The sequence below is a fragment of the Astyanax mexicanus genome, chromosome 18, assembly GCF_023375975.1.
Source record: "Astyanax mexicanus isolate ESR-SI-001 chromosome 18, AstMex3_surface, whole genome shotgun sequence".
Lineage (NCBI taxonomy): Eukaryota > Metazoa > Chordata > Actinopteri > Characiformes > Acestrorhamphidae > Astyanax > Astyanax mexicanus.
In genome coordinates this window covers 45996569-46140747 of record NC_064425.1, presented here as the reverse complement: position 1 = coordinate 46140747, position 144179 = coordinate 45996569, and the positions used below count along the sequence as shown (strand labels likewise).

At 40.7% G+C, this 144179-nt stretch overlaps 5 protein-coding genes across 8 annotated transcripts in view; all 5 read left to right on the top strand.

Moving 5' to 3' along the window:
* The first annotated feature begins 48731 nt into the window (after nucleotides 1–48731).
* mmp13b (matrix metallopeptidase 13b) lies at nucleotides 48732–55628 on the top strand. The gene is made up of 10 exons (XM_007258521.4): nucleotides 48732–48872; nucleotides 49717–49955; nucleotides 50279–50427; nucleotides 50600–50725; nucleotides 50834–50989; nucleotides 51247–51367; nucleotides 51554–51687; nucleotides 53735–53894; nucleotides 54033–54136; nucleotides 54975–55628. Exons 1-10 carry the CDS (start codon nucleotides 48774–48776, stop codon nucleotides 55073–55075), a joined length of 1389 nt encoding a protein of 462 aa, XP_007258583.3. The 5' UTR covers nucleotides 48732–48773; the 3' UTR covers nucleotides 55076–55628.
* Nucleotides 55629–60272: 4644 nt separating this feature from the next.
* n4bp2l2 (NEDD4 binding protein 2-like 2) lies at nucleotides 60273–65814 on the top strand. The gene is made up of 7 exons (XM_007258523.4): nucleotides 60273–60396; nucleotides 61630–61746; nucleotides 62173–63287; nucleotides 63665–63789; nucleotides 64360–64448; nucleotides 64622–64698; nucleotides 65355–65814. The coding sequence occupies exons 3-7, from the start codon at nucleotides 62173–62175 to the stop codon at nucleotides 65515–65517; spliced, it is 1569 nt and encodes a 522-aa protein (XP_007258585.3). The 5' UTR covers nucleotides 60273–60396; nucleotides 61630–61746; the 3' UTR covers nucleotides 65518–65814.
* Nucleotides 65815–66968: 1154 nt separating this feature from the next.
* Nucleotides 66969–98933, top strand: pds5b (PDS5 cohesin associated factor B). 3 transcript variants are annotated; one of them, XM_022668799.2, is made up of 34 exons: nucleotides 66969–67110; nucleotides 72136–72262; nucleotides 73714–73917; nucleotides 74254–74340; nucleotides 74452–74549; nucleotides 76041–76167; nucleotides 76268–76348; nucleotides 77700–77840; nucleotides 79090–79205; nucleotides 79309–79403; nucleotides 79713–79858; nucleotides 81035–81186; nucleotides 83102–83215; nucleotides 83561–83642; nucleotides 83752–83800; nucleotides 83891–84030; nucleotides 84310–84425; nucleotides 84532–84637; nucleotides 85039–85199; nucleotides 85410–85533; nucleotides 86089–86247; nucleotides 86760–86828; nucleotides 87754–87890; nucleotides 88208–88331; nucleotides 89993–90197; nucleotides 92178–92292; nucleotides 92459–92591; nucleotides 93318–93437; nucleotides 93532–93594; nucleotides 93713–93855; nucleotides 96203–96667; nucleotides 97019–97108; nucleotides 97254–97368; nucleotides 98074–98933. In XM_022668799.2, exons 2-34 carry the CDS (start codon nucleotides 72155–72157, stop codon nucleotides 98107–98109), a joined length of 4221 nt encoding a protein of 1406 aa, XP_022524520.2. In that variant the 5' UTR covers nucleotides 66969–67110; nucleotides 72136–72154; the 3' UTR covers nucleotides 98110–98933. The 3 variants fall into 3 exon arrangements, with proteins under 3 accessions (XP_022524520.2, XP_049322928.1, XP_049322929.1); XM_049466971.1 differs by having other exon boundaries at nucleotides 89993–90203; XM_049466972.1 differs by lacking the exon at nucleotides 66969–67110 and adding an exon at nucleotides 67458–67616 and having other exon boundaries at nucleotides 89993–90203.
* Nucleotides 98934–100613: 1680 nt separating this feature from the next.
* On the top strand, nucleotides 100614–113645 carry trmt9b (tRNA methyltransferase 9B). The gene is made up of 5 exons (XM_007258524.4): nucleotides 100614–100722; nucleotides 106580–106770; nucleotides 108368–108541; nucleotides 111236–111676; nucleotides 111854–113645. Exons 2-5 carry the CDS (start codon nucleotides 106617–106619, stop codon nucleotides 112360–112362), a joined length of 1278 nt encoding a protein of 425 aa, XP_007258586.3. The 5' UTR covers nucleotides 100614–100722; nucleotides 106580–106616; the 3' UTR covers nucleotides 112363–113645.
* A 14405-nt stretch (nucleotides 113646–128050) lies between these two features.
* The window catches only part of stard13b (StAR-related lipid transfer (START) domain containing 13b), an 80083-nt gene continuing 63954 nt past the window's right edge, over nucleotides 128051–144179 (top strand). Inside the window, exons 1-4 of one of the 2 annotated variants that reach the window (XM_049466936.1) lie at nucleotides 128051–128184; nucleotides 133241–134326; nucleotides 139957–140127; nucleotides 141920–142042. In XM_049466936.1, coding sequence (XP_049322893.1) covers nucleotides 133373–134326; nucleotides 139957–140127; nucleotides 141920–142042 — 1248 coding nt within the window. In that variant the 5' untranslated portion in view covers nucleotides 128051–128184; nucleotides 133241–133372. The remainder of the gene's footprint in view (nucleotides 128185–133240; nucleotides 134327–139956; nucleotides 140128–141919; nucleotides 142043–144179) is intronic. The other variant, XM_049466937.1, reaches the window with a different exon arrangement.

Genomic DNA, 144179 nt, shown 5'->3' with positions numbered 1-144179 from the left:
AGAAGTCTGAAATTGAAATATGTTGTCCGGATAGCACATTTGAGGTTGCCTGTAAAGTTTCGTACCACAGAAGTCAACGTAGGCCAAACTCCTTCCCCCGACAACCTAGAGGTCTGAAATTGAAATATGTTGTCCGTATAGCACAATTGAGGTTGCTTGTAAAGTTTCGTACCACAGAAGTCAACGTAGGCCAAACTCCTTCCCCAGACAACCCAGATGTCTGAAATTGAAATATGTTGTCCAAATGCCACTTCTGGTGTTGTGGGCAAAGTTTCGTGTTACTGAAGTCAACGTAGGCCAAACTCCTTCCCCCGACAAGCCAGAAGTCTGAAATTGAAATATGTTGTCCGGATAGCACATTTGAGGTTGCGTGTAAAGTTTCGTACCACAGAAGTCAACGTAGGCCAAACTCCTTCCCCCAACATCCCAGAGGTCTGAAATTGAAATATGTTGTCCAAATGCCACTTCTGGTGTTGTGTGTAAAGTTTCGTGTTACTGAAGTCAACGTAGGCCAAACTCCTTCCCCAGACAACACAGATGTCTGAAATTGAAATATGTTGTCCGGATAGCACATTTGAGGTTGCGTGTAAAGTTTCGTACCACAGAAGTCAACGTAGGCCAAACTCCTTCCCCCAACATCCCAGAGGTCTGAAATTGAAATATGTTGTCCAAATGCCACTTCTGGTGTTGTGTGTAAAGTTTCGTGTTACTGAAGTCAACGTAGGCCAAACTCCTTCCCCAGACAACACAGATGTCTGAAATTGAAATATGTTGTCCGGATAGCACATTTGAGGTTGCGTGTAAAGTTTCGTACCACAGAAGTCAACGTAGGCCAAACTCCTTCCTCCGACAACCCAGAGGTCTGAAATCGAAATATGTTGTCCGGATAGCACATTTGAGGTTGCGTGTAAAGTTTCGTACCACAGAAGTCAACGTAGGCCAAACTCCTTTCTCCGAAAATCCAGAGGTCTGAAATCGAAATATGTGTTCCGAATAGCACATTTGAGGTTGCGTGTAAAGTTTCGTACCACAGAAGTCAACGTAGGCCAAACTCCTTCCTCCGACAACCCAGAGGTCTGAAATCGAAATATGTTGTCCGGATAGCACATTTGAGGTTGCCTGTAAAGTTTCGTACCACAGAAGTCAACGTAGGCCAAACTCCTTCCTCGACAACCTAGAGGTCTGAAATTGAAATATGTTGTCCGGATAGCAAATTTGAGGTTGCATGTAAAGTTTCGTACCACAGAAGTCAACGTAGGCCAAACTCCTTCCCCCGACAACCCAGAAGTCTGAAATTGAAATATGTTGTCCGGATAGCACATTTGAGGTTGCCTGTAAAGTTTCGTACCACAGAAGTCAACGTAGGCCAAACTCCTTCCCCCGACAACCTAGAGGTCTGAAATTGAAATATGTTGTCCGTATAGCACAATTGAGGTTGCATGTAAAGTTTCGTACCACAGAAGTCAACGTAGGCCAAACTCCTTCCCAAGACAACCCAGATGTCTGAAATTGAAATATGTTGTCCAAATGCCACTTCTGGTGTTGTGGGCAAAGTTTCGTGTTACTGAAGTCAACGTAGGCCAAACTCCTTCCCCCGACAACCCAGAAGTCTGAAATTGAAATATGTTGTCCGGATAGCACATTTGAGGTTGCGTGTAAAGTTTCGTACCACAGAAGTCAACGTAGGCCAAACTCCTTCCTCCGACAACCCAGAGGTCTGAAATCGAAATATGTTGTCCGGATAGCACATTTGAAGTTGCGTGTAAAGTTTCGTACCACAGAAGTCAACGTAGGCCAAACTCCTTCCCCCAACATCCCAGAGGTCTGAAATTGAAATATGTTGTCCAAATGCCACTTCTGGTGTTGTGTGTAAAGTTTCGTGTTACTGAAGTCAACGTAGGCCAAACTCCTTCCCCAGACAACACAGATGTCTGAAATTGAAATATGTTGTCCGGATAGCAAATTTGAGGTTGCATGTAAAGTTTCGTACCACAGAAGTCAACGTAGGCCAAACTCCTTCCCCCGACAACCCAGAAGTCTGAAATTGAAATATGTTGTCCGGATAGCACATTTGAGGTTGCCTGTAAAGTTTCGTACCACAGAAGTCAACGTAGGCCAAACTCCTTCCCCCGACAACCTAGAGGTCTGAAATTGAAATATGTTGTCCGTATAGCACAATTGAGGTTGGATGTAAAGTTTCGTACCACAGAAGTCAACGTAGGCCAAACTCCTTCCCCAGACAACCCAGATGTCTGAAATTGAAATATGTTGTCCAAATGCCACTTCTGGTGTTGTGGTCAAAGTTTCGTGTTACTGAAGTCAACGTAGGCCAAACTCCTTCCCCCGACAACCCAGAAGTCTGAAATTGAAATATGTTGTCCGGATAGCACATTTGAGGTTGCGTGTAAAGTTTCGTACCACAGAAGTCAACGTAGGCCAAACTCCTTCCTCCGACAACCCAGAGGTCTGAAATCGAAATATGTTGTCCGGATAGCACATTTGAGGTTGCCTGTAAAGTTTCATACCACAGAAGTCAACGTAGGCCAAACTCCTTCCCCAGACAACCCAGATGTCTGAAATTGAAATATGTTGTCCAAATGGCACTTCTGGTGTTGTGTGTAAAGTTTCGTGTTACTGAAGTCAACGTAGGCCAAACTCCTTCCCCCGACAACCCAGAAGTCTGAAATTGAAATATGTTGTCCGGATAGCACATTTGAGGTTGCGTGTAAAGTTTCGTACCACAGAAGTCAACGTAGGCCAAACTCCTTCCTCCAACAACCCAGAGGTCTGAAATCGAAATATGTTGTCCGGATAGCACATTTGAGGTTGCCTGTAAAGTTTCGTACCACAGAAGTCAACGTAGGCCAAACTCCTTTCTCCGACAACCCAGAGGTCTGAAATCGAAATATGTTGTCCGGATAGCACATTTGAGGTTGCCTGTAAAGTTTCGTACCACAGAAGTCAACGTAGGCCAAACTCCTTCCTCCGACAACCCAGAGGTCTGAAATCGAAATATGTTGTCCGGATAGAACATTTGAGGTTGCGTGTAAAGTTTCGTACCACAGAAGTCAACGTAGGCCAAACTCCTTCCTCCGACAACCCAGAGGTCTGAAATCGAAATATGTTGTCCGGATAGCACATTTGAGGTTGCCTGTAAAGTTTCATACCACAGAAGTCAACGTAGGCCAAACTCCTTCCCCAGACAACCCAGATGTCTGAAATTGAAATATGTTGTCCAAATGGCACTTCTGTTGTTGTGTGTAAAGTTTCGTGTTACTGAAGTCAACGTAGGCCAAACTCCTTCCCCCGACAACCCAGAAGTCTGAAATTGAAATATGTTGTCCAAATGGCACTTCTGGTGTTGTGTGTAAAGTTTCGTGTTACTGAAGTCAACGTAGGCCAAACTCCTTCCTCCGACAACCCAGAGGTCTGAAATCGAAATATGTTGTCCGGATAGCACATTTGAGGTTGCTTGTAAAGTTTCATACCACAGAAGTCAACGTAGGCCAAACTCCTTCCCCCGACAACCCAGAAGTCTGAAATTGAAATATGTTGTCCAAATGCCACTTCTGGTGTTGTGTGCAAAGTTTCGTGTTACTGAAGTCAACGTAGGCCAAACTCCTTCCTCCGACAACCCAGAGGTCTGAAATCGAAATATGTTGTCCGGATAGCACATTTGAGGTTGCCTGTAAAGTTTCATACCACAGAAGTCAACGTAGGCCAAACTCCTTCCCCCGACAACCTAGAGGTCTGAAATTGAAATATGTTGTCCGGATAGCACATGTGAGGTTGCCTGTAAAGTTTCGTACCACAGAAGTCAACGTAGGCCAAACTCTTTCCCCCGACAACCTAAAGGTCTGAAATTGAAATATGTTGTCCACATGGCACTTCTGGTGTTGTGTGTAAAATTTCGTACCATAGAAGTCAACGTAGGCCAAACTCCTTCCTCCGACAACCCAGAGGTCTGAAATCGAAATATGTTGTCCGGATAGCACATTTGAGGTTGCCTGTAAAGTTTCATACCACAGAAGTCAACGTAGGCCAAACTCCTTCCCCAGACAACCCAGATGTCTGAAATTGAAATATGTTGTCCAAATGGCACTTCTGGTGTTGTGTGTAAACTTTCGTGTTACTGAAGTCAACGTAGGCCAAACTCCTTCCCCCGACAACCCAGAAGTCTGAAATTGAAATATGTTGTCCAAATGGCACTTCTGGTGTTGTGTGTAAAGTTTCGTGTTACTGAAGTCAACGTAGGCCAAACTCCTTCCTCCGACAACCCAGAGGTCTGAAATTGAAATATGTTGTCCGGATAGCACATTTGAGGTTGCATGTAAAGTTTCGTACCACAGAAGTCAACGTAGGCCAAACTCCTTCCCCCGACAACCCAGAAGTCTGAAATTGAAATATGTTGTCCGGATAGCACATTTGAGGTTGCCTGTAAAGTTTCGTACCACAGAAGTCAACGTAGGCCAAACTCCTTCCCCCGACAACCTAGAGGTCTGAAATTGAAATATGTTGTCCGTATAGCACAATTGAGGTTGCATGTAAAGTTTCGTACCACAGAAGTCAACGTAGGCCAAACTCCTTCCCCAGACAACCCAGATGTCTGAAATTGAAATATGTTGTCCAAATGCCACTTCTGGTGTTGTGGGCAAAGTTTCGTGTTACTGAAGTCAACGTAGGCCAAACTCCTTCCCCCGACAACCCAGAAGTCTGAAATTGAAATATGTTGTCCGGATAGCACATTTGAGGTTGCGTGTAAAGTTTCGTACCACAGAAGTCAACGTAGGCCAAACTCCTTCCCCCAACATCCCAGACGTCTGAAATTGAAATATGTTGTCCAAATGCCACTTCTGGTGTTGTGTGTAAAGTTTCGTGTTACTGAAGTCAACGTAGGCCAAACTCCTTCCCCAGACAACACAGATGTCTGAAATTGAAATATGTTGTCCGGATAGCACATTTGAGGTTCCCTGTAAAGTTTCGTACCACAGAAGTCAACGTAGGCCAAACTCCTTCCTCCGACAACCCAGAGGTCTGAAATCGAAATATGTTGTCCGGATAGCACATTTGAGGTTGCGTGTAAAGTTTCGTACCACAGAAGTCAACGTAGGCCAAACTCCTTTCTCCGACAACCCAGAGGTCTGAAATCGAAATATGTTGTCCGGATAGCACATTTGAGGTTGCCTGTAAAGTTTCGTACCACAGAAGTCAACGTAGGCCAAACTCCTTCCTCCGACAACCCAGAGGTCTGAAATCGAAATATGTTGTCCGGATAGAACATTTGAGGTTGCGTGTAAAGTTTCGTACCACAGAAGTCAACGTAGGCCAAACTCCTTCCTCCGACAACCCAGAGGTCTGAAATCGAAATATGTTGTCCGGATAGCACATTTGAGGTTGCCTGTAAAGTTTCATACCACAGAAGTCAACGTAGGCCAAACTCCTTCCCCAGACAACCCAGATGTCTGAAATTGAAATATGTTGTCCAAATGGCACTTCTGGTGTTGTGTGTAAAGTTTCGTGTTACTGAAGTCAACGTAGGCCAAACTCCTTCCCCCGACAACCCAGAAGTCTGAAATTGAAATATGTTGTCCGGATAGCACATTTGAGGTTGCGTGTAAAGTTTCGTACCACAGAAGTCAACGTAGGCCAAACTCCTTCCTCCAACAACCCAGAGGTCTGAAATCGAAATATGTTGTCCGGATAGCACATTTGAGGTTGCCTGTAAAGTTTCATACCACAGAAGTCAACGTAGGCCAAACTCCTTTCTCCGACAACCCAGAGGTCTGAAATCGAAATATGTTGTCCGGATAGCACATTTGAGGTTGCCTGTAAAGTTTCGTACCACAGAAGTCAACGTAGGCCAAACTCCTTCCTCCGACAACCCAGAGGTCTGAAATCGAAATATGTTGTCCGGATAGAACATTTGAGGTTGCGTGTAAAGTTTCGTACCACAGAAGTCAACGTAGGCCAAACTCCTTCCTCCGACAACCCAGAGGTCTGAAATCGAAATATGTTGTCCGGATAGCACATTTGAGGTTGCCTGTAAAGTTTCATACCACAGAAGTCAACGTAGGCCAAACTCCTTCCCCAGACAACCCAGATGTCTGAAATTGAAATATGTTGTCCAAATGGCACTTCTGTTGTTGTGTGTAAAGTTTCGTGTTACTGAAGTCAACGTAGGCCAAACTCCTTCCCCCGACAACCCAGAAGTCTGAAATTGAAATATGTTGTCCAAATGGCACTTCTGGTGTTGTGTGTAAAGTTTCGTGTTACTGAAGTCAACGTAGGCCAAACTCCTTCCTCCGACAACCCAGAGGTCTGAAATCGAAATATGTTGTCCGGATAGCACATTTGAGGTTGCTTGTAAAGTTTCATACCACAGAAGTCAACGTAGGCCAAACTCCTTCCCCCGACAACCCAGAAGTCTGAAATTGAAATATGTTGTCCAAATGCCACTTCTGGTGTTGTGTGCAAAGTTTCGTGTTACTGAAGTCAACGTAGGCCAAACTCCTTCCTCCGACAACCCAGAGGTCTGAAATCGAAATATGTTGTCCGGATAGCACATTTGAGGTTGCCTGTAAAGTTTCATACCACAGAAGTCAACGTAGGCCAAACTCCTTCCCCCGACAACCTAGAGGTCTGAAATTGAAATATGTTGTCCGGATAGCACATGTGAGGTTGCCTGTAAAGTTTCGTACCACAGAAGTCAACGTAGGCCAAACTCTTTCCCCCGACAACCTAAAGGTCTGAAATTGAAATATGTTGTCCACATGGCACTTCTGGTGTTGTGTGTAAAATTTCGTACCATAGAAGTCAACGTAGGCCAAACTCCTTCCTCCGACAACCCAGAGGTCTGAAATCGAAATATGTTGTCCGGATAGCACATTTGAGGTTGCCTGTAAAGTTTCATACCACAGAAGTCAACGTAGGCCAAACTCCTTCCCCAGACAACCCAGATGTCTGAAATTGAAATATGTTGTCCAAATGGCACTTCTGGTGTTGTGTGTAAACTTTCGTGTTACTGAAGTCAACGTAGGCCAAACTCCTTCCCCCGACAACCCAGAAGTCTGAAATTGAAATATGTTGTCCAAATGGCACTTCTGGTGTTGTGTGTAAAGTTTCGTGTTACTGAAGTCAACGTAGGCCAAACTCCTTCCTCCGACAACCCAGAGGTCTGAAATTGAAATATGTTGTCCGGATAGCACATTTGAGGTTGCATGTAAAGTTTCGTACCACAGAAGTCAACGTAGGCCAAACTCCTTCCTCCGACAACCCAGAGGTCTGAAATTCAAATATGTTGTCCGGATAGCACATTTGAGGTTGCCTGTAAAGTTTCGTACCACAGAAGTCAACGTGGGCCAAACTCCTTCCCCCGACAACCTAGAGGTCTGAAATTGAAATATGTTGTCCGGATAGCACATTTGAGGTTGCCTGTAAAGTTTCATACCACAGAAGTCAACGTAGGCCAAACTCCTTCCCCAGACAACACAGATGTCTGAAATTGAAATATGTTGTCCAAATGGCACTTCTGGTGTTGTGTGTAAAGTTTCGTACCACAGAAGTCAACGTAGGCCAAACTCCTTCCTCCGACAACCCAGTGGTCTGAAATCGAAATATGTTGTCCGGATAGCACATTTGAGGTTGCCTGTAAAGTTTCGTACCACAGAAGTCAACGTAGGCCAAACTCCTTCCCCCGACAACCTAGAGGTCTGAAATTGAAATATGTTGTCCGGATAGCACATTTGAGGTTGCATGTAAAGTTTCGTACCACAGAAGTCAACGTAGGCCAAACTCCTTCCTCCGACAACCTAGAGGTCTGAAATTGAAATATGTTGTCCGGATAGCACAATTGAGGTTGCATGTAAAGTTTCGTACCACAGAAGTCAACGTAGGCCAAACTCCTTCCCCAGACAACCCTGATGTCTGAAATTGAAATATGTTGTCCAAATGCCACTTCTGGTGTTGTGGGCAAAGTTTCGTGTTACTGAAGTCAACGTAGGCCAAACTCCTTCCCCAGACAACCCAGAAGTCTGAAATTGAAATATGTTGTCCGGATAGCACATTTGAGGTTGCATGTAAAGTTTCGTACCACAGAAGTCAACGTAGGCCAAACTCCTTCCTCCGACAACCCAGAGGTCTGAAATTGAAATATGTTGTCCGGATAGCACATTTGAGGTTGCCTGTAAAGTTTCGTACCACAGAAGTCAACGTGGGCCAAACTCCTTCCCCCGACAACCTAGAGGTCTGAAATTGAAATATGTTGTCCGTATAGCACAATTGAGGTTGCATGTAAAGTTTCGTACCACAGAAGTCAACGTAGGCCAAACTCCTTCCCCAGACAACCCTGATGTCTGAAATTGAAATATGTTGTCCAAATGCCACTTCTGGTGTTGTGGGCAAAGTTTCGTGTTACTGAAGTCAACGTAGGCCAAACTCCTTCCCCCGACAACCCAGAAGTCTGAAATTGAAATATGTTGTCCGGATAGCACATTTGAGGTTGCGTGTAACGTTTCGTACCACAGAAGTCAACGTAGGCCAAACTCCTTCCCCCAACATCCCAGAGGTCTGAAATTGAAATATGTTGTCCAAATGCCACTTCTGGTGTTGTGTGTAAAGTTTCGTGTTACTGAAGTCAACGTAGGCCAAACTCCTTCCCCAGACAACCCAGAGGTCTGAAATCGAAATATGTTGTCCGGATAGCACATTTGAGGTTGCGTGTAAAGTTTCGTACCACAGAAGTCAACGTAGGCCAAACTCCTTTCTCCGACAATCCAGAGGTCTGAAATCGAAATATGTTGTCCGGATAGCACATTTGAGGTTGCGTGTAAAGTTTCGTACCAAAGAAGTCAACGTAGGCCAAACTCCTTCCTCCGACAACCCAGAGGTCTGAAATCGAAATATGTTGTCCAGATAGCACATTTGAGGTTGCCTGTAAAGTTTCATACCACAGAAGTCAACGTAGGCCAAACTCCTTCCCCAAACAACCCAGATGTCTGAAATTGAAATATGTTGTCCAAATGGCACTTCTGGTGTTGTGTGTAAAGTTTCGTGTTACTGAAGTCAACGTAGGCCAAACTCCTTCCCCCGACAACCCAGAAGTCTGAAATTGAAATATGTTGTCCAAATGGCACTTCTGGTGTTGTGTGTAAAGTTTCGTACCACAGAAGTCAACGTAGGCCAAACTCCTTCCTCCGACAACCCAGAGGTCTGAAATCGAAATATGTTGTCCGGATAGCACATTTGAGGTTGCCTGTAAAGTTTCGTACCACAGAAGTCAACGTAGGCCAAACTCCTTCCTCGACAACCTAGAGGTCTGAAATTGAAATATGTTGTCCGGATAGCAAATTTGAGGTTGCATGTAAAGTTTCGTACCACAGAAGTCAACGTAGGCCAAACTCCTTCCCCCGACAACCCAGAAGTCTGAAATTGAAATATGTTGTCCGGATAGCACATTTGAGGTTGCCTGTAAAGTTTCGTACCACAGAAGTCAACGTAGGCCAAACTCCTTCCCCCGACAACCTAGAGGTCTGAAATTGAAATATGTTGTCCGTATAGCACAATTGAGGTTGGATGTAAAGTTTCGTACCACAGAAGTCAACGTAGGCCAAACTCCTTCCCCAGACAACCCAGATGTCTGAAATTGAAATATGTTGTCCAAATGCCACTTCTGGTGTTGTGGTCAAAGTTTCGTGTTACTGAAGTCAACGTAGGCCAAACTCCTTCCCCCGACAACCCAGAAGTCTGAAATTGAAATATGTTGTCCGGATAGCACATTTGAGGTTGCGTGTAAAGTTTCGTACCACAGAAGTCAACGTAGGCCAAACTCCTTCCCCCAACATCCCAGAGGTCTGAAATTGAAATATGTTGTCCAAATGCCACTTCTGGTGTTGTTTGTAAAGTTTCGTGTTACTGAAGTCAACGTAGGCCAAACTCCTTCCCCAGACAACACAGATGTCTGAAATCGAAATATGTTGTCCGGATAGCACATTTGAGGTTGCATGTAAAGTTTCGTACCACAGAAGTCAACGTAGGCCAAACTCCTTCCCCCGACAACCCAGAAGTCTGAAATTGAAATATGTTGTCCGGATAGCACATTTGAGGTTGCCTGTAAAGTTTCGTACCACAGAAGTCAACGTAGGCCAAACTCCTTCCCCCGACAACCTAGAGGTCTGAAATTGAAATATGTTGTCCGTATAGCACAATTGAGGTTGGATGTAAAGTTTCGTACCACAGAAGTCAACGTAGGCCAAACTCCTTCCCCAGACAACCCAGATGTCTGAAATTGAAATATGTTGTCCAAATGCCACTTCTGGTGTTGTGGGCAAAGTTTCGTGTTACTGAAGTCAACGTAGGCCAAACTCCTTCCCCCGACAACCCAGAAGTCTGAAATTGAAATATGTTGTCCGGATAGCACATTTGAGGTTGCGTGTAAAGTTTCGTACCACAGAAGTCAACGTAGGCCAAACTCCTTCCCCCAACATCCCAGAGGTCTGAAATTGAAATATGTTGTCCAAATGCCACTTCTGGTGTTGTGTGTAAAGTTTCGTGTTACTGAAGTCAACGTAGGCCAAACTCCTTCCCCAGACAACACAGATGTCTGAAATTGAAATATGTTGTCCGGATAGCACATTTGAGGTTCCCTGTAAAGTTTCGTACCACAGAAGTCAACGTAGGCCAAACTCCTTCCTCCGACAACCCAGAGGTCTGAAATCGAAATATGTTGTCCGGATAGCACATTTGAGGTTGCGTGTAAAGTTTCGTACCACAGAAGTCAACGTAGGCCAAACTCCTTTCTCCGACAACCCAGAGGTCTGAAATCGAAATATGTTGTCCGGATAGCACATTTGAGGTTGCCTGTAAAGTTTCGTACCACAGAAGTCAACGTAGGCCAAACTCCTTCCTCCGACAACCCAGAGGTCTGAAATCGAAATATGTTGTCCGGATAGAACATTTGAGGTTGCGTGTAAAGTTTCGTACCACAGAAGTCAACGTAGGCCAAACTCCTTCCTCCGACAACCCAGAGGTCTGAAATCGAAATATGTTGTCCGGATAGCACATTTGAGGTTGCCTGTAAAGTTTCATACCACAGAAGTCAACGTAGGCCAAACTCCTTCCCCAGACAACCCAGATGTCTGAAATTGAAATATGTTGTCCAAATGGCACTTCTGGTGTTGTGTGTAAAGTTTCGTGTTACTGAAGTCAACGTAGGCCAAACTCCTTCCCCCGACAACCCAGAAGTCTGAAATTGAAATATGTTGTCCGGATAGCACATTTGAGGTTGCGTGTAAAGTTTCGTACCACAGAAGTCAACGTAGGCCAAACTCCTTCCTCCAACAACCCAGAGGTCTGAAATCGAAATATGTTGTCCGGATAGCACATTTGAGGTTGCCTGTAAAGTTTTATACCACAGAAGTCAACGTAGGCCAAACTCCTTCCCCCAACATCCGAGAGGTCTGAAATTGAAATATGTTGTCCAAATGCCACTTCTGGTGTTGTGTGTAAAGTTTCGTGTTACTGAAGTCAACGTAGGCCAAACTCCTTCCCCAGACAACACAGATGTCTGAAATTGAAATATGTTGTCCGGATAGCACATTTGAGGTTCCCTGTAAAGTTTCATACCACAGAAGTCAACATAGGCCAAACTCCTTCCTCCGACAACCCAGAGGTCTGAAATCGAAATATGTTGTCCGGATAGCACATTTGAGGTTGCGTGTAAAGTTTCGTACCACAGAAGTCAACGTAGGCCAAACTCCTTTCTCCGACAACCCAGAGGTCTGAAATCGAAATATGTTGTCCGGATAGCACATTTGAGGTTGCCTGTAAAGTTTCATACCACAGAAGTTAACGTAGGCCAAACTCCGTCCCCAGACAACCCAGAAGTCTGAAATTGTAATATGTTGTCAAAATAGCACATTTGAGGTTGCGTGTAAAGTTTCGTACCACAGAAGTCAACGTAGGCCAAACTCCTTCCTCCGACAACCCAGAGGTCTGAAATCGAAATATGTTGTCCGGATAGCACATTTGAGGTTGCGTGTAAAGTTTCGTACCACAGAAGTCAACGTAGGCCAAACTCCTTCCTCCGACAACCCAGAAGTCTGAAATCGAAATATGTTGTCCGGATAGCACATTTGAGGTTGCGTGTAAAGTTTCGTACCACAGAAGTCAACGTAGGCCAAACTCCTTCCTCCAACAACCCAGAGGTCTGAAATCGAAATATGTTGTCCGGATAGCACATTTGAGGTTGCCTGTAAAGTTTCATACCACAGAAGTCAACGTAGGCCAAACTCCTTCCCCAAACAACCCAGATGTCTGAAATTGAAATATGTTGTCCAAATGGCACTTCTGGTGTTGTGTGTAAAGTTTCGTGTTACTGAAGTCAACGTAGGCCAAACTCCTTCCCCCGACAACCCAGAAGTCTGAAATTGAAATATGTTGTCCAAATGGCACTTCTGGTGTTGTGTGTAAAGTTTCGTACCACAGAAGTCAACGTAGGCCAAACTCCTTCCTCCGACAACCCAGAGGTCTGAAATCGAAATATGTTGTCCGGATAGCACATTTGAGGTTGCCTGTAAAGTTTCGTACCACAGAAGTCAACGTAGGCCAAACTCCTTCCTCGACAACCTAGAGGTCTGAAATTGAAATATGTTGTCCGGATAGCAAATTTGAGGTTGCATGTAAAGTTTCGTACCACAGAAGTCAACGTAGGCCAAACTCCTTCCTCCAACAACCCAGAGGTCTGAAATCGAAATATGTTGTCCGGATAGCACATTTGAGGTTGCCTGTAAAGTTTCATAACACAGAAGTCAACGTAGGCCAAACTCCTTCCCCCAACATCCCAGAGGTCTGAAATTGAAATATGTTGTCCAAATGCCACTTCTGGTGTTGTGTGGAAAGTTTCGTGTTACTGAAGTCAACGTAGGCCAAACTCCTTCCCCCGACAACCTAGAGGTCTGAAATTGAAATATGTTGTCCGGATAGCACATTTGAGGTTGCGTGTAAAGTTTCGTACCACAGAAGTCAACGTAGGCCAAACTCCTTCCTCCGACAACCCAGAGGTCTGAAATCGAAATATGTTGTCCGGATAGCACATTTGAGGTTGCGTGTAAAGTTTCGTACCACAGAAGTCAACGTAGGCCAAACTCCTTCCTCCGACAACCCAGAAGTCTGAAATTGAAATATGTTGTCCGGATAGCACATTTGAGGTTGCGTGTAAAGTTTCGTACCACAGAAGTCAACGTAGGCCAAACTCCTTCCTCCGACAACCCAGAGGTCTGAAATCGAAATATGTTGTCCGGATAGCACATTTGAGGTTGCCTGTAAAGTTTCATACCACAGAAGTCAACGTAGGCCAAACTCCTTCCCCAGACAACCCAGATGTCTGAAATTGAAATATGTTGTCCAAATGGCACTTCTGTTGTTGTGTGTAAAGTTTCGTGTTACTGAAGTCAACGTAGGCCAAACTCCTTCCCCCGACAACCCAGAAGTCTGAAATTGAAATATGTTGTCCAAATGGCACTTCTGGTGTTGTGTGTAAAGTTTCGTGTTACTGAAGTCAACGTAGGCCAAACTCCTTCCTCCGACAACCCAGAGGTCTGAAATCGAAATATGTTGTCCGGATAGCACATTTGAGGTTGCTTGTAAAGTTTCATACCACAGAAGTCAACGTAGGCCAAACTCCTTCCCCCGACAACCCAGAAGTCTGAAATTGAAATATGTTGTCCAAATGCCACTTCTGGTGTTGTGTGCAAAGTTTCGTGTTACTGAAGTCAACGTAGGCCAAACTCCTTCCTCCGACAACCCAGAGGTCTGAAATCGAAATATGTTGTCCGGATAGCACATTTGAGGTTGCCTGTAAAGTTTCATACCACAGAAGTCAACGTAGGCCAAACTCCTTCCCCCGACAACCTAGAGGTCTGAAATTGAAATATGTTGTCCGGATAGCACATGTGAGGTTGCCTGTAAAGTTTCGTACCACAGAAGTCAACGTAGGCCAAACTCTTTCCCCCGACAACCTAAAGGTCTGAAATTGAAATATGTTGTCCAAATGCCACTTCTGGTGTTGTGTGCAAAGTTTCGTGTTACTGAAGTCAACGTAGGCCAAACTCCTTCCCCCGACAACCCAGAAGTCTGAAATTGAAATATGTTGTCCAAATGCCACTTCTGGTGTTGTGTGCAAAGTTTCGTGTTACTGAAGTCAACGTAGGCCAAACTCCTTCCCCCGACAACCCAGAAGTCTGAAATTGAAATATGTTGTCCAAATGGCACTTCTGGTGTTGTGTGTAAAGTTTCGTACCACAGAAGTCAACGTAGGCCAAACTCCTTCCTCCGACAACCCAGAGGTCTGAAATCGAAATATGTTGTCCGGATAGCACATTTGAGGTTGCCTGTAAAGTTTCGTACCACAGAAGTCAACGTAGGCCAAACTCCTTCCTCGACAACCTAGAGGTCTGAAATCGAAATATGTTGTCCGGATAGCACATTTGAGGTTGCCTGTAAAGTTTCATAACACAGAAGTCAACGTAGGCCAAACTCCTTCCCCCAACATCCCAGAGGTCTGAAATTGAAATATGTTGTCCAAATGCCACTTCTGGTGTTGTGTGGAAAGTTTCGTGTTACTGAAGTCAACGTAGGCCAAACTCCTTCCCCCGACAACCTAGAGGTCTGAAATTGAAATATGTTGTCCGGATAGCACATTTGAGGTTGCGTGTAAAGTTTCGTACCACAGAAGTCAACGTAGGCCAAACTCCTTCCTCCGACAACCCAGAGGTCTGAAATCGAAATATGTTGTCCGGATAGCACATTTGAGGTTGCGTGTAAAGTTTCGTACCACAGAAGTCAACGTAGGCCAAACTCCTTCCTCCGACAACCCAGAAGTCTGAAATTGAAATATGTTGTCCGGATAGCACATTTGAGGTTGCGTGTAAAGTTTCGTACCACAGAAGTCAACGTAGGCCAAACTCCTTCCTCCGACAACCCAGAGGTCTGAAATCGAAATATGTTGTCCGGATAGCACATTTGAGGTTGCCTGTAAAGTTTCATACCACAGAAGTCAACGTAGGCCAAACTCCTTCCCCAGACAACCCAGATGTCTGAAATTGAAATATGTTGTCCAAATGGCACTTCTGTTGTTGTGTGTAAAGTTTCGTGTTACTGAAGTCAACGTAGGCCAAACTCCTTCCCCAGACAACCCAGAAGTCTGAAATTGAAATATGTTGTCCAAATGGCACTTCTGGTGTTGTGTGTAAAGTTTCGTGTTACTGAAGTCAACGTAGGCCAAACTCCTTCCTCCGACAACCCAGAGGTCTGAAATCGAAATATGTTGTCCGGATAGCACATTTGAGGTTGCTTGTAAAGTTTCATACCACAGAAGTCAACGTAGGCCAAACTCCTTCCCCCGACAACCCAGAAGTCTGAAATTGAAATATGTTGTCCAAATGCCACTTCTGGTGTTGTGTGCAAAGTTTCGTGTTACTGAAGTCAACGTAGGCCAAACTCCTTCCTCCGACAACCCAGAGGTCTGAAATCGAAATATGTTGTCCGGATAGCACATTTGAGGTTGCCTGTAAAGTTTCATACCACAGAAGTCAACGTAGGCCAAACTCCTTCCCCCGACAACCTAGAGGTCTGAAATTGAAATATGTTGTCCGGATAGCACATGTGAGGTTGCCTGTAAAGTTTCGTACCACAGAAGTCAACGTAGGCCAAACTCTTTCCCCCGACAACCTAAAGGTCTGAAATTGAAATATGTTGTCCACATGGCACTTCTGGTGTTGTGTGTAAAATTTCGTACCATAGAAGTCAACGTAGGCCAAACTCCTTCCTCCGACAACCCAGAGGTCTGAAATCGAAATATGTTGTCCGGATAGCACATTTGAGGTTGCCTGTAAAGTTTCATACCACAGAAGTCAACGTAGGCCAAACTCCTTCCCCAGACAACCCAGATGTCTGAAATTGAAATATGTTGTCCAAATGGCACTTCTGGTGTTGTGTGTAAACTTTCGTGTTACTGAAGTCAACGTAGGCCAAACTCCTTCCCCCGACAACCCAGAAGTCTGAAATTGAAATATGTTGTCCAAATGGCACTTCTGGTGTTGTGTGTAAAGTTTCGTGTTACTGAAGTCAACGTAGGCCAAACTCCTTCCTCCGACAACCCAGAGGTCTGAAATTGAAATATGTTGTCCGGATAGCACATTTGAGGTTGCATGTAAAGTTTCGTACCACAGAAGTCAACGTAGGCCAAACTCCTTCCTCCGACAACCCAGAGGTCTGAAATTCAAATATGTTGTCCGGATAGCACATTTGAGGTTGCCTGTAAAGTTTCGTACCACAGAAGTCAACGTGGGCCAAACTCCTTCCCCCGACAACCTAGAGGTCTGAAATTGAAATATGTTGTCCGGATAGCACATTTGAGGTTGCCTGTAAAGTTTCATACCACAGAAGTCAACGTAGGCCAAACTCCTTCCCCAGACAACACAGATGTCTGAAATTGAAATATGTTGTCCAAATGGCACTTCTGGTGTTGTGTGTAAAGTTTCGTACCACAGAAGTCAACGTAGGCCAAACTCCTTCCTCCGACAACCCAGTGGTCTGAAATCGAAATATGTTGTCCGGATAGCACATTTGAGGTTGCCTGTAAAGTTTCGTACCACAGAAGTCAACGTAGGCCAAACTCCTTCCCCCGACAACCTAGAGGTCTGAAATTGAAATATGTTGTCCGGATAGCACATTTGAGGTTGCATGTAAAGTTTCGTACCACAGAAGTCAACGTAGGCCAAACTCCTTCCTCCGACAACCCAGAGGTCTGAAATTGAAATATGTTGTCCGGATAGCACATTTGAGGTTGCCTGTAAAGTTTCGTACCACAGAAGTCAACGTGGGCCAAACTCCTTCCCCCGACAACCTAGAGGTCTGAAATTGAAATATGTTGTCCGTATAGCACAATTGAGGTTGCATGTAAAGTTTCGTACCACAGAAGTCAACGTAGGCCAAACTCCTTCCCCAGACAACCCTGATGTCTGAAATTGAAATATGTTGTCCAAATGCCACTTCTGGTGTTGTGGGCAAAGTTTCGTGTTACTGAAGTCAACGTAGGCCAAACTCCTTCCCCCGACAACCCAGAAGTCTGAAATTGAAATATGTTGTCCGGATAGCACATTTGAGGTTGCATGTAAAGTTTCGTACCACAGAAGTCAACGTAGGCCAAACTCCTTCCTCCGACAACCCAGAGGTCTGAAATTGAAATATGTTGTCCGGATAGCACATTTGAGGTTGCCTGTAAAGTTTCGTACCACAGAAGTCAACGTGGGCCAAACTCCTTCCCCCGACAACCTAGAGGTCTGAAATTGAAATATGTTGTCCGTATAGCACAATTGAGGTTGCATGTAAAGTTTCGTACCACAGAAGTCAACGTAGGCCAAACTCCTTCCCCAGACAACCCTGATGTCTGAAATTGAAATATGTTGTCCAAATGCCACTTCTGGTGTTGTGGGCAAAGTTTCGTGTTACTGAAGTCAACGTAGGCCAAACTCCTTCCCCCGACAACCCAGAAGTCTGAAATTGAAATATGTTGTCCGGATAGCACATTTGAGGTTGCGTGTAACGTTTCGTACCACAGAAGTCAACGTAGGCCAAACTCCTTCCCCCAACATCCCAGAGGTCTGAAATTGAAATATGTTGTCCAAATGCCACTTCTGGTGTTGTGTGTAAAGTTTCGTGTTACTGAAGTCAACGTAGGCCAAACTCCTTCCCCAGACAACCCAGAGGTCTGAAATCGAAATATGTTGTCCGGATAGCACATTTGAGGTTGCGTGTAAAGTTTCGTACCACAGAAGTCAACGTAGGCCAAACTCCTTTCTCCGACAATCCAGAGGTCTGAAATCGAAATATGTTGTCCGGATAGCACATTTGAGGTTGCGTGTAAAGTTTCGTACCAAAGAAGTCAACGTAGGCCAAACTCCTTCCTCCGACAACCCAGAGGTCTGAAATCGAAATATGTTGTCCAGATAGCACATTTGAGGTTGCCTGTAAAGTTTCATACCACAGAAGTCAACGTAGGCCAAACTCCTTCCCCAAACAACCCAGATGTCTGAAATTGAAATATGTTGTCCAAATGGCACTTCTGGTGTTGTGTGTAAAGTTTCGTGTTACTGAAGTCAACGTAGGCCAAACTCCTTCCCCCGACAACCCAGAAGTCTGAAATTGAAATATGTTGTCCAAATGGCACTTCTGGTGTTGTGTGTAAAGTTTCGTACCACAGAAGTCAACGTAGGCCAAACTCCTTCCTCCGACAACCCAGAGGTCTGAAATCGAAATATGTTGTCCGGATAGCACATTTGAGGTTGCCTGTAAAGTTTCGTACCACAGAAGTCAACGTAGGCCAAACTCCTTCCTCGACAACCTAGAGGTCTGAAATTGAAATATGTTGTCCGGATAGCAAATTTGAGGTTGCATGTAAAGTTTCGTACCACAGAAGTCAACGTAGGCCAAACTCCTTCCCCCGACAACCCAGAAGTCTGAAATTGAAATATGTTGTCCGGATAGCACATTTGAGGTTGCCTGTAAAGTTTCGTACCACAGAAGTCAACGTAGGCCAAACTCCTTCCCCCGACAACCTAGAGGTCTGAAATTGAAATATGTTGTCCGTATAGCACAATTGAGGTTGGATGTAAAGTTTCGTACCACAGAAGTCAACGTAGGCCAAACTCCTTCCCCAGACAACCCAGATGTCTGAAATTGAAATATGTTGTCCAAATGCCACTTCTGGTGTTGTGGTCAAAGTTTCGTGTTACTGAAGTCAACGTAGGCCAAACTCCTTCCCCCGACAACCCAGAAGTCTGAAATTGAAATATGTTGTCCGGATAGCACATTTGAGGTTGCGTGTAAAGTTTCGTACCACAGAAGTCAACGTAGGCCAAACTCCTTCCCCCAACATCCCAGAGGTCTGAAATTGAAATATGTTGTCCAAATGCCACTTCTGGTGTTGTTTGTAAAGTTTCGTGTTACTGAAGTCAACGTAGGCCAAACTCCTTCCCCAGACAACACAGATGTCTGAAATCGAAATATGTTGTCCGGATAGCACATTTGAGGTTGCATGTAAAGTTTCGTACCACAGAAGTCAACGTAGGCCAAACTCCTTCCCCCGACAACCCAGAAGTCTGAAATTGAAATATGTTGTCCGGATAGCACATTTGAGGTTGCCTGTAAAGTTTCGTACCACAGAAGTCAACGTAGGCCAAACTCCTTCCCCCGACAACCTAGAGGTCTGAAATTGAAATATGTTGTCCGTATAGCACAATTGAGGTTGGATGTAAAGTTTCGTACCACAGAAGTCAACGTAGGCCAAACTCCTTCCCCAGACAACCCAGATGTCTGAAATTGAAATATGTTGTCCAAATGCCACTTCTGGTGTTGTGGGCAAAGTTTCGTGTTACTGAAGTCAACGTAGGCCAAACTCCTTCCCCCGACAACCCAGAAGTCTGAAATTGAAATATGTTGTCCGGATAGCACATTTGAGGTTGCGTGTAAAGTTTCGTACCACAGAAGTCAACGTAGGCCAAACTCCTTCCCCCAACATCCCAGAGGTCTGAAATTGAAATATGTTGTCCAAATGCCACTTCTGGTGTTGTGTGTAAAGTTTCGTGTTACTGAAGTCAACGTAGGCCAAACTCCTTCCCCAGACAACACAGATGTCTGAAATTGAAATATGTTGTCCGGATAGCACATTTGAGGTTCCCTGTAAAGTTTCGTACCACAGAAGTCAACGTAGGCCAAACTCCTTCCTCCGACAACCCAGAGGTCTGAAATCGAAATATGTTGTCCGGATAGCACATTTGAGGTTGCGTGTAAAGTTTCGTACCACAGAAGTCAACGTAGGCCAAACTCCTTTCTCCGACAACCCAGAGGTCTGAAATCGAAATATGTTGTCCGGATAGCACATTTGAGGTTGCCTGTAAAGTTTCGTACCACAGAAGTCAACGTAGGCCAAACTCCTTCCTCCGACAACCCAGAGGTCTGAAATCGAAATATGTTGTCCGGATAGAACATTTGAGGTTGCGTGTAAAGTTTCGTACCACAGAAGTCAACGTAGGCCAAACTCCTTCCTCCGACAACCCAGAGGTCTGAAATCGAAATATGTTGTCCGGATAGCACATTTGAGGTTGCCTGTAAAGTTTCATACCACAGAAGTCAACGTAGGCCAAACTCCTTCCCCAGACAACCCAGATGTCTGAAATTGAAATATGTTGTCCAAATGGCACTTCTGGTGTTGTGTGTAAAGTTTCGTGTTACTGAAGTCAACGTAGGCCAAACTCCTTCCCCCGACAACCCAGAAGTCTGAAATTGAAATATGTTGTCCGGATAGCACATTTGAGGTTGCGTGTAAAGTTTCGTACCACAGAAGTCAACGTAGGCCAAACTCCTTCCTCCAACAACCCAGAGGTCTGAAATCGAAATATGTTGTCCGGATAGCACATTTGAGGTTGCCTGTAAAGTTTTATACCACAGAAGTCAACGTAGGCCAAACTCCTTCCCCCAACATCCGAGAGGTCTGAAATTGAAATATGTTGTCCAAATGCCACTTCTGGTGTTGTGTGTAAAGTTTCGTGTTACTGAAGTCAACGTAGGCCAAACTCCTTCCCCAGACAACACAGATGTCTGAAATTGAAATATGTTGTCCGGATAGCACATTTGAGGTTCCCTGTAAAGTTTCATACCACAGAAGTCAACATAGGCCAAACTCCTTCCTCCGACAACCCAGAGGTCTGAAATCGAAATATGTTGTCCGGATAGCACATTTGAGGTTGCGTGTAAAGTTTCGTACCACAGAAGTCAACGTAGGCCAAACTCCTTTCTCCGACAACCCAGAGGTCTGAAATCGAAATATGTTGTCCGGATAGCACATTTGAGGTTGCCTGTAAAGTTTCATACCACAGAAGTTAACGTAGGCCAAACTCCGTCCCCAGACAACCCAGAAGTCTGAAATTGTAATATGTTGTCAAAATAGCACATTTGAGGTTGCGTGTAAAGTTTCGTACCACAGAAGTCAACGTAGGCCAAACTCCTTCCTCCGACAACCCAGAGGTCTGAAATCGAAATATGTTGTCCGGATAGCACATTTGAGGTTGCGTGTAAAGTTTCGTACCACAGAAGTCAACGTAGGCCAAACTCCTTCCTCCGACAACCCAGAAGTCTGAAATCGAAATATGTTGTCCGGATAGCACATTTGAGGTTGCGTGTAAAGTTTCGTACCACAGAAGTCAACGTAGGCCAAACTCCTTCCTCCAACAACCCAGAGGTCTGAAATCGAAATATGTTGTCCGGATAGCACATTTGAGGTTGCCTGTAAAGTTTCATACCACAGAAGTCAACGTAGGCCAAACTCCTTCCCCAAACAACCCAGATGTCTGAAATTGAAATATGTTGTCCAAATGGCACTTCTGGTGTTGTGTGTAAAGTTTCGTGTTACTGAAGTCAACGTAGGCCAAACTCCTTCCCCCGACAACCCAGAAGTCTGAAATTGAAATATGTTGTCCAAATGGCACTTCTGGTGTTGTGTGTAAAGTTTCGTACCACAGAAGTCAACGTAGGCCAAACTCCTTCCTCCGACAACCCAGAGGTCTGAAATCGAAATATGTTGTCCGGATAGCACATTTGAGGTTGCCTGTAAAGTTTCGTACCACAGAAGTCAACGTAGGCCAAACTCCTTCCTCGACAACCTAGAGGTCTGAAATTGAAATATGTTGTCCGGATAGCAAATTTGAGGTTGCATGTAAAGTTTCGTACCACAGAAGTCAACGTAGGCCAAACTCCTTCCTCCAACAACCCAGAGGTCTGAAATCGAAATATGTTGTCCGGATAGCACATTTGAGGTTGCCTGTAAAGTTTCATAACACAGAAGTCAACGTAGGCCAAACTCCTTCCCCCAACATCCCAGAGGTCTGAAATTGAAATATGTTGTCCAAATGCCACTTCTGGTGTTGTGTGGAAAGTTTCGTGTTACTGAAGTCAACGTAGGCCAAACTCCTTCCCCCGACAACCTAGAGGTCTGAAATTGAAATATGTTGTCCGGATAGCACATTTGAGCTTGCGTGTAAAGTTTCGTACCACAGAAGTCAACGTAGGCCAAACTCCTTCCTCCGACAACCCAGAGGTCTGAAATCGAAATATGTTGTCCGGATAGCACATTTGAGGTTGCGTGTAAAGTTTCGTACCACAGAAGTCAACGTAGGCCAAACTCCTTCCTCCGACAACCCAGAAGTCTGAAATTGAAATATGTTGTCCGGATAGCACATTTGAGGTTGCGTGTAAAGTTTCGTACCACAGAAGTCAACGTAGGCCAAACTCCTTCCTCCGACAACCCAGAGGTCTGAAATCGAAATATGTTGTCCGGATAGCACATTTGAGGTTGCCTGTAAAGTTTCATACCACAGAAGTCAACGTAGGCCAAACTCCTTCCCCAGACAACCCAGATGTCTGAAATTGAAATATGTTGTCCAAATGGCACTTCTGTTGTTGTGTGTAAAGTTTCGTGTTACTGAAGTCAACGTAGGCCAAACTCCTTCCCCCGACAACCCAGAAGTCTGAAATTGAAATATGTTGTCCAAATGGCACTTCTGGTGTTGTGTGTAAAGTTTCGTGTTACTGAAGTCAACGTAGGCCAAACTCCTTCCTCCGACAACCCAGAGGTCTGAAATCGAAATATGTTGTCCGGATAGCACATTTGAGGTTGCTTGTAAAGTTTCATACCACAGAAGTCAACGTAGGCCAAACTCCTTCCCCCGACAACCCAGAAGTCTGAAATTGAAATATGTTGTCCAAATGCCACTTCTGGTGTTGTGTGCAAAGTTTCGTGTTACTGAAGTCAACGTAGGCCAAACTCCTTCCTCCGACAACCCAGAGGTCTGAAATCGAAATATGTTGTCCGGATAGCACATTTGAGGTTGCCTGTAAAGTTTCATACCACAGAAGTTAACGTAGGCCAAACTCCTTCCCCCGACAACCTAGAGGTCTGAAATTGAAATATGTTGTCCGGATAGCACATGTGAGGTTGCCTGTAAAGTTTCGTACCACAGAAGTCAACGTAGGCCAAACTCTTTCCCCCGACAACCTAAAGGTCTGAAATTGAAATATGTTGTCCAAATGCCACTTCTGGTGTTGTGTGCAAAGTTTCGTGTTACTGAAGTCAACGTAGGCCAAACTCCTTCCCCCGACAACCCAGAAGTCTGAAATTGAAATATGTTGTCCAAATGCCACTTCTGGTGTTGTGTGCAAAGTTTCGTGTTACTGAAGTCAACGTAGGCCAAACTCCTTCCCCCGACAACCCAGAAGTCTGAAATTGAAATATGTTGTCCAAATGGCACTTCTGGTGTTGTGTGTAAAGTTTCGTACCACAGAAGTCAACGTAGGCCAAACTCCTTCCTCCGACAACCCAGAGGTCTGAAATCGAAATATGTTGTCCGGATAGCACATTTGAGGTTGCCTGTAAAGTTTCGTACCACAGAAGTCAACGTAGGCCAAACTCCTTCCTCGACAACCTAGAGGTCTGAAATCGAAATATGTTGTCCGGATAGCACATTTGAGGTTGCCTGTAAAGTTTCATAACACAGAAGTCAACGTAGGCCAAACTCCTTCCCCCAACATCCCAGAGGTCTGAAATTGAAATATGTTGTCCAAATGCCACTTCTGGTGTTGTGTGGAAAGTTTCGTGTTACTGAAGTCAACGTAGGCCAAACTCCTTCCCCCGACAACCTAGAGGTCTGAAATTGAAATATGTTGTCCGGATAGCACATTTGAGGTTGCGTGTAAAGTTTCGTACCACAGAAGTCAACGTAGGCCAAACTCCTTCCTCCGACAACCCAGAGGTCTGAAATCGAAATATGTTGTCCGGATAGCACATTTGAGGTTGCGTGTAAAGTTTCGTACCACAGAAGTCAACGTAGGCCAAACTCCTTCCTCCGACAACCCAGAAGTCTGAAATTGAAATATGTTGTCCGGATAGCACATTTGAGGTTGCGTGTAAAGTTTCGTACCACAGAAGTCAACGTAGGCCAAACTCCTTCCTCCGACAACCCAGAGGTCTGAAATCGAAATATGTTGTCCGGATAGCACATTTGAGGTTGCCTGTAAAGTTTCATACCACAGAAGTCAACGTAGGCCAAACTCCTTCCCCAGACAACCCAGATGTCTGAAATTGAAATATGTTGTCCAAATGGCACTTCTGTTGTTGTGTGTAAAGTTTCGTGTTACTGAAGTCAACGTAGGCCAAACTCCTTCCCCCGACAACCCAGAAGTCTGAAATTGAAATATGTTGTCCAAATGGCACTTCTGGTGTTGTGTGTAAAGTTTCGTGTTACTGAAGTCAACGTAGGCCAAACTCCTTCCTCCGACAACCCAGAGGTCTGAAATCGAAATATGTTGTCCGGATAGCACATTTGAGGTTGCTTGTAAAGTTTCATACCACAGAAGTCAACGTAGGCCAAACTCCTTCCCCCGACAACCCAGAAGTCTGAAATTGAAATATGTTGTCCAAATGCCACTTCTGGTGTTGTGTGCAAAGTTTCGTGTTACTGAAGTCAACGTAGGCCAAACTCCTTCCTCCGACAACCCAGAGGTCTGAAATCGAAATATGTTGTCCGGATAGCACATTTGAGGTTGCCTGTAAAGTTTCATACCACAGAAGTCAACGTAGGCCAAACTCCTTCCCCCGACAACCTAGAGGTCTGAAATTGAAATATGTTGTCCGGATAGCACATGTGAGGTTGCCTGTAAAGTTTCGTACCACAGAAGTCAACGTAGGCCAAACTCTTTCCCCCGACAACCTAAAGGTCTGAAATTGAAATATGTTGTCCACATGGCACTTCTGGTGTTGTGTGTAAAATTTCGTACCATAGAAGTCAACGTAGGCCAAACTCCTTCCTCCGACAACCCAGAGGTCTGAAATCGAAATATGTTGTCCGGATAGCACATTTGAGGTTGCCTGTAAAGTTTCATACCACAGAAGTCAACGTAGGCCAAACTCCTTCCCCAGACAACCCAGATGTCTGAAATTGAAATATGTTGTCCAAATGGCACTTCTGGTGTTGTGTGTAAACTTTCGTGTTACTGAAGTCAACGTAGGCCAAACTCCTTCCCCCGACAACCCAGAAGTCTGAAATTGAAATATGTTGTCCAAATGGCACTTCTGGTGTTGTGTGTAAAGTTTCGTGTTACTGAAGTCAACGTAGGCCAAACTCCTTCCTCCGACAACCCAGAGGTCTGAAATTGAAATATGTTGTCCGGATAGCACATTTGAGGTTGCATGTAAAGTTTCGTACCACAGAAGTCAACGTAGGCCAAACTCCTTCCTCCGACAACCCAGAGGTCTGAAATTCAAATATGTTGTCCGGATAGCACATTTGAGGTTGCCTGTAAAGTTTCGTACCACAGAAGTCAACGTGGGCCAAACTCCTTCCCCCGACAACCTAGAGGTCTGAAATTGAAATATGTTGTCCGGATAGCACATTTGAGGTTGCCTGTAAAGTTTCATACCACAGAAGTCAACGTAGGCCAAACTCCTTCCCCAGACAACACAGATGTCTGAAATTGAAATATGTTGTCCAAATGGCACTTCTGGTGTTGTGTGTAAAGTTTCGTACCACAGAAGTCAACGTAGGCCAAACTCCTTCCTCCGACAACCCAGTGGTCTGAAATCGAAATATGTTGTCCGGATAGCACATTTGAGGTTGCCTGTAAAGTTTCGTACCACAGAAGTCAACGTAGGCCAAACTCCTTCCCCCGACAACCTAGAGGTCTGAAATTGAAATATGTTGTCCGGATAGCACATTTGAGGTTGCATGTAAAGTTTCGTACCACAGAAGTCAACGTAGGCCAAACTCCTTCCTCCGACAACCCAGAGGTCTGAAATTGAAATATGTTGTCCGGATAGCACATTTGAGGTTGCCTGTAAAGTTTCGTACCACAGAAGTCAACGTGGGCCAAACTCCTTCCCCCGACAACCTAGAGGTCTGAAATTGAAATATGTTGTCCGTATAGCACAATTGAGGTTGCATGTAAAGTTTCGTACCACAGAAGTCAACGTAGGCCAAACTCCTTCCCCAGACAACCCTGATGTCTGAAATTGAAATATGTTGTCCAAATGCCACTTCTGGTGTTGTGGGCAAAGTTTCGTGTTACTGAAGTCAACGTAGGCCAAACTCCTTCCCCCGACAACCCAGAAGTCTGAAATTGAAATATGTTGTCCGGATAGCACATTTGAGGTTGCATGTAAAGTTTCGTACCACAGAAGTCAACGTAGGCCAAACTCCTTCCTCCGACAACCCAGAGGTCTGAAATTGAAATATGTTGTCCGGATAGCACATTTGAGGTTGCCTGTAAAGTTTCGTACCACAGAAGTCAACGTGGGCCAAACTCCTTCCCCCGACAACCTAGAGGTCTGAAATTGAAATATGTTGTCCGTATAGCACAATTGAGGTTGCATGTAAAGTTTCGTACCACAGAAGTCAACGTAGGCCAAACTCCTTCCCCAGACAACCCTGATGTCTGAAATTGAAATATGTTGTCCAAATGCCACTTCTGGTGTTGTGGGCAAAGTTTCGTGTTACTGAAGTCAACGTAGGCCAAACTCCTTCCCCCGACAACCCAGAAGTCTGAAATTGAAATATGTTGTCCGGATAGCACATTTGAGGTTGCGTGTAACGTTTCGTACCACAGAAGTCAACGTAGGCCAAACTCCTTCCCCCAACATCCCAGAGGTCTGAAATTGAAATATGTTGTCCAAATGCCACTTCTGGTGTTGTGTGTAAAGTTTCGTGTTACTGAAGTCAACGTAGGCCAAACTCCTTCCCCAGACAACCCAGAGGTCTGAAATCGAAATATGTTGTCCGGATAGCACATTTGAGGTTGCGTGTAAAGTTTCGTACCACAGAAGTCAACGTAGGCCAAACTCCTTTCTCCGACAATCCAGAGGTCTGAAATCGAAATATGTTGTCCGGATAGCACATTTGAGGTTGCGTGTAAAGTTTCGTACCAAAGAAGTCAACGTAGGCCAAACTCCTTCCTCCGACAACCCAGAGGTCTGAAATCGAAATATGTTGTCCAGATAGCACATTTGAGGTTGCCTGTAAAGTTTCATACCACAGAAGTCAACGTAGGCCAAACTCCTTCCCCAAACAACCCAGATGTCTGAAATTGAAATATGTTGTCCAAATGGCACTTCTGGTGTTGTGTGTAAAGTTTCGTGTTACTGAAGTCAACGTAGGCCAAACTCCTTCCCCCGACAACCCAGAAGTCTGAAATTGAAATATGTTGTCCAAATGGCACTTCTGGTGTTGTGTGTAAAGTTTCGTACCACAGAAGTCAACGTAGGCCAAACTCCTTCCTCCGACAACCCAGAGGTCTGAAATCGAAATATGTTGTCCGGATAGCACATTTGAGGTTGCCTGTAAAGTTTCGTACCACAGAAGTCAACGTAGGCCAAACTCCTTCCTCGACAACCTAGAGGTCTGAAATTGAAATATGTTGTCCGGATAGCAAATTTGAGGTTGCATGTAAAGTTTCGTACCACAGAAGTCAACGTAGGCCAAACTCCTTCCCCCGACAACCCAGAAGTCTGAAATTGAAATATGTTGTCCGGATAGCACATTTGAGGTTGCCTGTAAAGTTTCGTACCACAGAAGTCAACGTAGGCCAAACTCCTTCCCCCGACAACCTAGAGGTCTGAAATTGAAATATGTTGTCCGTATAGCACAATTGAGGTTGGATGTAAAGTTTCGTACCACAGAAGTCAACGTAGGCCAAACTCCTTCCCCAGACAACCCAGATGTCTGAAATTGAAATATGTTGTCCAAATGCCACTTCTGGTGTTGTGGTCAAAGTTTCGTGTTACTGAAGTCAACGTAGGCCAAACTCCTTCCCCCGACAACCCAGAAGTCTGAAATTGAAATATGTTGTCCGGATAGCACATTTGAGGTTGCGTGTAAAGTTTCGTACCACAGAAGTCAACGTAGGCCAAACTCCTTCCCCCAACATCCCAGAGGTCTGAAATTGAAATATGTTGTCCAAATGCCACTTCTGGTGTTGTTTGTAAAGTTTCGTGTTACTGAAGTCAACGTAGGCCAAACTCCTTCCCCAGACAACACAGATGTCTGAAATCGAAATATGTTGTCCGGATAGCACATTTGAGGTTGCATGTAAAGTTTCGTACCACAGAAGTCAACGTAGGCCAAACTCCTTCCCCCGACAACCCAGAAGTCTGAAATTGAAATATGTTGTCCGGATAGCACATTTGAGGTTGCCTGTAAAGTTTCGTACCACAGAAGTCAACGTAGGCCAAACTCCTTCCCCCGACAACCTAGAGGTCTGAAATTGAAATATGTTGTCCGTATAGCACAATTGAGGTTGCATGTAAAGTTTCGTACCACAGAAGTCAACGTAGGCCAAACTCCTTCCCCAGACAACCCAGATGTCTGAAATTGAAATATGTTGTCCAAATGCCACTTCTGGTGTTGTGGGCAAAGTTTCGTGTTACTGAAGTCAACGTAGGCCAAACTCCTTCCCCAGACAACACAGATGTCTGAAATCGAAATATGTTGTCCGGATAGCACATTTGAGGTTGCATGTAAAGTTTCGTACCACAGAAGTCAACGTAGGCCAAACTCCTTCCCCCGACAACCCAGAAGTCTGAAATTGAAATATGTTGTCCGGATAGCACATTTGAGGTTGCCTGTAAAGTTTCGTACCACAGAAGTCAACGTAGGCCAAACTCCTTCCCCCGACAACCTAGAGGTCTGAAATTGAAATATGTTGTCCGTATAGCACAATTGAGGTTGGATGTAAAGTTTCATACCACAGAAGTCAACGTAGGCCAAACTCCTTCCCCAAACAACCCAGATGTCTGAAATTGAAATATGTTGTCCAAATGGCACTTCTGGTGTTGTGTGTAAAGTTTCGTGTTACTGAAGTCAACGTAGGCCAAACTCCTTCCCCCGACAACCCAGAAGTCTGAAATTGAAATATGTTGTCCAAATGGCACTTCTGGTGTTGTGTGTAAAGTTTCGTACCACAGAAGTCAACGTAGGCCAAACTCCTTCCTCCGACAACCCAGAGGTCTGAAATCGAAATATGTTGTCCGGATAGCACATTTGAGGTTGCCTGTAAAGTTTCGTACCACAGAAGTCAACGTAGGCCAAACTCCTTCCTCGACAACCTAGAGGTCTGAAATTGAAATATGTTGTCCGGATAGCAAATTTGAGGTTGCATGTAAAGTTTCGTACCACAGAAGTCAACGTAGGCCAAACTCCTTCCCCCGACAACCCAGAAGTCTGAAATTGAAATATGTTGTCCGGATAGCACATTTGAGGTTGCCTGTAAAGTTTCGTACCACAGAAGTCAACGTAGGCCAAACTCCTTCCCCCGACAACCTAGAGGTCTGAAATTGAAATATGTTGTCCGTATAGCACAATTGAGGTTGGATGTAAAGTTTCGTACCACAGAAGTCAACGTAGGCCAAACTCCTTCCCCAGACAACCCAGATGTCTGAAATTGAAATATGTTGTCCAAATGCCACTTCTGGTGTTGTGGTCAAAGTTTCGTGTTACTGAAGTCAACGTAGGCCAAACTCCTTCCCCCGACAACCCAGAAGTCTGAAATTGAAATATGTTGTCCGGATAGCACATTTGAGGTTGCGTGTAAAGTTTCGTACCACAGAAGTCAACGTAGGCCAAACTCCTTCCCCCAACATCCCAGAGGTCTGAAATTGAAATATGTTGTCCAAATGCCACTTCTGGTGTTGTTTGTAAAGTTTCGTGTTACTGAAGTCAACGTAGGCCAAACTCCTTCCCCAGACAACACAGATGTCTGAAATCGAAATATGTTGTCCGGATAGCACATTTGAGGTTGCATGTAAAGTTTCGTACCACAGAAGTCAACGTAGGCCAAACTCCTTCCCCCGACAACCCAGAAGTCTGAAATTGAAATATGTTGTCCGGATAGCACATTTGAGGTTGCCTGTAAAGTTTCGTACCACAGAAGTCAACGTAGGCCAAACTCCTTCCCCCGACAACCTAGAGGTCTGAAATTGAAATATGTTGTCCGTATAGCACAATTGAGGTTGCATGTAAAGTTTCGTACCACAGAAGTCAACGTAGGCCAAACTCCTTCCCCAGACAACCCAGATGTCTGAAATTGAAATATGTTGTCCAAATGCCACTTCTGGTGTTGTGGGCAAAGTTTCGTGTTACTGAAGTCAACGTAGGCCAAACTCCTTCCCCAGACAACACAGATGTCTGAAATCGAAATATGTTGTCCGGATAGCACATTTGAGGTTGCATGTAAAGTTTCGTACCACAGAAGTCAACGTAGGCCAAACTCCTTCCCCCGACAACCCAGAAGTCTGAAATTGAAATATGTTGTCCGGATAGCACATTTGAGGTTGCCTGTAAAGTTTCGTACCACAGAAGTCAACGTAGGCCAAACTCCTTCCCCCGACAACCTAGAGGTCTGAAATTGAAATATGTTGTCCGTATAGCACAATTGAGGTTGCATGTAAAGTTTCGTACCACAGAAGTCAACGTAGGCCAAACTCCTTCCCCAGACAACCCAGATGTCTGAAATTGAAATATGTTGTCCAAATGCCACTTCTGGTGTTGTGGGCAAAGTTTCGTGTTACTGAAGTCAACGTAGGCCAAACTCCTTCCCCCGACAACCCAGAAGTCTGAAATTGAAATATGTTGTCCGGATAGCACATTTGAGGTTGCGTGTAAAGTTTCGTACCACAGAAGTCAACGTAGGCCAAACTCCTTCCCCCAACATCCCAGAGGTCTGAAATTGAAATATGTTGTCCAAATGCCACTTCTGGTGTTGTGTGTAAAGTTTCGTGTTACTGAAGTCAACGTAGGCCAAACTCCTTCCCCAGACAACACAGATGTCTGAAATTGAAATATGTTGTCCGGATAGCACATTTGAGGTTCCCTGTAAAGTTTCGTACCACAGAAGTCAACGTAGGCCAAACTCCTTCCTCCGACAACCCAGAGGTCTGAAATCGAAATATGTTGTCCGGATAGCACATTTGAGGTTGCGTGTAAAGTTTCGTACCACAGAAGTCAACGTAGGCCAAACTCCTTTCTCCGACAACCCAGAGGTCTGAAATCGAAATATGTTGTCCGGATAGCACATTTGAGGTTGCCTGTAAAGTTTCGTACCACAGAAGTCAACGTAGGCCAAACTCCTTCCTCCGACAACCCAGAGGTCTGAAATCGAAATATGTTGTCCGGATAGAACATTTGAGGTTGCGTGTAAAGTTTCGTACCACAGAAGTCAACGTAGGCCAAACTCCTTCCTCCGACAACCCAGAGGTCTGAAATCGAAATATGTTGTCCGGATAGCACATTTGAGGTTGCCTGTAAAGTTTCATACCACAGAAGTCAACGTAGGCCAAACTCCTTCCCCAGACAACCCAGATGTCTGAAATTGAAATATGTTGTCCAAATGGCACTTCTGGTGTTGTGTGTAAAGTTTCGTGTTACTGAAGTCAACGTAGGCCAAACTCCTTCCCCCGACAACCCAGAAGTCTGAAATTGAAATATGTTGTCCGGATAGCACATTTGAGGTTGCGTGTAACGTTTCGTACCACAGAAGTCAACGTAGGCCAAACTCCTTCCCCCAACATCCCAGAGGTCTGAAATTGAAATATGTTGTCCAAATGCCACTTCTGGTGTTGTGTGTAAAGTTTCGTGTTACTGAAGTCAACGTAGGCCAAACTCCTTCCCCAGACAACCCAGAGGTCTGAAATCGAAATATGTTGTCCGGATAGCACATTTGAGGTTGCGTGTAAAGTTTCGTACCACAGAAGTCAACGTAGGCCAAACTCCTTTCTCCGACAATCCAGAGGTCTGAAATCGAAATATGTTGTCCGGATAGCACATTTGAGGTTGCGTGTAAAGTTTCGTACCAAAGAAGTCAACGTAGGCCAAACTCCTTCCTCCGACAACCCAGAGGTCTGAAATCGAAATATGTTGTCCAGATAGCACATTTGAGGTTGCCTGTAAAGTTTCATACCACAGAAGTCAACGTAGGCCAAACTCCTTCCCCAAACAACCCAGATGTCTGAAATTGAAATATGTTGTCCAAATGGCACTTCTGGTGTTGTGTGTAAAGTTTCGTGTTACTGAAGTCAACGTAGGCCAAACTCCTTCCCCCGACAACCCAGAAGTCTGAAATTGAAATATGTTGTCCAAATGGCACTTCTGGTGTTGTGTGTAAAGTTTCGTACCACAGAAGTCAACGTAGGCCAAACTCCTTCCTCCGACAACCCAGAGGTCTGAAATCGAAATATGTTGTCCGGATAGCACATTTGAGGTTGCCTGTAAAGTTTCGTACCACAGAAGTCAACGTAGGCCAAACTCCTTCCTCGACAACCTAGAGGTCTGAAATTGAAATATGTTGTCCGGATAGCAAATTTGAGGTTGCATGTAAAGTTTCGTACCACAGAAGTCAACGTAGGCCAAACTCCTTCCCCCGACAACCCAGAAGTCTGAAATTGAAATATGTTGTCCGGATAGCACATTTGAGGTTGCCTGTAAAGTTTCGTACCACAGAAGTCAACGTAGGCCAAACTCCTTCCCCCGACAACCTAGAGGTCTGAAATTGAAATATGTTGTCCGTATAGCACAATTGAGGTTGGATGTAAAGTTTCGTACCACAGAAGTCAACGTAGGCCAAACTCCTTCCCCAGACAACCCAGATGTCTGAAATTGAAATATGTTGTCCAAATGCCACTTCTGGTGTTGTGGTCAAAGTTTCGTGTTACTGAAGTCAACGTAGGCCAAACTCCTTCCCCCGACAACCCAGAAGTCTGAAATTGAAATATGTTGTCCGGATAGCACATTTGAGGTTGCGTGTAAAGTTTCGTACCACAGAAGTCAACGTAGGCCAAACTCCTTCCCCCAACATCCCAGAGGTCTGAAATTGAAATATGTTGTCCAAATGCCACTTCTGGTGTTGTTTGTAAAGTTTCGTGTTACTGAAGTCAACGTAGGCCAAACTCCTTCCCCAGACAACACAGATGTCTGAAATCGAAATATGTTGTCCGGATAGCACATTTGAGGTTGCATGTAAAGTTTCGTACCACAGAAGTCAACGTAGGCCAAACTCCTTCCCCCGACAACCCAGAAGTCTGAAATTGAAATATGTTGTCCGGATAGCACATTTGAGGTTGCCTGTAAAGTTTCGTACCACAGAAGTCAACGTAGGCCAAACTCCTTCCCCCGACAACCTAGAGGTCTGAAATTGAAATATGTTGTCCGTATAGCACAATTGAGGTTGCATGTAAAGTTTCGTACCACAGAAGTCAACGTAGGCCAAACTCCTTCCCCAGACAACCCAGATGTCTGAAATTGAAATATGTTGTCCAAATGCCACTTCTGGTGTTGTGGGCAAAGTTTCGTGTTACTGAAGTCAACGTAGGCCAAACTCCTTCCCCAGACAACACAGATGTCTGAAATCGAAATATGTTGTCCGGATAGCACATTTGAGGTTGCATGTAAAGTTTCGTACCACAGAAGTCAACGTAGGCCAAACTCCTTCCCCCGACAACCCAGAAGTCTGAAATTGAAATATGTTGTCCGGATAGCACATTTGAGGTTGCCTGTAAAGTTTCGTACCACAGAAGTCAACGTAGGCCAAACTCCTTCCCCCGACAACCTAGAGGTCTGAAATTGAAATATGTTGTCCGTATAGCACAATTGAGGTTGCATGTAAAGTTTCGTACCACAGAAGTCAACGTAGGCCAAACTCCTTCCCCAGACAACCCAGATGTCTGAAATTGAAATATGTTGTCCAAATGCCACTTCTGGTGTTGTGGGCAAAGTTTCGTGTTACTGAAGTCAACGTAGGCCAAACTCCTTCCCCCGACAACCCAGAAGTCTGAAATTGAAATATGTTGTCCGGATAGCACATTTGAGGTTGCGTGTAAAGTTTCGTACCACAGAAGTCAACGTAGGCCAAACTCCTTCCCCCAACATCCCAGAGGTCTGAAATTGAAATATGTTGTCCAAATGCCACTTCTGGTGTTGTGTGTAAAGTTTCGTGTTACTGAAGTCAACGTAGGCCAAACTCCTTCCCCAGACAACACAGATGTCTGAAATTGAAATATGTTGTCCGGATAGCACATTTGAGGTTCCCTGTAAAGTTTCGTACCACAGAAGTCAACGTAGGCCAAACTCCTTCCTCCGACAACCCAGAGGTCTGAAATCGAAATATGTTGTCCGGATAGCACATTTGAGGTTGCGTGTAAAGTTTCGTACCACAGAAGTCAACGTAGGCCAAACTCCTTTCTCCGACAACCCAGAGGTCTGAAATCGAAATATGTTGTCCGGATAGCACATTTGAGGTTGCCTGTAAAGTTTCGTACCACAGAAGTCAACGTAGGCCAAACTCCTTCCTCCGACAACCCAGAGGTCTGAAATCGAAATATGTTGTCCGGATAGAACATTTGAGGTTGCGTGTAAAGTTTCGTACCACAGAAGTCAACGTAGGCCAAACTCCTTCCTCCGACAACCCAGAGGTCTGAAATCGAAATATGTTGTCCGGATAGCACATTTGAGGTTGCCTGTAAAGTTTCATACCACAGAAGTCAACGTAGGCCAAACTCCTTCCCCAGACAACCCAGATGTCTGAAATTGAAATATGTTGTCCAAATGGCACTTCTGGTGTTGTGTGTAAAGTTTCGTGTTACTGAAGTCAACGTAGGCCAAACTCCTTCCCCCGACAACCCAGAAGTCTGAAATTGAAATATGTTGTCCGGATAGCACATTTGAGGTTGCGTGTAAAGTTTCGTACCACAGAAGTCAACGTAGGCCAAACTCCTTCCTCCAACAACCCAGAGGTCTGAAATCGAAATATGTTGTCCGGATAGCACATTTGAGGTTGCCTGTAAAGTTTCATACCACAGAAGTCAACGTAGGCCAAACTCCTTCCCCCAACATCCGAGAGGTCTGAAATTGAAATATGTTGTCCAAATGCCACTTCTGGTGTTGTGTGTAAAGTTTCGTGTTACTGAAGTCAACGTAGGCCAAACTCCTTCCCCAGACAACACAGATGTCTGAAATTGAAATATGTTGTCCGGATAGCACATTTGAGGTTCCCTGTAAAGTTTCATACCACAGAAGTCAACATAGGCCAAACTCCTTCCTACGACAACCCAGAGGTCTGAAATCGAAATATGTTGTCCGGATAGCACATTTGAGGTTGCGTGTAAAGTTTCGTACCACAGAAGTCAACGTAGGCCAAACTCCTTTCTCCGACAACCCAGAGGTCTGAAATCGAAATATGTTGTCCGGATAGCACATTTGAGGTTGCCTGTAAAGTTTCATACCACAGAAGTTAACGTAGGCCAAACTCCGTCCCCAGACAACCCAGAAGTCTGAAATTGTAATATGTTGTCAAAATAGCACATTTGAGGTTGCCTGTAAAGTTTCGTACCACAGAAGTCAACGTAGGCCAAACTCCTTCCCCCGACAACCTAGAGGTCTGAAATTGAAATATGTTGTCCGTATAGCACAATTGAGGTTGGATGTAAAGTTTCGTACCACAGAAGTCAACGTAGGCCAAACTCCTTCCCCAGACAACCCAGATGTCTGAAATTGAAATATGTTGTCCAAATGCCACTTCTGGTGTTGTGGTCAAAGTTTCGTGTTACTGAAGTCAACGTAGGCCAAACTCCTTCCCCCGACAACCCAGAAGTCTGAAATTGAAATATGTTGTCCGGATAGCACATTTGAGGTTGCGTGTAAAGTTTCGTACCACAGAAGTCAACGTAGGCCAAACTCCTTCCCCCAACATCCCAGAGGTCTGAAATTGAAATATGTTGTCCAAATGCCACTTCTGGTGTTGTTTGTAAAGTTTCGTGTTACTGAAGTCAACGTAGGCCAAACTCCTTCCCCAGACAACACAGATGTCTGAAATCGAAATATGTTGTCCGGATAGCACATTTGAGGTTGCATGTAAAGTTTCGTACCACAGAAGTCAACGTAGGCCAAACTCCTTCCCCCGACAACCCAGAAGTCTGAAATTGAAATATGTTGTCCGGATAGCACATTTGAGGTTGCCTGTAAAGTTTCGTACCACAGAAGTCAACGTAGGCCAAACTCCTTCCCCCGACAACCTAGAGGTCTGAAATTGAAATATGTTGTCCGTATAGCACAATTGAGGTTGCATGTAAAGTTTCGTACCACAGAAGTCAACGTAGGCCAAACTCCTTCCCCAGACAACCCAGATGTCTGAAATTGAAATATGTTGTCCAAATGCCACTTCTGGTGTTGTGGGCAAAGTTTCGTGTTACTGAAGTCAACGTAGGCCAAACTCCTTCCCCCGACAACCCAGAAGTCTGAAATTGAAATATGTTGTCCGGATAGCACATTTGAGGTTGCGTGTAAAGTTTCGTACCACAGAAGTCAACGTAGGCCAAACTCCTTCCCCCAACATCCCAGAGGTCTGAAATTGAAATATGTTGTCCAAATGCCACTTCTGGTGTTGTGTGTAAAGTTTCGTGTTACTGAAGTCAACGTAGGCCAAACTCCTTCCCCAGACAACACAGATGTCTGAAATTGAAATATGTTGTCCGGATAGCACATTTGAGGTTCCCTGTAAAGTTTCGTACCACAGAAGTCAACGTAGGCCAAACTCCTTCCTCCGACAACCCAGAGGTCTGAAATCGAAATATGTTGTCCGGATAGCACATTTGAGGTTGCGTGTAAAGTTTCGTACCACAGAAGTCAACGTAGGCCAAACTCCTTTCTCCGACAACCCAGAGGTCTGAAATCGAAATATGTTGTCCGGATAGCACATTTGAGGTTGCCTGTAAAGTTTCGTACCACAGAAGTCAACGTAGGCCAAACTCCTTCCTCCGACAACCCAGAGGTCTGAAATCGAAATATGTTGTCCGGATAGAACATTTGAGGTTGCGTGTAAAGTTTCGTACCACAGAAGTCAACGTAGGCCAAACTCCTTCCTCCGACAACCCAGAGGTCTGAAATCGAAATATGTTGTCCGGATAGCACATTTGAGGTTGCCTGTAAAGTTTCATACCACAGAAGTCAACGTAGGCCAAACTCCTTCCCCAGACAACCCAGATGTCTGAAATTGAAATATGTTGTCCAAATGGCACTTCTGGTGTTGTGTGTAAAGTTTCGTGTTACTGAAGTCAACGTAGGCCAAACTCCTTCCCCCGACAACCCAGAAGTCTGAAATTGAAATATGTTGTCCGGATAGCACATTTGAGGTTGCGTGTAAAGTTTCGTACCACAGAAGTCAACGTAGGCCAAACTCCTTCCTCCAACAACCCAGAGGTCTGAAATCGAAATATGTTGTCCGGATAGCACATTTGAGGTTGCCTGTAAAGTTTCATACCACAGAAGTCAACGTAGGCCAAACTCCTTCCCCCAACATCCGAGAGGTCTGAAATTGAAATATGTTGTCCAAATGCCACTTCTGGTGTTGTGTGTAAAGTTTCGTGTTACTGAAGTCAACGTAGGCCAAACTCCTTCCCCAGACAACACAGATGTCTGAAATTGAAATATGTTGTCCGGATAGCACATTTGAGGTTCCCTGTAAAGTTTCATACCACAGAAGTCAACATAGGCCAAACTCCTTCCTCCGACAACCCAGAGGTCTGAAATCGAAATATGTTGTCCGGATAGCACATTTGAGGTTGCGTGTAAAGTTTCGTACCACAGAAGTCAACGTAGGCCAAACTCCTTTCTCCGACAACCCAGAGGTCTGAAATCGAAATATGTTGTCCGGATAGCACATTTGAGGTTGCCTGTAAAGTTTCATACCACAGAAGTTAACGTAGGCCAAACTCCGTCCCCAGACAACCCAGAAGTCTGAAATTGTAATATGTTGTCAAAATAGCACATTTGAGGTTGCGTGTAAAGTTTCGTACCACAGAAGTCAACGTAGGCCAAACTCCTTCCTCCGACAACCCAGAGGTCTGAAATCGAAATATGTTGTCCGGATAGCACATTTGAGGTTGCGTGTAAAGTTTCGTACCACAGAAGTCAACGTAGGCCAAACTCCTTCCTCCGACAACCCAGAAGTCTGAAATCGAAATATGTTGTCCGGATAGCACATTTGAGGTTGCGTGTAAAGTTTCGTACCACAGAAGTCAACGTAGGCCAAACTCCTTCCTCCAACAACCCAGAGGTCTGAAATCGAAATATGTTGTCCGGATAGCACATTTGAGGTTGCCTGTAAAGTTTCATACCACAGAAGTCAACGTAGGCCAAACTCCTTCCCCAAACAACCCAGATGTCTGAAATTGAAATATGTTGTCCAAATGGCACTTCTGGTGTTGTGTGTAAAGTTTCGTGTTACTGAAGTCAACGTAGGCCAAACTCCTTCCCCCGACAACCCAGAAGTCTGAAATTGAAATATGTTGTCCAAATGGCACTTCTGGTGTTGTGTGTAAAGTTTCGTACCACAGAAGTCAACGTAGGCCAAACTCCTTCCTCCGACAACCCAGAGGTCTGAAATCGAAATATGTTGTCCGGATAGCACATTTGAGGTTGCCTGTAAAGTTTCGTACCACAGAAGTCAACGTAGGCCAAACTCCTTCCTCGACAACCTAGAGGTCTGAAATTGAAATATGTTGTCCGGATAGCAAATTTGAGGTTGCATGTAAAGTTTCGTACCACAGAAGTCAACGTAGGCCAAACTCCTTCCTCCAACAACCCAGAGGTCTGAAATCGAAATATGTTGTCCGGATAGCACATTTGAGGTTGCCTGTAAAGTTTCATAACACAGAAGTCAACGTAGGCCAAACTCCTTCCCCCAACATCCCAGAGGTCTGAAATTGAAATATGTTGTCCAAATGCCACTTCTGGTGTTGTGTGGAAAGTTTCGTGTTACTGAAGTCAACGTAGGCCAAACTCCTTCCCCCGACAACCTAGAGGTCTGAAATTGAAATATGTTGTCCGGATAGCACATTTGAGGTTGCGTGTAAAGTTTCGTACCACAGAAGTCAACGTAGGCCAAACTCCTTCCTCCGACAACCCAGAGGTCTGAAATCGAAATATGTTGTCCGGATAGCACATTTGAGGTTGCGTGTAAAGTTTCGTACCACAGAAGTCAACGTAGGCCAAACTCCTTCCTCCGACAACCCAGAAGTCTGAAATTGAAATATGTTGTCCGGATAGCACATTTGAGGTTGCGTGTAAAGTTTCGTACCACAGAAGTCAACGTAGGCCAAACTCCTTCCTCCGACAACCCAGAAGTCTGAAATTGAAATATGTTGTCCGGATAGCACATTTGAGGTTGCGTGTAAAGTTTCGTACCACAGAAGTCAACGTAGGCCAAACTCCTTCCTCCAACAACCCAGAGGTCTGAAATCGAAATATGTTGTCCGGATAGCACATTTGAGGTTGCCTGTAAAGTTTCATACCACAGAAGTCAACGTAGGCCAAACTCCTTCCCCCAACATCCCAGAGGTCTGAAATTGAAATATGTTGTCCAAATGCCACTTCTGGTGTTGTTTGGAAAGTTTCGTGTTACTGAAGTCAACGTAGGCCAAACTCCTTCCCCCGACAACCTAGAGGTCTGAAATTGAAATATGTTGTCCGGATAGCACATTTGAGGTTGCGTGTAAAGTTTCGTACCACAGAAGTCAACGTAGGCCAAACTCCTTTCTCCGACAACCCAGAGGTCTGAAATCGAAATATGTTGTCCGGATAGCACAGTTGAGGTTGCGTGTAAAGTTTCGTACCACAGAAGTCAACGTAGGCCAAACTCCTTCCTCCGACAACCCAGAGGTCTGAAATCGAAATATGTTGTCCGGATAGCACATTTGAGGTTGCGTGTAAAGTTTCGTACCACAGAAGTCAACGTAGGCCAAACTCCTTCCTCCGACAACCCAGAAGTCTGAAATTGAAATATGTTGTCCGGATAGCACATTTGAGGTTGCGTGTAAAGTTTCGTACCACAGAAGTCAACGTAGGCCAAACTCCTTCCTCCAACAACCCAGAGGTCTGAAATCGAAATATGTTGTCCGGATAGCACATTTGAGGTTGCCTGTAAAGTTTCATAACACAGAAGTCAACGTAGGCCAAACTCCTTCCCCCAACATCCCAGAGGTCTGAAATTGAAATATGTTGTCCAAATGCCACTTCTGGTGTTGTGTGGAAAGTTTCGTGTTACTGAAGTCAACGTAGGCCAAACTCCTTCCCCCGACAACCTAGAGGTCTGAAATTGAAATATGTTGTCCGGATAGCACATTTGAGGTTGCGTGTAAAGTTTCGTACCACAGAAGTCAACGTAGGCCAAACTCCTTCCTCCGACAACCCAGAGGTCTGAAATCGAAATATGTTGTCCGGATAGCACATTTGAGGTTGCGTGTAAAGTTTCGTACCACAGAAGTCAACGTAGGCCAAACTCCTTCCTCCGACAACCCAGAAGTCTGAAATTGAAATATGTTGTCCGGATAGCACATTTGAGGTTGCGTGTAAAGTTTCGTACCACAGAAGTCAACGTAGGCCAAACTCCTTCCTCCGACAACCCAGAAGTCTGAAATTGAAATATGTTGTCCGGATAGCACATTTGAGGTTGCGTGTAAAGTTTCGTACCACAGAAGTCAACGTAGGCCAAACTCCTTCCTCCAACAACCCAGAGGTCTGAAATCGAAATATGTTGTCCGGATAGCACATTTGAGGTTGCCTGTAAAGTTTCATACCACAGAAGTCAACGTAGGCCAAACTCCTTCCCCCAACATCCCAGAGGTCTGAAATTGAAATATGTTGTCCAAATGCCACTTCTGGTGTTGTGTGGAAAGTTTCGTGTTACTGAAGTCAACGTAGGCCAAACTCCTTTCTCCGACAACCCAGAGGTCTGAAATCGAAATATGTTGTCCGGATAGCACATTTGAGGTTGCGTGTAAAGTTTCGTACCACAGAAGTCAACGTAGGCCAAACTCCTTTCTCCGACAACCCAGAGGTCTGAAATCGAAATATGTTGTCCGGATAGCACATTTGAGGTTGCCTGTAAAGTTTCATACCACAGAAGTTAACGTAGGCCAAACTCCGTCCCCAGACAACCCAGAAGTCTGAAATTGTAATATGTTGTCAAAATAGCACATTTGAGGTTGCGTGTAAAGTTTCGTACCACAGAAGTCAACGTAGGCCAAACTCCTTCCCCAGACAACCCAGAAAGCTGAAATTGTAATATGTTGTCAAAATAGCACATTTGAGGTTGCGTGTAAAGTTTCGTACCACAGAAGTCAACGTAGGCCAAACTCCTTCCCCCAACATCCCAGAGGTCTGAAATTGAAATATGTTGTCCAAATGCCACTTCTGGTGTTGTGTGTAAAGTTTCGTGTTACTGAAGTCAACGTAGGCCAAACTCCTTCCCCCGACAACCTAGAGGTCTGAAATTGAAATATGTTGTCCGGATAGCACATTTGAGGTTGCGTGTAAAGTTTCGTACCACAGAAGTCAACGTAGGCCAAACTCCTTCCTCCGACAACCCAGAGGTCTGAAATCGAAATATTTTGTCCGGATAGCACATTTGAGGTTGCGTGTAAAGTTTCGTACCACAGAAGTCAACGTAGGCCAAACTCCTTCCTCCGACAACCCAGAGGTCTGAAATCGAAATATGTTGTCCGGATAGCACATTTGAGGTTGCGTGTAAAGTTTCGTACCACAGAAGTCAACGTAGGCCAAACTCCTTCCTCCGACAACCCAGAGGTCTGAAATCGAAATATGTTGTCCGGATAGCACATTTGAGGTTGCGTGTAAAGTTTCGTACCACAGAAGTCAACGTAGGCCAAACTCCTTCCTCCGACAACCCAGAGGTCTGAAATCGAAATATGTTGTCCGGATAGCACATTTGAGGTTGCCTGTAAAGTTTCGTACCACAGAAGTCAACGTAGGCCAAACTCCTTCCCCAGACAACCCAGATGTCTGAAATTGAAATATGTTGTCCAAATGGCACTTCTGGTGTTGTGTGTAAAGTTTCGTGTTACTGAAGTCAACGTAGGCCAAACTCCTTCCCCCGACAACCCAGAAGTCTGAAATTGAAATATGTTGTCCGGATAGCACATTTGAGGTTGCGTGTAAAGTTTCGTACCACAGAAGTCAACGTAGGCCAAACTCCTTCCTCCAACAACCCAGAGGTCTGAAATCGAAATATGTTGTCCGGATAGCACATTTGAGGTTGCGTGTAAAGTTTCGTACCACAGAAGTCAACGTAGGCCAAACTCCTTCCTCCGACAACCCAGAAGTCTGAAATTGAAATATGTTGTCCGGATAGCACATTTGAGGTTGCGTGTAAAGTTTCGTACCACAGAAGTCAACGTAGGCCAAACTCCTTCCTCCGACAACCCAGAAGTCTGAAATTGAAATATGTTGTCCGGATAGCACATTTGAGGTTGCGTGTAAAGTTTCGTACCACAGAAGTCAACGTAGGCCAAACTCCTTCCTCCAACAACCCAGAGGTCTGAAATCGAAATATGTTGTCCGGATAGCACATTTGAGGTTGCCTGTAAAGTTTCGTACCACAGAAGTCAACGTAGGCCAAACTCCTTCCCCCAACATCCCAGAGGTCTGAAATTGAAATATGTTGTCCAAATGCCACTTCTGGTGTTGTGTGGAAAGTTTCGTGTTACTGAAGTCAACGTAGGCCAAACTCCTTCCCCCGACAACCTAGAGGTCTGAAATTGAAATATGTTGTCCGGATAGCACATTTGAGGTTGCGTGTAAAGTTTCGTACCACAGAAGTCAACGTAGGCCAAACTCCTTTCTCCGACAACCCAGAGGTCTGAAATCGAAATATGTTGTCCGGATAGCACATTTGAGGTTGCGTGTAAAGTTTCGTACCACAGAAGTCAACGTAGGCCAAACTCCTTTCTCCGACAACCCAGAGGTCTGAAATCGAAATATGTTGTCCGGATAGCACATTTGAGGTTGCCTGTAAAGTTTCATACCACAGAAGTCAACGTAGGCCAAACTCCTTTCTCCGACAACCCAGAGGTCTGAAATCGAAATATGTTGTCAAAATAGCACATTTGAGGTTGCGTGTAAAGTTTCGTACCACAGAAGTCAACGTAGGCCAAACTCCTTCCCCAGACAACCCAGAAAGCTGAAATTGTAATATGTTGTCAAAATAGCACATTTGAGGTTGCGTGTAAAGTTTCGTACCACAGAAGTCAACGTAGGCCAAACTCCTTCCCCCAACATCCCAGAGGTCTGAAATTGAAATATGTTGTCCAAATGCCACTTCTGGTGTTGTGTGTAAAGTTTCGTGTTACTGAAGTCAACGTAGGCCAAACTCCTTCCCCCGACAACCTAGAGGTCTGAAATTGAAATATGTTGTCCGGATAGCACATTTGAGGTTGCGTGTAAAGTTTCGTACCACAGAAGTCAACGTAGGCCAAACTCCTTCCTCCGACAACCCAGAGGTCTGAAATCGAAATATGTTGTCCGGATAGCACATTTGAGGTTGCGTGTAAAGTTTCGTACCACAGAAGTCAACGTAGGCCAAACTCCTTCCTCTGACAACCCAGAGGTCTGAAATCGAAATATGTTGTCCGGATAGCACATTTGAGGTTGCGTGTAAAGTTTCGTACCACAGAAGTCAACGTAGGCCAAACTCCTTCCTCCGACAACCCAGAGGTCTGAAATCGAAATATGTTGTCCGGATAGCACATTTGAGGTTGCGTGTAAAGTTTCGTACCACAGAAGTCAACGTAGGCCAAACTCCTTCCTCCGACAACCCAGAGGTCTGAAATCGAAATATGTTGTCCGGATAGCACATTTGAGGTTGCGTGTAAAGTTTCGTACCACAGAAGTCAACGTAGGCCAAACTCCTTCCTCCGACAACCCAGAGGTCTGAAATCGAAATATGTTGTCCGGATAGCACATTTGAGGTTGCCTGTAAAGTTTCATACCACAGAAGTCAACGTAGGCCAAACTCCTTCCCCAGACAACCCAGATGTCTGAAATTGAAATATGTTGTCCAAATGGCACTTCTGGTGTTGTGTGTAAAGTTTCGTGTTACTGAAGTCAACGTAGGCCAAACTCCTTCCCCCGACAACCCAGAAGTCTGAAATTGAAATATGTTGTCCGGATAGCACATTTGAGGTTGCGTGTAAAGTTTCGTACCACAGAAGTCAACGTAGGCCAAACTCCTTTCTCCGACAACCCAGAGGTCTGAAATCGAAATATGTTGTCCGGATAGCACATTTGAGGTTGCCTGTAAAGTTTCATACCACAGAAGTTAACGTAGGCCAAACTCCGTCCCCAGACAACCCAGAAGTCTGAAATTGTAATATGTTGTCAAAATAGCACATTTGAGGTTGCGTGTAAAGTTTCGTACCACAGAAGTCAACGTAGGCCAAACTCCTTCCCCAGACAACCCAGAAAGCTGAAATTGTAATATGTTGTCAAAATAGCACATTTGAGGTTGCGTGTAAAGTTTCGTACCACAGAAGTCAACGTAGGCCAAACTCCTTCCCCCAACATCCCAGAGGTCTGAAATTGAAATATGTTGTCCAAATGCCACTTCTGGTGTTGTGTGTAAAGTTTCGTGTTACTGAAGTCAACGTAGGCCAAACTCCTTCCCCCGACAACCTAGAGGTCTGAAATTGAAATATGTTGTCCGGATAGCACATTTGAGGTTGCGTGTAAAGTTTCGTACCACAGAAGTCAACGTAGGCCAAACTCCTTCCTCCGACAACCCAGAGGTCTGAAATCGAAATATGTTGTCCGGATAGCACATTTGAGGTTGCGTGTAAAGTTTCGTACCACAGAAGTCAACGTAGGCCAAACTCCTTCCTCCGACAACCCAGAAGTCTGAAATTGAAATATGTTGTCCGGATAGCACATTTGAGGTTGCGTGTAAAGTTTCGTACCACAGAAGTCAACGTAGGCCAAACTCCTTCCTCCAACAACCCAGAGGTCTGAAATCGAAATATGTTGTCCGGATAGCACATTTGAGGTTGCCTGTAAAGTTTCATACCACAGAAGTCAACGTAGGCCAAACTCCTTCCCCCAACATCCCAGAGGTCTGAAATTGAAATATGTTGTCCAAATGCCACTTCTGGTGTTGTGTGGAAAGTTTCGTGTTACTGAAGTCAACGTAGGCCAAACTCCTTCCCCCGACAACCTAGAGGTCTGAAATTGAAATATGTTGTCCGGATAGCACATTTGAGGTTGCGTGTAAAGTTTCGTACCACAGAAGTCAACGTAGGCCAAACTCCTTTCTCCGACAACCCAGAGGTCTGAAATCGAAATATGTTGTCCGGATAGCACATTTGAGGTTGCCTGTAAAGTTTCATACCACAGAAGTTAACGTAGGCCAAACTCCGTCCCCAGACAACCCAGAAGTCTGAAATTGTAATATGTTGTCAAAATAGCACATTTGAGGTTGCGTGTAAAGTTTCGTACCACAGAAGTCAACGTAGGCCAAACTCCTTCCCCAGACAACCCAGAAAGCTGAAATTGTAATATGTTGTCAAAATAGCACATTTGAGGTTGCGTGTAAAGTTTCGTACCACAGAAGTCAACGTAGGCCAAACTCCTTCCCCCAACATCCCAGAGGTCTGAAATTGAAATATGTTGTCCAAATGCCACTTCTGGTGTTGTGTGTAAAGTTTCGTGTTACTGAAGTCAACGTAGGCCAAACTCCTTCCCCCGACAACCTAGAGGTCTGAAATTGAAATATGTTGTCCGGATAGCACATTTGAGGTTGCGTGTAAAGTTTCGTACCACAGAAGTCAACGTAGGCCAAACTCCTTCCTCCGACAACCCAGAGGTCTGAAATCGAAATATGTTGTCCGGATAGCACATTTGAGGTTGCCTGTAAAGTTTCATACCACAGAAGTCAACGTAGGCCAAACTCCTTCCCCGGACAACCCAGATGTCTGAAATTGAAATATGTTGTCCAAATGGCACTCCTGGTGGTGTGTGTAAAGTTTCGTGTTACTGAAGTCAACGTAGGCCAAACTCCTTCCCCCGACAACCCAGAAGTCTGAAATTGAAATATGTTGTCCAAATGGCACTCCTGGTGGTGTGTGTAAAGTTTCGTGTTACTGAAGTCAACGTAGGCCAAACTCCTTCCCCCGACAACCCAGAAGTCTGAAATTGAAATATGTTGTCCAAATGGCACTCCTGGTGGTGTGTGTAAAGTTTCGTGTTACTGAAGTCAACGTAGGCCAAACTCCTTCCCCCGACAACCCAGAAGTCTGAAATTGAAATATGTTGTCCGGATAGCACATTTGAGGTTGCGTGTAAAGTTTCGTACCACAGAAGTCAACGTAGGCCAAACTCCTTCCTCCAACAACCCAGAGGTCTGAAATCGAAATATGTTGTCCGGATAGCACATTTGAGGTTGCCTGTTAAGTTTCATACCACAGAAGTCAACGTAGGCCAAACTCCTTCCCCCGACATCCCAGAGGTCTGAATCTGAAATATGTTGTCCAAATGCCACTTCTGGTGTTGTGTGTAAAGTTTCGTGTTACTGAAGTCAACGTAGGCCAAACTCCTTCCCCCGACAACCCAGAAGTCTGAAATCATAATAAGTTGTCCGGATAGCACTTTTGAGGTTGCCTGTAAAGTGTCGTGCCACATAAGTCAACGTAGGCCAATCTCCTTCCCCCGACAACCCAGAGTTCTCAAATTGTAATATGTTGTCCAAATCACACCTTTGGTGTTGCTTGTAAAGTGTCGTGCCACAGAAGTCAACTTAGGCCAAACTCCTTCCCCCGACAACCCTGAGGTCTGAAATTGTAATATGTTGTCAAAATAGCACATTTGAGGTTGCCTGTAAAGTTTCGTGCGACAGAAGTCAACGTAGGCCAAACTCCTTCCCCCGACAACCCAGAGGTCTGAAATTGCAATATGTTGTCCAAATCACACCTTTGGTTTTGCTTGTAAAGTGTCGTGCCACAGAAGTCAACGTAGGTCAAACTCCTTCCCCCGACAACCCTGAGGTCTGAAATTGCAATATGTTGTCCAAATCACACCTTTGGTTTTGCTTGTAAAGTGTCGTGCCACAGAAGTCAACGTAGGCCAAACTCCTTTCCCTGACAACCCAGAGGTCTGAAATTGTAATATGTTGTCAAAATCACACCTTTGATAGTGCGTATAAAGTTTCGTGGGTTGTCGGGGGAAGGAGTTTGGCCTACGTTGACTTCTGTGGCACGATACTTTACAGGCATTACCAAAGGTGTGATTTTGACAACATATTACAATTTCAGACCTCAGGGTTGTCGGGGGAAGGAGTTTGGCCTACGTTGTCTTCTGTGGCACAAAACTTTACAGGCAACACCAAAGGTGATATTTGGACAACATATTTCGATTTCAGACCTTTGGGTTGATGGGGGAAAGAGTTTGGCCTACGTTGACTTCAGAAACTTTACAAGCAACACCAGTGGTGCAATTTGGAAAAAATATTTCGAGTTCAGACCTCTGGGTTGTCGGGGGAAGGAGTTTGGCCTACGTTGACTTCTGTGGCACAAAATTTTACAGGCAACCTCAAAAGTGCTATCCGGACAACACATTACGATTTCAGACCTCTGGGTTGTCGGGGGAAGGAGTTTGGCCTACGTTGACTTCTATGGCACGAAACTTTACAGGCGCCTAATGATAATTTCTGCATTAATGTTTTACGATGGGAACAGAATATGAATCTGGCAGTTGTTTTTAATATTGCCAATAGAAATTATACCAAATGACTTAAAATAATTTTACACTGACTTTCATCAGTTAAGAATGTACTTTTCTTCCCCTAAAAAGTGTTGCCTGAGGGCCCGAAGATCACCAGTATCCATACTGACCGTCAGATATTATGCACTTTAGTTGGTGGAACATCTGAAATCCAATTTTATGTTGAGAAGCATTTTTCTGAAATTGTTCCATAATTTTAGTTTTTTTTTCACAGGTTTTGGTGAATCTCTACCCTCTAAAATGCTCTTTTTGTACCCAGGCATGTAAGTTGGCTGTGAATTATCCCTATTTCATCTAGTTCTCTTTTAATAATTTCACTTACTTTTCCAGCATTTTGTTGACCCTATCCCCCTTTTTTATGGAATGTTGTAGGCCTAAAATGCAGAACTGGCTATTTATTAATAAATGAAATTAGGCTGGCCAGATAAATTATAAAATATTTCAGGTTTATTATCTGCAGTGAAATAAAACTATTATATAATATTTTATAATATTATAAAATATTACAAATACTGAAGTATTTTTATTGTATCTGCCTTTTCCATACAGTCCCAACCTTTTCTGATTTGGGGTTTTACATTTTTAGTAACTTTTGACCTGGTTTGGAGATCATGCAGCAGCCATTACTCACAGCAGCATGTCAGTGCATCACAGTCATGAGTGCCACTTCTGTCTAGATGATGTTATGAATAGACAGAAGACTGGCATCATAACCAGCCTGAAGAGAGTGTGACTAAAACTGAAAACTGCTCCTTTTTTTGGATGTTAGCTCCACTGCATGAATGAAATAAATATTATCTGTTCTAAATTGACTATATTTCCTTAAATGACTTTTATTTTTTCACAAGAAAATAAAAAAAACTGATATTTGAAAGTCAGTGATGTAATTGCACACTCAAGTGTTTTAAAAGCAGGTTTTTGACCACAGTACTGCTGTGAGCACTTCTCTCCCGCTGGAATGGGAGGAAGTGGCCAGGGTACTTTACCATGAATCATACAGCATGTTAGTGTCCTCAGAGGTGGGCAGTATAAAGCCCCTGTGCTCCTCAGTCTCAGTTAGTCTCAGTCAGCATGGAAATCTCAGTTATATTTGTGCTGCTAGTGACTGTAGCACATTCTTCAGCAAAGCTGTTTACTGCTGAGGGGTCAGACGAGTGGCTATTAGCAGAGGTAAGAGAAGGATTTGGCAGATTTGAACTTTTTCTTCTTTTCTCAATTACCTTTGTGAAGTTGTCAATAATTAAACCCAATTTATAGTAAGTAAATAATATTTATTTATATTTATTATATTATGTATTTTCCAAATGTTTTTTATTTGTTTGTTCATGTAAATGTAGGTGAATGTAGATAGAAAATATATATTGAGACATGTCCTTATATGATGTTACACTGTATTAATTAACATTCCTTCTTTCCCAAATAACATAAGTAAACAGTTATTTTTTAATATCTTAATAATTTAACTAATTCTATTTTAGTAAAGTTCTAATTCCGTTTTAAAGACTAGAGTAAACTACACTCCCCCTTTTAAGATGTTTATATAATGTAGCACTACATTAGCCCGTGACTCTTATCTATTGGTCTCTGACATAATTTAGAGCTACCTTTTCCTGTGTATTCAGGGTTATTTTATATAATGTCTGATATTCTGTGACTTCAGAACTTGGCTAAGAGCTGCAAAAAAAAAGAAAGTCTGAGCTGGATTAGTATTCCATTTATTATGAATTATTCTTACTAAAAAGATGCAGAGCTATTTTATTCTAGAATAAAAATTAAAAACACAATCTAACCATAGACACTTAAACCATAATTAGGGAATTATTTAATTATTTTTTAATTATTATTGTTACTATGCCAAGTATATTTTTTGATCATTCTTTTGAATTTATAACATATGTAAAATATTCAATGTTTAATCCTGAGACAATCCCTTACATTACAATACACCATATAATATATAAAGATAATAAATATTTAACTTTTGTAAAGTGTGTGTTGATTGTGCTCTGTGTAGAGATATCTCCGGAGGTATTATGGGCTACAGGCTGGACTCCTGGGTAAAGCAAAATCATCAGACATTATGGCCGACAAAATCCGGGAGATGCAGTCGTTCTTCAGGCTGGAGGTTACAGGCAAGCTGGACGACAACACACTGGATCTGATGAACATGGCCAGATGTGGCGTGCCAGATGTTGCTGAGTATAATCACTTCCCCAGAGACATCAAGTGGGACAGCAACCTTGTGACATTCAGGTCATCATTATATTTAATCTTATTAAATTGTGAATTCACATTTTTTCATTAACACCGGATGTAATCAATCAGTGTCAAATCAGGACTTGTGTCATATTAACAATTATGTGTTATATAAACAACAACAGTTTTGCATGGTTGTTATTCATGCAGTCACATATACTGGAGATAAAAATATACACTGCAAGCCTGGATAGGTTGAATTTGCTTATATAATTTGAGCTAATTTGTCGCCTCAGTGTGCTGTAGCCACATTATTATTATTATTTTTTTCACCTGTCAGTGGTTATAATGTTACGGCTGATCTGTTTATTTTCACTCAGGATCACAAACTACACTCCTGATCTGGACAAGGATGACGTGGACCGAGCTGTCCACAATGCTCTGAAGGTCTGGAGTGATGTGACTCCTCTGAAGTTTAAGAAGCTACATGAAGGGAATGCTGACATTATGATCAGCTTTGGAAGGAGAGGTATGATGAAATCTGGAGGTTATATTGACCATTTGAAGCAACTTTATTTTTAAGCATGCCTATTTACAAATACAATATAAATAAAAAAGATAATATGGCACAGAAAGATAACCCAGGGCAAACCTTAAATAAGGGCCTGACTTAATTCATTTCCCTGTGATCTGATTGACAGAACATGGAGACTTTAATCCATTTGATGGGCCCGAGGGACTCCTTGCCCATGCTTACCCACCAGGAAAAGGCATAGGTGGTGACACACACTTTGATGAAGATGAAACATGGACAAAAGACTCACAGGGTATTGTATAGTTGTGTTACACTCTCTAATACAGTAATGGTAACTAAAAGAGTTCCATTAAATGATCAAGTATATTTTTCTCACATTTCACTCATCCTTCTCTTGTAGCTTTTAACCTGTTCTTGGTTGCGACTCATGAATTTGGCCACGCCCTCGGTATGGCTCACTCTTCTGATCCTGGAGCGCTGATGTTCCCAGTGTATTCCTACTCCCGCGGGTTCCCTCTCTCTGATGATGACATTAAAGGCATTCAGTCCCTTTACGGTAAACACATTAAACAGGTGCACTGTATGCCTGGATACGTTGAATATACTGAAATAATTTGTTTGCAGTAAATTTTTGTTAATTAGAAGTAAAGCATATTCAAACGTATTATAATGAAAATCTAAGTTCATTTAATAGAGTTTTTTGGCGTATAAGTTGTTTTGAATTATAGTACTCCAGATTTTTGGGTCTTTATTTTTTGCTTCAGCCCAACTAAAACTATTTTTATTCTCCTCATTGTTTTGGCTGAATTTCAGGGCCAAACCCCGACCACAGAAAAGTCAAACCCAAACCTATAGCTCCAAACAAGTGTGACCCTATGCTGACCTTCGATGCCATGACAGAACTCCGTGGAGAGATCATAATTTTCAAAGACAGGTGAGGTTTAATCACGAGATGTTTGGAGTCTAGGGGTCAAAAATGATGAAGACATTTAAAAACTCAAATGGGGTTTTAAAACAATTTAATTTATTTATAAACAGAAATAGCCCAGTTGATGCTTTCACAGCTATCTCTTTTCTCATGAAGAATATAATCATACTGTAATTCTCCTCCTCCTGGCAGTTTCTACTGGCGGCTGCACCCGCAGATGGTGGAGCCTGAGCAGACCCCCATTAAAACCACCTGGCCGTACATCCCCAAGAAAGTGGATGCAGCTTATGAGAATCCAGAGAAAGACATTGTCATCATATTCAGTGGTGTGTTAAATATAATGAACATAATGTTAATAACGATAACCAGTGAGCTCTGTTTTGGGCTTGGCAAGCTGCTACTGTTATTATTATTATTACTATTATTATTATTATTATTATTATTATTATTATTATTATATCAGCAGTTGTTGGCTAATAATATTAGTTATTATATTTTTATTGTAAACATTGTAATCAATCAACATTTATTTTTTTACTTAGGAATACATTGAGGGTAACCCCCATTTTCAATGCATCCGAGAATTTATGACTGAAAAAAAAATAAAATTACTGTTAAAATCAATTATTTAAGGGGCGCAGAGTGGTCCAACTGTCTAAAGTGCTGCCACTATGAGCGGGAGGTCACAGGTTCGAATCCCGCTCATGCAGCTTTACCATCAAGCTGGTGGCGCTCAGAGGGAGCACAATTGGCCCTGCTCCCTCCGGGTGGGTAGATGGCGCTCTCTCCCCACATCACTCTTAGGGTGATCCCCGCAGCACAGGGCGTCTGTGAGCTGATGTACCGGAACCGAGCCGCTGCGCTTTCCTCCGAGTGCGCTGGCTGCTCGGCAATGCTCCAAGCTACATCCAATAAGACTTCTAATTCTACATTCTCTTATCTGTGTAACATGATCAAGGGCGTAGGAGCGGGCTTGATATTGGGGGGGACACATTTGCCAATATGAACCCAAGCCCACCCAATTGTTTCCTAGAACAACATTTGTGGAAATTACTTTTAATTAAAAGTAAATTATTATTATAAGGTGATTTTACAACCTAAACATTACATACAACTAAAAATTATGCAAGCAATGTCTGAATTATGTACATATGACAAAAATTTTCAGTTATCACCTAATATTTAAAATAATATAACAGATTATTATTATTGTTATTATTATTATTATTATTATTATTATTATTATTATTATTATTATTATTATGTATTGGCATGTCAATTCTGTTGTATATTTACATTTTCTCCTGCACTTTTATTTTTTTCTACTGAGAGCTCTTCTTAAGATGGTGTCCTTTTATGTAAAAGAATGTAACTTTACGTTTCATAGAGACTTTTATAAACGTCAGGATATGTGGTCTTACTGTGAAATACAAATGAACAGAAGTCAGGTTACAGCAGTGTTTCTCAACCCAGTTCTTATATATTCTACTGCATATTAACACTGTTCTGCATATTCTAGAGCTCTCTCTGGTGGATATACATGATTAATTTAGGCTCCATAGGGGGCTAAAGGATTTTAACAGGTAAACTCAGTAAATGACTGTTTATTAGCTGATCAGGTGGAAAACACTAGTTTAGGGCAGTGATCGGGGTTAAGTAACTGCTTTAAACTACCAACTTAAAGTACTGTACGAAATTCTGGCGATCATCTACATCCAGCTTCTAGATAACTAGTTAGTTAAATCAATTTTCGTTCATTATAGCTCACAGTAAGTCCTGTAATCCTAAATGAATAAACAGTTTGAAAATTAAAGTGATTAGCTGATCAGGTACAGGGAAACATTACATATATATTTTATTTTTTTCCTTTAACCCTGACTCCCAATCTAGCTAATTCCAAAGATAAGCTAAGATCTTTGATAAGAGACGTGTATTTTTAACCAGCTATCAGAAACATATCATCACAGTTGAAGTGGTTAGCCTATCGTTACCTTTCTGTTAGTAAAATCTCCGTATATCCAGATCTGTTTTAAAATCAGCTGAAGCTGCTGCGTCCCGATCCCGCTGCTAAATCTCACAGCGAGGGGGCGGGGCTTCCCCAACAGCAAACTGCCTCTGCTCCGCGCGCCGCAAAACCAGCAAGCTGATTGGCTGTTTCTACTGAGAGGCGTGACTTAATACCTGAACCGGCTCCGTGATTGGTCCGGTCTGTCTCCTCATTAATAGTACAGCTGACCTGAGCGAACTGATATCATTTTTGGGGGGGACAAATCCACCTGTTTCTAATATTATCCCCCCCGGTTCCTACGCCTATGAACATGATCACCATGTACTTTAAATAACTCTTACATTTACATTTGTTACGCTCTGAAGGTATCAAAATGTGGGCTCTGAATGGTTACACTCTGGTGGAGGGTTATCCAAAATATATCCACAAGCTGGGGCTTCCCAAATCCATCCGCAAAATAGATGCTGCGGTTTACATCCGAGACACGGGCAAGACTCTGCTGTTTGCAGATGAGGACTACTGGAGGTATGCAGTGGATTTTACTCAGAAAAAAACTATAATAACAAAAATAAAATGCTGGAGATTCTTTAGATTTCTTCTAAAGTTTAGACTCGAATACAGTAGAGTAAAGTAGAGCTCACTGACTTTATCTCTCATCCTCAGCTATGATGAACAGAAAGGCATCATGGATAGTGGATATCCAAGATCTATAGAGGATAACTTTCCTGGAATAGGAGATGAGGTGGATGCTGCAGCCTATCACTACGGTAAGCCATGCTCTGCTATTAATATAGATTTTGTATATATACATATTATATATAGATATAGGTTTTGTAGATATTGTGTTTCAAAATAAAAAATACAGGAAAAATATTATTACTCAAGCTTTGAAACTATGCTGGGCTTAATTAGTGAAATGAACATGTAAATGGAACCTTATTAAATTAATACAATAATTTAATGTATAGTGTGTTTATATTACACATGTACTGTTCCCAACAATTTGATTTTGTAGTGACAAGAAGAGTTCAGTTAAAGTTTTGATATGCATTTACAGTTTATACCAAAAAATGTATTTTAAAAGTGTTTGTGAGTTATGAATTATTATAAGTAAACCATGTTTTGTAAGGGGTTACTGAATAATTAATATTAGTTGATCTTATAACAAAAACATTCTGTATATGTGGAATATGATGATTTTTTTTTATACTGAATGTTTTATAACACTGTATAAAACATAATACTGGAGAGTTTGTTTAGACTGAAGACAATAAAGCAAGCCAAAAACATTTAGTGGAGTTTAGATTAATGTTATTATCTAATAATTCAGTTTGTTGATCTGTTTCTTATCATCCATATCCCTAAAGGGAATTTCATAAAATTTAATTATCATATAAATCATATGTTCCCATAGTAATGTTTCAAAATTAACTGGAATAAGATCTACTTATGCTGGTTTTAATTGAAAGTTAGGGGGCCAATTTGGAGATGCAAGGTTTTTGTGTGACAGCGACAACATTAAAAACTCAATATGAGTACCTCAATCTTAAAGTGCTTTCTCATTTTAAAATATGTATTTTTCTGTCTGTGTCCCTCTTTAAACAGGATACCTGTCCTTCTACCACGAGCAGACTCAGTTTGAGTACAGTTTCAGCTCGAGGAAAGTCATTCGCATCCAAAGAGTCAACTCTATCTTCAACTGCTGATCTGAAACAGCTGCCTAACATTTGAGAACAGGAGTGTGATACTTCATATTTATTATGCCATGATCTTTTTTTCTGACTATTGAACTGGTGAATCAGTTAGAGTACAGTTCTGTATTTTTCCGTGCATGTATACTTTTTTACGAGTCGAACTGCTGGAGAGTTTAAATGATGTAAAAGCCAACACAAATAAAGAGACTACAAAGCGTTTTGTTGGGTGATGCTGTAGAAGATCCATGTTGGGAACAGTGTTTTAAAGAGTGTGTGGAACATTTATATCTGATGAAGGTTATATAAACATTTAAAATGTTCTTCATACTCACATATCACTTTTATAAATAACCATTTAGCACCTTTATGTTCAAGATAATAATAAAATTCTACTAAACAGGCTGCTGGATGTTTATACTGTGGTGCATAATGACCATTCACACTGGTGACAATGTGAATTAACAGGTTCTATGTTGACTCATGGACAGTGAATAGTGTATTTAATGATTTTTAATAGAACAAATAGAACAATGTAAGCTGGAAAATAAATTCTTAACACATTTTGTCTGTGTGTACATTATTTTATATATATTATTGTTTGTAATGGTAGATCAGAATTTATATAACCCCATTAACGCCTCTCTTAGTTTACCACAATTATGTAGAATGTAATGTGGAATAGCTATAAGAATAAGAAACACACTTAACACTTAAATTAAAAATAAATAAGCAGCTGATGAACACTGTAACAATTTGCAACAGAGGCAGCACTTAAGGTGGAATACACAAAATAAGTGAATTTAGCTGTTTATTCTCTACCTTAGAGATGGTGCAATGGTTTGGTCCAGGCATCTGTAACAGCTTCACTGTTTAAAGTGTAATAAAAATGACAAATAAACCAAAGTTAGTAAGTTAAAATGGAATAGTAGGGTATTTTTAGAGTCTATTGTGTGTTTGGTGGAGTTAAATGAATATACAGTGTAAAACTATTAGTTCACTATTTTTCTGCTCAAAGTTTGGTTTAAGTATGTTTAAGAAGCTTTTAAGATTGTGGAGAACAGTTGTGCACCTATAATTATGTCTTTGGCTCTTAGACTATTTAATAAAAATCCAGCCTTGAAAAGAATGATCACAGGTTTACCTGACTGCTGTTTGTGCACTTTATCTTGTCTTTTTCCACTTTTCATGTCCTAAAAATAGTTTTGTTTCATCTTTTGATTGATATGAGGGAAAACAGCGTAACGAGGGTCCAGGACGGTCTGGCTCTGCTGAAATGAAACCTGTATCCTGTGATCTAATTGAGATGGTTTATAATAAGAGATCAATCTAGCAAATACTCACAAAAGGGTCCACGGGCAATATATTGTAAACATATTTAAAACCATTTTATATATAATTAAAAAAAAATAGTATGGCTGCTACGCAGGTTACCATTTGAATCTGATTTATTTCCAAAAATATAGTATATAGGTACATAGGTTAGTGTGGAAATGGTGTACAATTCTATGCAAATATTTGTAGAAACATCGTAACTAAAGGAGCAGAATAACAACTTTATTTCATCATCTCAAACGACTTAATCCAGCGCAGTTTATTAAATCAGTTAAAGGTCTGCTTAGATACACAATTAGCTATTTACTATTTAAACATACCATATGTGTTAAATTTAGTGTTATAAAAATACTGATAATTAAGGTTAAGGTTTCATCATATTGAGTCAAGCAGGAGGAAAGATCCACATGAGCAGCATGTTTTCAAAGAAGCTCTTTATTAATGGCTTACTGTTGCTTAAAGCACTGGAGAGTGAAACCAACTACAACACAATCGTAGAAACACCACAAAGCCATTCCATGGTAGATCACTGTCCGTCGTGCCAGTCACCACAATTTCATATCATATTGATATATTTCATATATCAACATTTCTCTGCCACATATTGAGACATGAGTTTTATTATTTTACCTAGCCTTACTACCATTACAAGTCAAAATATAATTATGCTATCAGTTAGAATAAATGCATCCAAGGCAGTTTTCCCAATCCTGATCCTGTGGCTGCTTCCCTCTTCCTGCTCCAGGCCGTTTGTGGTATGACACACTGTGCAACCTCGGTTTGGTTTGGAAAGAACTTTTGTTTGTGCTGGTTTTCTTAGCTTTAAACCATCTGGATATGAAATGATTCTACATGCTGAATTTGATAATGTGGTTTTGGAGTGACCAAGCTTGCATATGTTCCAGAAACAGCACTAAATTCTCACCACAGCCCACTCAGCCGGCTCATTGTGTTTACTTTTTCAGCAGATTTTAGTAAAACCAATGTAAACAAACTCAAATTTTCTAATATATACAGTAAATAGGCTCTTTTTGTGAGCACAGCAAACTACTAATCTAACACAAGGGTGTATTTTAGGGACTTCCCAGAGCTATATACCTCTCTGCAGACCAGGTCACAGGGGCACTGAGGAGACTTCGCTCAAGGAAATCAGCTGGACCTGACGAGGTGAGCCCAAGACTTCTCAAGGCTTGTGCCTTTGAACTTGGATAACCCCTGTCGAACATCTTCAACATGAGCCTGCAGTTGGGGAGGGTTCCAACGCTGTGGAAAACCTCATGCCTGGTCCCTGTTCCCAAGAAACCTCGTCCCGGTGAGATCAATGACTTCAGGCCGGTAAGACTGTTTCTCCCCCTTTGCATATCGGGAGAAGATTGGTGTTGAGGATGCCATTATCTACCTCCTCCACCGAACCTATTCTCATCTTGACAAGGGCAGTAGTGCTGTGAGAATCATGTTTTTTTTATTTCTCCAGTGCTTTTAACACCATCCAGCCTCCACTTCTCAGAGACAAGCTGGTGAAGATGCATGTGGATCCTCACCTGGTGTCCTGGATCACAGACTACCTCACCTGCAGACCACAGTATGTGAGGCTCACTGACAGTACATCTGAGACTGTGGTCAGTAGCACTGGAGCACCACAGGGGACTGTGCTCTCCCACCTTCCTTTTCACTCTCTACACATCAGACTTCCAGTACAACTCTGAGATGTGCCATCTGCAGAAATTCTCGGATGACACTGCCATTGTTGGGTGTGTCAAGGGTGGTCAGGAAGAGGAGTACAGGAGACAGGTGGATGACTTTGTTGCTTGGTGCCGACTGAACCAACTGCAGTTGAACATATCCAAGACCAAGGAGATGGTGGTGGACTTTCGTAGGTCTGGACTACCCTTGCAGCCAGTCTCCATCGAGGGGGTTGATGTGGAGACAGTAAAGACCTACAAGTACCTTGGTCTGCTGCTGGACGACAAACTGGATTGGTCAACAAATACAGGCACCCTTTACAGGAAGGGACAGAGTCGGCTCTATTTCCTGAGGAGACTGCGGTCCTTTAACATCTGTAAGAAGCTTCTGCAGATGTTCTACCAATCAATCGTGGCCAGCATTCTCTTCTACGCTGTGGTGTGCTGGGGAGGCAACATGAAGAGGAGAGATGCATCACGACTGGACAAGCTGGTCAGGAGGGCCGGGGCAGTGGTTGGAATGGAGCTGGACTCTCTGGTTACAATAGCTGAGAGAAGGACTTTGGATAAACTGCTTTCTATCATGAACAATGATAGTCACCCACTTTACACCACCATCATGAAGCAGAGGAGTGTGTTCAGTGGCAGACTGCTGTCACAGAGCTGCACAACAGACAGACTCAGAAAATCCTTCATCCCGAGAGCCATCAGACTCTTTAACTCCTCCCATCGGGGACGGGATGCTGCTACTGACTGAGTTTAATCCAGTCACACCACATGGACATTATTCAACCACTTAATTATTTACACTAACACTTCCCCAACCTCACTTACATTCAAGTACATTTTACTCATGATTGGGTATTCACATTTTCACATTCTCTTTTTAGAACTAAATTTGTTACAGATGCATATTTATATTATATTTCTATGTCACATCAGTCACTTTCATGATCAAAGTCATTGCACATTGCACTTTGCTCTGTTATTTATTGAATTATTTAATGACCATTAGCAACATCTACTGCACTGCTTATTGTATTGTGTTGTTGCTGCTGGATGCCTAAATTTCCTTCGGGATAAATAAAGTATCTATCTATCTATCTATCTATCTATCTATCTATCTATCTATCTATCTATCTATCTATCTATCTATCTATCTATCTATATGCAGAGATGTGTCATTATTTTGTTATAATCACAATATTCTTAACCTCGATTTTCAATGGAGCAATGAATAGGGTTTTAAAAGAAAACCTCTAATTCTGGGATAAATTATTATTTTCACAACTGTTTTATTTTGTGTGTGTTTTTCTCCTGTACATCACTGGATCTACTAAGGATTGAGCAACTGAGGTCACATGGTGTGTAAAGGAGATGTATGGTCACCAACCAGATAACCTGACCTAGAGAGGTGGTGTATATGGAGAAGAGAAGGGGTGCCAGTACCGAGCCCTGGGGAACCCCAGTGGATAATGAGTGGGCTGAGGACATCTACTACTTTCATTCACACTTCATTTGACTCTTAGGCGCTTTCTTCCTCTCACACAAGTTGGAATATGCTGAAAAAGTAATATATGCAGCTAAACTAGTGTTTATTTCCTTCAATAAAGCTCTCAGTTAAGCTGAGTGACTCAACACATTAAAACATTCTCATTATAAAAGCATCAAAGGCTACACTGAGATATTATATAATAAAGTAAAATATCTAGCCAGGCATTTTTTAGATCATTTTTTAAGAAAAGATGCATATTTACATAGCAATCATTCATATGGCTATCTAGTACTTGTTTATTTTCTACTTAAAATGGTAAGTTTTGATACTAATATTAAACATGAATTACAAAAACCTTAGTGGACAGTTTGAATGTGTTCTTTCTTTTTTTATTTTATCTTGGTCTTGTTATTAGCAGATATTCAAAACCAACTGACTCAAAATCTTTGGGACATTCAAATAGTTTCAATTAAAAAATCTCTACTTGCCAATACTGAATATATCAATATAGTGATATCATGTACAATTATATTAATTACTATTAAATTGTTGTTTAATTGTGCGATTCATATTTTTTGATTGATAGTATTTTCTTTTCTTTACATATTTTATTAATTGATAAGCGTGTTTGTTTGTTGAGTTTTTTCATTATACAGTATTTCTCGTTGTGTTTTACACTGGAGCTTTTATTTTGACATAGACCGGAAACAAACGGAAGTCTCAGTGTTTTGCCCGGTTTAGCCTGTTTTAGTTTCGGATTCAGTAAAGAATTGAAGATCTGTGGAGCTTTTACAGCGAGGTTACAGTCTCCTGCTGCTCACTGGGTATGAGACATGTGTGATTAGTTAGTGTTATTTAGTATTATTTGGTGTTATTTAGCGCTATATAGTGTTAGCTAGTGAACAGCAGTGTGAACGCTGCTAAAGCTAACTAGCTAATAACTAGCCGCGCTAATGATCGGATTTACTGGGCGGGTTTAGGGTTTTTGAAAAACACAGATTTTGTCTGTCTATTTGTTAGACTGTCAGTCTGTTCATCGGTCTGTTTGTCTGTCAGTCTGTTTGGACAAAATAGCAGATACGTAGTCAAATAGTTAGCTAGCTGATTTAAGTGCCAGTAATTGCGATTGTTTTCTGTTTAATTTTTAATACTTTATCTTATTCGAGCTTTAGCTGTTGAGTATATTTTATAACAAAGATGCTAAAACCCACAACACATTAAAATACTTATACAATCTGATTACTGCCATGTGCAACACATCTTTATTCACCATGTGTAATATCACTGCTTATTCACTACTTTTTTTTATCTTTATTTACTGTGAACCTGAGCAGTATCACTGATCACTGCATACCAGTCAAAAGTTTGGACACACCTTCTCATTCAGTGTTTTTTTATTTCTTTATTTCTTGTATTTTATACATTGTAGATTAATATTAAAACATTAAAACGATCAATGGACACATTGAATTACGTAGTAAAGAGTATAAAAGTGATATTCCTCCACATTAAAAAACCTGATGAACTGAGATAGCAACAGCTATTGTTCAGCACCTCCAGCACTCCACTTGGGGACACATTTAAAGTTTTTGCGATTTTCCGGACTGACTGACCCTCAATTTTAAAGTAATGTTGGCCACTCGTTTTACTTTAGTTAGCTGATTGGTTCTTGGCATAATATGTATTTTAACAGTTGTCCAATAGGGCCGTCGGCTGTGTAGTAACCTGATTTCTGCACAACTGGTCCCAACCCCATTAATAAAGCAAGAAATTCCACTAATTAACTAATTAAAAGGCACACCTGAAAACCAATTCAGGTGTCTACCTCTTGAAGCTCATTGAGAGAATGCTAAAAGTGTGCAAAGCAGTAATCAGAGCAAATGAAACTAGAATATAAGAATATATATATATTTGTATTTTATATTTGAAAAAATGTGCTGCTTTCCACAATTCATATGGTGATACATGTTGAATGTGTTTCCCTTTGTTATCTATTGCAAATTTTTTATCTGTGATTATGATTTTATTGATCTTGTTATTGTTTGCTCTCTGAATAGACTTGTGGAGTATCCAGTAGAAGACAGTAACTTCTATATCCGGGTTTAATATAGATTTTCAGGCGTCCACTGTAAAGATGGCTGCTTGACCTCTTGAAATGCAAACAGTTGTATTCAGTAAGTATATTTAAATATCTGTATATAATTTATTTGTGTTCTGTGTCAAACCTTTCCTTGTTTTTGTTTGCAGTAAAGGGTATCTTCTTGCAGACCTCCCATAAAAAAAAAAAATTTGGTTTCTTTTTAAAGGTAGATGCGACATTTTGTTATAATCTGTTATAAACTAAAAGCAACAAATTGGTCCTGTGATGATGTTTTAGGGTTTATGGAACTTCTTTTTGTATGCATCTTTTGTTCTGTTCTTGAGCTGAATTTGCTACGGCGATCTGGCCATGCTTATCACACTAGCCTAGAAATAGTAGTGTAGATCACTAATTAACATAATGAAAACTTTTAGGTGTTGAGTATTAAATGGAGGATATTATGAATTACTTTATACGCACTTATTAATACTAAATCTGTATTAATTATCATTCTTTACAGATGCCTCATGTTACTCCAGTCAAATCTTCTTCTACACCTTTGGGTGGAAATGTAGAAGAAGGCTCTCAGCACCCGCAGACACAAAATCCTGGTCAATCTGCCCCTGAGATACAGCGGATGCATACACCACATGCAGTAACCTACAGGAATAATTCAGTGGGCAACGCTAACCGCACTAGGCCTTTACCTTATCCTGTACTTCTCGGACAGCTGAACATATTGGACAGTGCCAATGTTGTGGAGGTGAATCAGAATTTATTAGAATTACCAGCACAAATCTTAAAAGATAATATATGTGAAGAGGAAATCTCAGGGGTTGATGCAGAAGAACGTAGCTATGAGAGGAGCAGAGAAGAAGTCATTAAAGAAATCGCTGTCAGCAGCACTGCTTTCATCGGCCCGGCGTGTCGACCCGACGCAGCAATAGAGAAGGAACTGAGTGATTTTTACAAAGAGCTTGAGGAGTTTGACCACCATGACAAAGTTGATGGAGTTGATGGAGAATTAGTAGTCACAGAAGGTCTTTCTCGGTTATGTGAACCAGAAACCAATCCATCTCCCAGAAAAGAGACTCGGGAAAATGATCACAAGAGTGCGTATAGGCCTTATCCAGCTACTCGACCTCAAAGAGACTATGAAAATTCTAGGACATGGAAGCCTCAACCACATAACGAAATTACATGGAACGGTCCTGATGCAGCAAACAGCCATCCAAGTCAGTGGCAACATCTTCCACCACCAAGGCTTCCACATGACCCACCACGATTTCCAATTCCTGGCCGCCGTCATTTCTTACCTCCACCCCCACCTATACCTCAGACTCCTACACCACCTCTGCATCTCCTGCCTCCTATTAACAACTACAGTCACCATGACACCAACAGCTGGTGCTCCTGGGAAAGGACCAATTTTCCTCTTCGTAATGACATCAGACTTTCTGCATCAAACTGCCCTGAGTCATTTGAACAGCGAGGAAGAGGTTCAGCTGACTGGCAGCCATATTATAAGACACAGCATTATCACGAGCGAGATCAGTACCAGCGTAACAGTGGCACGTCTCCGGTTTTGATTTTGATGAGAGGACTTCCAGGCTGTGGGAAATCAACTCTGGCAAAGTGAGTTTTCAGAGCGGCTGTACAATCAGTCAGAAGCACACCTGATTACAGTTGTATAATCTGTTGGCTTCAAATGCTCAATTAGTTGAGGTGTACTTTTGATTTGAATAAAAATCATCAGTCACACCAGCCTCTTTGTGGGTAAAATTGGTGGCCCTTGTATTAATGCATTATTTTAAATGGAAAATCCATTTTATTTACAATATCACACCGATATATATATAATACCATACATTTTTGTAATATATTATATAGAATTTTGCTGTGATTAACATCCTATTTTACATTAACTAAGAATTCCGCACATTTAACCTTCTTTTACATCATCCCTTTCTTTTCCCTTCAAAACACTATTGACTATTGTATTTTCTTTAAAGAGAAATATTGTCCTGTGGTCCTGATGGTCTAATACTGAGCACTGATGATTACTTCTTCCAAGAGGACAGCTACTTCTTTGACCCTACTTTACTTGGGAATGCACATGACTGGAATCAAAAGAGAGGTATTACTTATTTCTACAGAAGTTATCACATAAAAACATGAATTACATATTGCGGAGACCCTTTTTTAACATGAGATATGAAACACAAGAAAGAAATGGAGCTCTCACAAATACAGGTGAACAGTGTGAAAATATTGAATGGTAATATTTCTGAGCATATCGTGGATATTGTCAGTGAAAAACACACACTGACCAACTGACCATATTTTTTTAAACATCAGATTTTCCATATATACATAATGTGCTCTATATGGGAGAGAATTTAAACAGTTTGGCTACATCGTCATGTTAAAATGTAGTCAGTTCATGCAGTACTAATTTAGACGTACCCTAAATCTACTAGTTTAGAACTCACTGCATTGAGTGTGTTTTAAGGATATTTTTTATCGTAACCTACAATTTAACGTACCTTCAGCTGGTGTAACTGGTTACTTGGATTAGATTGCAGTCTGTATTAGAATGAGATATTCAAAAGTGTTTATGTTTTTGTTTTTAAAGCTTTGCTCTGTACTGAATATTCTTACATTTTCAGCTTCATAGCTAGCCGTATATTCTGTTTTTTTTTTTCAGCAAGAGATGCTATGTTGGACAGACGTTCACCTGTTATTATTGACAACACAAACGTTCAGGCCTGGGAAATGAAGCCCTATGTTACATTGGTAAGTTATCAGAAAAAATGCCAGGCTATCCTATAGGTTTCCTGAAATATGAAATATAACTGTGTTTATACCTGTATGTCTGTAGAATTTTCAAATAAACAGTGTTTATTATTCCTGTTTCAGTATGGTAATGTTTATGACTGTTTTGTATGTGCTATTTTATTTTTTTGCAGGCTTTGGAGTGTGGATATCGAGTAGATTTTGTTGAGCCTGACACACGATGGAAATGTGATCCCACTGAGTTAGAAAAGTAAGTCTGTGCATTATGTAGACCTGAGTATCCCAGGGAAGGCTCTGACTGTTGGTCTTGTGGGCACCCAATATGTATGTGCCAAGTAAATTTTCTTTGCATGTCCTCTTAAAAGTTTGGGAGCATAAAAGCCCACTCCACTCCTAAAAATAAAGATGCTAAAAAAGGGTTTGTGCATCATTGCCCTAGAAAAAACAATTTTGGTTGCATGTGACCCATTTATAGGCATAAAGAATCTTAATGTAAACTTTCTGATTGATAAAGATTCCCAGCACCCTCCTAAACCAACCCAAATCTCTCTTATGAATGTGTTTATCTATAAAATATCTCAGACAATGTTTAGTGGTTTAGTGACAAAAGTGAACCTGATTTCAGAATGTTTTTGATCAAAATTAAAGTAGGATATTGTGTTGTTGTTACTTATTCTTCACTTTATGTCAAAATATTTTTGGACTTTTCTTCTAAAGAATGTGTTTAATCATGTTCTTTTGTTCCCAGCCACTTAACCCTCCTGTTATGTTGCATGTCAAACTATTTTAAAGCATAAAAATAGGGGAACAATATTTGTAATTAATTTTGGAGCATGCTGGCCTTAATTAATATTATGGACACAGATAATGAGTAATACATTTAATGTGTTTGATTCATTTCAAAAGGAGGAATACACATAGGGTCCCACGGGACACTATAGCAAAGATGCTGGATCGATTTGAGCTGCCTATCAGTGTGGACATCGTGATGAACTCCTGTGAGCCTCCTCATAAAAGCAAAGAGCGCCTTTCCAAACCCTATGGACAGAGAAAATATGATAACTTTTAAATCTTTTATCAGACAAAGAAAATAATAAATATATATTTTTTACTTGAACTTTGGAACAAGCTTTTTTTGTTATTTAGTCAGTAGACATGTATTTGTGTTTTTAAACTTCTGTAAATAATGTTTAAATTTGTATGACATTTTGAATTATGCTCAGTTCAGGTCTTTATTTTTGGAAATTTGTGTACACACAAAGCTTTGTGATTTTGTATTTCTGTCCACTGTCTTTATATTGATTAATGAAGAAATGTCCATAATGTCCAGTTTAATTACTGACTGTAATAAAAAACTGATACCATACACTTTGTCCTTTTACACTGACTTTATAAACCAATGGCTACATTCACTGCTGTTTTCTTTTTGTTGTAAAACGTGGATGTTTTAACACTTTTGTTTGAAAGGAAAAAAAATAAACTCTCAGGTAAAATTTTAGCCAAATGCTTTCGTGAGGATAAAGTCATTTACAGGTACTAGATGTCTCGTACACTCAGTTCTGTCTCCCTGTTCTAAACGAGTGTCCCCATGGATGTCCCTTAGTAGAGTCTTTATTAGATTACATTTCAGAGAAGCGAAACCTTGGAGGTAAGATTGGGTTTGTAATCGGTACCTGTATCACCTGTAACACAGCTGCCTTTACTGCCTACAGCTTACATATAAAGATGAGAACAGAAATTATAAAATTACATCATATAATAATTATAATACTAAATACATTTCTATTACCCTGGTGGTAGGATTTGGGATTAGTTGGTTGTGTTAATTTCTGCAGGTTTTGGATTTAAAACTGTTGTTTTGGCAGCAGGGATTGGGGTTTTAGTCTAGGGGGTTTAGTCTGTTGCTTTGGTCAATGGATTTGGGGTTTAGTTTGAGAGTTGTATTCTAACAGGTCTTAGTCTGAATTGCTTAGTCTGAAGCATTTAGTCTGTTGGTCCTGTTGTAAGGGACTTATATATGTTTATATAAGTCTAAGGACAAACGCCGGAGAGAGAGCCTGAAGGTTTTAGTCTGAGGGGTTTAAATGTGATGATTTTAATCTGAAGAGTTTAGCCTGAGGATTTTAGACTGAAGGGTTTATGTCGACGGTTTAATTCTAAGTGTTGAGTTTGAGAGTTTTAGTCTGACAGTTTTAGTCTGATGGTTATATTATATTCTGAAGGAATCATTTAGTCTGAGTCTGGATCTTTAAATCTGAATTTATAATGAATGTTCCTGTCTGATTTATTTATTTTGAAGGGTTTAGTTTTAGTCTGAATGGTTTATGATTAGTTTTAGTCTGAAGGGGTTTAGTTTTAGTCTGAGGGGTTTAGTTTTAGTCTGCAGGGTTTAGTTTTAGTCTGCAGGGTTTAGTTGTAGTCTGCAGGGTTTATTTTAGCCTGAAGGGGTTTAGTTGAGTCTGCAGGGGTTTAGTTTTGTTCTGGGTGTTTTGGTGTGTCAGTTCCCGCCGCGTCCTGCATGTGGCGCTGTTGGCCCGGGCTGTGTGAGGTGAAGGGGCCGCTGGATTGGTGCAGCCAGCGGACAAATTGGCGCCATTTTGAAGCGGAGAGGAGGATCGGGGAGCTGGTGGAGAAGAGACTGGACTGCAGCTCCTCTAATCAGGTAGATTTTTATTAAAATCAGGAGCTGCTGTTCGGTGAGGAGTTACGGGATTTAGTGGCGGAGTGTGCGCGGGGAGCGGGAGGCTCGGCTGCCGGGGGGCGCGCGGGGGCTTTGTTGTGTTATTTCAGCGCGGATCCGGTTAAACTGTACTGAGGTCCATTCTCTCTCTCTCTCTCTCTCTCTCTCTCTCTCTCTCTCTCTCTCTCTCTCTCTCTCTCTCTCTCTCTCTCTCTCTCTCTCTCTCTCTCTCTCTCTCTCTCTCTCTATCTCTCTCTCCCTCTCCCTCCCCCTCCCTCTATCTCTATCTCTCTCTGATCCGGTTAAACTGAGGAGAAGCGGCTTCTCTCTGCAGGCTGAGGGGAAATATATGGATTTTTTGGTGATTTATCCGGTTAATGTGTAATTTTTTCAGCCTGAGCGCCTGTTTGAGTTGAGCGTTAGCGCCAGAGCTGATCTCTAGCAAGAAGGGCTAGCTGTTTATGCTAACTAGCCGTTAGCTTAGCTAGGTAAGGTTTTCATTATTTTATTATTTATTTAATTCCAAAAGAAGAGATTTTGTGCTTTTGAAAAATTGCACCTCTTTATGTTCACGTATCGGTCCCTTCTTATAGCTTCAAGACTTTTTGATTTTTTTATCTGTCTCTAGAGAGGTGTTTTTAAATGGGTTAGCTGTAGATGCTAAGCTAGCTCTCTAACTGCTGTCTGTAGCTGAGGGTCTGAGGGGTTAGCTTAGCTGTCATGTATGTAGCCCCTTTTTATTGTGAAGATAAATGTTCACATTTATTATCTGTTTATCGATAAAACTCTTGTCAGGTTTAGACGAATCCAATTTGATTCAGATTAATCACAAAAAGCCCGTTTTCTGACGAACGTTTTTCTTTGGTAAAAATCAGACCCTTCAAATCAGACCCCTAAATGTCACCTGTCAAATGGTTTCAGAGGATTATTTATTTAATATAAATACATTACCTATTGCAGCTAACTAACCTTTTTGTCTATTGTGTGGGTTACAGGGTTTGGGGTTTAGTCTGGAGAGCTGGTTGCAGGGTTTGGGGTTTAGTCTGGAGAGCTGGTTGCAGGGTTTGGGGTTTAGACTGGAGAGCTGGTTGCAGAGTTTGGGGTTTATTCTGGCGCACTGGTTGCGGGGTTTGGGGTTTATTCTGGAGCGCTGGTTGCAGGGTTTGGGGTTTATTCTGGCGCACTGGTTGCAGGGTTTGGGGTTTAGTCTGGCGCGCTGGTTGCGGGGTTTGGGGTTTAGTCTGGTGCGCTGGTTGCGGGGTTTGGGGTTTAGTCTGGCGCGCTGGTTGCAGCGTTTGGGGTTTAGACTGGAGAGCTGGTTGCAGAGTTTGGGGTTTATTCTGGCGCACTGGTTGCGGGGTGCGGGGTTTGGGGTTTATTCTGGCGCACTGGTTGCGGGGTTTGGGGTTTATTCTGGAGCGCTGGTTGCGAGGTTTGGGGTTTATTCTGGCGCACTGGTTGCGGGGTTTGGGGTTTATTCTGGAGCGCTGGTTGCGAGGTTTGGGGTTTATTCTGGCGCGCTGGTTGCGGGGTTTGGAGTTTAGTCTGGTGCGCTGGTTGCAGGGTTTGGGGTTTAGTCTGGTGTGCTGGTTGCGGGGTTTGGGGTTTAGTCTGGTGCGCTGGTTACGGGGTTTGGGGTTTATTCTGGTGCGCTGGTTACGGGGTTTGGGGTTTATTCTGGTGCGCTGGTTGCGGGGTTTGGGGTTTAGTCTGGTGCGCTGGTTATGGGGTTTGGGGTTTAGTCTGGCGCGCTGGCTGCGGGGTTTGGGGTTTAGTCTGGCGCGCTGGCTGCGGGGTTTGGGGTTTAGTCTGGCGCGCTGGCTGCGGGGTTTGGGGTTTAGTCTGGCGCGCTGGCTGCGGGGTTTGGGGTTTAGTCTGGCGCGCTGGCTGCGGGGTTTGGGGTTTATTCTGGCGCGCTGGTTGCGGGGTTTGGCGTTTAGTCTGGCGTGCTGGTTGCGGGGTTTGGGGTTTATTCTGGCGCGCTGGTTGCGAGGTTTGGGGTTTATTCTGGCGCGCTGGCTGCGGGGTTTGGGGTTTATTCTGGCGCGCTGGTTGCGGGGTTTGGCGTTTAGTCTGGCGCGCTGGTTGCGGGGTTTGGCGTTTAGTCTGGCGCGCTGGTTGCGGGGTTTGGGGTTTAGTCTGGTGCGCTGGTTGCGGGGTTTGGCGTTTAGTCTGGCGCGTTGGTTGCGGGGTTTGGCGTTTAGTCTGGCGCGCTGGTTGCGGGGTTTGGGGTTTATTCTGGTGCGCTGGTTGCGGGGTTTGGCGTTTAGTCTGGCGCGTTGGTTGCGGGGTTTGGCGTTTAGTCTGGCGCGCTGGTTGCGGGGTTTGGGATTTATTCTGGTGCGCTGGTTGCGGGGTTTGGCGTTTAGTCTGGTGCGCTGGTTGCGGGGTTTGGCGTTTAGTCTGGCGCGTTGGTTGTGGGTTTTGGGGTTCAGTCCGTTACCCTGTTAGCGAGGTGTGGTTTTCGGTCTGTAGCGCTGGGTAATGCAAAAACATGTTTTAGTATCTTGTTTTTGTCGCATTTCTTTGTCCTTTGTGAATCTGGTGTTTTTACATTGACTTTCAATGAAAGTTAAAATCTTTTTCACTGCTGTAAAGTTTTTGTTTTGGAAATGAGGATTTTGCACGATTGACCGTACACAGTGCACAAGTATTAAATGTGTGTTTGTTTTTCTTTTTTTTTTTTTTTTCCTTTCCCTCCTTTTTAATAAAGCTATTTGGTTTAAGTCATAAATGGGTTGGTATGAGTTCTTATAGAATTCTTAAAGAATGTAATGCAAATTAAACATCGCCTGCTTGGTATTAACCTTTGGGACTCCTCCTTCTGCATTGGGATTGGGTTCTTTGCTTATTTGTTTCTTGCTGTAAATAACGCCTTCCTCTCCTTTAGAGACTTGTCTCTAACTGGCAGGCATATTTTCTTGATGAATGGACCAATAGAAATGGTCCAAATAGCTTGGTATAAATTATATGGCAGTACAATTTGTTTATTGTCTGCAATGCAAATCTGGCCATGTTGTGTAATGGAAGTAATGGTAAACTTTAATATTTTAACTGTGTGCTGTTTTATCTTGTAATGCTCTGCATGAGCTGCTCCACCCTGTGAATATCTCAAACACATTTTAGAAACTACTTATCTCAAAACAGCAGTGTCTCAGACATAAAGTAACATAAACCTGTAAGTGTTAACTTTAATTAAAGCGATTACACATCACATTGTGTATCAGCCCATTGTGATGTGGCATTTAGAAGCATTCATGTTAAGTTAAGCATTTTTTTTCTAGCACTTTACCAATGTCTCACATTTTCATGACGTACAGTATTAATTGCAGTGTTTTGTTACGTTGAGAGAATTTAGCAGTAGTAGTATTGCTTAAAATCTACAATTAAAATTATTCCAAAAACAATATAATTTACTCTCTATAATGAAATGTTCTTTAAGCACGGATTGTCTTCACAATAAACTCAAAATATAGATATATTTTCCATCCTTGATTGGTCACCTTTAATTTTAAACTTTTTTTTATAGGAGGCCCCATCTGATTTTTTTTATATTTTTTTATATTGTACAAGTTTGTACATACATACCATACATATAGAATATAGATACCAAGCATAGTAATGATGCATATAGAAGACAATTATTTTTTTTTTCCAGGCAATATATGTATTAGAGAAGTATTGATTTTGTAACACTGATGTTTTTTTTTTTTAATATAAAGGGAAAAAAAATTAAGCAAAAAAAAAGCACTTTATAGCACCAACCCCAGAATAGTGATGGTGGTAGGAGAGCTATCTGTGCGGGAGTTTTATTTCATCAATATACATTTTTACAACTATTTATCTCTTCAGAAAGTCTATTTTTGTCATTAGATATATTGATAAAGTTCCTAGAATACCACTGATCTGGCTGCTGATTTTTTCTGTGGTCTCCAGATACTATGGATTTCTTCAGTTCTGCCAGCAGCTCACCTGATTTACCTTTAATGAAGAACTGATTAAATAAACTAGGGGTTGGATGAGAACTACAAATGTTGGATTTTTAAGAAGGTGATCAGTGATATTGCTGTTGTTTTTTTCTCTAATAGTTGTGACTTTTTAAAGATCCGTTAAAGTTAAATTTAACTAAGTGTGTTTCTTTAGTTTTTGCTGAGAATGTGTCATTTAATCAAGCCTTCTAAAAAAAACTTTTAAAAGTGAATGAATCTGGTAATTTTAGTAAGGATTCTGTTGTGTTGTCTTTTAGTTTGCCACCTTTTTAGTTCTTATTCTGTGTTTCTTTGGTTAAGGATAGTTAAATGAGCAGTATCACTATTATCAGCACCATGGTGGCTCAGGTAACCAGCAAAAGCTGCTGTAGCCAGAAAAATGTCCCAGTACCCACCATACATTCTGTTTTAAGATGAATATATGTTGCTTTGCAGAAATGGTAGCAGACACACACTGATGGTATATATTATATTATTTTGCCCTCTCACCTCTCACCACAATTTAAAGAAAAATATTGTAAGGATTGCTGTTTTAAAGCTCATCAGACTACAGCACGGTTCACACAAACTGAATTTTTCGTACGATTTTTAACATAGTGGAACCTCTGATAGGTTTTTGCATTCTGTGCTCTGTAACTGGGGTTTAGAGTGCCATATATGTCATAAATGTCTATTTTCATTTTTTTTTATCTGCTTTATAATTTTATCCTCCATGCATTTGTTCATCAGCCAGAGAGAAGTTTGTGGATATTTGTAAAACTTGAACAGGGAAAGATGGACCTAGAGAAACTTTAGAAACCAGCTAGATGAAGGGCAGTTCCCCAGCTGTTCTGGAATATATTTTTAATTTAAACTGTGCGGTTTTGTAGCTGATTTGCACGGCTTATTCGTTGTCATTTGGTACTGATGGTGCTTTAGCTCTATGATTGTGAGTGCCAACCCCTGGTGACTGATGCTGAGGTGCTGCTTTTCTCTGAGTTTTTGTATGTGAACTTTATATTCTCTCTTTCTTTTTCAGTGAGCACTAGTTGGAGAGCATGGCTCACTCCAAGAATCGAGCCACAGATGGCAAGATCACCTACCCGCCGGGGGTGAAGGAGATCTCTGATAAAATCTCAAAGGAAGAGATGGTGCGGAGGCTCAAGGTAAAGTTCATTTCACGTCAAGTAGTCCATCTGATCCAGGAACCTAGAAGTATAATAAGATTAGGATGATGTTGTTTGACTCTTGGCTAGGGCTGCCACAAACGATTATTTTTATAGTCGACTGATCGCCGATTATTTTTTATGATTAGTCGACTAATCGGATCATACGTTAATTGAATATAAAACACAGTTTATCACAATAGAATGCAGCTGCTATTATACAACCAACATTAGATTTCAGCTATATGCTAACTAAAAATAAAAACAATTAAAATCATAGTTCATTAAACCTTTAATGAAATATGCAGCTTGTTGTAACAGACAATTATAATAATTTTAGCAGCTAAATAGCAATTTAGCTTCTTCGTCATTTAATCAGCCACAACATGCCTCCTTTTCAGGTGCTCGTGCATCGCGGTTGTGCTGCCGAGGAAGGCAAGTTCTTCATTGCAGATATTGCATTGCACGCGTTTCACTTTTATTTTCTTGGTGATCCCACACTTTTGAGTTCTGTAGCGGGGTAGCCATGAAACCAGAGCCTGTCTGTATAATGTCCTGAGATGTCGTCCACTACCTACCCCGGTTTCCACTACTGCGCATGTGCGTCCAGGACAGAAAGGCAGTCGCAGCAGTTTGGAGAGAAAAACAAAGAAAAAAAAAAAAAAACGACTAATCGACTATTAAATTAGTCGTCGACTATTTTAATAGTCGACATAATCGTGACTAGTCGACTAATCGTGGCAGCCCTACTCTTGGCACCAGCATGGTGGCACATCAGGTACATTATTAAAAACTAAAGGTTTTAGAAAAGGTGTTTGGTGTGAGGTTATAGTAGACCCACACTTTTGGTTTCATATAGAAACATGTTTAGTGTGAAACCTTTAAAGATGTAGATTATTTAAAGGTCCTTTGGTCCTCCTTAAGGTTTTTCTATAGATCTTCAAGTCTAGACACTCCAAACCCATTTCCAACCGTGGCCTTTCTCAGAAACCCGTTTATAGCTCTAGACCTGTTGCAGTAGCGCTCTTCGTTTGTTCAATATGTTGCGTTAATCTGTTTTATTGTCTGTTTTATTATCAAGTACATCAATAATATAATGTTAATATCATCTAATAATATAATTACACCATTTAAAGAAAATTCAGATACCGGTATTGAAATGAAAGGGCTATTTTTATTAAAAATATGTATAAAGTAATTTTTATGTATAAAGTAATTGTTGTGTGGCACATTTTATATTTTTGAAAATGTACTGTGAGTGCTGTACAGCTTCAGGGGCTTGTGGATGTGTGTTCAATCCTCACTTTGGTCCCTTGCCTGTTTTCTGTACATTTAATAAACTGTACAATGAATTGTGCTTAAATCATTTTCAAGTTAGGATTTCAACAAAAATGTAAAGATGTTTTAATGTCGCATTCCTACTCTGAATTGTTGGTGCTGTTGCTTTGTAGATGGTGGTGAAGACGTTTATGGACATGGACCAGGATTCAGAGGAAGAGAAAGAGCTGTACCTGAATCTGGCTCTGCACCTGGCTTCAGACTTCTTCCTAAAGCATCCAGACAAAGACGTCAGGCTCCTGGTGGCCTGCTGCCTGGCTGATATATTCCGTATTTATGCTCCAGAGGCGCCCTACACATCACCAGATAAGCTAAAAGTAGGAGAGCTTCTTTGGAAAAAAAAAATGCATTTTTGCTTTAAGTAAACCTGTATTGACCAAAGCTAATATCAAAGCCAGCTGGACTGCTTTCACACCTGGTCACTTCATGTGACTGACATCTGGATTGTATCTTAGTAGAATTTTAGCCGTATGCACGTAAATCTAATTGCTGTGTGGGATGATGTGTTCATTGCCTCGTGAATATTATTGGTGTTTTGTTTGTACTAAAGGATTTGGATTATATTGGGAGAGGTTTTGACCAGGTGTAAATAGGGTAAACATTTGCTGGATTTAAAATATTTAGCCCATGCTTGTGTTCTCTTCAACCCCCAGGATATATTCATGTTCATAACTCGACAGCTGAAAGGACTGGAGGACACCAAAAGTGCCCAGTTCAATCGATATTTCTACTTACTGGAGGTACGTGATGAAAGATGCTCAGTTTATTTTCAGTGAGCAAAATACTGTCTGCATTGCAATGCTGTCTGTCTGTCCTTTCTTTATTTATTCCATCCTTCTTTTTGCTGACAGAATATTGCTTGGGTGAAATCCTACAACATCTGCTTTGAGTTGGAGGACAGCAATGAAATATTTACTCAACTGTACAGAACCCTCTTCCAAGTGATCAAGTGAGTCTCTCTCTCTCTGTGTTTGTGTGTGTCTGTGTTTGTGTGTGTGTGTGTGTGTGTGTGTGTGTGTGTGTGTGTGTGTGTGAGAGAGAGACTGTGACTGTGAGAGAGAGAGTGAAAGGCTTTCTCCTTTCTACACATGTCCCATAGCGCCTGTCCACAGTCCCTATCTTGATCTCCTGCACATGTTGTCTCATGGCTGTTGTCTTTGCACAGAAGGGCACGGTTGTAGTTTACCGTGCACTGATGGAAATGGAAAGCTGTGGCTTATTCATTATGTTGTAATGAGCTGTCAGCCTCCTGTCCGCTGATATTATTTCCCTGCATGAGCTTAAGGTGTGTGTGTGTGTGTGTGTGTGTGAGAGTCCCGAGTGGGAACCCTCATTGGGCATGCTGTGTAAAAGCTGCATGGGGTGATTCATCTCACCCTCAGTTGCTCGCCCAGCTGGAAATATCCTCACTGAAGGGAACGTAGAGTAGAGCTGATGAGCTCATTTGTAAATAAGGGGGGGGGGGGAGGGGGGGTTAAAGAGACTAATGTTAAAACCTCTCTTCCTCTCAGTCCACGTAATGAAATGGGGTGAAAAGATTTGAATAAGTTTTTTAAAAAATAATATGTAAACTTTTAGATATTTAGATGACTAAATATATTTTAATCTTGGCCTGTTATTAAATTTTGATATTTGTAGAAAAACATTTATCTTTAAGACCGCTTATAAATGAAGAAAGTACAATATCGTTGATTTTATGTCCTGGTCTAGGTGTTGGGTGCTTAAGTCTCTAGATGTGGGAGAACAATAAAGGGTTTATCGTCCAAACGGAACTGTCAAAGACTACTGTAGCTCAGAAATGTAAATGGTCACAATATTGATGATTCCATTACTGTTTATTCCTAAATTCTGTGAAAGATAATAAATGAGAATCCCATGGAAGATACATAGGGATATAAATAGTGACTCTGCATTAGATAATAGATAATTGACTCCCATTATTAAGATCAACAATGGCAACTAATCTAGTTTTTAAGCAAAATACTTTATCACCGGTTTGGGCGTATTTTGGTTTTGACAGTGACTGTGGCATTATATCTATAGAAACGGTACATTTAGACTGTGTTTCACAGGAGGAGAGAAGAACAGCCTCAGGTCAGCAGTGAAATGTGGGAATTCAAATTATGGGATAATTCAGGGGTAGTGTGGAAAAACACATAACTATAGAATTTATAGGTGAAATAAAAACAGCAATCCAGGGGAAAAGGACAAAAACATATGTATTTAACAAAAATTATAAAATGAACAACTAGCGACCACTGTACAACAAATGACCAACCACCATAGCTTTACATACTCTAGCCCCAACACACTAAAATATAGAATTATGAATATGAAAATGTATGTAGATTTGGTGTATTATATATTTACAACACCATCATCTGGTCCCCTTAATAGTGCAAATGTTGTTATTATGTTGTGATTGGTGTTTCTTCCCCAGCAATGGCCACAATCAGAAGGTGCACATGCACATGGTGGACCTGATGAGCTCCATCGTCTGCGAGGGTGATTCCGTCTCTCAAGAGCTTTTAGATACTGTCCTGGTTAACTTGGTTCCAGCACATAAGGTATGAGGCACAGATGCACAAATACTTAAATACTGCTTTGTAAAATTTAGAGGTTGTACTTACTCTGAAATCCTATTTTTTTTTTTGTCTTTCTCTACAGAATCTGAATAAACAGGCGTATGATCTGGCCAAAGCTTTACTGAAGAGGACTGCTCAGGCTATAGAGCCTTACATAACCAATGTGAGTGGGTTTTACAGCTATAGGCTTAAACTGTCTGTTTCACAGAACAGGGTTCTGTGGTTTGACACAAACCTCAAGCGACTGTGAGATGATCAGAAGCACTTTCACGTATACAGAAGAAGCTCGATTTTAAAAACCATCATGTTACGCTGTAATACGAGCTTCGGTTTGACCACATTCATCATTAGCGCCCGCGGGAGCAGACGGCAGTGTGCTGTTCCCCACAGTCCTCATTAAAAACACTCAAACTTTAGAGCAAGCGAGTTCAGATGTCCTGCTGGGAGTGGAGACCTCCACAGTGACGGGACAGCAGACTGTGAGGGGGAGGGGGCACAGGGTCAATAGGAGTGCTGGAGTTCTATTGGCTGGGCTAGAATTAGCCATTTTACTGCGGTGCCAGTTTGGTATAATCAAGTACTGAACTTTACCCAGTTCTCCACTTGTAATTTGGGTGTACTTTATCCTTAAATACATTTTTAATATGTATTGTTTTTTATTAGATTTGCACTGTGAAGCTAGTAAGCCAACATATTGTTAGCTTATATATTGCAATCGAAAATGTTTCCATAATGATATGCATGTTATACACACCTCTGATATTTCAGTATTTTCAGACATTCATTACACATCACAAAGCCTGATATGGCATACATAATCAAAGTTTAGTGTTCTCTATTAGTCATATTGATATCTGATTTATATTGTGTTGACTAAAATTAAATACGTTCCGTATTGCAGTAGGTGTGTAATGCTACATGCTATTAGTGTAAAATCTCATATTGTTTTACTCTACAGCCTCAGAATCTACATGCTTCTGTCATGTTGATGCTGCTTCTTTATCTCTAAGCTTGTCCAGAAATGAATGTGTAAAGTGTCTCAAAGCATGAATTGCACTTCTGAACTTTAGAGGGAGCACAGGAGCAAAAATAAAAGAATGATATAATATTAAAAACATTTCTTAGTATGCAATAAGCCTTAAAGTGTTAAGGAATTTATATTAATATTTTTATGTTAGAACACTATCATTTTCTTTTGTAGCTGTTTGTAAACTGCCTTTTTTCTGCATTTTACAACTTTATTATTCATTAAATCTGTGCAAATAGTAAAAAAAACTGAATCAAAAAAAAAAAAAATGAATTGAATGAAAATGAGAAGTGGTGATGGAGCCAACAAAAAAAAAAATCACACCTTAGAATAAATGAGAAATGTGACAAACTTGGGTTTCTTAAAAATAAATATGCAATTCTTTTATGAAGAGGCGTTTTTGTCTCTATTACTGGCAGAAAGGCTTGTGTTGCTGTGTGTGACAGCGATGAATGTGGTCTCTGAAGAGCGTCTGTGTTTCTTTCAGTTCTTTAACCAGGTGCTGATGTTGGGGAAGACTTCAGTGAGCGACCTGTCAGAGCATGTCTTTGACTTAATCCTGGAGCTTTACAACATCGACAGTCATCTACTCCTGTCTGTGCTGCCTCAGCTCGAGTTCAAACTCAAGGTACAGTGGAGAGGCTTTAACACGCTGTAAGATGAACAGCATTATACAGAACTGCAGAGGTTTCTGAGCACATTATTTAAAACTGTTTCTCTCAGCAGTAAAAGTTTTACTGTGAAAATACAGTATAAAGGAGCAAGAATTTCTCATTTTTCGCACTTTAAGGCGCACTATCAATGATCGTCTATTTTCTGGTCTATTTTCATTCATAAGGTGCATCGAATTATAAGGCGCATTTTAAGAAGCACGATAAGAAACGTCTAATTTAGCAGGTCTCGCCACTGGAGGATGGGGGGTAGCTATACTACAGTAAGCTTAGATTCCCAAATTTCTCCACCACTAAGGCTGGAGCATTGGCGGTTAACCACTAGTGGTTAGTGGCTAATGCCGCCCGACAGAGCTACAGTCAATGCTAATGCTGCTCCAGCAGTGCTAGCTGAGGTTAGCAGCAGAAAACAGGCCCATAATGCTCACCTCTGAAAGGAGAAATAGTGGTTAGCAGCTAATGCTAATGCTGCTCCAGTCTCAGTGCTGGAGATCTAAACTGAATCTCCTGTATAACTCTGTACTTCAGTGGAGTGTCTTTACTGCTCCTTAATACCTGACTGATAGAATTCATACATAAGGAGCACCGGATTATAAGCAGCTCTGATGATTTTTTGGGAGAATTAAAGGATTTTAAGTACAAGTTGTAGTGCAAAGATACAGTAGTTCAGATCTTGTGAGCTAGACTGTAGTAAAGCTTAGTGGTCCCAGATTTTTAAGAATCTGAAAAATTTGACGTCCAACTCACTGCTTCTCATTATAATTTTCATAGGCAGTAGCGTGTGTACGTATAAACACGCTGAGGAGATGAACGATGATGATAACGGAGAAGATATCGCAGTTTCGTTGTGTTAGTGAGCTTATGTCCTTTTAGCTATAGCCTTTGGGCAAGTTTTGTATTTAATAATTTATTCAGTCTGAATGCTATAGGTATTATCTATGAGATTGTGATTAAATAGTGTGTTCACGGAGTATCATCCATGTAAGCATTAGATATAATTGCTCTTTGTGTAGGAATTGATCAAGGCTGTGGGGAAAAAATATCTTTTTTTTTTTTTTTTTTTTGTCTTCAAACTAAATACAATTACTGGAGTGCTGAATAGACTAAACGAGTCCATTAATTACAGCAGAATTAATTGACCCTGGCTTCAGTTTTAGTTATATTATAGAAAAGGCACTGAGCTGGATTCCTGTGTTTGTGTTGTAGAGTAACGATAACGATGAGCGTCTTCAGGTTGTAAAGCTCTTGGCGAAGATGTTTGGAGCGAAGGATTCTGAGCTCGCTTCCCAGAACAAACCTCTGTGGCAGTGCTACCTGGGCAGGTAAGGTTTCTTCATTATCATGCAGCCGTTATTCACGCTTTGCTTATTAATGTGTATTCTCTTGAATCCTTGTTGATGCTAAATGCGGTACTTGCTTTTTCAGGTTTAATGATATTCATGTTCCTATTCGACTTGAGTGTGTGAAATTTGCCAGCCACTGCCTGATGAACCATCCTGACTTGGCTAAGGACCTTACAGGTGCGTGTGTGCGCGTGCGTGTGTGATCTACAATTGGCCTTTTAACCAGGCAGTAGCAAATGGGTAAATTTGTGTAATTGTGCCCAAAAAGTAGATATTTTGAATAAAAAATTCAAGTGGCCGATGCAAATCTTTTTATCTGTTTGTATCTGGATACAGGGTCTACCATTGTGACGTCTCTAATCACAATATGTAGTTGAAGATCAAAGTGGTTAAAAAAAAGCTTATTTTGGACTATCTGACCAGCTCAGAGTGAAAGCTGATCATAAGCTGAAGTGTACGTTGAAATATTTCTGCTGTAATCTCCAGAATACCTTAAAGTCAGATCTCACGACCCTGAGGAAGCTATCCGGCATGATGTGATCGTGTCCATCGTTACTGCCTCCAAGAAAGACCTCTCGCTGGTCAACGATCATTTGCTGAATTTTGTAAGAGAGAGAACGCTTGATAAGCGGGTGAGTGCTGTCTTTAATTTTCCACTGTGATGTTTTCTGTTTAGCTGGGTGGACAAATGGCCCTAAAAGACCATCACAATGTTTCTTGTTTTTTTTTTCCATCATACTTTTTCCAATACGACAAAACAAAAATAAAGGTGGGCAAAAATATTATGATTTTTGGTGATAATATTATTCTTAACGATATGACAAAAAACTGCAAAGCAGAATATATTGTGCATGTGTATGAACTGCGAAAAAAAAGTTATGCTAAAAATACCCTTAAGCTTCAAAGAAAATAATAATACAAATACAAAAATGTCATTTTAAGTCATATCACCATTATCACAAATGGATTGTTCTCTTTTAATTTTTTTCAGAATATGGCCCACTCCTATTTAACTCAGTGTTTAGAGCTGCGGCTGGCTGCTGTTCCTTTTCTTTCTTTTATACCATCAGTGCCACAAAAAGGACGAGAGCCTCCGCGTGAGATCACTGCAGCTGGCTGGAACTGCATGAACACATTAGCTCTGTGGTTTCTCTCCAGACCTTCTCCTCCTAATCTAATCTACAGGCTCTCTGAGCTGCCAGGCAGAGGAGGTCCAGTGAAATAATTTGAACCATTACTCTCATAAAGCTGTTCTTCAGGCTTTTTAGACCACGATCAGGCAGGAACCTAATTGATCCTTGTTCTGTACACCTGCCTGAATGATACCGCAGCTGACCTATATCCTCCTCATTCCTCATGTTGTGTAGATGAGTTAGAAATGGACTAATAAACCGCCTTTATTATAAGAATGATTTACATTTCTCAGCAGCTGTTTTTCTTACTTGTTTGCAGTCCAGATCATTTGGGAATCTAGCTGGAATGCTTTTGTAATTCATTTGAACTCTTAATTTGTCAAAATTTATAAGCTACAAATTGGAGTACTGTTTGCTTAGCATATTTTTTTAAAAAGCTGTACCCGCGTGTGTGTAATTGTTGTGTGTGTATACCCCCTCTGATCTGTCTGATGCAGTGATATGGAGTGTGACTCATTGTTTATTCTGAAAGAGCTTGGTATTGCTTATAAATGCAGAGGCTTCTGATTTCAGAGGCCTTTTGTTTTCTATTTTCTTTTTATAATGGCAGTTCCAGTATCCAAGTATTTTATGTGTAATGCTTGTGTTTAAGTGTCCCTCCTTCTTCTGTTGCAGTGGAGGGTCCGTAAGGAAGCTATGATGGGTCTTGCGCAGATCTATAAGAAATATTCGCTGCAGGGGGAAGCTGGGAAAGAAGCAGCCAAACAGATTTCCTGGATCAAAGACAAACTGCTGCACATCTACTATCAGAACAGCATAGATGATCGGTGAGAGAATGTTCTCAGAAAGAGATGCATCTTTTATTGTAACGTTTGTATTATCTTGATATGACAACAGTGATTTTCTGATAAATTACTGTGAAGTGTTACTACATGCTTTTAACCTCATTCTAGGCCCATTTTGAATGAAGGCATCCTAATTTAATGGTTTTCTGGGTGAAATACAGTATTTACGGTATTTTGTTTGTGTTTTTATTTTGTATTGTATTCAATAATTGCAAAATGTTGGTGTATCGGTTCTGTAATTACAAGTGTCACATTATAGCAAAAGTGCAATATTTGATATTTAAAGTGCTTTATCAGTTCTAACTACTTTCTTACAGTATAAAAGCTGTATAACTATAGGGAAACACAGGGGCGTAGCAGCTAATTCTGGGCCCTGTACTCTCTTAATGTCAGTGGGCCCCTATCAGTGCCAGAGCACAAGGAACGTAAGCGGAACAAAAAAAAAAAAAAAAAAATCATTTTCAAAATGAAAATCAAAAAAGCACTCGTGTGCAATGACAAATGGGCAGAGAGGGATGAACAGCATGTTCTGGGTGAATAATAGCCCATATAAAATCCTTTTAGTCTGAAATGTTCCAGTTGCTTCTGCTATGTAGTCTGTTGGAGGAAGGTTGGAAATGTTTGGTGCTTTGATGGAGGCTTTTAATAGTGTTTTTTCCTCTTAGCTTTATGTTCTGTTGAATTTACAGTGGATCATAATAAGCTATATTTTTTAAAAGAACAGTGCACTGCAGACTGCAGAGCATCCAGATGGCACTTTATACAGTTTTTCCAGTGAGAAGCTGATGATCTCTCACAATGCTTTCACATTCTCAGTGTGGGGCTGTGCAGTAGCAGACCTGTGTGGATGGGAATAATGATGAAGTGTGAGCTGCCTGAAAGTTGGAGTGTTTTATAGAGGGGAGGATGGAGGGAATGTACTAATAGCATCAGGAAACTGCACACAGGTGCTGGTACTCCTCATACAGGCTGAGATCAGGAGATCAGGAGTGGAGAACATGGTGTTAGAAATGAAAATAAATGCCCCGTTATTCACCCACTGTTCAGTATCCATGTGTTTGCATTTTAAAAATAAAACCCACCTGATGATGTTGATCATCTTGTTTGTCCAATAGCAACCGAGTTTTATTGGCGACAAATATCACATCCAATAATTACCCATTATTTTTAGAACACATAATTATTGGGGTAACATTCTTTGCGTCCTTCAGACAACACATGTTTGCTGGCAGCTGTATACAGGCTGAACAGGCTGTGAATCTTTGGGAATCCCACAATTAGATTCAGAATCAATTCTTTGGGTCACGATTCGATTTTTTTCCGATTCTTTCAAATCGGTTGGGTTTCTTTTTCTTGTTGCTTTGTTGCTTGATGGTGGAATGCAAATATGTTTCGCAAACAGAGCAATGTTCCCACACTTGGAAACCGTGTGGGGTGTCCAAACTCTTTACCAGTAGCTGGTTTATCCTGCAGCTCCTCCAGTCACACCCGTTACTGGAGAGCAATGCAGAGAAGGGGTTCCATGTGTCGGCTGGTATGTTTTCTGACATTCTTTTCTATGGGCAAAATCTGTACGAAGATTTTACGAAAACTGAACATCATATTTGGGAGTTTGAAATGAAAACCTGAAAAGGGATTGCAACCAAATTAATTCAATTAGCCCATAATATCAGTGTCTAAGGCTTTTAATATTTTATTATAAACATTTAAAGATAATCTGTCTCTCCACGTCTTAAGAGTAAATGCAGATGTCATTAAAACAGTTTGTAATTTCAGAAAAGTAGCTTTATGCAGCCTTTGTTTTGAGCCTAGTCTAATATCTTTTATGCACATTTCCTGTATTACTGTAATTGATGAGTGACAGTAGTGAATAGTGTGATCTGTTTTTCTGCTGCAGGCTGCTTGTGGAGCGAATCTTTGCACAGTACATGGTCCCTCACAACCTAGAGACTACAGAACGGATGAAGTGTCTGTATTACCTTTATGCTACGTTGGATTCTAATGCAGTAAAGTAAGTCCACCGCTACCCGTATAGATGAATTGTTTTTTTGTATTAAATGCATAAAATGATACCCACATATCTATTAGGTTAAAATAAAAAAATCATTAAACAGATAAGTTCAAGTGCATTTGACATCATCTGGCTATTGCAGTGTTTGTGTATTAAGTTATTGTGAAGTATTTTGTGTAATCTTGATTGGTTTGTGTTGACTAGTTTAATTTTAATATTGTAAATATATATATATATATATATATATATATATATATATATATATATATATATATATATATATATATATATATATATATATATATATATATATTGGATTGATTTTATACTGGTTTATTCCCTCAGAGCCCTGAATGAGATGTGGAAGTGCCAGAACATGCTGAGACACCATGTCAAAGATCTGCTGGATCTTGTAAAACAGCCAAAAGTAGTTTTTTTTTGTTTCTTTCTGCACAAATCTGTGATCAAATCTGTGAAATTATAATTAAAAACTGTAACAAACTTTTAATGTAACTTTTTTTCCTGTACTTCTCCAGTCGGACTCCTACAATAAGGCAGTGTTCTCAAAAGTCATGGTCATCACGAGTAAGTCTCATATCTGCACTAATAAGTTGGTAGTGTTTCTGCTGTAAAACTACAGAAATGTTCAGATTGGTGTTTTTGTGGCTTTTTCAGGGAACCTGCCTGATCCAGGGAAGGCACAAGACTTTGTGAAGAAGCTGGCACAGGTTCTGGAGGAGGATGAGAAGATCAGGAAGCAGCTGGAGACGCTGGTCAGTCCCTCCTGCTCCTGTAAGCAGGCTGAGGTCTGCGTGGTAAGTGTCCTGTAGCTTTATCTTCACTGAATCTTTGAAAAAGCACAGCAAAGTCTCGCAAAGTTAACCAGAACATTCAAATATAGAAAGAGTGTGGGTGTGTGTAGTGTGTAGTGTGTGTGTGTGTAGTGTGTGTGTGTGTAGTGTGTGTGTGTGTAGTGTGTGTGTGTGTGTAGTGTGTGTGTGTGTGTAGTGTGTGTGTGTAGTGTGTGTGTGTGTGTGTGTGTGTTACAGCAGCTTCACTCTTACCCGGTTTTGTTGCCGTATTGTTTCCTGCAGAAAGATATCACAAAAAAGCTGGGCAGCCCCAAACAGCCCAGTAACCCGTTCCTGGAGATGGTGAAGTTCCTGCTGGAGCGAATCGCTCCCGTCCACATCGACACCGAGTCCATCAGGTCGAGTCTCCTAACAGTTCATCTCTCTCTCTCTCTAATCCTGCTAACCTCCATCAATCAACTGACCTCTCTCTCTGTCTCTCTCTCTCTCTCTCTGCTTCTACAGTGCGCTTATTAAACAGGTGAATAAGTCGATAGAAGGAACAGCTGATGATGATGATGAAGGTGTACCGACTGAACAGGCTATTAGAGCCGGGCTGGAGCTCCTCAAGGTAATGATGTGCTCATTTCAGCATTGGGATGGTTCTGGGAAGGATGAAGTAAAACTCATTAGTACAGAGAGAGTGTGAATGCCAACACCTCATGCACCACCACCATGATACACACACACACACTAACACCAACACCTCATGCACCACCCATGCTAATCACTGCTAAGCACTGCTGTGCTGAGAATAACCATCCACCACCCAAATAATAATAATAACTGCTTCTATATGTGGAGCTGAAAAGATGGAAAATTAGTGTAGAAACAAGAAGGTGTTCTGAAATGACAGAAAACAATTTACCCCCTCCTCCTTTAATAATTGCAGTAACTGGTGAAGAACATTTGAATATAACCTCTCCTTATTGAATGGTGTAGATTTGATCAGCGCTGTAAACTGTACCACAGGTCCTGTCCTTCACTCACCCCGTGTCCTTCCACTCTGCGGAGACATTCGAGTCTCTGCTCGGCTGTCTGAAGATGGACGACGAGAAGGTGGCTGAGGCAGCACTGCAGATTTTCAAAAACACTGGCAGCAAACTGGAGGAGAGCTACCCACACATTAAATCGTGAGTAGGCTGTCTGATTTTGACAAGCCGTAGACTGTCTGCAGAAGGAAGCTTTCTGACTGGAGGTTAATTATCAGATTAAAATTATTTTTATTGACCAAAATGTAAAAAAGATAAAAGATGTTTTTACTTTTGACCTGCCTGATTGTAGTTGAATGAATGAACAGAAAAAGGTCCATGCAGTTCAGTTTAGCTGCTTCTTCCCTCTAGGGTTCTTTTACCGGTACTGCAGCACAAGGCCAAAAAGGGTCCTCCCCGCCAGGCCAAGTACGCCATCCGCTGCATCCACGCCATGTTTTCCAACAGAGACACTCACTTTGCACAGATTTTCGAGGTGAGTTTTTTAATAGCATTTCTTTATTATTATGAGACCACACACTACTGGCTGGCCTGGTTATGTAAATAATGTTCTGTGAATTTCTGTGACTAAAGTTTTCCAGAGAACACCTATTTAAGAGCAGGACTCTGGAACAGTGTACTTTGTCAGAAAAGGATTCTTCTTGGCACACCTTGTATTAAAATATAGTTTTGCAGTTTCCTTTTGACAGTAGATGCTGTATTGTATTATGGTATCAACTTGTAGGCCCCATGACTTTTCTGCACATCTCAGTCTGCTCCTCAGATGACAGTTTTTTACACTTAAAATGTTTTAAAAAATGTTTGAGATTTCAGTTTTATTTTTTATGTTTATATTACCTTTGTACACATGGAATATTTAAACCTATAGACACTCGTGTTCTTTTCTAAATTACCAACTGAGAATCCACCACTTAATATTATCACTACTTAAAATTTCTCCAAATAAAATGGGTGGTGTTGGATCAGATTGCTGCCGTATCTGCTGTGCTGGAGTTTAAACAACCCTAACCATGTTTCTCTTGGTTTACAGCCCCTGCATAAGAGTCTGGACACAGAGAACATGGAGCAGCTCATAACTCCTCTCACCACACTGGGGCACCTGGCCATGTTGGCACCAGAGCAGTTTGCTGGACCCCTCAAATCCCTGGTAGCCAACTTTATTGTCAAAGACCTGCTGATGAACGACCGTGTGAGTAGAACATGACAGTTTTACACTAAGAAATGTTTTTTTTTTATAAACATATTCCTAGAAAGGAGTATATATTAATCTGTGACAGGGTTATGGACACTTATGGCTCAGTGATGTGATTCGTGGAGGAGAGAGGAGGTCCTACAGCACAACTTAAAGGATCTGCTGCCAGATAGCACAGCATGACCGCATGCCTCGACGCCTCGGATCAGTATTATGCACTAGGTGTTATAGCTGATTTAAAAATCTATTTTTGTCATATCACCAAGAATATAATTAAGAATAATGGTGTCCGGTGGATAGGAGCTTGTTCGTCAGCAAAGACGTTACCCTGGCAATCAAACAGTTATTGTTCATTTCACATGTATTATTGAAATATTATAAGTAACTTGTTTTTGTGTTCCTTCCCCTAAAAGTCTGTGAAGATGCTTCTTGTGTTCTTATCACAGACCCGGCTTCTGAATGCCATCTGAAACTTATCAGACTTTCTTTCCTACTCTTTTCTCTCAAAGATTCCTGGCAAGAAAACCACCAAGCTCTGGGTTCCAGATGATGAAGTTTCCCCTGAAACGTTGGCTAAGGTAGGGACAGAGTCTCACCATCTGATAAAGCTTACTGAATCACAGCGCCGTTAGCTGCTGAGCTTTTCTGCTCTTCTTATTTGAACAGGTTTTGATTAGGCCCATTTTTCCAGTCACACAGTGATTAGTTCGGGTCTGTTTTTCTTGTGTATATTTGTGCCAGCGCTTCTTGGGAGTTTTTAATGGGGAATTTGCTGTAACTTTACATATCTTGTAGAAGCCATACTCTTATTTGATGTTTACTCCAAATTAATGTTTCTAACGGGTCTAATTTCCAAATCCACTAGGATTTGTCTTTAGAGGACAAACAAGTGTTTATCCTAAAAAATATATTTCTCAAAAAATAGAGCTTCATTATATGGACAAACATATTGGGACACCTAATCATTTATTGTCTTTTAAATTCAAGTATTTACCTTGCTTTGTTGAATGAACTGTCGTTACTTTCTATGGAGGGATTCTACTAGATTTTAGAGCATTGCTGGAAGGATTTGATTGCATTTAACTACAACATGAGAAACAGCATGTAGTCTATCGAAATATTGGGCGATCGCCACCCAACTCAAAGCTTACACCTCCCTGTAGTGTTGGATGGAACACCATTGTTCTGGAGAACACAGTTCAGCTGTTTCACAGCTCAGTGCTGAAGGTCTTTACGCCTGGAATGGTTAATGTGAGCAGCAGTGCAGCAGGTCCATGTGAACCAGGTTGACCAGCAGCTCGTTATATGATAAATATGGATCGTTTCCACCTGATTACAATGCTCAAATAACAAGATCGACCCATGTGATCCATTTCTGATCACATGATTGCATCCGGGACATCCCTATTTTATGTACTTTACATTTGCTCCAAGGAGGCCTATCCTATTGTACTTCTATACCGGTACACACTCACTCATGTTCCTCCTCGTTCTCTGTTTCAGATCCAGGGCATCAAGCTGATGGTGAGGTGGCTGCTTGGAGTGAAGAACAATCAGAGCAAGTCGGGAAACTCCACACTGAGGATGCTCACTGCCATACTGAACAGTGATGGAGATCTAACTGAACAGGGCAAGATGGGGTGAGTGTCGTTACAAACTGAGTAAAAAGTCCAGCATGGTCTTTTATAGCAGTGATGGCTGCCGCTGTTTAAATAAAATTCTTTTAAAAAATTAGTCCTTTATTGTTCAGTATAAATTATTTAATCTTTTTTGTTACCAAATAGCAAAATGTGCATCTGTACACGTAAGAGCCTCATAAATGGTAAAAAAAAAAAAAAAGTAATAACTTCTAGGTTTTATTTTTTTATTATAAGTTTACTGCTTGTCTCATTCAGTACTGTATTAACTTGTGTTGTAGTATATTAAGATTCTGATGTTTGTTTGTTTATTTGTTTAGAAAGCCAGACATGTCCCGACTCCGCCTGGCGGCAGGTTGTGCGGTGCTGCGTCTTGCTCAGGAGCCCTGCTACCATGAGATTATCACCCTGGAGCAGTACCAGCTCTGCGCTCTCGTCATCAATGTAAGACTTTAGCCCTGTAGTCCTCTTTATAAAGTGACCGATGCACTTAGCTCATCTTTATTGGCCAGTCTGTCCTGTTTTAATGACGGGAAATGAGGCACGGTGACCTTAATGCTGGAGATGCTCTGTTCTGTCTGTGCTGCTGCTGCTGCTGGTATGGTGGCTCGTTGGCTCGCTCAGGGATACGTGTTGCCAGCTAACTCCCTTACAAAGAAGAACGGTGTACAACAACTACGCTCTGCAGTTCGTGTGCTTTTATTAAGCAAGCAACTAATATTTTTTTCTTGTTTATTGTTAATTGACAAAAAAATCTGTAACATTGTGTTCATTTTACAGGTTACTAGCAAAGTGGTTTGTTCTTTATAGTCTTTATTTACTGTTCACCAATGTACTATCCCACTCCCAAGGTGATGGGATCAGAACTATTAACATGTCTCAGGACTTTTATCAGATTAAATGGAAGCTATAGAACGCGGATTTCCTTTCTGCTGTAAACATTACATCTCAAATACAACTCCCCTCACGTTTCTCATATTATATATTATCAATGGACAACACTGAGGATATGACATGCACACATCCAGTAATGGCAAATAGTGTAAATATTTAGTGTGAGCACCTTTATTATCCAGCCTTAACTCACTTAGGCATGGAGTTCACTAGAGCTTCACAGGTTGCCACTGAAATCCTTCTTCTCAGAGCTGCTGGGAAATCTTGCGCACCTCCACCTTTCACTTGAGATTTCCCCACAGACCCTCAACAGGATCTGGAGACAGGATTGGCCAGTCCAGCACCTTTAGCCTCAGTTTCTTGAGCTATGCTGTGGTAATCTTTGGTTATCTTGTTTGAGGTCATTAACATGTTGAAATACTTCGTCCCGCTTTCAGGAGAGAGCAGATCATGTTCTGCTTTAGTGTCTCAGTACATTTAGGGTTCCCTCAATAAACTGTAGTTCCCTACAGCCCGCAGCACTCGGAGCATGACACTCCCGCCACCATGCTTTACTGCAGGCAAGGCACACTTGTCTTTGTACTGTTTGCTGTTTTTTCCCCACACTCTTGACACCATCTGAACCAAATGATCTTTCTTGGTCCATCAGACCACAGGACGTGGTTCCTGTAGTTCGTGTCCTTATTGTTTTTCTGATGAGCAGCAAAAAGACATTTTGAGGGCAGTGCTGAAATAATGTTGTGCAACTCTAATGGACAGTTTAATCCAGATGCCACTGGTTATGAATAAGAACATCCACTGCACTGTCCACTGTGGGTGGTAACGTCTTCTGTGATGTATTCTCAGTACACACTTGCGATTGGGTAATTTTTAGATGTCTTCTCAGTTCCAGAAATAGAATGTCTCATTCATTTGGCACCCGCTGTCAGACCTTCTTGTTGTTTTGCTGTAAACGTGATGGTGTTCAACCCTGCTAACAAGACAACACCTCACTACTTACACCGGTGTGGGCATCTGCAAGCTGTCCCCCGAGTAAACACTTCATGATTTATTTAAATCCTGCTGTCAGTGTAGGACTAGTATGCCCATCTCCAGGTGCAGCTCTAAAAAAGGTTAAATACCTGTTGATTCTTCAATCAGCTGATTAATCCTCCTCTTTATTGATCACATATTTAGAGGGTTGTCCTCATTTGTAATGTGTCTCTCCTCAGGACGAGTGTTACCAGGTGCGGCAGGCCTTCGCTCAGAAGCTGCATAAGGGTCTGTGTCGCCTGCGGCTGCCGCTGGAGTACCTGGCTGTGTTTGCTCTCTGTGCCAAAGACCCGGTGAAGGAGCGCAGGGCCCACGCCCGCCAGTGCCTGGTCAAAAACATCAACCTGCGCAGGGAATACCTCAAGCAGCATGCCGCAGTCAGCGGTGAGGGCATGTACACCCCTTTGTTACTTCATCGCTTTGCTTTGCTCAGAGTTTCACAGTCCTGGCCCTGGAGACGCACTGCGTAGACTTTATTATGAAATCTTAAATCTAGAGGAGCTTTATACTGGCTGTCTATGGGTCTTTAAATGGGCATATTTTGTTTAAAATTATATTTTACAAATTAAGTTTTAGTTTGCATTAGCCTTGCTTTCTTCACATACACATACAGTATGTAGTGCAGTAAAGCAAGTTCATATTTTATAGAGGATTATTATTAATAATTACTTATATTGAATAGTATAATACGTAATAATGAGTAGGCACCGACTAGTTAATATTTATGGAATGGAAAGAAGACACAGAATAGTGTGTGTTTTTTTTTTTTTTTTTTGTTTTTTTTAGTAGATATTGACTTTTTTTAATCAGTATGTTTTATGATTAAGTAATAAATATTAAAATAGATTTTAAATGTTAAACTGTATCATAAATATATTTTCTTTTAAAATAAAAAATATTTGCTTTTTGTTTAATAATTAGATTCTGTAATATAATAAATAAATTTAATTGTGATGCCTATAGCTTGAGTTATTACTTGATTCTGAACAACTAGAACATTAATTATGGAACACATTGAATCATTAGTTACTGAATAATTAGTACTGAATTATTACTGATTACTACTTTTAATTTGAGTACTTTGAGTATTAAAAGAAATAATTATTAAATTATTAAATTTCTACCTGTTGAATTCTAGATACAGGTATTTAGTTACGCTTTTAGCATTAAAGCATCTAATTTATGAAAATTAAATTTAACCGGGGGAGCCCACAGACAGCCTGGTGTTATGTGGCGGATAATTTGGGAGAAGCGAAAATCCTTATATATGCAGTGAAGCTGCAGAAGCTCCAGGAGGGGGAAACTCTGCTGCAGTTCATCTTCATTGTGCTGTGTAAATAAATAAATGTATAAATGTGGAGATAAACTAAAGCCATTTTTCATTGCTTTTATATGGCGTTCAGTTACTTTGTCTTTCCTGATGTTTAGGCCACTTAATCCACTGAGGCCATCATTAATTCATGTCATTAATTCTGTCCTGTTGATTTGATTTAGGCTAATTGGATCATCATAATCTGAACAGTAAGAAGATACAGTACACGCCTCTCTGTTCATCTTGCTCTAATTCACTCTTCATATCATGCTGATCGGCCGGCCTTTCATCAGAGCTTCCAGTCAGCGCACAAATCCCTGAAGTTTTTAGTCCCGTGGAAAAAAAACATTAAAACACCCCATCAAAACCTTGCAGTATTTTTAACTAATGTAAACTAATACAGAACATCTTGTCCAGTTTCTTTCTGATTGTTCTAAAATCAGCTGTAGCTGTGCCTGTAAGTGGTGGTGATTTTTCTCTATAACGTAACCGTGCTCTTTACTTGTGAATTATTTTCCAGACAGTGGTTTGGCTGATTTTTATTTTTTTTTTAGATTTTTTTTATTTTAGGCCTCTGAGAGCTTTTTAGATCTGGTCATAGTGATCCACTCAATTCAACAATCAAGATTAAACCAAACTAGAATTCTATTTTTACACATTTTTAGTAATAAATGTGTGCGTGTTTAACTTTTTCCTCACTATTTTTTGTGCATTTCTCTAAAATACATTTTCAGTTTTATGTATTTTTATGTATTATCTTTAGTTATATTAGTTAAATTGCCTCCATCTCTCAGTATTGTTTAAATAAAGATCATTGCTCCATATTAGAGCTAGGTACTGTTGTAAGATATTCTTCAAATATGTGAGCAATTCTTAACTTGGATTTCAGGGCTTTGAAAAAAAAAAACTTTTAGATGACTTTAAATATGTTAAATTATAAGATTTTTATTAAAGGGTGTCCAGTTTTCTTCACTTTACAGAAGCTTTAAAAACTCTTTATATCTCCTTTCGGACAGAAATATAATAATCAGGGTTGGTTTCTGTTTTTGCAGAGAAACTGATTTCTCTCCTGCCAGAATATGTGGTGCCGTATGCCATCCACCTCCTCGCCCACGACCCCGACTACGTTAAAGTGCAGGACATCGAGCAGCTGAAGGACATCAAAGAGTGAGTGTGTGCCTTTGCCTGTGCGCGCCTGTGTTAGAGATCGTTTCTGCTATTACCTCTGAAAATGATCCCCCCCCCCTCCCATCTCTCTCTCTCTCTCTCTCTTTTTCTCTCTCCCTCTCTCTCCTCATCTTTTTCATCTCTTTATCTCTCTTTTTATCTGAAGGGCTTTGTGGTTTATTTTGGAGATCTTAATGGCCAAAAATGAGAACAACAGTCATGCATTCATTAGGAAAATGGTAGAGAACATCAAGCAGACAAAAGATGGTCAGTGTCCGGATGATGCCAAGATAAATGAGGTGGGTGTTGAAGCATTTTCTTTTTTTTACTCATCTTATTTATTCTTTAACTGCAGTGTGTGATGTTCAGCAGGCTTAAGGCAACATTTATGTCACAAATTTAACCATAAAATAAAAACTTTAGAATTATATTAATACTTCTCTGAGTGTAATAGTGAGAGATGGCGTTTCTGTCGTTCCCACTATGAGATGGAAGTTTAGTGGAAATTTCACCAGACTTCTTGTGAGAGTTGTTTAGCATCCCAGTGCAAAATCCTGTAATGTCACTCTTTCACTTTTGAGGTTGAAATATTCTTAATTTTGTAGCAAAATTCAGTCAAACTTTCAGTTCCGACTGTAGATTTGTGTCACACTGTTGCTTCTATGGTAATAAATACCTGTGGCTTTTTTGCAGCTTAGTTGTGATTGATGGTTTCCATTAACATACTGGGGCGCTGTGTTTGCGCACTATTGTGTTCTTTATCTGTCAACCTGGGTGTGGAAATAGAACTAGGAAATGGACATGTGATGGAGAAGAAGAAAAGAACACAGTTCTAGCAGCAGTCGTATCTTAATACTTAATGTACCTGTTTATACTGTATTTTCTGTGCTCATAAAATGATTAGGTTGTGTCAACAGATATTAGTGAGACATGCCAAGTTTGTTGATAAGCACTGCCATCTCTTAACAGTGCTTTAGCCTATCCTACCATACTAAAAATTCTTTTTTGAACATTTCTTTATTTAGAAACTGTACACAGTGTGCGATGTAGCCATGAACATTGTCATCTCCAAGAGCACTACATACAGTCTGGAGTCACCGAAAGACCCCGTGCTGCCCGCCCGCTACTTCACCCAACCCGACAAGGTAAGAATGGCAGCATCAAAACCGGCTGTTAAAATACGGTAATGAGAATAAGCTGGAGTCTAACTTCACCCTTTTCTTTTGGTTTGTGTTGCAGAACTTCAGCAATACAAAAAATTATCTTCCTCCTGAGATGAAGTCCTTCTTCACCCCAGGAAAGGTACGGTGGTCTCATAGTTGTGTATTTGCCATAGAGCGCGTGTATCTAATTCCATTCTTGTTGATTAAAGTCTCACGCAGCTGCTGCTCCTCTTACCCTGCGTTTTTCTCTCCTCCAGCCCAAAGCAGCTAATGTTCTGGGAGCTGTGAACAAGCCTTTATCAGCCACAGGCAAACTGCAGACCAAGCTGTCCCGCATGGAGACCATCAGCAACGCCAGCAGTAACTCCAATCCCAGCTCCCCTGGACGCTGCAAAGGAAGGTAAATCTGATATTATTATTATTATTATTATTATTATTATTATTATTATTATTGTTATTGAATCCTGACATAGTTATCTTGTAATATGGCTGTGTCATCAGGGAAGAATTATTCCATTGATTGAATAACCTGGTCTATATTCAGTATATTCAGGTAGTCAGCTGACCTCATTCTTTCAGCACATACTGTTGCCGAACCTAAACCTGACCAATCATAGCTCCACCCCCACAGGCTGTACGGTAGCACTAGGCATGATGGGTAATCACTTCCTCCAGCCACCTCTCTTCTTACCCTGATGCTCCATCACTCTGGAACTCTGGGTAAATCTGGACTCATCAGATCTTTACATGATCTTTCACTGATCCAGAGTCTGATCTTTACTCCCTCTAACAAACTAAAGATGTTTTATGTTTTTGCTGGTTTTCCTCACTGATAAGAGCTTTTCTTTAAGCTGTTTAGTCCCTTTAAACCCTTCAGTTCTCTTCACACTCCTGAGTTGAGTTCTAGTGCTGTTTGTTTTGATTTCACCAAACGCTTTATTTTGAGAGTATATGTCGAGAGTCTGTTTGAGAGAAAGAGAGCGTAAATAATAAGTACTACCCAGTGTGGAAATAACAGTGCAAACACAGTATCTAATATCTGAGGCTGGAACAGTTTCAATATACTGTTGAAAATGTAAGTGTTTGAAACTATCAATAAAAAAAAATCCATAGTCCCCACAAGTCCTGGAAAACATAAAACCTCGACATTTGGAGATCATTTTACCAGCCATTAAAACTCTGATGTAGCCCGTGTGCATCCAGTTAATTTGGACTAGGGTTTTATTTTTTTGTAGTAGAACATCAGTATGGAGTCTGAACCCCCAGATCTGAAACGTTTACCAAACCTTAAAACCTGCTTTTCTCCCCCCTTCAGTCCAAACATACAGACTGAGATCTAATTAGTTTCGTTTATTTTTGAGCTAATGAGAAATGTGCGATTTTTTTTTGTGCGAATGAGAAAAGGCTGTGCTATTATTGTCTAAATAAGAGCTGCACTGGTTTCTATGAGATCTAAGAAGCTCTACATGAACTGATTAAATATAGTGATCATGATTCATTACTGATGCAGACTGATATAATTAGATATCCACACGGCTCTGTAATGAAACTGGAATAGATATGGCAAGTTCACAGCAGTTTCAGAATGGCTATTTAGACATGAGCTGTAGCCCACGCATTTCTGCACTCGCCTCATGCATTATAAAAGAAATTATTATGCATGAAAATTATAATTGTATAAGTCTTTACATTTATTAGATTTTTTTTTCTATGGTTGTTGTGATAAATACATTATGTAGAGTTATCAGCCTGTATGTGTGTATGAAGAAGTCTGCTTTATTAAAGGGGTATGTGAAAACTGATGCGAACAGTATGTGGTGTTTTGTGGAAACTGATCATTTTGAAGCTAAAAAGGATCTTTTACAGCAGGGCTTGATGGAATATGGAATAGAGTTATTATGCATGCACACACACATACACATACACACACACACAGCTGATAACACGTTTCCTCTTTCCAAGGAAGATTAGAATATGCAGCCATGATTTATTTGTTTATTTTATTTTATCCATTTAACTCTTAGTTAAACAGAGTAACACAGTCATTACAATATTCTCACTTAAGCATTAAAACTACTGAGATATTATAATACAGTAAATAAATTCTATTATATACTTTGCATCATACTTTACTCATACGGAGCTCAAACACAATCAGCCACAAAACATTAAATTCAGATCTGTATATAAATTACACTGATCAGCCTAAACATTTATAATCAACACCTTCTGATTTATTTCTGCTCTGGTTTTAATATTACAGCAACATTAATCCTTGTATTAATCATGTGATTAATTGAAATTACTATTTTTTTGTCAAGTAAATAGAAATGTCAAAGAGCCTATTAAATAGTAGGATTATGTTTTTTTACAGATACAGGTACCACAACCACCTGAGAGACTGTAGCAACCACCTGAGTTTCCTTAGCAACTGTGGCCTGAAACACTGTTACGACTAGAACAGTCATTTAGTTTCATCTATGTAGATTATAGCACCCATCTGGGATTACACAGCAGCCACCTAACAAAACCCTAGTAACCTCCTGGGACACCATTAAAACCCAGTATCAGTGGCCTGGGAGGAAGTGGGTTATTATAAGCTGTGAATCTTTGTGCGTTTCCTTCAGTAGATACATTTCTGTACTGTAAACTGTTAAATAACTAAAGGGTGAAAACATTTCTAATAATAAAATGCAAAAGATACAAATCTCTCAGATGTGTAACTTTCTGTTTCCTGTTTCTCCCAGACTGGACTCAGGAGACGTGGACCACAGCGAGAACGAGGACATCTCCATAAAGAGCCCGTCTGAATCAGAGAAACCCACCAGGGGCCGCAAGCGAGGCGCCGCCTCCAGCCAAGACGACAAAACCCAGGAGTCCAAACCCAAACGCGGCCGCAAGAAAGCGCCGAGCGCCGGTGCGGAGGAGGAGGAGCAGTGGGGCGAGGACGGCAGCATGGCCGAGGCGTCGATGGAGATCGAGGACGAACAGAACAGTCCACCCAAGAGAGGACGCCGCGGACGTCCCCCCAAATCTGCTCCGAAAGAAGAGACCCCCATCAAGGGAAGGAGAGGCCGCAGGAAGGCCGTCCCCCCACCGGAGGAGGAAAATGAGGAAGAAGAACAGGAAGAGGAGGAGGAAGAAGAGGAAGAAGATGCAGGGAGTGAAAATATAGAAGTGAAGCCAAGAGGAAGACGAGGCCGCAAACCGAGGTCTGTCCGTTACCATATCCGTAATTAGATTTATTATTATAGATGTTTTGTCTCTGTTCTAGTCGTAACTGAGGAACCAGATAATTTGATAACTAGTCTTAATAATTCTTGCTGCATGTTTATTTACAGTCCTGTGTAATTAAAACTTATTGAAATTACATCAGGTGAGCTGGTGATGGAATTGAACATCTATATATCACAAGAAATTCTTGTTTCTTTTTAGTGTTTGTTTACCTGTATCTATTCTAATATGATCTGGAGTATTACAAGTAAAATCTCCTGCCCTGATTTCTGTATGTCATGTTTATATTAGTTAAATCTATAAACTGGTACGATGTGATTTTCTTTCAGAGTGGAACCCGAACCCGATTCAGTTGAATCCACACCACAGAAAAGAAGAGGGAGACCTCCAAAATCACAAACGGCAGCTAAAAAAACAGGGTACACCACATTTCACCGATTTCTTCTTTTCTAAGTTGATTACGTTCTGTAGAAATCATCACTAAACTGCAGCTTATTTACAGACCTGAGTTCAGACCCGCGGCTAAAACGCTAAAACCTCTCTGTGTTTAACTCTGTGCTTCAGCGGCGGGAGAACCAGAGCGGCGGTGAGTCAGGAGGAAGAGTCTGAGGAAGAGATGGAGACGTCTCAACAGAGTGAGGCAGAGGCAGAGGAAGAACAACCACCCGAATCACCTAAAGTAAGCCCTCCATCTCTCTCCATGCTTATGCTAATCTACCCTTATAGTTTTTGCCATTTGAGCTGGAATATGTGAAAAGAGTGATGAAACCACTGGCTAATATTAATTTAATTATTTAATTCAGATTAATAAAATGAGTTTTTGAAAAAGTTGAAAATGTGGAAGATCATCTCCTATCAGCTGTGAAAGAAACGTCTGATATGTTTCATTATTTCGAAGGTGGAAAAAGAAAATTACAAAGACTTTTATAATAAACAAGTTGATTAAATGCATTCATCAGATAAAGTTAGAATATTTAAACATTTAATAATTAACTTGTTTTTCTTAAACTATTTTAACAGCCTTTTCTGCCACAGCTTATAGCTCATCATAAATGCAACACTCTTTTAATTCAAACTAAGTGTGAAGATTTCATTAAACAGTGTCTTTTAAAGTACTGAAAGTTTATACACAAGGAAGATAATGACGTCACAACATGGCTTTACTTACTTTTGACCATTTTTCTTTAAATTTTTTATTAGATTTAAATAAATAGTTAAAAAAATAAAAAAATGCATTACAATTAAAAATGTCTCTTGGTTTATAAACTGTAACATGCAGCAACTGAAGCCTCCAGTGTTTTGTGGGTCTGAAATTCATCATTACTGACTGTTCTGGTCTGTGATCTTCAGCACTATCAGCTCGATGTTCTCGGTGTGATTTTAGGTGCGGCGGAAGTCGGGGAGGCGAGATCGCAGATGAGTGAGCTGAGCTTCACGATTGGCCGAGTTTGAGAAAAGCCGCGAAAGACAAAGGAGGGAATTTCTTTGGAGAGTTTGGACTTTTTCGAGCCATGCATTTGCATCTGCTTCAGCTGTATTTTGCCGTCTTCTCTGCCGTATGCTTTCGCCACGTCTCGCCGCCGTGACTCGTGGTTTGTTTTTGCATTGTTGCTGACCATGTGAAAGACCCTAAAAAATGTAAATAGTCTTTGTTCTATCAGCCCTGTCCTTTACAACCCACTCGTACGACACCTAATTACCCAGTTACCCACCTGCCCACCTTTAGGGAGAAAACTGTATAGCTTTTACCCTCCAGCTTTAAAGATATCGCACCAGCTGATCTGTCCAAGTATGAAAGAAGAAAAAAAAAAAAAGCGACTTTTAGCAGTACTGTATCTGTCCAGTGTGTTTTCTGTATCATTCTGTAATGTGCGACATGAATAACTGTTTTGTAGTTCCGTTTTAAAAAAATATTTGTTTGTCATTTTATTCTTTCCCTTTTTTTTAACCCCTTCTCATTTGTGTATTTCTTGTGTGCGTATTTTTGTGGATGTGCAAACGTGCCTCTGCAGGACGAGAAGACGAAACACTGGTATGAAGATGACCTGATGATATTTGTTCTCTTTTCCTGCTCAGTATTGATTTTTTTAGCAGTGTTTGGAACAACAGGGAAAGTGTGGTACAGTGCATCCATTTCAATATTGGCTGTGTTGCGGATTTAAAAATCCCCTCACCAGAAACCCACCCAGCCACCCAGATCACTTTTTCAGTCTGCTGAACCAATAAAATATTCTGTTTAAATAATCGGACTCTTCCCTGATTTAATAAAAGAAGGAATTGTGTTGGGTTTTTTTTGTTGTGTAAAATGTATTCAGATGCTGCAGTTTTTAAGGAGCAGAAGAATGAATCATTTATAGGCTGGAAATTACGGAGCTGGAACACTTCAGAATATTAAATCAGCAGCCAAGCTAAATATTTCTGTGTGTTCGCCCGAGTCCAGCACCCTGAGGGTTCTCATGGTTCACTAGAACAGCTCGAGCTGCTGCTGGTTTGAAAATAAAAATTAAAAGCTCTGTTTAAACAGCAGATATGACCGCGTGGTCTGAGCTGCTGATCGTAGGGACGGATGGTAACCAATATATCTCTAATTTATCACACCTCCCGTTAGTCCGGCTGTGCGAGAAATCCTGCAGAATTAAAGGTTTATCTCGGTACCGTTTCAGGTGTTCTAGTCTTTGTTGACAATTCAGATGAGTATATTAATGCAAACTTACCCAATTTCAGTAATTAAGTTCAGAATGTGAAACACGTATTATATATGTGTGTTTTTTGTTGGAATGCTGTGTTCTTTTTCTTCCATGCATAAATAACCGCCCTCCAAATAACTCAATTTTAGCTTCATCAGTCCACAGAACCTTATTCAAAACGAAGCTGCTCCCCCAAATGTGCTTTATCTTTAGTATTCCTGAGAAAAGGTTATTCTGCATTTCTCTCCCATACAGCCTCTCCTTCTGCAAAGTGCGCTATATAGTGATTAGTGAACGATGCACAGTGACACTATTAACTGCAGAAAGATGATGTAGGTCTTTGGAGTTGGTCTGTGAGTTGAGTGTCCTCTCCATCCTTCTCTGATTATCTGAATTTTTTTTTGTCTTAACTAGAACTGTGCCTGTGGTTCTTCCTTTTCCTCACTCTGTTCTTCTCACCAGTTCTTGTGAAAGAAGAAAAACTTGTGATTGGCTCCTTAACTCTTCCACATAATCAGATTTACCTGTGTTTGTAGGTCAAGGGTGAACGAGCTCACCAAACTAATATTGCGATCAAATAATTAGTGCTGAAGTTATTCAAATCAGTAAAGCGACAAGGGGTCCTAAATTTATGCACTTTCTGTAAGTCTTATAAACTTCATTTCGTTTTGTTAAATATCAATGTGTTCATCTGCTGTATGATATATTTAACTGAATCGCTGATCCCAACAAACAATGATTTATAAAGAAAAAAAATCATAAATAACTTTTTCCTACCGCTGTAGAATTACGCACAAATTGCAATATTACGCACAGAGTGAGCTATTTTAAGCATTTATGTACTTTATTGTTGACTATGGCTTACAGACAATAAAATAACAAAAATCAGTATCTCAGAAAATTAGAATATTATATAAGAATAATTGGTAGTTAATTGTTCCAGTCCTGCTGAAAAATGAAATATTTTTTTGCTGATGAATCAATATTCAACGTCAGAATTTCAACATTAACTGATTAGGCAATGCTGAATAATAAAGGACCACATTAAAAGATGTTATACAATCAAAACATTAACGTTTATTTAACGTTTATTTAACGTTCTTCGCTCTCGCTTAAAGAGTCTCCAGGTACTCCTCATTCATTGGTGCAGAAAGCGTGTGTGTGTGTGTTGTCTGTGCGCAGGAGTCACGTGAGCGCGCCAGCCAATGATAGGAGCGCATGTTACGAACAGTGTGTGTGTGACTGCGTGTATGCGTGCGCGCGCGCTGCCGTCGTTGTCTGGTGGTCGGCGTCCGGGTCGGTGTGTGCGCGCGCGATGTCTGCGCGAGGGCTCCTCCAGATACGAGGTATGCACGGTCCTCTGTGTGTGTGTGTGTGTGTGTGTGTGTTTGTGTGTGTGTGTGTGTGTGTGTGTGTGTGTGTGTGTGTGTGTGTGTGTGTGTGTGTGTGTGTGTCTGAACTGTACGTCCAAAAGTACTGTCTATGCTCTCTCCAGTTCTTGTGAAAGGTGCTCGGTGGTGATACAGGTGTTTATATCCTGTAAAGGCACCTGCTTAACCTGCGCACGAGCTCAGTTTGGGCAGGTGGGGTTTTGAGAGGAGACCCTCCAGCAGCACCTGTTCAGTGTTTTTGTGGCCGAATGCAATCAGTTCCTCACAGCAGTGAACTAAACCTGTACCTGACATCCCTCCTGCTGTTGAGGGTCAGTCTCCTTCAGGATGCCCTTCAGGACAGTAGAAATGTTATGATTCTGTGTCCATAAACTTCTGGACAGAAAAGCCCGTTTTCTTCCTGAGGGTTTAGATCAGAGTCTCTCAGGAAGCCTGTCTGATGCCCTCAGTCTCATTTCTGACCAGTTGATGCATCAATTCCTCTTTATGTAAGAGTTTTATATAAGCGCAGTCTGAGACCTCGGTTTGGGTCGAGGAGAAGCTGATGAGGAAGATCAGATCAGATCAGATCAGATCAGATCAGATCTCTAACAGCTCATCCAGTCGAGAGCTTGAGTTTCTGGAGCTCCTGAATGAAGAGCTGAGACCCGGCTGATTCATAGCTTTTCATTCTGATCTTGGTATCAGTTTTAGAAAATCAGTTTTTGTTGGAATGAATTTAAACTTTATATATGTGATGTAATGATGATCTATGTTTAATGACTGCAGTAATAAAGGAAAAGTATGAATTTATTGGAAAAAGCTATAAAACTGCCTGGATTCTAATGAGATACGGTTGAGGATGGAGAGGTACAGGTTCTGTTTAATATACGGAACCTTTACCCCCAGATGCTGCAGCTGGGCCTGTAGATCCTGCACACGTGTAGGTTATAGGAGCTGGTATTTCTGTGGGTCACTTCAATGGCAATAATAATTATCACCAGGCAGGTCACGGTTAATGTTTCCAGTCTGGTGGTGATATTCGTGATGAACCCTGGCTGTGTGTGAATGAGCATTATCCTGCTGAGAAATGCCACTAAATCTCTGTACTCAAACCCCAAACAGAAACAGAATTTGTCTGTTAAGACGATGAAGTTTTAGTCTGCATTTGGTCCTGAACCTCCTCAAAATCAGCCTACTAGAAAAAAAAACAAAATTTCCCGTTTTTTCAGTCATCAGCTGTTTACATTCAGGGAATCTGTGCTGCAGCCTCAGCTTTCTGTTCTGACCAAACTGATGTAGCCCATTAGCCTCAAGACTGGCTGTGTTGGTTATTCTCTGATTCTTTTCTGCTCCCTTTAATTTTACAGTGTTTTTTAAAGTTACAGTAGCCTTTCTGTCAGCTCCAACCTGATCTGATCATTCTCGTTACCTCTTTAATCAACAGTTCTGATGGATGAACATTACCTGAAGCTGTATCTGCATGGATGTATAGATAATTGTATTAATTAATTTCTCCTTTAGGTTAAATTATGTTTAGTATCTATACCGGACTGCTTTTACCCACAGTGAGGGTCTTAGTGGGTGTTGACGGATAAACGGGACCCTTTATTCATCATACGTAGTTTAATAATGAGTACTGTGCTTTCCAGCAAATGTTTTTATGGCAGAATTTTACACACTGGATTACGTAATCCTCTCTGAGCTAAACTCCTCTGCTCGGTGTTTGTTGTTTTTGCTGAAACTTATCTTTTCTTCAACAATGAAGCCTTGTAGAATTCATTGGAGGCTCCCGTTATTCCTGATCCAGATGCAGTTCTCCGAGTGAAGGCCGCAGGGGGGTTTAATTATAGCCTCTGGTTCGGCTCTGTTTTCTCGTCTGGAGGAGTAAATTGTCGGTCGTAGACAGCGCTGTGTTCGGTGAGATGCTGATTATGTAACGCTCTCCATCCCCTGCTTCCCTCGGCGGATGTGTTTTCTATAAATAACCCACAGTAATAAGGGGCTGCTGGAGCTCCGACACCCACGATCTGGAGCTTCTCAAAATAGCCTGAATTTGTCATATCGCTGCTTTCAGACGCAGCTTTATTCTGACATTTCACACTCGAATGGCTGTCGCAGTGAGGGATTGTCAGATTATGTGGCTCCTAAGTGTTGTCTTGTCTCTGAGATGTCTGGTGTTTGGGAGGAGGCTCTGAGCAGATGGCAGATGATAACTGCTCTCTGGATAAATCTGTGATCTTTAAGGATTTGTCCCTTTGTGAAATGGATGGACACAAATTGCCTCTAATTCGGCCTGATTTGTGTTTCTGACCCTCCTTATTTTGGGTTTCAGCCAAAAGGCTGTTAAAGAGCTTCACAGTGTAGAAATTATTTTTCATATTAGGATTATGGTAGTGAACACACATTCACACACACATCATACTAGTGAACAGAGCAGTAAGAACACCTGGAGCAGGTGTGTGGGCCGGTTCTTCAGCACAGAGGGAGCGTCAGGGTGGTTTAAGGGTTAAGTGGTGAATATTAAGGCAGGAGAAGTTGCTGTACCTTTACCTACCCTTTTTCACTGCCAGTACCCTGAATTATATCCCATGACTTTTGTCATGTCTAAGAGATGCTATAGAATGCTGCTCTGAGCTGCAGGACGTGTTTGGTCTCCTGCACTGAATGATTTTGAGTCGCTGGTTCGTATGATTATTCCCTCTAGAGAGCTGCTGTCCACTGAGGTCTGATCTGTCTGCGGCTCAAGTTCCAGTGAAACGTATATGAAATGCACCTACTGGTAAAACATGACAAAGCTGGAATTCGAGGGTTAAAAACGTTACTTTTGGTTCTTTCGGCTGCACTGTAATCTAGTGTTTGGTGGTATTCACTTTATATTGTGTAAAAACGTTTCTAGAGTTCAGGGTTTTACCGTGGGCAGGAATTTGTCCTGTGTTTACGTGACTACAGTACCATCAAATTCTGTGTTATTATTAAACTAAAAAAATACAGTTCAGTTTATTTACAGACTAAATTAACACTGAAACTCTACTTATAAACATTTAGATGAGAATTCTGGAGCGACTACAGATAGAAAACAGAAATGAGCGTTTTTTTGGTGGATTGTTCTGAAGCTCACTCAGCCAATCAGAGCGCTGATTCTTGTCTTGGTCTCAGCGGACGGTCAGGGTGAAGATAATTAGGGAGGTGTTTTTAATGTAATGGCTAGTTATCTGTTTAATAATATGTTGTATGGCTTATGTAACACTACAACTCATCCAAACAGCTAAAGAAACAAAAAAGAGGATCTTATTGGTCAGAATTCTCACAGTGAGGCTAAATCCCCTCTACCCAGCCTCAGACTGTGGATCAGCAGATCTGTGTTTTTATTGGACGGCTGCTGGAACTCTTTCCATGTCTGAATCCAATCAAATCCTTACAAAAGTGTTTCAAAATCTTATGTTAAGTAATTTGGTCTTTTTACTAAATCTGTGTTTGATTTGTGTTGATGGGTCGGGTGGGTGTGGAGGAAGCAGAGCTGTTTGTTCCTGTTTAATCATCTTTTATAAACTGCAGATATGAGGATCATCATAATATATAATAATAATAATAATAATAATAATAATAATAATATCACCCTCTCAGCTGAAATATCAGTGAAGGTCAAGCTGTTGAAAATGTCAGTGTTATAAAATACATCATAAACTGCGGATTAGGCTCAGTGTAAACACTTTCTACATTTGACTTTTTAACCAATTATATCCTTTTTAGTACAGAATCAAATCCCAGATCCTGATTGGTGGAGGTACAGATGCCGTGGCTTCCAGCTTTTGTCCAGACGTCTCGGTTTACTTGTGGAATCGAGGCCACATTGAGTTACTTCACTTTGCTGGAGAACATCCTGCGTGATACCAGTTCCTGTCACATGACTCTTGGCATTTACCTCAACATATATGTAATATATCGTTATCCGTCTACTGTATCAATTGCAATAAAAAATCATTGATAGCAGTGATTTTATATTTCAATATCATTCAGACCTCAATGATCCACCAACTACACGGATTCTTAACTTCATAACTAAATATCACAGTAGCATCATATTAAATATCAGGCTGTGCTCTTATTTAAACACAGTACTGTATAATTGATCTCACAAAATGCAATTACAGTTAGCATCAGCTAACTGTTCATTTTATATTAAAGATCATGAGACCTAGTCAAAATATTTACTAAAATTTAAACATAAAATAAAATTTTTAACTGTTTCATTTTATTTAAACTATAAAAAATGGGCTGTAATATAGAGATATACAGTATTTAACGCGTCCTTTATTGACTAACATTCTTTACAGAGCGCTGCAGTCGGTTCACTGCATTCAAGCTGAGCAGAAAGGGCAGAACACTAAGCTTACTGATATCAGAATTGTATATTGAATATAAAGAAAATTAAGAAACACATTGTGTTTAAATTTTTGCAATATCGTTCACATACCTGACTAAAGACGGCTTTGATCCGCTTTAAAATGTGATAAAAAATCGTGATCAGTCTGTTTCTCTACAGCCTTTCATCAGTCTGAGCTTCTGCTTCTGTTATTGAAGCAAATTCATCAGGAGAGATGTTCTTCAGTCTGACCTCCACAGCAAGTCCTGCTGCCGTTTATTATTTTTAAATGAAAAATCTCTCTCTTTTTTATTTTTATTTTTTACCTTGAGCAGTGTGGAGACACTTCCAGCCAATAGTGTTTCTGCTTCTTACCCCACATGATCAATTACATAATATGTTCTGTGGTGCAGAGGTTCTACATGCACCCAAAAACCATGGAGCTCTGGGTGTCCGAACAGAAGGCATGAATTAATATCCCTTCAGACATCTTCCATCAACATCTTCTTCTAAAAAAAATGCATTTTTAAAATTTCTAAATTAAACAGAACAAAACCTTTTAGCATCACTCATTAGACCTGAAATTCATCAGCTGGAAGAAAAGAGCTGTACAGGACCTGCATCCCTAATCTTAAGAGATGAAGATCAGCATTAAAATTTAGTGGATCTGATTCAAAATGTGCAGAAACTTATGATCAGAAATCTCAGCTGTTGATTTATTTTAGTTTTGAGGGAATGGTTCGTTCAGTAGGAGAGATGTTCTTCAGTCTGACCTCCAGAGAAAGTCGTGCTGCCGGTTACTTTATTATTTTTACAGAAAAATAAGACTGGTTTTCAGCTGTGAATCAGGCTTTTTAAAAATGGATCAGCAGCAGCAGCAGCAGCAGCAGCAGCTCGGCTCCGAGGCTCGAACACCTCCTGCATTTTAATAGAGCTGAAGAGCTTCAGTCTCTCAGAGAGAACAGAGCCCATCACTCCTGCTGCTGAACCTTATCATCTGAAGAGGAGGAGGAGAGACATATCTGAGGGAGGTGTGTGTGCGTGCACGTGTGTGTGTGTGTGTTTTATGGACTAGAGAATTGAGATGGCATGAGATGAGATTGCGTGTGTGTGTGTGTGTGTGTGTGTGTGTGTATTGCAGTATTCCGGTATTCTGGCTCAGAAAGACGTTCAGTGATTTTTCACTGTATGGTATCGACTGGAGTCTACTTAACTTTGTAATATTTGGTACCTTGCTTATTACTATACTTACTTTATTAAAGATAATATTGAAATATTGTTCAGCTCGACAGCAGTCTGATATATTTATCTATCATTCATTTACCCGGGATAATTAGGAGTGTGTTGATTGTCCTCAAGAACAGACAGGAGGTTTCAGTGATTTTCAGCATTAATGAAGCTGCTGGAGAAATGAGGTTTTGTCGGGCTGGAGCTCTAAAGCTGTTTGTTCTGTTTCTCCTCCTGAAGATGTGAAGATGTTGTTCTGGGCTGATTTCTGATCAGTATGGAGGAAGCTGCCAGTCAGCTGGAGAGGGATCATGTTCACAGCGTCTACGAGAAGATCGCGCCCTTCTTTAACGACAGCCGCTACAAGGCCTGGCCCAGAGTCCGGCAGTTCCTGCTGGAGCAGGAGCCCGGCAGCATTGTGGCGGATGTGGGTAAGAAACCGTGTTCTACCAACAAAATAAAATTATACAGAATTAAACTGATTTTAATAGAATAAATTACTCTGATCTTCTCCAATCTACAGGCATAAAACAATGCTATTTACATGGTGTTATTTCTCCTTCACTTTCACAGTTATTTCTCACTCATCTCACACACACACACACACACACACACACACACTCTCACACACACACACTCTCACACTCTCACACACACACACTCACACACACACACACTCACACACATTAACATCTTGCTCCCTCAGTTTGCTGCTCTCTGAAATGAGATCCAGTTTTATAAATCGTGGTGAAAATGATGAAGTTCCATCAGAATCAGAATCAGCTGCAGCTTTAAAACACTCAGATCTGCTGCTCTGAATTAATGATCTGTTACTTCATTATATCTACACACACACACACACACACAGTGAGTTACAGAAGAGAGGAAATGAAGAGAGAAGAAGAGAAGAAATAAGAAAAGAGGAGAGAAAATAAGATGAAAAGGAGCGATAGGGAACAAAAGAGAATAAGAAAGGGGAAATGGAAAAAAGAAAGGAGAGGAGAGGAGAGGAGAAAAGAGGAGAGGAGCAAAATATAAAGAGGGGAAGAGGAAAGAAAAAGAGGAAAAGAGTGGAAATAAAAATAAAAAGCAAATTTAAAGAGATTAGTAAGAAGTTGAAAAAGGAACGAGGGATAGGAAGAGCAAACCAAAATAAAGAGAGGAAAATTTCTGTTAAAAAAAAACACGTGAGAATAAAGGAAAAAAGAAATGAGAAAGTTGAAAAGAGAGAAACAGAAGAAAGGAAAGATATGAAAAATGAAATGGAATGTATGCATATATATAGATAGATAGAACTTTATTGATCCCTTGGGAGGTTCCCTCAGGGAAATTAGGGTTCCAGTAGCAGCATCAATACAGTACACACAGATAGAAACAAAGAGTAGGTGTATATAAAGTGTGTACAAACAATATAAAGTGCAAAGCAAGTAGACAAAAGTATAAAACAGCAAATATAATTAGTATAACTATAAATATAAATATGCAGTGAATGTATTTGAATAGAATTTTTATTGCACTTATTCCGTATGTGTTATTTTATTGCACTTAGTCCATTTGAGTTGCTACTGCTCCTCCTCATCCTCTGTCCTCCTGTTACTCCTCCTTCCCCCAGGGGAGGAATTGTAAAGTCTGATGGCATGATGGACAAAGGAGTTTCGGAGTCTGTTGGTCCTGCATTTGGGGAGGAGCAGTCTGTCACTGAACAGGCTCTTCTGGTTGCTGATGACGGTGTGCAGAGGGTGACTGGCATCGTCCATGATGTTCAGCAGTTTGTCCATAGTCCTCTTCATAGTATATATACATACATATACATATATATATATGTATATGTATGTATGTATGTATGTATATATATATATATATATATATATATATAGTGAGTGTATATATTTAGTGATATATATAGTGAGTGTATATATTTAGTGATATATATAGTGAGTGTATATATTTAGTGATATATATAGTGAGTGTATATATTTAGTGATATATATAGTGAGTGTATGTATCCTGTGTGTTGTTTGTGTGCAGGATGTGGGAATGGTAAATACCTGCATATTAATGAGAGGATCTATAAGCTGGGGTGTGATGTGTGTCGGCCGCTGGTGGACTCGGCCGGGAGTCGGGGGCACGAGGTCCAGCTGTGCGACGGCCTGCGGCTGCCCTACAGAAACGCCTGCTTCGACGCCGTGCTCTCCATCGCAGGTCGGCTTATTCTACATTCTCATTTTTTTTATAAAATATATAATTGTTTTTTATATAATATACAAATTTTACAAAAATGAAGAAAAGTTGGCTGTGATGTATAAAATTCCACCGGACTGGCCGTGGCATGGTATCTACATAAGGGGCCCATGGCGGCTTTAATGCTTTATTTTTAGCTTCATTAGCTGGTGCAGATCTGATCACACTGGGGTAGATAAGGGCGGTGGGGCAACATCAGTCAGCAGACCCAGTACAGATATTTCTGTGTAAAACGAGGTGAAATAATGACCCTATTCTATTAAATGATGCGAAACTTGGTAAAATTTAATAAATCAAATCATTGATAAACACTGATCCAGCATTCCTCAAAAAAAACTGACAATAATAATACTTTTCTTTAAATGCTTCCATCTGACAATACGGATCCAATAGAAATGTTTTTTATTAGTTATATTTTATAACTGATTTAAAGAATATTGAAATTTAGAATATCTTTATCTTCACCTAGATTTAATAAATACTTTATTATTACTAATACTACTTTAATAAACTCTGTTTTCATTCTGTAACTGAATGGTCTGATAGAGCCGTTATCTCTGAGCTTCATCAGCGTTTCAGTTCAGTCTGCAGGATGTTCAGGTTATTAGTGGGAGCGGGGTAATGTCCTGTGGGCAGAGCGAGGGTGGCGAGGTAAACAGGCTGTGTTTCTAGGCTACAGGAGATTAGCAGATCTCAGCTGTGTGTGTGTGTGTGTGTGTGTGTGTGTGTGTCTGGGTCACCTGGCAACCTGAGGTCATCCTCAGGGACGAGATCAGTGATTGGTTTAGCAGCTCTGAGTCACGGTTTTCTCAGCAGGATCTGAATGAGGAGGACGTGATGTTCATGAGGGAAGTCGTGTTCTTCTGCTCCCTGAGTTTCATCAGGACGTTAATATGTGTGTTTATGTCCCGTCATTAAACTACATGTTTAGAATTCTTCTTATGAATTTATTGCCAATAGATTTGGGCTTTCTAGAGCAAATAAACCTTAATCTATTAGAATCTAATATCAGACTAAACCCCCCCCCCCCCCACACACACACACCCCCTCAGCAAAAACTGGACTTCAGCAGGGAAACAGTAACAGCCTGTTAAGTGCTGGGAAATGGAATATAAAATGAAATATGTCTTGTTTTGAGACATAAAACCACACATATGGCATAAATGGATGTCTGGAGGAAAGTACAAAACCAGACAACTTCTGGATATCTGTCTTTTTAAAAGATTAAATCACATTTTTTAAATAAACCATCTTTTTATGCTTTCATATTCACCAGAACAGTAATGCTTCAATTCCTACACCCTGCTTAAGGTCACCCAGTGTTCTGCATTATTAGGTGAGCATAAAGAGCGTGTATTTTCTACACGCTGTAGCTCTTAATTCCAGCAGTGGGTGGCAGAGTGATCTCAACACTGAGGCTCCAGCCAACCACAACCCTCCGCTGGCTCAGAAATCAGACATTTATTGGAACTACTTGCCAAGAACCTCAATTTCATGCTTCAGAACCTGCCAAACCCAACATTTACTTTAGTTTCAAAACACACTTGATGGGAGTGTGTGTCATTTGTTGCTTCTGACCTTAAAGGGCTTCTTTTTTATAATCATATTTTAACTAAACTAAAATCTCTTGGTTGGTTTAATGGTAACAGCTGGTGAAAATGTCTCAGCAGATTAAATGCTGTTATTATACTACATTAACTATTAATATATCAAAATACTGAAGTTTTATATTGTTATTTTGCAACAAGGCTACATTTTCCTGCATAAATATTTGGTGTTGGGTCGTTTTTGCACATGAGCTACAAGACATATGTACCAAACAAGTGTTTATAAGATTAGGTGCAGCACATTTGCAGCTGGGCCTGTAGATCCTGTAAACCAGTAGACTACTGAACCTGGAATCACAGTTGCTTCTATATATGATCAATAAGTGATTAATCTGGTGATATAGGCTTATTAAATGTTAAAATCTGTCCGAGACATCCACGGGAATTTCTTGTTCTTTTCTAACCGACCAAAATCTCTCACCAAGAGGAACACTACCCAACCGTTCTCACCAAGAGCCTTTTTATTGAGGAGCAGTTTTACGCCCGCTTGTGGAACGATCCAGATTCTAATCAAACCACATTTATAATCATTTATATTTCTGACAAAACTGACAGGTAATTTGAGTGTATTATATTTTTAAGTGTATACAATAAAAAAAATTAAATACACAATAGGACATGGAATATCCATAATTCTTAATCTATTCAGTAGATATTTGAGAGTAAATAGAGTCTGATTACAGAAACAGCGCCTGATTGGCTGAATAGAATGTGTTGGTTCTTTATACAAATCTATTTTTAGTGTGTGGACATCAATTCAGTTTAGTCTAAAAATGTCAGGTGTTGCACAAGAGCCGTTTAATATAAAGTTAATGAGGCATAATTTTATGTTTTAAAGCTTTAAAATAGTTCAGCTGTAAAAATTCTGCCACAATCAGGTTGGGTTCAGTTCAACACTTTAGAAAATTTAGTGACTCAAAATGTGCTGAAAAGCTCTTAAGAGGCTCTAAATATAAAACACAGAACAATTGTCAGTATTTTTTATACATTTGGGGGATTTGATCTAAAAGCATTTGTAAATATGATTTGATTATTTTTGCTGTTTTAGTTATTCACCACATGTCGACGAGGGAGCGTCGGATCCGGGCGCTGAGGGAAATGGCGCGGACGCTGCGAGTTGGAGGCCGAATCATGATCTACGTTTGGGCGATGGAGCAGAAAAGGCGCAAGTTTGAGAAGCAGGACATCTTCGTCCCCTGGAACCCCAACCCTCCCCTGTCCCCGCGGGGACCCGCGAGACGCCGCCGGCGGGGCGACGGCACCCAGAGCGTCAGCGAAGCACCGCACGACTCCGGCGAGAAGCACAGGACCGTGAGAAGCACATCGTCTGTGGTGGAGGAGGAGGAGGATCCGGCTCAGCAGAGGAAGCAGAAGTTGTGGTTTTTCTCCAGATCTCTGGACTCGGTGCTGGACTTCAGCAGCCTGAGCGTTTCCCGCTCCTCCTCCAGAGACCTGAGCGCTTTCTGCAGCCCGACTGGAGAAACTAGAGGTGAGCAGAGCGACGCTCCGTCATTGTTGATATAAAAATATATATTTCTTTGTTTTAATTAAGTTATAATTATTTCCTGGTGCTTTAAGTTCTAGCTACTATCACATGATACTGAGATCTTAAGTAGAAGATGAAAAAAACGCCTCCGTCAAATCATTTTCTATTTTCCATTTTTAGGTGAATCAGAGACCGGTGACTGCACACCACTTTCCCGAGGCAGGGGACTCATCAGGCAGGTGTCCAGTTTCTTTTGCTCCTCGTCCTCCAGAACCAGCCTGGAGGAGGACGTCTTCGTCTCCGACCCACAAGATCAGCTGCACACCGCGGAGAACGACGAGACCAGGACCGGAAACGAGACCGTCTCCATCGCTCTGCTCCAGGACGGATCCACCGTGGCCTTGCCGGACCTGGTGTCTTGTCAGAGGGAGCAGGGGGACAGTGGAGAGCTGGGACAGGATGGTCAGGAGAGGCAGGACAGTCCTGTATCTGTTCAGCAGGATCAGGAGGAGGAGTGGAGTAAAGAGAAGCTGAAGGAATCGTGTCTGAGGTATTATCACGTCTTCAGGGAAGGAGAACTGACCCAGCTGATCGAGGATCACGTGGAGGAGCTTCAGGTTCTGCACACGTGCCTGGATCACGCGAACTGGTGCGTGGTGGCTGAGAAGGTTCACGTGTGGAGGGTTTAATTTATTCAGATATTTATTTTATAACTGTTTGTTAATGTGAGCTGGTTTTATAAGTGTGTTTAGATTTATTTTAATTCAGATGAGAAAAGTTCAGGGTCTGTTCTGAAGCACAGTGAAGGTCTGTTCCTGGATCAGTATTACTGAACTCCTGCCGGGGAGGAAAGGCTGGATATAAAATAATACTGAGAGTCTCTTTGAATTTTATTTTAGTTTTAAACACTGTTTGTACTGTAGGTCTTTAATTTAGTTTTACTGTTTTTACAGCAGTTTAAAGGAATGTTTCAGCAAATAATCAAATTTACACAATTTCCTTTTTTCACACTTTTTTTCCTTAAGTTTGAGTAATTTAGTTTTGTACTGGAATTGAGTTTAATATACAGTAATATAAACATATACATTAAATAATAAAACACACTTTCAGCCTAGACTCGACTGATTTATTAGATCTGTCTGATTAGTCTTCCCACAACATACAGTGCATCCCGAAAATGATCTTAAAATGTACAAAATGTTTGACCATTACAGAGACCCAGAACTTGCCTGCTGAAATGCAAAAAAAAGAGAGACAGACAGAGAGAGAGACAGAGTTTGGAGGAAAATGAAGCGTGGATGAAAGTAGCGGATGGCTGAACTGAGGGTTCATTAGCAGCGTAACTGTAGTTGTGTTTCTGAATGAATCTGGCTGATTGATTGATTATTTATTGGCTATATTAGCCTCACTGTTTGTGTGTTTCTGAGTTGAAGGTAAATGTAGTGTATCTATCCGGTTATTTGTTGAACCATTCCTTTATGAAATGTATTAATTTCTCTATGGCACTGAGTTTTATGGAGTTTTATTGCAGTTATATGAATATTATTAGTGTTCAGCGACGCCTGTCTGAAACTGAGAACATTGCACATTGTTGTACTGAACCAAACAACGCAAGCACATAACTGGCATTTAAATAGTGAATGCGTTCTCCTCAGGAGTGGATTTCTGTGTGTTTGTGTGTGTTTGGTGTTGTGTGGTTTACGCTTAAGCTATAAACTGCTGTGTTTCTGTCGGCTGTTAAACCCGAGGTGATGCTGGTGGTCGTGATGCTGCTTGTGGGATCTCGGTAGTTTTGCACATAAATTCCCATCTTCAAAACTTGAATAACTGTGTCTGGCTGCTGGTGTTGATGATGTTTTACATATTAAAGCAGATTTACTGTGTGTCTATTTACTGTGCTCTGCCAAGGATCTTTTCATTTCCCTTTTTGTTCTGACTGTTCAAATCCAATAAATAGTCTATTTTATTCTCATCTGCTCTAATACTATCTGGTCTCTTCATGCTCCTTTTGTGTGGATTATTATGAGCTAGAAATGAGGTCAGTCTGATATTCACTAATGTTTGATTTACAACTTTAAATTAATTTAAACACATGAATGAATCAGTAAATCATTTTTTAATTAAATCGTTTGATAAAAGGTACATATGACATTTCATTTTTTAATAAAAGTAATTCTTGTCATTCTTTTTTTTAAATATATTTTAGGTCTCTGCTGGAATATCAGCTTTTCCAGAACCTGTATATAAAACACACAGTATTTGTACACACAGGAAGTGTGAGCTCAGATGTGTCCAAGGATAATTACAAAACACGATGTTAAAACAAAGTATCTCCACAGATTATATTAATATAACATTAGAAACTGAAAAATGCTGCTATCAGCTGGAAGTTCTGCAGGAGAGGCAGAAACACATGGATCTGCAGGATGTTCTGCACAGATCACTGAGATCACTGTTAGTAATGTTCCTCCTATCACTACTAGGAGTGACCGACTGTCGTATGAGATGCTCCTCAGATCATCAATCACCCCAGTGGTGAGGGCAGTGTGTCTCCTTCAGAATATCTGTAATCATCAATACTTTTATAAATATAATTTGTGTGTTTTTATTGTCTAAGTAACTGTATTGCAGTAAGTTAGACAGTCGAGTGTGTATATATATATATATATATTGAATTATAGCTGCTGTATTGTGATATGTTTGAGTTCAGTGATCGGGATGGAGAAGAGAATACTTTTACAGTATAGTGTTACATTGTAGCAAAGTTAAAACAATGCTACACTAATAAGACTAATAAGTTATACAATATAAATAAAACGTAATATTAGACAATATTCCTGCTACTGTAAAAAAAAAAACGAGGGTCAGCGATACATCATACGCCCAAATTGTTTATGGACGTTCCTTTTGATGAACGCTTTAAACTACATTCGGTCTTATTGCTGAAACAGATCAAATTAAGTTTATATATAAATCATACTGTAGCACAGATAACGTTTATATACTCAATACTGATGGCAACTGCAAATGGATAATATATTTACATGAAATTAAGCCAAAAAATACTGCTGTCATAAGCATGGCCTTTATTAACTAATGGATCGATATAATGCACGAGTCCATTATTCTACTATTAAATATTTAAACAGTTAATATCCAAAGCCATTATATAGCATTACATTAAATAATAAATAATACATATCAAAATTATTCTACAGTAGCTTTTCAGTGGCATGCTAATGTTCAAATGTTTGTGAATCTCCTTTTCTGATAAACTCATTTTAAAAGTTCAGGATGAAGAACCATCGTTCCGGATAAACAGAACTGAATGAAGCTGAAATTCCACAGGTTTAGAGAATAAAACCAAACCTGATCACGGTTTATGATTTCAGCAGTTTTGAGGCACATTTTTCAGATTTAATGATGTTTTATACCAGTCCTGTTTCCGTCTTAAATACACATGAATAAATGATCTGTTCTGGGCTGAATTTGAGACACAGAGCAGAAATGTGTCACATCAGACACCTAATTAATAAAATTCTGTTCTAATTTTAAATACTCTTATACTGTTTTAATACCACAGTACAGTATTATTATATAAGCCAAATTATTTATAAGAATGATTGTTTGTTTTATTCAACGACAAAAAACTGCACTATGTGAAGTGTAACCTCTGTGAATGGCCACATCTGTACAAGTTGTGAGGTGCTATCCTGTGAGTGAGGTTGAATACTGTTCATACAGTGTATTCAGCTATACTTTTTATTGTGTTCAGATTTTATAAATATGATTGTGTGTTTATACTTGTTATATTTTTTTTCAAAATTGTTATTTAAACAATAATAAAATGTGTCCCTGCTGACAGTATCGTTATATACTGAATTAAATATGAAATAAAACACAGCCCGATTCACAGTGTAACCTAAGGGAACCCACACCTGACATAAACTGAAAATATCACGTGATAAACTGATAAATATTACGGGATAAAATTGATAAATATGGCAGGATTAGGCTGTAAAGCTCTGATATCTCTGTTTAACACTGATTAGACTGCAGCCCTGCCTGCACACATAATAAACACTGCAGGGGATTGTGGGTACTTTTAGGGTTGCTGGGATATGCAGTTCAGCAGGTCTGAGGCTTTATTATTCTGTACACTGCTGCCCCCACCTGGCGAGGAGCTGAACTGAACCCAGGTGTGTTTAATTAACCCTTAGGGTCTGTTTACTGTTTGTTCAAGTAAGAACATAGACTAGTGCTGTTATTGTATTGTATTTTATATATATATATATATATACAATAACAGTAAAAGTTTGGACACAGCTTCCAATGCATGTTTCTGTATTTAATGTATTTTCTACATTGCAGATTAATATTAAAGAGATGAAATCGATTAAGGGACACATATGTAATTCTGTACTAAAGAGTAAAAAAGTGTTTTCCCTCCACATAATCAGCTATTGTTCAGCACCTCCAGCATTTATTAGAACATTACTGAAATATTCACTATTCACTGTATACCTGTAACTCTACCTCTTCACTACTTTACTTTAACTGATGCTCTCAAACTTTACATTAAGAGACAAGAAATTCAAGTAATTAACTCTTGATGAGTTCAGCACAGCTGTTAACTGAAAGCCTGAATTCCAGGAGACTCTACCTCATAAAACTGATAAAACTTCATTCATTTTTTTAATCCATTCAGAGGTGAACTTGTGTGTTTTGGGTCATTGTCCTGCTGCAGAACTCAAGTACTCCTGAGCTTGAGCTTCACGAACAGATGGAGGATCTGATTCTCCTTCAGGATTTTCTGGTAAAAAGCAAAATTCCTGCTTCCATCTATTACAGCAAATTCTCCAGATCCTGAAGCAACTAATTTACTGTGTTCTAGATGCAGCAGATTCAATTATACACTAGTGTCATATTCACTCTTACAGTCACTGTTTTTTATTTGGTCTTTATTTGGTTTTATTTGTTTTCTCTCTGGTTGTATAACAGGGTCTGGTTCTCTTGTTTTTGGGCTTTTATCTCAGTGTTTCTCTGAGGTTGTTGTTTATGGAGGAGGCTGTAGATGTTCTCGTGGCTCGAGGCTGTTGGTTTAGATCCACGTCTCATTCTTCAGATACCTCTGGCCTTATATCACCCAGCATCTGTTCCAGCAGGCTGACGGGATTCTGCTCCAGCGTTTCAGTAAATACAGGATTTAATCAGAGGGACTGTGATTATACTTCAGTTTCAGATGAAACGCAGGGTTTTTATATTCAGGGAGAAAATTCTCAAAAACAGCGTTAAATTAATACAATTCATAAAACACAAAAACATGCTCCATTTTTCCTGCTGTGTTTTTTATATGTGAATTCAGTAACAGTTTCAGTGTGAAAACATAATTCCAATAGTAATTTATGAATTAGTTTCAGAGCAGATCCAAAATCTATTTATTTCTGAATAAAATGTACAGAGCAAAAAGGATGATAGATGATGATAATTAGTACTTTTAGGTACTGAAGATACTAAATAAATAATATATATATAAAAGTCATTTACTGAGTGAAAAGTAGAAACAGAGTAATTAAGATTTATTGAATTATTGGAAGATGTTGAATAAATGGCGGATATTAAATTTACAGGAGGGATTACAAACAAGTAGGTCCTGAAATTGTCTAATTGGAAAATAGAGTAATATTTATTGAGAAGAATTTGTTTACATTAAATAAGAATTAGGAACACAGAAATAATTGAGTATTTTATAATTAATACACAGGAAGGCTAGCAGCAGATCTGCACAGTATATTACATACCACAATATATTAGATATTACTGTTATTAATACTGAATGTCTGGCTGAAATATTCACAGCTGTCATATCAGATGTTCAGACTGATGAACTCTGTGTTTAATGAATGATTTAATACGTACAGCAGTGTTTATGAAATATGTCAGTATGTTCACTCTGGCAACCCGACATCACTAGAGATGTTGTGTAATCCATCAAATCATCTCAGCAATGTGATGCGTGTTACGACCAAACCCTGCCAGCGTCTTCAATCAGCTTCCTCTACCAAAACATTTCTGTTTATACTGAACTTCAACGTCCCTGAAGATTGATTTCATTTCTCTGTTGTAATTTTAAGGCTATCAGTATGGATTATATCACTGGTTAATAATTGTATTTATTACAGTGGAGCTTAAACATTTAAAAAAATCTCACAAGTACAAAAGTAGAACCAAAATTATTGGGCTTTCTACTTCATTTACTGAGAGAAATAAATATTGATTTAATATTCTATATCTCTAAGTGGCAAAATGGTCATGTTTCGCTTTTAGTGTCTACCAATAATAACTAAACATTTCCAGTGAATATTGATTAGTCTGCACAACAACTTTTTAGCCCATTTCTAAACGTTTCTACTTAATTACAGTAAGAAATTTGACTTGTCCATCCAAATACGTTACATATATTCTTCTTTACCCTTCTTTGGTAGAATAATGCGTTTATTTATGGTCGTTGTTTTCCTGCATGACCCACATTTTTTTAAGATTTAGCTCACAGACATTTTCTTCAGAATCTGCTTCTACAATTCAGAACGGATTATTCTATTATTAATAATAAAAAACAGATAGATCACAGGGATAAGGTTACGCTTAAATGTAGTGTTTATCTTGTGTACCGGAAATACATCACCAAGATAATTGTTTTATAAACAAATTAGTAAAGAAAGAAAAATTAAAGGAATAATTTATTGCATCATCACAAATGTATTTGTTTAGGAGGTTCATGAGTTTGCATCAGCAGCCAGAGTCTGAGAGAGAACAGTTGGCCATGCTCTCTTTGGGTGGGTACAGTAGATGGCGCTCTTTCCCCTCATCACTCTCACAGTGATGCCGGTCAGTACAGGCGTCTGTTAGCTGATGTATCAGAGCTGAGTCGCTGCGCTTTCCTCCGAGTGCTGGATACACAGTGAAGCTGCATCAGCGACTGTTTATAAACAAGAGATGTCGGTGTTCCTGTGTGTCGGAGGAGGCGTGTTCAATATAATAATAATAACTGTTCATTAATCCGTATGTTATTAATGTTATTAATGTGGAAATGAAACACATATGACTCAGATATGATGGAAAATTCAGGCTGAATCCAGTATATCTGTGTGAAGCTCAGAGCATCGAGTTATTGGAGCGATTCTTTAACCAGATTATTCTGCTTCTGTCTGAAGCGTCTCTGCAGTAAAAAGATCAGAACAGATAAATGATAAATCCGTGTTTCATTAATGTCTGAGAAGATGTTCAAAACGTTATTTATATTCAAATTCCTCAGAGCCATGAGATAATGAGTTTAATCCTTTCATCTGAGGGTCTTTATCCACGTGACTGTATGATCACCCCCACCCCACACCCACACCAGTCTGCCCCCCCACCCCCCCAACACACACACTTAACTAACACACATAACGGCATCCTGCCTTTTACACAGCCCGAGGACGCAGGGTTAATCCTACTTTACATACAGAAAAACACACTTTCTGTGTAAATTAATGAAAAGATAAATATTTAATTTTACAGGTTTGGAGTATTTCTATTGTTTAATTTATATATTCTTAAGTATTACTTGGCTGTATGATTGGCTGTGATTGGCTGTGATTGGCTGTGATTGATGGAAGAGCTGAAGTTTCTGTGTTTGTTTGTGTTGTTCTACAGCAGTGATTGTGGATTTAGTGAAGAGAGAGGGAGATGCACATTTATAAAATAATATTTTTTGTTTTGTATGATGTAGTATCTGTCTCTACTTTTCAAAATCTTTGTACTAGATTTAGGAGCGCTCAGCACTGCTGTGGGGATTTGATTGCATTCAGCCAAAAGAGCTTTACTGAGAGCAGGATGATCCAACCATCTCCCATCCAAACACCACTATCTCACTGAATGCTGAAGCAAGCACTCTGTGTGTGTGTGTGTGTGTGAGTGTGTGTGTGTGTGTGTTTGTGAGTGTGTGTGTGTATGTGTGTGTGTGTGTGTGTGTGAGTGTGTATGTGTGAGTGTGTGTGAGTGTGTATGTGTGTGTGTGTGTATAGTGTGTGTGTGTGTGTGTGTGTGTGTGTGTGGTGTGTGTGTGTGTGTGTGTGTGAGTGTGTGTGTGTGTGTGTGTGTGAGTGTGTATGTGTGTGTGTGTGTATAGTGTGTGTGTGTGTGTGTGTGTGTGTGTGGTGTGTGTGTGTGTGAGTGTGTGTGTATAGTGTGTGTGTGTGTGTGTGTGTGTGTGTGTGGTGTGTGTGTGTGTGTGTGTGTGAGTGTGTGTGTGTGTGTGTGTGTGAGTGTGTGTGAGTGTGTATGTGTGTGTGTGTGTATAGTGTGTGTGTGTGTGTGTGTGTGTGTGTGTGGTGTGTGTGTGTGTGTGTGTGTGAGTGTGTGTGTGTGTGTGTGTGTGAGTGTGTGTGTGTGTGTGTGGTGGTTTTGAGTCTCATTAACGCCTGTAAACCAGATTCAATTCAATCACGATCATCAGTGATCACCACACTCCCATCAGCACCACTTCAATTACTCCCACTGATCACCAGTACCAGTACTCACCACCACACCCCCCACTGTCCCAGTGTTTCTGATCAGTACAGAGATCAGCGTAAAGATCAGAGCTGTGTTAAATCTGATCTGGTTTAATCTGTCGTTTGATCTATTGAATATTAATCAGGGCGACTCTGCTCTGATTTCAGGAACAAAAGAACAGAAATCTGCACAGAATACTGCTCCCTACTCAGTGTACACACACACACACACACACAAACACTATAAATACTACACACACTTACACATTAATTCTATTCTTTTTCTTTTAAACTTCTTGGTATTTTTATTTTCTTTTTTTTTCCTTTTATCTTTCTTCAAATCACCAACTTTATTTCTTCATTTTTTTTCTCATTATGTTTTATGTTAATTGTTCAGCAGGTGAATTTGAGGTGAAAGTCACCAGTCCGTGTCCCGGGGGGCGGTGGTTCTTGTTGGCGGTTGGTAGCGGCCGGATGAGGGCTGTGATTAACCGGCTGTTATCAGGGTTTTATCAGCACTGAGCACACACACACTGTGAGACGTGTACATTAGAGTTTACAGTTAAAAAATCTAACCTCTACAACTTCTTCCTAAAACACACTGAGAGAAAATAACAAAACATATAACTCAGTCCTGATTCTGGAACAGTTAAAGTGTTTAATTTATTATGTGTGGATTGTGGGAGCTGTTTGTCAACACTTTAAACAAGCAGATCTTACTGTTTTTATAAAAGGCAAAATAACAGTGTCGTAAATAGACCCAACCAAAACCACATACATGTACAGTACTGCATATAAACATCCAAACTAATATCCTCAACAAATAACTTTTACACAGCTCCTACAGACACACTGCTCTCTCTCTCTCTCTCTCTCTCTCTCTCTCTCTCAGAAACACAGTCGCACTAATCCCAGCGTGCGACAGTTTCACAGATAATCACACAGAGACAGAAATAACAGACTTCTCTCCTCCTGTTTTTCTGCTAAACGTTAATCAGATGACTCAAAAAACGGCTTCCCTTCTTCCTCCACCGGCATTTTAACCATCGGTTCCTACTGTACACCTCATGGAAGGAATCTGTAGGTGATTTAAACACACACAAACACACACACACACACAAACACACACAAACACACACACACACACACACACACAGGGGGTTTGGACACTAGGAGTTTAAGCAAATATCAATATATCTATTGATGAAGTATCACAGTGTGATGTTTTGCAATAGTGTATCAGTATCTAGATTCTGACTGGATAAAAAAATAAACAATTATTTTACTCAGAATTTGTAAATATGATTGTATGTTTTTATACTAAGCCATTTTTTTATTTAAACATCCACAATATATTTCTTTACTCACACTATTACAAGTCCTCGCCAATACACAGGCCTGACTGTACATTCCCTGTACTGTTACTGATTCTGCAGTGTGTGTCTCATGTTTTAAATATTTCTCATTCTAGTAAAAACACTCACACTGTTTGGATTCCTGAGATTGAGGCTTGTGGTCTGTGTGGGATCTCACCACTTGTTTCACAATAAATCTAAAGACCTCCAAACTCCATAAATACAAATAATGTGAGATATCAGCACTGAGGTTTCAGATAACCTTCTGGGATGTGAGAAAATAATCAGGCGGACATGAAATCTGAGTCAATTCAGGCAATTCAGGCTTGTGTAATAAAGCAGTGGTCATTCATAAATCAGGGGAATGTTAAAGACGTGTTGACACTCGGCCGAGTCAAAATACGAGACCCTGAGAGCTGAGGGTTCAGCTGGCACCCATCCAAACCCATGTTTAAAACTCGAATTATTCCAGAAATGTTTCTCGGTTCAGTAAAGCAGGAGGAATCCAGTTAAATGGAAAATCTGCTGATAGATCAACAATGGCGGTTTTGAAAACTCTTTCACCAACAATTGGAGCTCCAAGAACTCGGCCAAAATAAGTAGAAGTGTCTGGAGACTGATCTCAGGCCTGTGGAACCGTGCGCTCAGGCATGCTTAAATCTGCTACTGAATCCTGGGTACTGGAGTAACAACACAAAGCCTGAAATCTCCACTGATCCCTGGGATTAAAACAAATGTGCTTCGGGTTTCTTAAAAAACACTTTTTTACATTTTTGTAACGAGCTGTAGATTTGTGATAATATAATACACCTTTAGTACAGGGATTTTCACGTTGTTCTGAATACATAAATTCACACCCCGACGAACTGGATCACGGTTTAGTTCATTCAGACCGATACAAACGTTTTGGTTCAGACTGAAATTTGGTCCTTGCTTTTGAGTTGTGGTTTGTGGCCCCTTTCAAAAATACTTGATAAAAATATCTAGAATTTAGTGTGAAAACACCCTTAAATATTAGGTGTGAACTGAGGGGGTGGGAAATTCTCAGACCACCTATAACAGCAACTGGGCCCCCATTATTAAGAGCGTGTTGAACTTGGAAGTCGCACACTTTTTGAACATATTTTTTTTGCAAGAATCTTTTCTAGAAGTCTGAACCATCTAAAAACAGGAAAATGGTTCAGATTGATCCAGGCTGGTTCTGCCTCTTTTTGTCCAACCAAGTTGTTGTCTTTTGTTCCCTGAAAAATGTAAAAGTCTAGAACAGACAGGTCAGGTCTGAAAGCACTTGTTAGAAAGAGAGAGAGCTGTGCTGGCTCAATTCTCCACCATGTAATGGTTGCTAAACCTTGCAGGTGATGAGCTATGCTAATGCTAATAATGATAAATGTTCTATTGTTCAAAATTGACAACCACAGTCTCTCTTACAGAGATACCAATAAACACTGTCCTGATAAACGTTTACTAGATTAAACCAGCTAGCCTTGTCTGTGCTCCTGTTTTCAGAATATGATGGTAGACCCCGCTATGCTGGAGCTATGAATGCTAATAATGGCTGTAATAATGCGCATTCATTACTGTGCAGAAAGCTGTGCAGCTGCTGAAGATAAGCCTGTGCTGCGGCGTAATTATCCGTCTCAGTCGCCACAGGCCGTGAACTGGGAGGACTGGTAATCTGCCGTCCCCTGAGGCTCAGACTCGGCCTTTCTTTGTGCTTCAGAGACTAATAGACTAAACTGATAATGACCGCTGCGCCACATATGGTGCTTTTTTGTTCTCTCAAAACATTATAAATTCTGAGTCATAACCTCATTAGTCTGCTTTATTTTTACACTGGTTTTACAACGTTAAACTGACCTTTACCTAAACGTTTCAGATTAGACGACGTAATACGAATTGTTCAAGCATATCTGAAACAAACGTATTGTAAATAAACACAATGTAACTGTAACCTTTTGTCTTTTTCTGCTATAATGTAGCATTTTGTTACATTTTAACTCCAAACACTACAGACTTTATTCAGAAGCAGTATGGTGCGTTCTACTTGTGGGTGGACTGTGTGAAGACTGCTGACCTCCTCAAACAAAAGCTTGAATGTGAAGCTCTGGAATCTGAAAGATCTTACGCCCTGTTTTTGTTTCTCAGCTGTTTATTTTTATTCATGCTCCTCCAGTAGCTGATTGCACAAGTTTTGCCTGCTGTTTATCCAGAGCAACTCCAGCTACTGATCTGAAAACCCCAAACTTAGACTCAGCTGCTATCAGATATTTTGCTAAACTCAGAGGAGAAGCTTGATGGAGCTTTTTGGAGCTTTTTGAGAGTAACAGTGTGAAGTGGATCAGAATCTGGAGCAGAAGCTCTGCAGTGAGTTATGTTCTGGTGAGGGCACTGAATATGGGCGAGTTCGGGTTCTGAGGGCACAGACAGAGCCAAATGGATGGGAGATAATGTGGAACATCTGCAGAAACTTCATGGAATGCCAGGAATCTGTTTGGAGAATTGAAACGGAATGGGAATATTGAGGCTAGAGATGCTGGCATTGCTGGAATGTTGTAATAAGGGAGTGTTATTGTGTTATTGTGTCTGTGTTCTTCAGTTTGTGAGGCGGTAAAACATTGCGTAAATGTCTGGCTGGTTAAAAGCAACAGTGGATTAATTCTAAGCCTGAAGAGAAGCTCTGAGTTTGTGTTCAGACTGCCAGAACAAATCTGATTTTCCCGTATCCAGATTATTTTGATAGTCTGGACAATTGAATCAGATCCAGAGTGATGGAAGAACATCCACAAAGGTTTTAACTTTTTTACCATAAATCTGATCACAGTTTAGACATTTATCTCGACAGATCTGATTAATGTGTGATTTAGATCTGTAGGAGGGGTGGAAGAGTTTTCAGCTGAGCAGTTGATGATGATGTGAGCAGTAATTAATGAGTAGTTACTATAAAAAACACATAATTAGTAAGTAGTTCTGCAGGAAATTTGTAAGTTTCGGTAATAAATGTTGAATTTTAATAATCATTCAGTGCCATCTAATGAGTAGTAACTCAGTACTCCCAGAAAAACGTACAGTATTTTAGAAGAAAATAGTCAATACAGTTCTATACTGACTGTAATACATTACTGTAAGAATGTAATACAGTACATTAGCATCTGTAAAAAAGTGAGACGTACAGAATAACTCCTCTTTTCTTCCTGAAACTCTTTGAAAAGCGATCCTCATGTCTTCAGGAGGATTCCAGCTCTGGCTTGTTAAGAATTAAATAATTCTCTCCTTCCAGAAACCTGACAGTGATTACAGTTCAGTGCAACAAAACCACAGCTTGAAAACATAAGTGGAGAAGCTACGCTACGCTAAGATACGCTAGTGTGTTTTACTCAGTGTTTTAATGCAGATATTGTATTTCTTCAGAACCAAGAGAGTCTTTCCTCTTCTCTGTGAAGAGAGAAACGCTGATCCAGCGCTGAAGAGTTCGCTCTAGAAAAGCACTAATAATCTAATAACACACGGATGTTTTCAGACTATTTTAAAAGGAGCAACACGAGTTCTTTAGAGAGGTTCCACAGGAGAACCACAGTCTCTATAGAGAAGCACCTGGACCAGTGGAGATATGAGCTGTTTTATCTGCTCAGTGTTTTTGTAGATCTTGTTGAAGGAGGTGTTTGGTAGCAGGGGGGTGTTGAGAGCAGTATGGAGGAGGTGAGGGTCTCTGTTCCTCCCACGGCCTGAGGACGGGTCACCTCCCCTCGGCCCCAGCAGATAAAAACATCCATTCATCCGGTGTCCAGCAGACTGCTCTGCTCCTGCTGTTCTCTTCTGACACCACCATGAACTTCTGTCTTTAAAGAAGTTGCTTTTTGATGCTCGAGCAGCTTTGAAGGTTCTGTAAGTTTCAGAGAGTCCAGTTCTGCAGTTCTGTGAGATTTCAGTTCATTCAGTTCTTCCCCCACTCTCACAACGACACAACTCAAAACACAAGCTTTATGTGAATAATCACTTTAAAAATAATGATTCCTGATTGGTTCGTTCCTTGGGTTTATTTGTAATATAATTTGTATATTCAGTGGCTTGTAAAAGTATTCATCCCCCTTTGAACTTGCTGGAAGATCTCAAGTCTTTTACAGCCTCCAACAGCTTTTCTACTCCAGGATTGTTCTGTATTTATTTATCTCCATCCATCTTCCCTCCATCAACTCTGACCAGCTTCCTAAATCTGTCCCTGCTGAAGAAAAGCTTATCCCCACAGCATGATGCTGCCGCCACCATGTTTCACAGAGGGGATCAGGGTGTGTTCAGCGCTTTGCATTTAGACCAAATTTAGTCTGATCTGAGAACAGAATCTGTTCCAACCTGACTTGTAGCTACAAACTGCAAACACTTCTTACATCTTTCTTTCAACAATATTTTCCTTCTTCTACTTTTCCACAAAGAGCAGATTTTTTAAAGTCTTTTTTAAATGTATAACTGAAATGTCTCAAAATTTAATCAAAAGTATTGCAATAGGAGCTTTACCACAAAAACTCAGTGGTGTTTTTCTACCACTGAATGTAGTTCAGTCCTTTAAGAATATCTCAGTCGACACTTTTGCCCCATAAATTTAAAATGACTTTTTTTTCACAGTATTCATCATTATTTGTGGGGTAAAGCTTCTTGGGGCCGTTGGCTCAGTCTGAAGAGATACGCACATGTTTTTAGTTGTACTATTTTAGTCACATTTCACAGAGATTCTGTGCCAAACTAGCAGCATTTTCAGATAACATATTTTTGAAGACACTTTTATGCCAGCATCCACTTATCTTTAGCATTTATTTGTCAATGATGACAGTTTTATTATATTTAACGGAACACAGACAGGCAGACGATATTTTTCTGAAAAATGTTGTTCAGGCTCTTTTAGTTGTGGATCTGTGTAAAACTGTACGTGTTCTTAATAAGGGTTTTATTTGTGTTTATGTATTTTAATGTACATTATATAGAGATATAAACTTAAACATTGTTTCCCTTAAAGTTAAGGGTATTAAAAAATAGCTTACTTGCTTTTGTTGGAGTAACTGTCTCGTTTGATTTTGTATTGTACATGATGATGGTCTCCTCCTCAGCTCATATATATATGTATATATATAATGTCAAGACCTTGTATCTCCATTTTCACTTTTTCTTCACAGTGTAAATGTGACATTTGATGCTTTTTTAAAGTATTTTTTAAATCTTCAAATTTTCTTGATTGACTTCAATTAATACTTTGGGAAAACTTTTTTCAGCTCCTGTTAAGCTAATATAAGAATATACAGGCGCGAGCTCAGGGTGGGAGGATAGTTACTGTAGATATGCAGGACTCGCAGTGAAGGAAGTTCCTGTAATGCTTCTGTTTTTATGGCTGATTTTACAGTTCTGTGTGCGGAAAGCGTCCCGTTGAGGATATCACGTCTCATTTTCGGGGATTTCATGGTAAATATTTAAAGAACATTCCAGTAAAATAGCCAGTAAGAGCTGTGTGTTAGAGAGTCTGAATAGTAGTGATAACGCTGGAATGTTCTGGTTTTAGTGTGAAAATGAATGTTTGTGAAGCTGGAAGGTCTGAACTGTAGGATTTCTTTAAAGTCAAGTTTAGACGATATAAAACAGACTGAGGGTATAAATTACGCTGCAGCACCTCCAGAGAAACAGCAGGGATTTACAGTTTTACAGATTTTTTTTAAAAAGAGAGAAATTTGTTTTTACTGCAGTGGAGTAAAAGTGATCCTGTAGAGTGAAAAATGATCATTTTCATATAATGTAGTTTTAATACAGATAAGCTGAGATACTGATCCGTCACCCAGCTGAAACCTCACCGTCCACCCCAACAACCATTTACACCCAAACACACTGTCTACACACACACACACACACACACACTGTCTACACACTGTTCACACACACTGTTCACACACACACACACACACTGTCTACACACATACTGTCTACACACAAACACACACACACAATGTCTACACGCTGTCTACACACACTGTCTACACACTTTCTACACACACACACACACACACACACACACACACACACTTTATACAAGGTCTACACTGCCTATTTACCCAACACCAGCTCTAACCCTTCTGTCTTTCTGTTTTTCTTTCTCTTTCATTTTCTTTGTGTCTTTCTTTCTTTCTTTCTTTCCGTTCTGATCTAGGTCTAACTTCCTTATTTTTTTTCAGTCCCTCTTTTTGCCCTTTTCTGTCCCATCCCCAAGTTTTTCTTTCCCTTCCTTCCTTTTTTCCTTCCATCCTTCAATTATTTACTATGTAATTCTTATTTTCTCCCACACACCTTTCTTTCTTTCTTTCTTTCTTTCTTATACCCCCCTTATTGACCTCTCTCTCCCTCTCCCTCTTTTCTCTCTCGCTGATTCCAGACTCCTCCTCTTCACACACACACACACACACACACACACTTTTTACCCCTCCCCTCTACTTGCTCGTGGCGTTTTTCTCGGGAATCTGTCTGTGATGATAGAGAGAGAGTGTGTGTGTTAGGGAGAGAGAGAGGTGAGGTGAGTGAGGAGGAAGCTGGATTCTTCACCTGGACTCTTCAGCTCCTCAGGTTTGGACTCAGACTCTGATCCAGGCTGGAGGTGAGAAACTGATTCTTTATTTTTAGCTCAGATTTTACTGACTTGTTGTAACAGGATTTACAGGAGTTTCAGTCTGAGAGTTTAAAGCTTTACTCTGATCTTTAGATCTGAATTAGACAGTTTTACAGGTTTAATATTAAATATGTGATTCATTCTGAAATGATGTAGAGATTAAATGTCTAGATCTGTCAGAATAACTGATTGAGTCTGGTTGATAAATTATAGTCATTAATGATATTATTGTCATTTTAAAACTGTTTAATGCCACTTATATAATGATTATGTTTTAGATACTGTGATAAAAATTTAAATATATCCTAAAGAAAAAAATATGAATAGTTTGAAACACCAGCTCATATATATTAATGGACTATTATTGATGTATAGGTTGATAAAAATGAAAGTTCATGTCTGTAAATTTTGTACGATAATTCTATAATGGAGTTATTATGACAGTGTTCTATAGCTGCATATTTCCACTATTATTATAAAGCCTTTTATGTCCAAAATATTAAAGTTATAAATAGTTTTGTGTTAATCTGTTCTGCATAGAATCACAGAAAAACTGAGAGCAATGTTTATTAATATTTATGTAAGCAGAAGATTTTGTCATTTTGTGTTGTTTTATAATTTCTCGGCTTAAACTAAAAAATACAGTAAGGGCATAATTTCCATCAATTTAATTTACCTTAGAATAGAACCCTGTGGGACTCCTAACAGTGTGCTAAACTAAACGATACCACTTAATTCAGCTTTCTGAGTAAAGATGAGTAATAGAATAATTGTCATGTGGTTTAAGGGAATCACCCATTCACCCTTAAACCACAGAAGCCCCATAAAATCAGTCATAAATATAAATATTACACTTAAAGGAGCTTTTGAGATCTCTTTTTATGAAATGACAAATCTAGAGTAATTATATTACAAATACAATACAAAATTTGGACATATATTATCTGTTATCTTTTACTTAACAAGAAGTGCCTATTAATGTAAAATGAGCGGGAATGTGGATTTTTTGCATATATAAGGATTTTATTTATAATAAAATTAAATTGGGAAAATGATATAAAATATTATTTAATTCTAGTGTTTAAATATACATTGTTCTTTAAAGGGATTTTATTATCATTACATTAATGGAATAAATTGGTCTTAAAATAGCAATAATATAATTTGTTATAATTACTTCAGAGACAATATATTGTCCAAACGAATTATTGTGAAAGATCTGATCCCTTCTTTGCAGCAAAGCATAGCTGTAAATAAAAACACGTATCTCCATATCTGTTCTTTATTGTTAATTTACATTATTTAAACCAGGAGCTGCCCTTTACTTTATATAAAAAAATCATGATTTTCAGTTACTATTTTACAGATTTTTATAGTTTTAGGACAGCAGTACTATAAAGTAGGTGTCAGATAGCAGCGTATTGTCAAAATAATTAAATGTAAACATTTTCCAGACAATACTGAACAAATACTTTAATGCTTTAAGACTGAAAACACAGATACTCTACCCTGACCAGAAACATCACCAGACCTATAGCTGATAACCTGCACCCCAAAATCCTCAGAAACGCTTTGAATATTAGAGTTACAGGGGATGGATTATCACAGAGCATCACTGCCTCCATCCAAATCCAGCCCAGGTTTTACTGGTATGTTACACATTAATTATTTAGGATGAACCCGATAAACAGTCCAGAGTTGCTCAAATCATCTAAATTATATAAATTATATAAATCATCACTTCCTTCTGAGTGCAACTCTTTCTTTGGAGGATGAGAGTAAGAACACACACTCTACACTAATACTGGCAGAAACACTGGAAACTCTTACTCTAAACTGAGGTGGAAGTGTCCTGTTCTCTGCTGTAAAGTGTCCTGATGGAGGTGCTGATCTTCTCAGTTCTCCTTTATTAAAGCTGAGGATGAGGAGCTCCTGCAGGATCTGAATCACTTTAACTCCGACTCTTCCTGCAGAAAGCAGCAGATTTCCTGTGGGAGCGAATCGTCTGCATGGTTTTCTCTCTGAGTTGGTTTATGGGTTTAATGCTTTCTCTTCTGTTACGTCCTGATCTGAATGATACGGAGATTAAGCTTCATGTGTTTAATGATCCTCTGTTTATTTATGTCTGAGTGCTGAAGACTAAAAGAGTCAAAATAATGTACATAAATAAATGAAATTTGTGGAAGACAGTAAGAAATTAATGTATCCAACAGACCCAGCCTTACAGAGTCTGTTTTGACATCCCATAATAATAATAATAATAATAATAATAATAATAATAATAATAATAATAATAATAATAATATGAAGAAGAACTAGATTTTAAAAATATTTTTAAAAGGTTGCACCGGTTAAATGAAGCCTATTTCCTGCTAGGCGGTTAGTAAGTGATAGTGTTGTATGGTTACCCTGGTGGGTACTTTGGTGTTGCTTGGTGGTTGCTGTGGTATCCCAAAATAGCTGCTGTAATGTACAAGTCAGGTTTGGACACCTTAAATTCAGAGTTTATTCATTATTTTAAAATGTTCTGTATTGTAGATTAATTCTAAACTCATCCAAACCATGAAGAAAAAAAAAGTAAAAAAAAGTGTTAAGGCAGAATATGTTTTATATTTTAGATTCTTTCAGTTTTGAACATCTCTGCTGGATTTTCTCAGTCAGTTTTATGAGGGAGAGTCTCCTGGAATTCAGGCTTTCAGTTAACAGCTGTGCTGAACTCATCAAGAGTTAATTACTTGAATTTCTTGTCTCTTAATGTAAAGTTTGAGAGCATCAGTTAAAGTAAAGTAGTGAAGAGGTAGAGTTACAGGTATACAGTGAATAGTGAATTCAAAAATGACAAATTTAAATTTGGTTAAAAAGTGAAAATGTTGCCAAATTTTGCAACAGTTATGCAACAGGGAATTTTGTTAGACACACAGACACACACACACACACACACACACACACATTATACAGAGTTAAGCGGGGTGTGAGAGCCTGACCTTGCTTTCTGATTGGGCAGCTCTTCTTATCTCCTTTTGAAGGTTAAAGCCCCGAGGTGTGTTTTCCTCTTCTGATTCCATGTCGGTGTGTGTGTGTATAATATGTGTGTGTGTGTGTGTATAATGTGTGTGTGTGTGTATAATGTGTGTGTGTATATGAATCACAAAGCAGCGTGGTTGATAAGAGCCGTGTCAGTTATGGCAGCTGGCCGGTTCTCATGTTTAGCCGTAGCAGAGGAAGCTAATGTGTGAGAGGAACCGGAGTGATGGTGAGAGGAGGAGAGAAAAAACTGAAAACACAGGAGCTCCACTGACTGAATGCAATCTAGACAGACACCAACAGTCAGACGTTCATCGCTATCTTGGCAGTAAATAGTTAACAGACGCAAACTCTTGCTTGTTACGCCCGTCGGCAGCCATGCAAACTTTTACATCAACATTAAACAGAATGAACGATTGTTGAATGGTCAGTTGAACATGTCCAGGTAGCTGCACCCCTGAAATAGCAATGCACCAAAATCAGGTCACCTGACTTTTAAATGGAAAGACAAGTAAAGCTCTGATTGGTTTACTATTGGGAACAGAATGTTTTCATGACCACAGAGTGTAAGAAAAAACAGACCTATTCTTCGCCAACAGCCAACAGCAGATGATTGTGAGGCATTTTCCTGCCCTGTCATCCTCCTGATGAAAAGCATCCTCCATTTTGACCCCTCCAATACCCCCCCCCCTCCACCACTCCACCCCTCCATAGCTGTTGAGATGATGAGCTTCAGAGAAGGTGTCAGAAAGGAATGCTGCTGGTTTCTCTGCTGCTGCTGTGGTGGAGTGTGTGTGTTTTGTTGGGGGGGAAGAGCTTTAATGAGGGGGTTAGCGGTGCTGCTAAACCACAGGCTGGTCAGGGTGGTTGAGCTGGTTTGATGAATGGACTTGCGGCTGTAAATCAGCCGGTGGAAAGGAGATCTGGATTCCTCACGCTGCTGATGTCACTGCTGTCGTTCCTGAAACAGATCCAGACTTGAACGGCGGAGCTGCAGACAGATGTTCAGCTTCCAGATATGCTCTTTTCCTCTCTCTGATAGTTGTTATCTCTGCCTTTTATGTGTTTGGCCATAAACACAGCCCATAATAGTCTGTTGGTCAATCGAGAGCACTACTAAATGGTTCAGACCTCTTCAGAGATCTTTATATGACTTCACTGTGACAGAATTACTCATGAATTTACTGAGTGTTTGAGATGAAAGACAGATTCCTGATTTTTCTGTTTTTGTGGAATTCTTCATTTTTACAGAGTCTTTCTGGGGTCTAAGATGCACATTCTTGGCTCCAGTAGAGGCTGCAGTCGATTGTAAATCCCCAGAATTTGATATCTTGATGGTGTTGAGGGATGCAACCGTTTAAATCTTTTTCTCACTCCTTTTTCACTGTAATGCTGATAATATTTCAGGAATTCTGAAAGCGCTGTTGGCAGGGCTAGTGGTAAATTGCTTCACATCTATAACCACAAGTTTATAACCCTGGAATCATTCATTCATGGTGCAGCAGAGAAAATGGATTATGTGTCAGAGAGCTGCAGACTGTAATATCCCGCGCCCATTCCATTCCACTGTGTTCTTCACTGGGAACAAGAGATGATACATAACTTTCAAATCTTATTTTTTGGGGTTGGAGATAAGAAAACACATTATTATAGGAATACTATAACAGTGCCAGTACCACTACAATTCTACAATTCACAATACCAGTTAAATACCACTACAAAAAAAATAACAAATTAAATACATCTATTTCAACAAAGTCTCTTGTCTGTTCACATGGAAAAATCAAACCAGACACCGTTGGTCACAATCATTACTACCTGCTGCACTGTCCACCATGGGTTGTAATGCCTTATATAAGATATTCCTGCTACACATGTAACATTACAGATTGAGGAATGTTAAATATCTGCACAACTTTAGAAATGGAACGTCCCATCTATCAGACCTCACTCAAACACTGATAATTCATTTTTTGTCATTTGAAATGAACTAATCAGACTTTATTGTTCTTCATTGCAGGTGAATCTGTTCTTCCTGTTGGACGGACCAGCCTGTCCAGATGTTTAAATATGATAAAAACAGCAGGGTTTGGCTTCACACTAAGACTCTTCTGGACATTCCTTGTGACTAGTGTTAAACTATAGACCAGACATGGAGGCTCTATCCATGGCAACTTTAGAGGGACAGCCAACCTCAGCCTCAGCAATGCCAGTGTCCACCAATAGGAAATGTCCTGAGCAGGGGACAGTGACGGACACGGCTGAGGATACAAGTGAGCCCATAAGGAATGTTTTAATTGGGAATGGTGAAACTTCAGCATCCCAGAAGCAAGAAACTTTGAACCATGCTGTGGAGAATGAAGCTTCTGGTGAGAAACATTTCTCGGACCATAACCCCAGTGATCCAGCACATGCAAAATATCAAACTATCGAGGCTAAAGTCGATTCAACACCAAATATTTCCACTCAAACCAAGGATTACAAACCCAAAATGGGAGCTACTGGGATTGAGAAGGTGTTTAAAAGTCTAGGATCATCTGTGAGAAGAGAAACTGGTCATAATGGTTGTTGTCATGGAACAGACTTTGTATGTCTGTTAAAAACAGACCAGTGTTGCATCTCAGATGATCCTGCAGTAAATGGGCGTGTTCCTGCAGTTAACTGTAGAAGTCCATGTTTGGTTTGTTCTTCAGTAATTCGCTCCCCATCAGACTCTTCTTCAGTTCCAGTGAACTCCAGCCTGTCTGGTAGCTCCTCACTCGCCACTGTACCAAGTAATGGAGCAGCAGAACTTCCTCGAATCATCAAACACAAGCCCAGTTCCATCACTTTTGCAGATTACACCTGCCTTTTAACTCCAAACCGGGACGTTCAGGAAAGTTCTGACTCGCTTGTTTCTTCTGAGGAGGAGGAGGAGGAGGAGGAGGAAGAGGAGGAGGAGGAGGAAGATGATAACGTCTTCACAGAGATGTCTCAATGCAGGGAGATTTTCCCAAACTCTAGAAGAAGGAGGAGAGGAGGAAGGAGGAGAGGAACTGGTGAAGAAAACACAGCAAGGTTTAGGATCACTGGATATGAAGCAGAAGAAGAAAGCAGCAGCAGAGAGGTGAGATACCAAAATCTGAATTACAGCTTAAACAGTTCAGTGTGGTTTGAGGAAACAGTAACTGCTGTGATCAGTAAAAGGGATTTAGGGCAGAAACAGACAGGATTTTAAGCCCTCTAGCTTAAATCTAGCTGATTGGTTTGCTTGCCCTGTTGTAGTGGTACCTTAATATTTTAAAATGTTTTTATATCATGGATGATGTTCAATATCATTCAGTGAATCACAAATCTCAAACAAACAAGAAGGAATCAGATCACTGCAGGATTCGGTACAAGACCAGACCAGACCTCGATCATGTTTAATCAATGAGCTGCAGTTTCCCTGAAGCTCTTCTGAGCTCATTAGCATGCTGATAGAGTCGTTCTGAAGTAAACAGGAACCTGGAGGAAGTGTAGAGCTAACCTCTGATCCAGAGGAATTCAGGATCCGTCTGCTTTCTCTCCAAAACTAAAGCCGCTGTTTTTAACAGTGAACTCAGCCCTCTGTTATTTACTCTGCGTTTAGCTGCAGATCCTCCAGGAAGATTTGGGTCTTTCTACCAACCCCTCGTCTGACCCATCAGTCAGTGACCTTTCACCCCATTCTCCCTGTTTTTACTGGCGCTTAAAAAAGCATCATCTGGAGGTTTATGAAGCTGCTGGTGTATTTAGCTGTTCAGGATTTGGGGAATAAATCTGGTAAAATAGTTAAAATACCAGGAATTTTAAAAGCTTTAGTAACACTTTAGTATAAAACAATTTTTGTGTAAAACTGAAAAAGTTGGGTAATATTTGTGTTGTCAGTATTAAAGATCGCAGGAGCAGAGGGAGCCGATGCTGCTCTGTGGTGTTTATGGTGATCTAAGATCCAAAAGGACTCTAAACATATTTAAAATGGGATCTATGTGTTAAATGAATTATTATGAATTATGTGTAACATTGTGTAACAGATTCAGAGCTTTAATATTAAAAACAGCACTGCTGTGATTCACCAGTACCAGACAAACACACACTAACGCCCCCCCATATCAGTGTCACTGCAGCTCTGTGTGGTCCTGTGGGGTCCTGTTGGGTCCTGACCACTCAAGATCAGGGTAAAAGTATAAAAAATACAAACGCAAAAAACATTTACAAACAAAACATAATCCAGTAAATTATTAATTTATCCAGAGTTAAAGTGGGAGAGGCAGAGCTGGAGGAACAGTAGAACATGCTGGACCAATAATACTGAAGGATTAGAAACATGTGATTATTGTAATGCGACTCATTTTAGGTTTCAGGTGAAGCTGATTTCAGTCTCTGCTGGTTTTGTTCGTTCCTGAAAACTGAAGTTGTTTCTTTTATAAAGGAGAAATCAACCATCAAACTCTTTACACAACAAGCTGAGAAATCTCCTGCAAAACAACACAAACACAAACACACAGAGTCCCAAACAAACACAAACAAAACCCACTTCTTAGAGATTCTTCATTCCAGTCTTTTGGCAGAAGTTTTATCAAATCAGACCTGTGATGAAACGATGAGCTGATCAGCTGATCAGTATTTCAGGATTCTGCTTAAAGAATTCTACAGAAGATCAGTGGAGGAAAACACAGTGAAACACCTCGGAAACCTTAACCTGGAGTCAAATACTGATCACTGTTTCAGAGCCACCTGGAGCTACCTGAGGTTATACACCTGAGGTTATACACCTGAGGTTATACACCTGTCTCAGTGTAGGGCTCAAACCAATCACCTCCTGCTTCAGAGCCACAGAGCTCCATGTTCCATTAATCGATCATTTCTTTATCCAAATAGGAAAATTCTCTCCATTTTACAATAAAAGCTTAGTTTTGTAACATTGATACCAGATAAATGAACACTTTAAATAAAGTGGTTTTATTTATTGTGGAACACGGGAATCTTATGTTAATGGTAACAGAACTACAGTGTGTTTAATGATTTAAAGATCTTAGTCATTTCATAAAATAAGGCCAAAATAACTCAAAGGTGTATGTATATATTGTATATACGGTTGTCTTATTAAACAACTATAGTGTGAATTTACTTGGATATATTTAAAGCTTTCTCTCCTCTCTCTTGGTTTGTGGATGATTTCAGGTGTGAAGGAATTCTGTACCTTTCGCTGATACTTTGACCTTGTTTGGCCTCGTTCACACTTAAGAAATACCAGCGTGAATCAGTCAGTCCGTCAGTCCATCAGTGTCTGACGGGGGTTAGAATGAAGGAGTAACACAGTGACCTTCAGAGATCATAAATGATGCTGTTCTTATAAAAAAATACCTTCAGATTCATTGGCATCTTTAGTATATCCTCAAATATTAACTTCTGAATCTTTAAAACAAATAATTATTTTCAGTTAAAAAAAAGAAATCTATAAGGGGCAGATACTTTTCATGGAACTCTATGGGACAGTGATTAAGAGTATATACTTTACATAAACATTAAAATGCTGTTTAATCCAAGACTAGACTTTAGTCTCTGTCTAAGAATCAGCTCTCAGGCTTTAGGGATGCAGCTCTGCTTAATCACCATCTGAGGGCGCTCTTCTCAAACCTTCTCCATCTGAACTCCAACAGCCTATAAATATAAATATATATCTGCCCTCTGATACACGATTACCAAACCAGCTGACCTTTATAACACTTTTCCTTCAACCAAATTTAACCATATCCAACCATATTCAAACACATCCAATCAGATCCAATCAGATCCAATCAGATCCAGCACCCAGTTCTAAATCAGTATCTGAAGTTCTGAGATGTTGCTCCTCTTAAATCCACCACAGAATCACTGATTGGTGTCGATAAGTGAGACTTTTCCACCTTAAATCAGCAGCATGTGACCCAGTTAAACACAGGCTGGTAACAGTGTCTGTGTTCCTGTGTTTTATTGGCTGTGTTCTGCGGTTCTCCGGAGGTTCCTGGTGATCTCAGTGGGTGGTATATCGGTGGCCGGCTGCCCGGTGCGCTGCCACAGCCCCACACTTAACTCCTCATTAGCATGTGAAAGAGGAAGCGCTGGGTCTCCGATGTGGCCAATTTGCAGTGATACAGTTATGGCCTGTCTCTCTCTCTGAAGATAACAATGATGGCTTGATCTGGAGCGTTGACTCATGCCAGCACAGTTGCCTTGGTGAGGCTGTTTTTCTCTGGATGGACAGAAACTGAATAACGAGTGGAAATGAATTGAAGCTTCTGTCTCGACTCACAGAGGAAAGAGCAAGTCTGGAATTCCTCTCATTCCGAGAAAAGAACGGAAAAACACATTCCCAAAAACATTTACAGCTGATTTGTTTTAGATTTGTTTCTTGTTTTGGCTACAGTGTGTGGAAAAGTGTGAATATGTTGCGTAACCAAACATTATAACCAGCTGCTTATGATTAATTAGAGTTACTGAGCTGTTCCAAGATCAGCCTGGAGTAGAAAATGATTACATTTTTTTTTATTTTAGCTAACAATTCTTCAAAAAAACTGTTATTTACCAATGGGATGAGATACGTTCAATAAGTAAACTGGCATAAATATGTAAAGATCATCTAAAAATATAAAATATCACATATTTCAATTTTAAAGTAATTTCTCTAGACAATATATAATTGTGAGCAGCGTCACATTTAAGAGTAAAAAACATCACATTTTTTAATGAATAAGCAGGTATATAAAATTCCCTGCATTTCTGAGTGAGAGGGACTCTCTCTCTGGATCTTCTGATTGACACTGATTGCTGTTGGTAAAGTGTGGGTCTGGGATCAGTCGGGGACGTGGAGGTTTAGCCAGTAAAAACACGTCCTTTCTTTTGTGAAAGTCAAGAGGCTTGTTGGTGAATCTCAGCAGGACAGACTGACGCTGATCCTGACGGGGGACGACTCTGACCCCCTTCACCAGCTCTGACCCGGGACCATCCCGAGACTCCAGCCAGACACTTTCTCCTGCAGGAGGTCAGGAGTTTAACCCCTGAGAGTCTGTTCCTCTTCAGATCCCACCATCCAATCACATCCAATCACAAGATTAGAAAACACTAATCACTGAAGAAACTGATTTTAGATGATAGAACCAAAAACTGAAGGTCTTTTAATTCTTCTATAACAATTGTTTATTATTTTAGTAATCAATAAAAGTCAGTCAATGCATTTCTATCAGTGTTAATTTGTTGTATACTGTATATGGTTTCAAAGTACAAGTAAAGTAATACATCTAAATCAATTAAAATGATTTTTAAATCAATTATAATGCACTGAGTCTGTCTCACATGGTGAAATGTATTTCTTTTTATTATTTAACACTTTTATCAGTATCAGGTTTCAACAAATACGCAAAGTTTTCATATCGTATTTGTAGCAGAATTGAAATAAATGTATTGTTGAATCCTACTCTGAAGTAAAGTGATATTTCAGTCAGTCCTGATGAGTTAAGTCTGTCTCACATGGTGAGGTGTGTGGTTTATTAATTCAGCAACATTATCAGATTGAGTATTGATCAATATGCTGAGATTATCAGAACTGATGGATCGGATCGGAGCGTCCGTGATGTGCAGTGTAGTAAAGATGTGTCTTTCATTGGGTTCCATAACTGTGTTTTTCACTCACTCTTTCTCTAAACGTAACCCTGCTTTAGGATCTGAGCTGGTGATGTTCTCAGCATGACGGCACTGCTGTGGAATTTACAGCTCTTATAGTTTCTCCAGCCTCGTCTTCCTCAGATCAGCTCAGATCAGCTCAGCTGCTCCAACAACTGCTCTCTGCTGAGACACCCGTCAATAGCAGGATTGTGTTTGGATGAGAGAAAGAGAGCATTGATGGGCAGAGAGGTCTTTACCTCGGGGCTCAACACAGAGCACAGAGCTCAGACCCCCCCAAATCCCCCCCTCCCTCAAAAACACCCCTCAACCCCCCCCAAACCCCCCAAACCCCCTAACCCTCCCCAAAACAAATAGCAGGAAACTCTCAGAAGTTCTGCTGCAGCTCGTCTTCAGCAGCAGAGCTTTTCTCTGAGGGGGAGGGGGGGGGGTGACTGTGGGTGGGTGGTGTGTGTGTGGGTGAGGGGGTGGGGGGGTGCTTCCGCCTCTGATTTACAGCCCTGAACTCCTCAAATTCCCAAACACAAGTGATGAGTCTGTGCTGGACGGGCTGTTCTATTTATACCGTGTGTTATGGACGTTGGGGGGGTGGATGACGGGACAGTGAAGGGGGGGTGATCCTCAGGGTGATCAGATCATCCAGAGTTTGTTTTGGTCCAGAAGGTAAAAGAGACTCACGTTTCTCTGCAGAGTCGCTAAAACACTGATTATCTCATTAAAACACTGATTATCTCATTAAAACACTGATTATCTCATTAAAACACTGATTATCTCACTATTATTTCACTACAGAACTTTGAGTTTAATCAGGATACAGAAGTTTGACTTTTAAATTTATGAATTTTCTGCTCACAGGATTCAAGCTAAGAAAACCAGTAGAAGAGTCCATGGTGGAATTTATCAAAAACATCAAAACATTAAAATAGTGCCAAACAGGAAAATAGTGAATAAATTAAAGATGGTGTGGCCCGGTCCACCTGTATTTAGTTTTATATGCGTCCTGATCCTGTGAGACGTTCTGATGTTCTGAAGCTGAATCCGATGAATCCTGAAGTTCTGACTGTGTTCCTGCAGGACTCTCCTCTGGTCCTGCTGTCCCCCTGGTCTGAGTCCATGACCCAGCTGATGAGAAGACTGGATCAGCTTAACCTGGATATAGAGGAAGCTCTGAGCGCTGGCTCCTCCCCCTCAGACACGCCCTGCACCCCTCGCAGAAACACAGCCAATCAAAAAGCTTTTCAGCAGGTGAGCTGATTATAAACACGGCGTTCGCTGGATTTACTGTTCATAAAAACGCTTTTCACTGAAATCTGCTACCAGCGTTTCCCGGCTCTGCTTTCAGATTCCTGTAGAGGAATGTGATCATTTCAGGCATTTCTGTGTAAATTACATTTTTGAATTACATTAGTGGTTTACCCTGAGATGGGGGAACTCCAGCATGTGAACATTACTCACTTATATCAAGAATTTAACCCCTTAAATCCACATTTTAATGTATGTTTTAATATTAAAACCTGCTGAAAATAATTCAATATCTAAAAAAAGATTCAGTACAGAAAATGATTATGTACTCTACTATACATTTCATTTATTTATTAATATAAAATATATAAATAATTCAATAGCCATATTACTTTACCAATTTCCAAGGAAAACCGTGACCTGAGATCATTTGTGGGTCGTCACACATTATTGAGTTATTTATACTCTACTGTACCAAAGCACGATATATAATACTTTATCAGCATAAAGCATCAGTGTAAAGAGTGTAAAACTATGTAAGGCACATCCCGTGAGTAAACATTACGATCTATGAAGAAATTAAAGTGAAGAATGCTGAAGAATATCCAGCATTCCTGTCTGATACACTACACTCCCGGGTCAGTGTGTGGAAGGTCATGCTTGCCTGAACTCTAATCGATTATTAGAGCGGTATGAAGTTCAGAAATCCAGCTGGATTAAACCCGCTCTGCTCGACAGGTGTTTCACTCCAGCTGAGTTTTATCAGAAGAAAACTGAGTAAATCAGCGGTTCAGACTCAGACGTGCTGCAATGTTCTCCACATACTTTATACACTTTCTCTTTGCGACATCAGCGGCTGGAGAGGTTTCATAACTCCTGCACCATGAAATGAGTCTGTTATTGATACTGGGCTCATGGGAACGTGTCTGGAGGGCAGGGCTGAGGGAGATGTTTGATGCAGTGGATCACAGTGTGGAAGAAAGCTGCTTTTTCAGAGCGTCTCTTCCTGAACCGTTGCATGCAGACACACGGCGTCCGTTTTACGATGAGCCAGACCGCCATCGGCTGATAAGTTACGGTCTGGTAGGGACTGTACTGGACTGGTGGGACTGAGGACAGAGGGTCATTGTGCTGGGAGTTTACCACTGGGAACTTTCAATGCTGGTTCTAAAAAACGGCTTATTGAAGCCTGTAACCCCCCCCTCCTCCCCTCCTCCCCATTCATAACTAGAGTTCAGGGAAGGAGACAAGGCCTTTGGTTCTTCCCCATGAGTCCGAAACAGCGCCTGCTCCTCAATTGGACCTCTGTTGGTCTGTTTGTGTCATTTTGTCCGTTTGAGACGGTTGAAGAGACACACGTCTCTCAGACTCTTCTGAACAGACGCTTCCCGTTTCTGGAACTTCACATAACCAACTTTAACAAGCAGCAGCAGCCCTCCTCCTCCTCCTCCACGGTTCCTCAGAGGTATCTTATGTCAGGGTAGGAGAGATCTTACTCAGCTCAGTGTTGATGAAGATCTTTTATCTGATCATCAGCAGTCTGTCTGCAATCTTCTCCTTTTTATCTGTAATCAAATCTGTAGCTTCTATCAGTCTCTCGTTCTCTCGTTCCCTCGCTGTTGACCTCAGCCCTGATTTCATCTTCCTCCAGAAGTCGTCTCCAGAGATCTTCTGTGAAACGCTGTGTGTGTGTGTTGGTTGTGTGTGAGTTGTATGTGTGTGTGTTGGTTGTATGTGTGTGTGTGTGTGTGTGTTGTGGTCTGTAGTGACTGTAGTGGTTCTGCTGTTGTTTCAGAGCTCAGCAGTGTGGAGGACAGGAGGAAACAGTCTGGTCGGAGGAGCAGGATGGAAGAATCTCAGTGATCTGCAGGGAATCTTCTCCTCCTCTGTGAGCAGGACACACCTCAAAACCACAGAGGTAAGAGGCTGAATTGAAGAGTGTTGATATTTGTTGTTTCTTATCAGCAGCATTTATCCCATAACTGTGGCCTACAGTCACTTATTTTATTGTTAATTAAGCTCATTTTATGTCAGAAATTATTTGTAGCTGAAGTGAGGCAATGATAATATTATATATACCAAAGATTATAACGGTTATACCATAAATTCCATAGATTGTAAGGCTGTTTAATAGTTTATGCTGCATTTGAGTTTGGTGATGATTTGCGTTATGGTAATTATCCATCTTGGTCTTGCTGGTTGAACAGTATAGATATGCTGGTCATGCTGGTCATGTCAGTAAGCTGGTTGAGCAGTTGTTCTTCTGTATATGGTTTGTTTTTGTTTGGGTTTAATGGTTTAGTTGGTCTTCAAACATGATCAACCTGACCAAACTAAACTATTAATATTACCAGTCTTGACCACACTGTTTGACCAGTATGACTAAGCTGTTTGACCATAACAAAACCACCAAACCAAGATTTTTGACCGAGTATTAAACGGCCAATGTGGTTTAAAGGCTGGTCAATCAGGCCTAAAATAACCTATACTGGTAAACTAGCTGAATAAACAGCTTTTGACCATCATAAATTGAATTAGTGTTGCTGGTCAGGTTGGTCGTCTGTAGACCAGCTTAACCATCAACCTCTAACAAAAACATTCCCTAGACTGTGTTCTTCAGTATTTCCCCTACATGTATCATGTGATCATGAATTATCATGAGTTAGCTCAGCTTTAGATGAGATGTGGAATGTTCTTCTGAACTAATTTTCTTCAGTATTAAACACAGAACAGAGACGAGTCCTGCACTTTGAGCATCATAGCTCTGTGAACTCTTCTTGAGTATAAACTTTATATAAACATGATCAGGACGTGCACTGTGAGCATGTGATGAGTTAGCGTAGCTTTGCTCTGAGCTTCATAATGAAAGCTTTAGATCTGAGAGCTCGGTTCAGACTGAAGCCGCTGGCTGAAGATGTGAGGGTGTCGTTCTCTGTCCTAAATAGATGTAATCTCCCAATTCCAAACAGGATTCCTCCTGACCCGGGATCAGGCTAATGAATTCAGAGTGACAGAACGCAGACTGGGTTCAGGCCGGGCGAGGCCATCAGAACCTCTCCAGACTCACTGCAGGGTTTTAATCGCTGTATCTCCTGTACTGTTTCTGTCAGCTGATGAGTGTCTGATCTCAGAGCTGCAGCAGTAAATCACATCTGGCTGAGAAAGGAAATGAGAAATATGTTTTAGAAAGAGCGCAGCTGCAGTATTGACTTCTGCTGGTTCAAATCATTCATTTTATTGATGTATTGTTTTATTTTGAGATGTAAACAAATAATACTATAATTAACTATAATACTATAATACTATAATTTATGCAGAAATATGGATTAAATCTCATAACTAACTCTCACTCACTTATACCTCCCTCCTCCTCACATTCTTCTGCTTCCTCTCTCTCCCTCTCTCTCTCTCTCTCTCTCTCTCTCTTTCTCTTTGACTTCTTCCTTTAAAGGAGAACTCTGGTGTGACATGCACTTGGGTTGTCATAAAACATGATAACAAGTACAAACTTTAGCAAAATAGCTCCACCTCTGTTCACCTCTGTGCACTTTTATAGTTCTCAGAGTCTTGTTTTGAATGTCAGAGCCTTAAGAATACATTAACAATTTCCCCTAAAAACATTTACTCAACAGATAAAGATGTTCAAACTTAAATTTAATCTCCCAAAAATGCAAAAGCATATGAGCAATTTAACTTGATTAACGGGATTATTTGTGGTTATTGTTGTGATTCATATGATTCCTTTTTATAATCACTCGACACTTTTAAATGTATTTTTAAATGCTGATTTGAAAGTCTTTTCTGTCTCTGTCACTTTGTCTTTGTGTCTCTCTCTTTCTGTCTCGCTCTGTCTCTCTCTGTCTCGCTCTGTCTCTCTCTGTCTCTGTCTCTCTGTCTCTCTCTCTGTCTCTCTGTCTTTCTGTCTCTCTGTCTCTCTCTCTCTGTCTCTCTGTCTTTCTGTCTCTCTCTGTCTCTCTGTCTTTCTGTCTCTCTGTCTCTCTCTGTCTCTCTGTCGTACTGCAGCTCCATGGACATTTAGTTTCAGGCCACCAAAG

Excerpts from the sequence above, each read along its gene's own strand:
- n4bp2l2 (XM_007258523.4), top strand. The coding sequence starts at position 62,173 with ATGCCTCATGTTACTCCAGTCAAATCTTCTTCTACACCTTTGGGTGGA. Across the intron at positions 63,790-64,359 it reads TGACTGGAATCAAAAGAGAG|CAAGAGATGCTATGTTGGAC; the intron begins GTATTACTTATT and ends TTTTTTTTTCAG. Across the intron at positions 64,449-64,621 it reads TGAAGCCCTATGTTACATTG|GCTTTGGAGTGTGGATATCG; the intron begins GTAAGTTATCAG and ends ATTTTTTTGCAG.
- trmt9b (XM_007258524.4), top strand. The coding sequence starts at position 106,617 with ATGGAGGAAGCTGCCAGTCAGCTGGAGAGGGATCATGTTCACAGCGTC. Across the intron at positions 108,542-111,235 it reads CGCCGTGCTCTCCATCGCAG|TTATTCACCACATGTCGACG; the intron begins GTCGGCTTATTC and ends TTGCTGTTTTAG. Across the intron at positions 111,677-111,853 it reads CCCGACTGGAGAAACTAGAG|GTGAATCAGAGACCGGTGAC; the intron begins GTGAGCAGAGCG and ends TTCCATTTTTAG.
- pds5b (XM_049466971.1), top strand. The coding sequence starts at position 72,155 with ATGGCTCACTCCAAGAATCGAGCCACAGATGGCAAGATCACCTACCCG. Across the intron at positions 84,031-84,309 it reads AGCAGGCTGAGGTCTGCGTG|AAAGATATCACAAAAAAGCT; the intron begins GTAAGTGTCCTG and ends TGTTTCCTGCAG. Across the intron at positions 97,109-97,253 it reads ACGGCAGCTAAAAAAACAGG|CGGCGGGAGAACCAGAGCGG; the intron begins GTACACCACATT and ends TCTGTGCTTCAG.
- mmp13b (XM_007258521.4), top strand. The coding sequence starts at position 48,774 with ATGGAAATCTCAGTTATATTTGTGCTGCTAGTGACTGTAGCACATTCT. Across the intron at positions 51,368-51,553 it reads ATCATAATTTTCAAAGACAG|TTTCTACTGGCGGCTGCACC; the intron begins GTGAGGTTTAAT and ends TCCTCCTGGCAG. Across the intron at positions 51,688-53,734 it reads CATTGTCATCATATTCAGTG|GTATCAAAATGTGGGCTCTG; the intron begins GTGTGTTAAATA and ends TACGCTCTGAAG.